The 124,720-nt window shown below is 33.6% G+C and overlaps 6 protein-coding genes and 2 non-coding genes across 11 annotated transcripts; 4 read left to right on the top strand and 4 right to left on the bottom strand.

The window, feature by feature from the left end:
• Window positions 1-7,339: 7,339 nt before the first annotated feature.
• Window positions 7,340-7,412, bottom strand: Trnaf-gaa (transfer RNA phenylalanine (anticodon GAA)). Its single transcript has one exon. It is a non-coding gene; the product is annotated as a tRNA-Phe (tRNA).
• A 562-nt stretch (window positions 7,413-7,974) lies between these two features.
• Window positions 7,975-8,047, bottom strand: Trnaf-gaa (transfer RNA phenylalanine (anticodon GAA)). The gene has a single exon. It is a non-coding gene; the product is annotated as a tRNA-Phe (tRNA).
• A 27,589-nt stretch (window positions 8,048-35,636) lies between these two features.
• Window positions 35,637-39,341, top strand: LOC138325549 (Kruppel-like factor 2). The gene is made up of 2 exons (XM_069271297.1): window positions 35,637-35,815; window positions 36,563-39,341. The coding sequence occupies exons 1-2, from the start codon at window positions 35,729-35,731 to the stop codon at window positions 37,775-37,777; spliced, it is 1,302 nt and encodes a 433-aa protein (XP_069127398.1). The 5' UTR covers window positions 35,637-35,728; the 3' UTR covers window positions 37,778-39,341.
• Window positions 39,342-53,454: 14,113 nt separating this feature from the next.
• Window positions 53,455-61,532, top strand: LOC138325548 (dynein light chain Tctex-type 5-like). Of its 4 annotated transcripts, none has more exons than XM_069271294.1 (2): window positions 53,455-53,640; window positions 60,189-61,532. In XM_069271294.1, the coding sequence occupies exon 2, from the start codon at window positions 60,290-60,292 to the stop codon at window positions 60,833-60,835; it is 546 nt and encodes a 181-aa protein (XP_069127395.1). In that variant the 5' UTR covers window positions 53,455-53,640; window positions 60,189-60,289; the 3' UTR covers window positions 60,836-61,532. The 4 variants fall into 4 exon arrangements, with proteins under 4 accessions (XP_069127395.1, XP_069127393.1, XP_069127397.1 ...); XM_069271292.1 differs by lacking the exon at window positions 53,455-53,640 and adding an exon at window positions 53,749-53,991; XM_069271296.1 differs by lacking the exon at window positions 53,455-53,640 and adding an exon at window positions 58,052-58,236.
• A 3,886-nt stretch (window positions 61,533-65,418) lies between these two features.
• Window positions 65,419-68,485, bottom strand: LOC138325547 (dynein light chain Tctex-type 5-like). The gene has a single exon (XM_069271291.1). It carries the CDS (start codon window positions 67,426-67,428, stop codon window positions 66,775-66,777), a length of 654 nt encoding a protein of 217 aa, XP_069127392.1. The 5' UTR covers window positions 67,429-68,485; the 3' UTR covers window positions 65,419-66,774.
• A 7,229-nt stretch (window positions 68,486-75,714) lies between these two features.
• Window positions 75,715-82,304, bottom strand: LOC138325546 (NAD-dependent protein deacetylase Sirt6-like). The gene is made up of 5 exons (XM_069271290.1): window positions 81,846-82,304; window positions 80,215-80,385; window positions 78,933-79,315; window positions 78,302-78,495; window positions 75,715-77,820 (listed from the first exon to the last, which is right to left on the bottom strand). Exons 1-5 carry the CDS (start codon window positions 82,195-82,197, stop codon window positions 77,628-77,630), a joined length of 1,293 nt encoding a protein of 430 aa, XP_069127391.1. The 5' UTR covers window positions 82,198-82,304; the 3' UTR covers window positions 75,715-77,627.
• A 230-nt stretch (window positions 82,305-82,534) lies between these two features.
• Window positions 82,535-95,261, top strand: LOC138325545 (WD repeat-containing protein 36-like). The gene is made up of 20 exons (XM_069271289.1): window positions 82,535-82,807; window positions 83,202-83,229; window positions 84,267-84,367; window positions 84,526-84,643; window positions 85,267-85,454; window positions 85,917-86,049; window positions 86,257-86,432; window positions 86,825-86,945; window positions 87,172-87,321; window positions 88,076-88,230; window positions 88,728-88,842; window positions 90,226-90,391; window positions 90,957-91,065; window positions 91,437-91,516; window positions 91,765-91,973; window positions 92,813-92,958; window positions 93,213-93,326; window positions 93,624-93,708; window positions 94,345-94,532; window positions 94,935-95,261. The coding sequence occupies exons 1-20, from the start codon at window positions 82,664-82,666 to the stop codon at window positions 95,082-95,084; spliced, it is 2,676 nt and encodes an 891-aa protein (XP_069127390.1). The 5' UTR covers window positions 82,535-82,663; the 3' UTR covers window positions 95,085-95,261.
• Window positions 95,262-98,829: 3,568 nt separating this feature from the next.
• Window positions 98,830-107,124, top strand: LOC138326325 (serotriflin-like). The gene is made up of 8 exons (XM_069272443.1): window positions 98,830-99,000; window positions 101,502-101,663; window positions 102,043-102,258; window positions 104,299-104,423; window positions 104,806-104,900; window positions 105,360-105,491; window positions 106,138-106,173; window positions 106,500-107,124. The coding sequence occupies exons 2-8, from the start codon at window positions 101,505-101,507 to the stop codon at window positions 106,637-106,639; spliced, it is 903 nt and encodes a 300-aa protein (XP_069128544.1). The 5' UTR covers window positions 98,830-99,000; window positions 101,502-101,504; the 3' UTR covers window positions 106,640-107,124.
• The last annotated feature ends 17,596 nt before the right edge of the window (window positions 107,125-124,720 follow it).

Genomic DNA, 124,720 nt, shown 5'->3' with positions numbered 1-124,720 from the left:
GAAGGAATGTAACATATAATACATTTAATTGTAATGGTGAATTAATATAACAATAGTGATGAATACAAAAATTCAGTATTATTTGAGTTGTTTTCTTTTTTCCTTTGTTTGTATGTTTTTTTTTTTTTTTTTTTTTTTTTTTTTTTTTTGGGGGGGGGGTCTTTTAAACTGTAGCCACGGAATAAAGTTTATAAATTATGTTAAAGATATTAATTACAAGATGTATCAATTAAAGTAACATTAACGCATCAAAATTATCAATTAATATCGTTTTAGAATTGTTACATCTGAATAATTGTATGTTTGAGTAAACGTATACCGTGTGTATTATATAATCATTTTAATAAATCATCCCTTGGTGAAGATGTTTGAGGTTGAACTACCTGACAAGATCGTGAAAAAACTTAAAAGACAATGTCATCTTAGTTAGGATAACTAAATACAAAGTGAGTTTTTAAGGACGCTATGACCTTTGCCATTAGTGTAATTAGGTACATCACTAATCATATATACATGGGATCTTACCTGTAAAGTGACGTCACCCAGGTGTCTTAATTGAAAAATATGCGGTAGTGTTCATATTAAGGTACGACCCCACATTGAGATATGAGTAACCTTGACCACAATCATATTTAATCTTTATTATTGCTGTGATACCTTGTGGTCAGTGGTCAATGGTCAGCTGGCCTTGGGCCTCGACTGAGGTTAACGCCATATGTATATCAAATAACCAGTATCATCGATCTCCTGAGGAATATCATCAGTGATTGATTTATTGGTTTGTGTGGCATTTATTCCATGATAATATACATAAATCTGGCATATGTCTTAAATTATTTGATCATACTTAAACCAATGATATATACCATTTTATAATATTTAATAACATATAAACTAAAGGGTTGGAAATCAATTGTGTTGCATGCAACTTTAAACAATTTACGAGTAAACATTTATCTATGAACTAACTCAATTAGTTCTCACTTTAGTTCTCTTGCAGACTATATATTACTTTAAACTTTAATGATAACTTTATAACCAAATTAAGAATATTTGGAGAGATGTCATATATATGTTGTTTTATGTTAGTATCCGTACTATGCAATTATCCATGTGAATAGTTTATATTTGTTTAACCGATTTTATTAAATCTGTTTTTACATGTTGACCCCGTTCTTTAGTTAAGGATTTAAATCTAAGTTAAGCAATAGACTATTTCACATAAAAGGAAAAAAAATTTACGTGATATTTGTGCATTTCGTATAGTTCGCGGGCTAAAGAAATACAAGTAAAATAATAAATTTAACCGGTAAATGTAAAAAATAACTCCTATCAACAAAAGGCTACATTCGTGTTCTTTGATGTTTGACTTCAAATATTAAACCATGTACTTTAGAAACGTACATCTGAGATGAGAAAAACAAGGTGCTAGATTTAATACTTTCTTTAAGTGTCTATAGCACGGCCTCCGCCATTTTTATGTTCATTTGATGTCCGACTCTGTGTTATAACAAACTACCTTGTGTAAAATCGAGGCGACGGTGGCTGGAGGCCATATTGCACCGCCATTTGTCACCAAGACAGTTAACACTCTCTCATGCTTAATAGTCATCGCATTGGTTTGAGACCTAAACTATGACAACGGAGTTTTGACTTCTGTTGGGGAATAAACAGACGCAAACAAATACCCAGTTTACTGAGTCATAGATTTGACTCATTTTTTATTTACCTACTTTTCACACGGCGATTGTTTTTGAGTTGTAGAAAATAAAATCCAATATGAGTTGATATTATTTGAACATTATGAAAATCTTATTTCAAAATATGTGTTTCTTAAAAAGTAATGAATGTCTATACAAAATCCAAATCCAAATTATAAGTCCACCAAACAATTACAAATTTAAATCTAAAAATGCAATAAATTGATGAAAAATACAAGTAACACATATCAAGATGTTTTAAAAATGCATACATTACAAAAAGTTTGTAGCCACACAATAACGATGATGGAAACTTTGGAATGGTTCGATGTTAGACAACGATTTCAAACGCAAAGCGTCATTCTAATTAAACGTTGAGCGCATCTTAAGATTGTATTTCAATAGAAACCTGCTTTACTAAAATTCTAACGAACACAGATAAAACGACATGATTATTATCCAAGAGTACTTACGACAATTTCTAAAATACAGAAAATCTTAACATGTGTACTGTATAGGATAATAAAGAATAAATCATGCAAACTTGACGCTTACAAATACACAAATCGTTAGCAAAAGTATGTTACCTACTTAACTTTCTTGGTAATGATGGAAACTTTGTAATTGTCCGATAGACCTATTGGAAACATTTATTGTGTGCAACCGACGTGATTGCATGTCAACGCATGGAAAATTTGGACCTAAGATTAATTTGATAAGGTCAATACTGTATACGTAGAAATTATATGATGAAAGAATTATTTGTCTTCGTTTAGAATAGTGATATATAGTTTTGTGTGAAATCAAATAAAGCTAACTAAGTATGCAAAGAGCCTACGGGGGAATTGCAACGGTATGATAATTTAAGGTGTTTACTGTTGTCTACGTCTTTTCCATTAAATTCGGTCATTGCGTCAATGACCACAAGATTGTTGAAAAAATATAGACAGTAACAAAATGGCGAAATACTTCTGCAACATAACTACACTGCACAATCTAATCGCTTCATATATCTAGGGCTTCTCGTAAAATATCTTCAGCCACGCCAAAATACAAATTCTTGCTTCAAAACCGTATGTATTATTTTTACATTGAATACAATACAATAGTTACAATGTTATAAAGAATCCATTGCCTTAATGATGACAAGTCTAGACGATGCAGTATCGGTCACTGTCTGGTCGATATCCTGTTTATTTTTATATTATTTATGTCACAAATCACCTATAATAGGAAAATACACAAGGAGATAATAACTTAATTAAAGATAGTGCCGATCGATACTTTATTCATTTCCTTATCTAATTCTCCGTTTACGCGAGGTTAAATGAACTCTGATAACGTAAATGGGAGAATTGCTAGATAATTGATATGGTTATCGTAAGGTTAGACGCATGAATAAAGTTGGAACTTTATTTATCGATAAGTAAGTCCTTTTTAGCATAAGTTTACCTATAATGGATTTTAAAGCACTAATTACAAAACGTGGATAATTCAGACTAAGGTTTGTAGGGGCTCAGATGTAATTGTATACATATATTATACGTTTTGCAACATATTAAGAGAGATCTATAATAGAAAACAATATAGAAAACAATGAATGGCTAGGGAGATATCGGCAAACTATACAACATAGAATAGTGTTAATTACATCGAGTAAGTTATATATGAGACTATTTATGATTCAATGTTCGTTATACCTCAAGTATTTTAGTATGCTTGACAATGTATTTAAAAGAATGACCACTTCAATAGTTTAGATTTTGATAGGTTACTTATGATTTAAAACATTGATATCTTAAATATTCCATTTTTAGTTTAAAGAAAACAGTTCGGTTTTGTTTGTGTACGTCATTTTTACAGATGTTTAAAAAACGGCGTTAGCATATGATAATCGAAACGTAAATAGGATGCAAATAAAGGTCATTTTGAAGTAAAATCCCGTATTCATTTAGATATCTTAATATGCAGGATTCGGGATTACTGCAAAGAAATCTTCTTGGGTCTTCGCATAGGTAAAATCGTCAAAGCTTCCTTTAAAGACTTTCCATAAAGGTAAAACCTTGAACTGGAGGTAAGAATATTCGATCAATAACTTGTATTACGTCAATGTAAGCTGAGATGAATATTGTCTATTGACATGACACCTCGGTTCAGATGACAACTGAAAGGCTGGATGATCTATAGTCAGTGGTCACGCGATCATTTACCCGATTACTATGTAACTCAAAATGCCTATATACTCTCCGAACCAAACACCGAGATGTTAATCCGGCTTAGTAAACCGATAAATGGTCACTTTGAATGCATAATGAATTCAATCTAGCTATTGCTTCGCTCAACATTGGACGCCATAATTTGTACAAAGACTGTATCGTATATCCTGATGATAACCCACCTGTTTAAAGGCTATCTAAAATGACAAACTACCAAATAGTAATTCCTGATTTAATCTACGACATAGTTTATCAACGATCAATTTATTTATAGTCTTAGTGATTGTTAAATGACAGCTATTTGACAGGAATGTTTTCTTTTAAACAATACCCCGTTCTGTAAATTAATTACAAGATCTATAAAATCTAGACGGAAAGACTAGTCCAAAGATTCAAACAAATCGTTTATTTGATTTCGTATTTAGATACGTTTGTTTTATCTGTTTCGCAGTCAACACATATGACGTATATATGTTTTAATCTCTATTTATTTATTTGTTAATATGAATTCGCTGACTTGCAAGTCTTATATTCCTATATTTCTAAACCGGATTATGATAAAATCGCCAAAAATATTTCAAACGTCATTTACCATCTCAATGAAGATGCAAAAGTACAGATGGGTTTAATTATTTTGTTTATCATTATGATAAATAAAGATTGTTAAATGTTCAGAAATGCTTTATAGCCATATAAGCGATTGAACGAAAATAATTAGCTCTATATCCATTATCATAGACACAATCGTTTGAAAATTTTATCTTTGCTAACATAATACCCCATTCAAAAAATAATTTCATAAGATGATAAAAAAAAACGTATTTTAATGCGTTTATATATTGAAGTCGCACTCTAGTTTCCAGTTCATTATTTACTCGTTTATTATATATAGATTTATTGTATTATTTTAGCTATATCCTTGTATCGAATTTTGTTTTTCATTATCACTGATAAGTTCTAGTCCTAATTAGATATATGTGTAGTTTTAAAAACTTCTTCCTTGGTACAGTTTCTACAAGGTCTATCCCTGGACAAAATAACGTTTTTAACGGCGATAGTTTCAGTTTCTCGAGGGAGAATGACGACTGATTTGTCCGTTATCAGAAATGTTTGATCGGACTGGAAACACACTGGATAGGGCATAACATCTACACGCACTGATCATGTCACTAACAGCACTGTCATGATTGAAAGGTGCTAGGTTTATGGAATACTTCCTCTGTTTTTAGTTATTACCCCCAAATGTCAACAGTCCTTCATTTACAATGTGATATTTGAAAATGTAAGTGTTAATTATAAGAAAGTGGTTTGTGCCTGGATGACCAGGATGATGGTTCTGATCAGTAGGAAAAATATCAATTACAATGGTTAACAATGGTTGGCATATAAAAATAAGATAACTATATGTTATCGAAAAGTTTTCACTATCAAAAACAGGGGCAGACTTAAGTTACTTACTTTACACCATTGCCATCATTGAAAAGTTTGAGCTTCTGATTTTACTTCAAGTTAAAACTATGAAAAATAATTAATTGCATCCTGAAAAAATCCCGTGTCACTATATCCTATATGGAAGGAAGTACTGATTGCACATGCACCAAAGGCGAAATAAATTATTTTATATTATTTTTTTGTGTTAATTAGATATATATATATATATATATATTTCATCATGATCAAACACCAATTATTGATCAACTGATGAATATCATCTTTAAGTTTTTTTCTCCTTATCTACCTTAACCGTTAATATGTGAAAATGTTTGACTTAAGTCAGGTTTTTATTGAAGTTTGATTAGAAAAATCGGTACCAGATTCATTGGAATAATGATAATGTCCTTAGTAGGGACTGTAGTGAAAATACTAATGTTTGTAGTAAATTATGTCATGAATAGCTATTAATAGATATTTTTATAACTGAATATGTTGATTTCTATGAAAATGATATGCGGACAGCATTATAAAAAAGATAGTTCAACGGCTGTTTAAATAATTTAATTCCCTCGCTAGTTTATTATTTTTGTTATTTTTAAGTAAAGAAATAAAATGATATTTTAAGTCAATATGGATCCAGTGAAAGCTAAAAAAGAAACTAGTGAGCAGATCATAATACTTTGGTGCAATTTATTTGATTTCTCTGAGCTTCATATTTTCTCCAGAAACATGCATTTCCTCATATTTTGCCAAGATTCACAATCAGCGGAAAAATAGTCCATGTAAAAAAAAAAAAAAAAAAAAAAAAAAAAAAAAAACAACATGAAACAAACGAACATTTGATCTAATAACTATCGTTCAAAGGAACCAGAGTAGCGATTCAAGGGCTTGCAAAAGTATCAAATGATTGGTTTAATTCCCGATTTTTTATTTGCAGGACCTTGACCCAGATTTGACCTAGAATTGTGTCGATAAAGCAAAGTAAGATAATTCTTTCAGAGCACATGGTTCTTATCTTTTTTATGTATTCGTTATTTATTTTGCCTCACTTTAAATTTATTCTTGAAAAACTTATTTTGAGGTAAAATCACACGTTGAAATATTCACATCGTTCCTATAAGTGATCATTAGCAGATTTTTCTTTCTTACATTGATAAATTGTGAAAATATTTATGAAAAAAAATAGTATCAACCACCAATGCAAATAGATATCGGCTTTGATTTTTGCATTACACTCGTCTATCTGAAAAATTGAAATCGTTGAATTAACTTGCAATGTCGCTTTCACATACACGTTAATGTTATTGGTGTGAATAATGGGTCTTAACCGATGCAGTTATCAAACATTGCATTTTTAAAAATTCTAGATCACATTTTTGCAAAATCGAAAGCTGATGTGAAAATATAAATTGGAGACAGAAAACCTAGCACTATAAAACCCAAGTGGAAGCTCTTAAGTAATATGTTTTAGCAATTTTCCGATGGGTAACCGCAACAAGTGTTTAAGTAGCATCTACACATGTCTGACATAACAAAAACATGACAACATTTCCACCACTAATACGGACCTGTACTACTTAAAGTTTAATTGAAGTAATGATTTATCATGTGATCTTGCATAGACTCATTGTCGACAATAGATAAGATGAATGACAAATTATCAGTACAGCATGATTAATAATAGACCTGGTCAACAATGATTTATCTCAATATCTGGCTCAGATTTGGACTGACGAGTTTTTAATGTATGTTTACTGTGAAGGGTAGTTCCTGTTTATTTAACCAAGCCTATAGTTTAAATGCATTGACTAACGTCACAGTTACACTGCAGTAATATGGCCCGCTCGATAGATATGTGCATGAGTGAACTAAGAGATAAATCTACAGATCTACATAATCTATTACGTCACACAAAAACTGAAAAATATCATCGGTATCTACAACAGAATATAAAACATGATATTAATATTAATATTAAAAATTGTTAACTGCCGAAACCCGGGATCGAACCAGGGACCTTTAGATCTTCAGTCTAACGCTCTCCCAACTGAGCTATTTCGGCCGCGATATCATAACGAGGCCATCATGACCGCAAGCCTTAAGTCGTTCAACCGACAGTACAACACTCCTTTAAATCCCCAAGTAATCTTTGCTGTCTAGAGATTATTTTCTATACTGTAACAGTGTTTGCTAGCAACATTATTTTTTTTTCTGTCCATGTGTAATCATTCATCATACCTGTCATAAATAATAAATACAGTAAAACCTGTCTAAGCGACCACCTCTGTATAGAGACCATCTGCTTAATAACTTAAATCCCTTCTCTGAGGGTCATGCATGACCAATGGCAATGCAATACAACCTGTATATAAGGACCACCGGATGATAAAGACAATTTTCTCTCCATTGAGTAGTCTTTATAGGCAGGGTTGATTGTACCATATCGTGTATCATATATATAAATATAGTAGTCAATACCAGTACATCGTGAATGCAAATCACACATTACTTATCTTATGTAAACATTATTTTATCTGTAAATATATTGACTATCATCTATTTTTTCAATGTATAAAATAACTCAAACAGATAGTTAGTCAAAAATAAAATTTTAAAAAGATAATTGCCGAAACCCGGGATCGAACCAGGGACCTTTAGATCTTCAGTCTAACGCTCTCCCAACTGAGCTATTTCGGCCACGATATGTGTGCACGGGTATGTCTGAGTGCAGGAATGATATCTTGCTATTGATTACAGTTGCTAACAGATATTTCAGAGAAGGCATTCAAAATGAAATATTTTCTTCAAAAATACCACTGAATATTCGGTTATTCTGAAAGGAACACATCTTTTCATAAGTACTCAATATTATTGCAATTTTGGTTTCATCTCGTTTCAAAATGATACTATTGCAGTTATATTTTTGTATTTTCATCATGTGGTGAAATCAATACTTACATTGATACTTATATTAAACATGACTGTAAAAAAAATCATGGTTAATTTTAATATCTACATACTTGTTTAAGTTTTGCTTTCTTCTTCTTCTTTTTTATCTGTCAATTGATTTTCATGCTCATTTGTAATTACTTCACTAGCTCTATTGAATAACAAAGTAAAAAAATGTTTTAAATTGATTTAAATGTTCTCATTATCAATAGTAGAAACATTTGATTATCCCATAAGGGTAAAAATTAATGTCTGCATTCTAATCAAATTGCATACTGGTACGGTTATTAATTTATGTAATCATTTCCATTGTGTTTTTATTCCGGTTGCTTTAATTATCACCTAAAATAAGTTAAAACTATAATCCCTATGCGTATTAATACTAATTCATCACTGTATTCTGTTATTAGTTCAACCAATCAACGTCTTTGTTAATTATTAAAACTCCCTGTAATAAAGTATCGTTTTGTTTGTTGTTTGTCTATTCGTGTTTGCCGTCATATAATATACAACGTGCTGCTGATCAGTGACCCGTAAAGGACATCAACCCCATCTTACATGTTCTCGAAACATCTTCGATAAGATTTTGATCATGACGTTGTCATGTTTACCTGTAGTCTATACTATTTAGTCCATTTTACGATCACCTGAGAAACACCAGGAGATGATACACTATCTATATAGTCCGTTTGTCTATCCCTACAAGTACAATCTGTCACAAACATCCCATTACATCCTGACAAACTAATCAAAATTAATCTCAGTGATGAAAAACATTTTAATATCATAGAAAGTGTAATTTAATTAGATTGTATTTTGATATAAGATACTACCATTCTTACTTGTAATTTAATGTAAAGGTGTCGTGTCGATTACTTGTGATGAATGAGTATTGAGTTTTTAATTTATTGACCTGCTCTTCAATTCTGATAGGCAGACACTCATGTCGTTATGGTAGCCAGTGCTTGTCGAGAGACGAGAGAGGGCAAACAAAAGTGTATCCCTGTCAGCTCTGTAGTGACAGCAGTGAGGCATCAGTTTTATATCTGACCTTAATAAGCTAGCAAATCATGTTCATGCATTTCATGACTGAGGTGACAACCGTTATATTTTATATGTGTACTCTTTAGAATTGCAGGTTTATGAAAATGAGTAAAGCATAAGTCATTCAATTACGTCCAGCTCATTCAATAAATCATTAAATATACATTTTACTCATCTTAATATTTGAATTTAAAGGTAATGTTACCGGTTGGTTTTTGCAATATTTAATCATGGAAATCATAATTATAATTAGATATATATATATATAAAGTGTGCTTACATGTAACTGAGTGAACATTTTGACATTCTATTTTTCCCTTCAGTAATCTATTGAAAGCCATAAGGTTTGGTGAATTAAGCTGTGGAAACCATTCAAATGGACAGGCAAACATGTAGAATGCATTATTTCACTTCAGTTACAACAAAAAATATATGCACTGGAGAAGTTTTGTAACCGCTTAAATAATGTTCATTCAAAAAATCGACAAAATCAATTCACAGATATATATGCATTACATTCATTTTGGACTGAATGCCTAATCTAGTCACTAAAAACTAATTCTATAAACTACATGCGTACTGATTTTATTACCCGTGTCAAATGTTGTAGATAGGTAGGGTAGTAACACCTACAGTGCTAAATGATTACTTGTGGGAGAAGATAATCGCGGGTATGTCTGAGTGCAAAATGATATCTTGCTTGATAACTGTTGCTAACGGATGGTGCAGATCAAAACCGGCGATTTAGTGACTTAGAAGCAAATAAATAGTTGATATTGATTTGTTATCGTCTTTTGGACTTAACTAAAATTAAATGATAAAATACAAACAACAAAAAACCCCACTGATTTAAAAAAGAACAGTATTCAACATCTTTGTTCTTTCTGTTTTGAATTATTTATCAAATACAATCTACCAAATTGTTGAAACTTGCTTTGTCATGATAAGTTGCACGTTCACTCAATATTGCCTTCCTGTATTACGTGGGTGCTTTTTGTCCTCCTACAACTTATAAAAAGGGGTGATGAAATAAAAATCGGATGTCTTCTGCAAAACCCAGTATGTGTAACGTCAGAAGGTAAAAAGTAGTGGGAGTTAACCGCAAATTTATTGCCTGCTTGTGGTAAGGAGACTTGCATTCCTGTCTTGTTGACTTACCTTGCTCCGTTGTCCTGCTAGTAATACTATCAATATTCCCTAATATGGGTTTTCGGCTTTCTTTCTACAGCCTTTCCCCACCCCCAAATGCCTTAAAATGTGCAAGGGTAGGTGCAATAAAACGCTTGCTTCTGTTTGCGTCATTTGTATGTTTATTTCAGTTTCCATGATGCTTATAAGAAACTCTTCATTTTTATGTTTACATATAGCTCGACGAATCAAATTGCTAAGGTCAAGGAATATTCTCACGAACATGGACATACATGCGCGTAGATATGAAAACGTGACGTTTAATGAAATTAACATGCACGTACAATATAGTTGTAGTAGCGTAAACAAGAATACATCTGCAGTGAGTCATCTTGTTTACAGGTGAAAGTGCTCTTACTATCTTATTTATCTATGTTGGTCGTGTTACCAGGCAGGTTTTGATCGATCTCTCTCACATCCCAAGTTACTCCCCCGCTCGACACTTTATAGTGAATAATAACGGATGCTCAATCATGCAATGCGTGAAACAATGACATTAAAATCTGAAATTGAAGTACTCTTAATAACAGTTTTTTATTACTCATATATTACTATCTAGTGTAGTTCGTTGATTGTGTAAAGTAATTTTGATTCAAAACCATTAGACATAGGCAACCACATCATTGTCTTCTTGAGGTGAATCACTCATAATTTCGCACTGTATCTTAATAAAAACCTAAATAAATATTCAGTTTGTTTATGCAAAGAACAAATAGCAGGAATCATCATTGTGATTGATTCTTAGGGTATACATTTTTAACTTATTTTTTATCTTATTCGAAGTCAATGAATATGCAATCCAACCTATCAATAAAGATCACTGTGAGGACAGAGTTAAAACGCGTTTTATAAATGTTTAGCTTCATGAAATAGGTCCATTAGGACAACAGGAAATTGAGGGTATTTAAAACAAGCAGATTGTCTTACAAATCAATTCTACATTAATCTATAGTTTATACTTTATATTATGGGTAATGAAGTAAATATAAATATATAATTCCTATTTGACAACATACATACGAAAAATTGTCCAATGTAAATATTGCATAACAAGAAATATTCGTGTTTTGATATCATTTCATGTATATAAATAATTATATAAAAATCGTTGTTTTTTATATCCATGGTGTCATAGCTACCACGAAATCAACTAAAGCTCTTCTACACAACCAACAACTCATGTTCTACAGTATTTTCTACCATTTCATGTGTAATTCCAATTTGTTGCCTGCTATCTGAAAGAACACATCTTGTCAAGATATCAAGTTCCACATTTAAATAAAATAAACAATTTACTTTGAATATGAGATATTTAATTTCAGATTTTGGTAAGTGATTGTGCTGGTGATTTCATAGTACAGCTAATTAGGGAGCTGATTGGTCCTAGTATGCATATTATTTGTTCCTTTTCATAGTTTCAGGGGCCCAGTTCTTACCTGTCAAAATGTCAGCATATCTTTGGAGACTTTATATCTGTATCTTCCGCTGTACCACCTCGACCCATTCCCAATAACGCTACCTACGATTATGGATAGCAGACAGCTGTATTTGGAAATAATTTTCATGTGGTACACACATTAAGGTTTCCGATTCCCTATTTAACCATTCACAGAAAAAGTAGTTGACAGATGGATTATTTAACATTACTGTAATCAACTACTCACTTTAATCTACACAATACAAACTTGAATGAATAAAACGCTGCACTATGTTTATAAACTTGTTTTATCGAAAAAACGTCAATACTAAAAACTAAAAAAAGGTGTGCTGTACTAAAATCAAATCATGATTATTTTCGATTGAAATCTACCAGACAATTAGTACTTATGTTATTTTTATGAAAGTCATTTTCATGCATTTTTTTTTTTAGTTTTGGGGAGTATTGTTAATAATGTCGGTACGATAAAAACATTTAAGAATATCAAATGTTGAATATGCTACACATATTACCATGCTATGTTATGACGGGCCGTACGGTACCATTGTGTTTAGCTAATCGAGTGATTATGCTGGAGGAAACCTGTTTTGTAAACACGAAACGTTCAATAACCGTCCAATATACATGTTATAGGTATTAGGCAAGCACTAATGTATCAGTAATTGACATTTTCAGTAGACGTTTTCGGCCATTTAAATCCAGAGTTCAATCAACATTCCCACGCTTTATAGAAAATACATCAAAGTGTGACAGAAAATATAAATGATTTTCCTTAAGAACATGACTTCATCATGTGTGTACTTTAATAGACGGATATGACTTTTCATTCATGGTTTTGGAAACATATTCTATTAGTGTGTAATATGCGTCCTGACTCAATAGCATTTGGTCCGGATTATGGGCTAATTAATTCGTAACCTTACCTTTATACACCGTAAATTCTGAAGTTAACATTATGCTGATGCCGTACAATACATCAAAAGTGTATAGAAATAGGACGTTGTTCGATAAGGCATTACTACTTAATTCCATCTGCAGAAGAAAATACGAAGAGAGGTAATGCTGGAATTAAAACGGGATCTTACAAACAAAACCATAACCAATCCACAAGATATCAATCTGCTGTTAAACTATAAATTCGTGACAAGCAAGACATTCTTGAAGCACAATTGATTTTTGTAAGTGATTTATAATTAAAATAAGAATTAGTTTTGTTTATAATTAAATTTTGCATTTTTTGACAATTACAATTAATACATTACTTTCAACAGCAAATACAAGATAAATTGAATTTGTATATAGCGAAAATGCATGTGATTGAAAACATTTTTTGATGAAAGGCAAAAGAAATTTCTACGGTCGATCAACTTATGTTATATCGAGGAACACGCTGTTTTCATTTGTGGTATATACATGTATAATGACATTCGTGTTAATGCTTTTTCTTATCGTGATCAGTTATTGATGTTATTAGTTTTCTTTTGACATTGTTTTAAGCACAAACGTACGTAACGACGCATGCGCTGTGAAATTATCTCATTATATCATCCTTGTAAATTTTCAGAGTACGTCCAATAAGAGAATTTTAAAAATATCTTACTTTATTTTCCTTTGATTTATTTTATTATCAATTACGGCTTTAGATACGATGATTGTTTCGGTAATGTTCCATATCAGAGTGATAAATCATTGAAAAACACACTTTTTAATCGGTCACGACATGAGAATGTATCAAAATCTATAGGATTTTTTCCCCTCGTGTTTCCTCCTGGTTGAACGATCACAACATTAGCAATGAATGAAACATGAATTACAACTCCGTAATTACGCACAACGGTAGCAAATTATTTCATCCAATGCGACATGAGGAATCGCTCAAAAAAGTAAGTTAATAAATCTTCAATAAATATGTTTTTAAAAAAAATGGATAAAGACAGATGATGTATTTAAATGGATGTGCCGTATATTGGTGTATGATGTTAACTACCTGTTTCCAATGACAGTTAACATACTCTACCTGTCGTTTATATGGCGTCGTTTGTCACGTGTTGTCAGCTGCAGGTTATGACAGATTGTTTACAATTTCCATGGATGGTGTAAAGGAGGCTCGCCGCTGTCGCATGACTGGGCATTGCCAGGACAGTGGTCAGCGGTGGGCGGGGCTGGCCAAGCGTCCTACCGGTCATTTGTTCAGTGGTCAGCGCTGTCAGTGTTGGGCAGCAGCTAAATATCTTAGCATATGCAGATGCTCTTGAAGGTGTTTTAGCGGCGTGGTTCAAAGGATAAATGTTGAAAGCTACATCAAAAAGCTACAGATGAATTAATAGATTATGTCTAATCTAGATAGCTTTCTACTTTCTCTTTACCTTGTATTATCATTAAGGTTTATTACAAGACATTCCTTTTGTCAGAATGCACATGTTAGCATTCGCTAAAACATATGTTCAAACGGGTGAATACATCTGGTGATGACAAAAAACAAATGATGTATAAAGATGTTATCAATTATCTTTAATGATTGATGATTGACATCTTCAATGTCTACAAAATATTGATATTTCAGGTGGAATTATAGAATGCCTGTTAATATTAATAATAATAAAAATCCCATTCGGTGTAAAATTCGCATTTAATAGAGTTTGTTTTCATACTGTTATCACTTTATACACTTGCGAGTACTACATCGTAGAACGAGAAACAGCTGAATTTAGTCTGAAGAATTTCGACAATAGATCTTCCAAACCAATTGTACATTTTTTCCTGTATAACGACTAAAAGTAAGTTATATAATGAATAAACAAGTTTAATAATGTATGGAAAAATTGACTATTTCTCAATTAAATATTTTAAGCATTTTTACATTGATTGAATTTACTATATGTATAAAGGGAATATAAGCAGCCAATTATTCATTTCTGACCCCTAACCTTGCGATTTATTATAACAGATTCAACTAAACAAGACACATTCATATAACCATGGCAGGTTCGAAAGTATGTACTACTTTTTAAGCCATGTTCTAAATGTGTTTTTGTCCTGAAAAGCAGTTTTAAAATTCTTATAGCTATTTATTGATAAAAAACATTTTATGAATTTAAGTGAAGACGCAAGTGAAGAAGATCAGCATTTTTAGAGTATGAAGGGCGAATACGTATGAATAGACAACTATCACGTTTTAACAGTGATTTATGTGAGTTTTGATTGACTGTTTTACACAAAATGTTAACATAATTATGTTATTGTATTTATTACGTGACTTTTCGAATTAATTGACTTAAGCACATGACTAGATTCTAACAATTATTCAATAAACTAAGAGAAAAATATTTTAAAATTCTACTCGAACAAACCTTTATACTTATATATCAAGGTCGATCTTTATCGGGGTTTAATTTTTATTTTTATTTTTGTATAAAATATTGAGCTCAAAATTCAACCTTCGACTTGAATTTGTTCCTCGCGAGCGCACAATTTGTGATGAAACACTGTATCAAACTATGAAATATAGGTCAAGTAAACGATATGATTCCTGAGTGTGAGTGTGTAAGTTAAGCAAAAAAAAAAAAAAAAAAACCGGAGAAATATAGCTGAACTTGCAGGTTTTTTGGCGGAAGGCTAGAGGTTTATAAGAAGTAGTGAAATGTCAATCGGTACAGTTGTGGTATATAACGTGTACGGACCGGTGAACCCCGGCGTCCTCGGCCGACAGGTAACTCCATACGACAACAATACCACATGTTCACTTCCTACACCTGATTTTAATTACATTACGCATGACAGGTTGTAATTCCGTATCGATTTCATCATAACGAAAAAAAATCATAATAGTGACGGTCTATTTCCAGTTGCTATTTTTACCCCAGTATATATATAAGAGTTGTGTCCGCTTTTAAATGGTGACACTTTCAGGTTAATAGCAAAACGAGTCGGACGTGTCGCTGTTACTGTTTATTGTGCATAAGGAGTTTATGATAAGCCCTATTGTGTATTGTGTGACATTACATACAAACATAATCGTCTATCCTAGGCACGAGGTGTACTGGCATAAGATTTCACTGTAGGGTCACAACGAAAATTCAACCATACTTAGAAACAGTGTAATTAAGATTACCCCGATCAAACAAGCTCTCTGATTTAGACCGTGAGAAATGATGCTTGTCATCATCGATACTCCACGGTTAGACCTTATCAGAACTCTTACTCTCTTCGTCGTAGTTACACAAAATTCTTGCAGGTCCATTTACCCATATACTAAATGCATTCCTTGGTGGCGAATTATAAATGTATTATAGCTTCTATTATGTTGTTTTGGTCCATAAAATTTAGTCAACCCAATCATCAGTATAAACAATATCTGTCCGAAAATAAACATGTATGGAAATTGTTACGTATGGAGGTATATAATAAAGACATTCAACTAAGGATTGTTTCGGAATTACTTTGAAATATTTTTGTTTTCCAATATACTGTCAATAACAATATGTTTAATGCTATTGAACAAACCTATAATGTTTTTCTCTATGCTGAATATTGTGTCTTTTTGTCAATTCGTATTAGGTAAGCAAATTTACACTGATGGTCAACAAGGTTGCCACCTGTCAGATATTAATTAATGAGAATAGTTTTTTATTTAATTGGTGATAAAGTTGTATTAGTAATATAATCATCAAAACATCATTTTTCTTAAACATTTTCTAATATGATTTCAATAATATTTACATTAAAAACCCTGTGGTTCAAAACGACTGTAACATGCAATCTGTTTTCTGAAGTATTTAAAGTGTCTTATTTTTTCCGATCTATAGACATAAGTAGCAGCAATTCGAATATTTAAGAAATGGTCATGACAGTGATGTCAGTGTTATACATTAATGCGACGTCTCGCACATTTAATGTGAAATATTTAGCCATGGAAACAAGTTTATTTCAATGTTTTTCATCTAGCTAATATATAAAAGCGAATGTCCAGTGTAAGATGTCAGCTCTCCTTATATAAAGACAACGATAGTCATTTCATTAAAAAGGTTCCAGATAAATATTTTGATTCGTTACTTCAACCAAAGTTTTTATTGTAGTTTAAGTTGCAGTAGAAGAATTTTGATAGTCAGATTGAAATGTTGAGGTTTGTGATTTTTTTTCAATTATTATGATATGTTTCAATTCAACAATGTAATATTTATACAAAATTTTCATAAAGGTCATGCTAGCCTTTCAATTAATATCGATTTTATTCTAAATCATTATCTTATATTATTTTTTTTAATTATCATTTTTTACTAATTTAACTGAATCATGGTGGTTTAAAAGACATGCAAGAATGATATAAAAGACATCGATGTTTTCATTGCTATACTACACTGTTATTCGTGTGCACATGGAATATTACAAAAGCTGATAAAATAGAGAAAAATATTGTACTCGGTTTATCGATTTTTGTAAGAGGTAAAAGTCTCCATTTGAAAATCCGATAAAACATATCAATACATTCAATATCTTTACTCATATATTTATAAGCTTTGAGACTACTACAAAGTCTACATCACAAAGAAATAAGAGCTTTCATTATATGCATCAACAATATGTATTGAACATGTGATAATCAATGTCTATCTGTTATTTAAGCCCTACATATATCCATACATTCTATATCAGTCCTTTAATTGTCTGTATTGTTAGGCCAAAGTTACGGGTCCATTAGTACACTCGCCTTCAGACAATAGTTTGTTTATTGTCATGAACAACGTGATACCTGAAAGACAACACGGCGAAAAGCACACCTGGAATAGGAGAAGTCATGCTATCTATATACCAAATACAATATACAGGAAACACCGGGTATGTACGTGTGTGGAATGTTGGTAAATTATTCAGCGGCCCAGAACTTGGGTCTGAGTACTGGTTTATCCTATCGCCATGTGGACAACAGATTACATGACATAAACATGATCCATCAACAGATTACGTCATTGTCGTATCTGCCAATCAGCACTGATTTAGATTAATTTGCATATCCTCTTAGTGATTAATGCGTCGTGTATCTCATTATAATCACGTTAAATTGGGTCGTTAAGGATGTAAGCTAATTTATTGTTTCTTTATTGACTATTTAACACCGTAAATGGAAGTCAAAAGAAAAGGATGTGCGTTGTTGTTTACTAACTAAATTATCTTTAATCTTATCTAAAATATTTAATTAATTTGTAAATAATTTGTGGTTGGCTATTTCAGTTGACAAAGTATCAAAGTATATTAGATTTGTTTGATGACAAACCGATCGGAAACAAATGTGTGTACTGGTCAGAGTTCATACATGTAAACGCAGATCGGTCTTATGTCATATGATAGATCATTTTGTCTATAGAACATGTTAAATGGAATTTCAACATTTTCAGTACTTGATATGAGTACTACAGTAATAAGTTAAGTTTATTACCAGTACAGAATGATATTTTACACCGGAATCAATATAAAACTTCATTGGTATAGGATAAAAGTGATTGTGACCACACAAAACATATATGATTTATAGTTTGTAAAAAATCAACTGTCTAACAATTATACTCATAATAAGCATTGTTAGTATTTATTGACAACTTTAATGAATAGTTTTTATTAGATTAATTATGCATAAATGCGTTACAAAAATTTCATATGCAGACATATTTGATCGAAATTGCATTTTCCGAACAATGAGAGGCCAAGCATTTGTCTTAAATTTTATTGTTATACATGTAGCATGTGATATGAATAGGCGAAACTCTCGCATCACATTACCAGGTACCCACCATCGAAAACTGCCAATTTCATCAAAATACACTACCATCACTTAAGTAATAGATAGAATGGCAATATGCAATGAAAAGAACCTCTACTCTAACGGTAATTTGCCAAACCTTTTAAGATAAGTGAAATTATCAAGTTTGCCAAAGCGAAATATCACAGATAATGTATAGAAAACGCATACCGGTATTGTTCTTTTAATACGTGGCAATCAAGTAAATCGTGTTATGGCTTCGCATCTTCAATTGCTGCTCATATATAATATAACATCAGAAATGGTATGATTTGTTGACATTTCTTTTATAAACATCTCAAATATTCTCCGCACTTACGATGAACCAGCAGTTATCAAATATAAATTAAAAGAGAAATTGGTCAAATCCATTCAAACATAAGTTGAATATATTACATGTGATTTATAAACGCTTATTATTAAAAAAAGACTTACAAGATCAACATAGTCAAGAATAAAACACTAACCAATTTCAATATTTTGGAATGTTCCGCGTTTTCAAATGCAGTGCTTCTCTTAAAACATTTGTGCATTATAATAATATTTTACACACCATTTTTGCGCATTTCAGCATTTACAAGTTGCAATTAGATATTATCATTGATTTACAGATATATATACCACACACAGAAAACTGCCTCAGGGTAGAAAAGGGTGCAAAAGGCCTCGTGCTTAGCACATTATCTAGTATTTTTATTGAGACACTTATATTTTTAACTGCTTCTGATAGGCTGCCCCTACGGGTCTGAGCGCGTGCAGGATGAGTGTGGTCAGAATAACCAGACTCGTAAACCATAATGATGGTCACTTATGGTCAGTTACAAATGATGTGTGATAGGAGAGAGACATAAGTCATACGGGCTAGGGTGAGTTTTACCTGACCCACGCACATGTCCGGCCACACATCGTATATCTTCTGGACCTTGTCCGAGTGTTGTCCGGACAAGGTTTGACTTCAGGAAGTCGTATTTCAACCGATGTCAGGTCAATTATTCACTCCAATTAATTATTAGAAATTCTAAGATAAAATCTGTGTGCACAGTTCATCCACAGTCTCTACATTGTTCTTTTTATTCAGCGAAATAGTCATGATTATAGAATTAGTTTTACTCTTTTGTTAAAATCAAATCAGGTGTATTTCTATTTTGAAACATTTGATAAATTATAAACAATATTACATCATTTATTCTGATAACACTGATGGAAATTGATCTAGTCTGTAGATATGACATCCTGGAGCTGACTTGACTATTTTAAAGGTGTCGTTCATATGTCACGATAAATATAGGAAGTGACATCAATCAAGAAGTAAGAATAAATGTCCTTAAAATAGAATCACAGTCGTATTTTTTTAATCCAAGATTATCCTATAAGCCTATGGATTAACAACCCTCCCACGCATATTGTAGATCTGGCCAGTTGTTTCACCTGCTATTGATATCACATAACCAAAGCATTTGTAGTATTCGTCCCGATAATGTCATATTCTTTATATAATATGTTAATGGGATTTTTTTCAATTTAAACCTATTTAATATTTATCACAAAGTACCAAAATAGACAAAAGCATATGTTAGTTGTACCATAGACTATCGTTTTGACCATGGTGAACATATAGTTATATGTAAAAAAACAATTATTGGGGTAGATAGCAAAATGGTAACAAGCCAGCCAGGAATAATGGAAACATTTAAAAATTCATTTTATTCCATAACCCTTCGGCTTTCCTCAAGCATATGAACTAACAAAGTCAGAACACTCAGATTTTTGTGTTATACAATTTTTAATTTTAAAATAAAGTTTAAAAAGGGTTCTCTTCTACTTGCGACATATGGGTAATTCCTCAAATATATATTTCATGTTTCTGGGTTATATGAGAGTTGTATTGATTAAGGATTAACTAATAGATTTTTGTGTTATGGAGATATAACACAAAAATCTGATTGTACTCTCATCGAGGTTTATTTAGAGAACACTCAAATTTTTGTGTTATATCTCCATAACATAAAAAATATATTCAAATTAATCCTCATAATTCAATTTACTAGAGATAATCTCTTCAATATTCAAAATTCATTTTGGGACTCTTTTGTTTATGAAATCATTACGCCTCGATCTCAGCCAATCAGAAGCAACGTTACAAACGGCGACGCCACTTTTTTCCTTTATGGGCTGATAAAGTAAATTTTTAAGCCAATGAAAATGCTCGTAACAAGCAAAACTGAATAATTAATGAGTAAAAAAATTCAAGTTTAATTCACTATGATTTAATATTTTGTATATATTATGGGTTTGAAATATTTGGTAAAAAAGATATATTTTTCATGACTGGTAATATTTTCAGTTACTTCAGTCATCAGCTATCAATGTGGTTAGCAATTTCTTTATACAAACTAAAATGTGATTTACATCTCTATGAAAATGATCTTATATCAATGATTATACTAAATTATTACTATATATCCTTATATACTAGCGATTATAAAGCATTTTGCTACAATTAAGTCATTGAGACTTTTTATTTATATTAGTATACGATATCGCCCATCCCTTTTCAGAATTTACCTAAATGTTAAAAATTGATACACGTTCGTAACATAACTGAAACTGATGATATATTAATATCTTGTCGTAATATGATTTTTCCATCAATCCGTTCTTGTGCGTGCAATTACAATATAGACCAGACCAAGCCCTGGAGAACCCGTCTTTGTTCTTGTATATGAAGTATATGAAGTAGGTATCAGGTGTGAAGGTGTAGCGTTCTGTAAACTTAATGAATCAAACATAAATTGGAATGTCATTGTGAACCCTATGGGTCATATGTACTTTGTCGACATAGATATGTTCATTCTCCGGGGCTTCGACAGGGTGACACAATAAGACTAAGCCTATTACGTCCACCTTCCCCAGCCCAGGACGCTGAACCAACAATAACCCCACCTGTTTAGCGTGACGGCCTGGTCATCAGTAAATAATTACACTGATGTCCGAGTTGATCATCATATACAATGTATCTGTCTGCAAACTGACCAGTGGCCATTTCTCAGTAGCGACAAGTGAAGTAAAGTGGTGCGAGGTCAGAGTTTATGATGAATGCCCCCCAGACACCGACAGGTGAGCAGCGTCTCTAACAAGGTAACAGTCATCCCTCTGCCACCTTCTTCTCCAGCCACGACACATGTGTCTAACTTACAGTTAGTGTTTCAACTCGGTATTCTTAACATTCAAATGTTTGACCTTTTCTATCCGCTGTCTAGCATGCCGGTAGAAACCTGTATGTAACCTACCTCTTTTGTCTCATAAACTACTTCTCCTTACATAAATCGTGACGTTTCCATATTTAACGTCCTCGACAAAGACTGAAAACTTACTTGCTACCTTGGTCCCAATACCTGTTTTCCTTTTATATTTTTTGACATTTTGGTTTAGAAAAGCACTGCACATTTTCGTCTTTCTAAAAATAATAACGCATTTGCACAACATTTAAAACAATATCTTTGTACAACAATAAAAAAAAAGAATCCAAACTCGAAATCCTTAATGATCTAATTACACTCCAGTAGAGATTTTACCTATTGATGAAGTTCTATAGAAACTACATGTCTGTATGGGAATGTCTGAATAAATGCAAGAGAAATAGAAATCTAATTTGTTGGTTTTTTTTTTAAATAAAAGGCGTTCTGTTTCAACGCTAGCACTTATATAAAAACTGATAGAATCTACGTGATGTTAAAACTCACGTACATACATTGTATCTACTTGCAAAAAAAAAAAAAAAAAAAAAAAAAAACACCAGAAAATCTTAACCGTACAATTTTGTTTAAGCTGATTGCAGCTATTGCCTACACAACCGAGGACGCAAAGCATTCTGAAACTTCTTATTCAAATCATTGAATGTTTTAAGTCATCTGTCTTGATACATTTTAAAGTAAATATCAGAATAACATTATCGTCACGAATTTTCTTTTTTTATTTTATCTTTGGTCTCCCTAATGATTTCTAATGATTGTACAAAAGTATAACAAAACAAAAATACCTTTAGACTCCATTATACATGTGTTTGATGTTCGCTCGTTCCATTTGCGGATTCGTACCAGTTGAACTAAATTGATACGGCACCGCCAAATGGAAAGCGTTTGGATTTCTCCATGCTGGCGGCACCAATATGAACAATAAGCTTCGCGAATAAAAGCCATTATTTTCTGTGTCAACAGTAAAATGGGTACATATGTATAACAGTAATACCAAAATAGTTTCGGAATACATTGAAACAAATATTCCATGTAATTACATCGTTTATAAATAATCTCTGTCTTGTTTTCAACAAAGCAAACATTCCGATGACAAATGAAATATCTCGAGTCCGCCATCTTGGATACAGTTGGTACGTTTCTGAAAACGAACCACTTAGTACTTGTACCGGTACAGTTCTGCTGGTACGGCTTGTTCCATTTGAGATAAAGCAGATTTGTATCGACACAACTGGTACGAATCTGCAAATGGAACGCACGGTATGTCCCGCAAAAATGGTGTTTTTGACTATAATTATTGATAAACAAAGTCTAGTCAATTTTAGCGCTTAATCGAACGTTGAACCAGATAGCGAATTAATTTCGCACATTCATAGTACTTTTTTCTAGAACCGATGTACAAAAAAGGCAATTTGGCACAATGATATTTCAACAAATTTGTTTTGCGCAGATCGGTTTTTATACACGTATCTCATAAATGAAAAAATATCTCATTTTTCTACTCATATAAAACGTTTAATATATCCTACCAAATTTTACTTGCATAAATTTGTTTCTTTTATTTTAAGGATTAAAATAAAGATAAACACACAAAAACTCTATACCAGAAATACCAAAAGCAATCATGGTTTAGTTTTAAAATTATCAAATAGCCAAACTAGATATTTATACAATCATACAATAGTGATCGATAACTATTATATTATATTGGTATTATATAATTTTTCTATCTATATGTACCAGGGATTACTAACACCCGTATTCGTTTAGTGAGGTTGGCGAAAAATGTGTGGGGTTTTACAGGTGTATCACTGAAACGGTTTCAGGTAGCATTGTGTTGACACCAGTGCCTCTAGCCTACCACCTGGAGTCGAGGACACGTCCACGCGAATTAAATTCTTGTTAACATGCTTCTTTCATACTATTTCATCAAAGAGAATGTAAATACATCAGAGGCTTTTATTTCTTTGTTTTCAACAGAAATACTCACAGGTGATTTCTAACTAATAAACCTATATACAGCAGGTACATTATTAAAAATAGTGATTAAAATAGAATGAAAATAAATGTAGAAGCAGAATATTATTGTGTTAGATCAAAATACTTACCAGGAATAATAATTATTGCGTTCAAACATGCAAATAAAATGAATTTCACTAAAACAAAAAAAGTATTGACACGTTACTTATTCAGATATCATTGTCATTCTCCTACGCTGTGAAACGCAGGAATATCTATGTAATATCACTATGATGAATGTAAATATCTTTTTAAAACTAGCTATCATAAACGAATCCAGTCACTTGTAATTATACAGTATGTATCATCTAATTAGACATTGAAGATTGCTCAGAAGCAATTATGAAGTTATCTAAAACATTTCTTTATTTGGTGAAACGAAACATGAAATTTTCATAATTATGATACCAGATGTATGCATATAGGTACATTTTGAAATTCAACATTTGAAAAACATTTTGTATGCTGAAATTTTATTCTTAATAGTTTCATTCACTAGCATTATTCAATATCATAAAAAATCTATGTTTCAACAAAAATTTATATAATTATATCTTCTAAATATCAAACATTGTATTAAATAAGTGTAATAAATTAAAATAATTTTAAGAGAAAAATGAGTTTAAATAATTCGACTGATTTTGGTATACCTTTGCACATGTGTAATTATTCTCTTTGATGTTTTGAGATGTCTTTATTTATGGAATGATTGCCAATTAAGTTGCTTGCATTGACTAAAGAAAAAAACTCAAGCATCTTCATTGAGAAATGAAGTGATAGTTGTTGACTAGTTTCATTGATTGGGAGCAAAGTGAAAATATACATATGTAAGTCTGGAAACTTGTTTTAAATCCCATTGTATCTATCAGATACATATTAAAATATTATTAAATCAAAATTTGATGTTTAACAAAGCATTACGTCAGTTTCATTCTTTGAATACTTTTGATTATTATTAATTTTGATTATAATGCATACCTACATTTGTAAGTGCACGAATGAATCTATCTGGTGGATTAATATGCCGCTTGATTAATATATCTTCAGATGACAATATTATGATTAACTTTCTAGATTTCTGACTAATCACAATGTACTGCAAGTTTAATTGTGTGTGGGAGAATATATTATAAGAGGGACACGGTGACAAGTGAATCACTGAGGTAGTGGGAGAGGGCGAATATCACGCCCCCGATCTCGTCAACATTAAATTGCACCATCAATTCCAGGCCCCGATGTCTGTCAGCTTGAATATACACATGGCATTGCAAAGTTAACAACATATACTTTTAGCGTCTTCACGAATGCCCTTTAGAATTATAACAACAAGAAAAGTGCGAAGCTCACACATAAAAACGCCACAAATGTATCTGTAAAATAATTTCTACATCATAAACAAAAGATATATATAAATAATGCTTATTTTACAAGGTCAATAATTAAAGAAAAAATATGATTTTGCACGGATTGTTCTGGATACAAAGGAAATTGTTTCAATAAAGATAAGCGTCCTCTGTATATCGATGCCACCTAATCTAGGTTAATAGGTCATATCTAGGTCAAATTACAATGTCAAACTATTCCAGAATTATTCTAAAGAGAGCAAAGAGTAAAGGTATTTTTTTCTTTAGAAAATACATATAATATAACGTTTTATTTGTGATCATTTTATTATCAAATCTTTCAATACACGTGGAATATCTCAACGGTACATCTAGAAAATCGTTGGTGAACACCTTCTTATACATTTCAGTAGTCAATGTCTTTTTACCGACGACGTCCTTTCATCAAAACATCCTAGTATACATGTAGATACAGACTGCTACAGTAAAACATGCATCAAAAAAAAAAGATTAAGAGTATGTTTCTTTCTGAAATTATGCCATTAAAAGAAATTGTTTCTTATACGAAGTATAATCACTTATAATTTGTATTGACTGTTGATTTCTTTCTCATTTGAGTGATAACTTCAGGGGGAGGGGGTGAATTTGGTGAGGTTATTTGACAGGTTCCGTCAATGGAATAGAGGGCGCCTGCACCGCGATTACGCCTGGTCACATTTACGTTCAATTTGTATAGTTTTCATGCTTGTATTTCCCTGTTGATAGGGCAATCGAAGGTTTAATAATACCGAATTTTATAAGTGTGACTCCACATCGGAACATGCTCTTTTCAAATGTGATATTTTATCATAGCATCAATTTTACTATTGGTGACATTAAAGCTCCTCAGAGGTTCTGTGAAGTCATGACCTTGAAATGCAACTTAAGATATAGATAAAGGATGCCCTTTATTTACAAAGTCCCTTTACATGATAAAAATACGATGTTCTAATATAGAAGTTTTCCATGAGAAGTCAATCACGTTGAGCCCCAGTTAATGTTTAGCGGCAAGTATTATCATAGCTAGTCCTGCTTCCATGCACTTCCACAACGGTTAACATACAAGCTCATTATCCATACTAAAACATCCTTGAAAAACACACACTTTCTAAAACTGTTTCTTCCGCCGGTAAACCATGTTTTGACGCTACTTAACCTACAGACAGATAAACAGTAGATTTAGACTTGTTACTAAATCCTTTTGTATTGGCGAGTTGCTACCGTAAATAATTTGTAAATTTAGACAAATAGTGTATAGGATTTAAACAATTTACTTTGATTTCGTCTACAACATGGGCAAAAACTCGTTAACTTTGATAGAATTTCCCGTGAAACAGTTCAACAAACGAGAGTGACAGTGACTCAGCCAAGATGGATTCAATGTTGAGAGCAATTTTTCGTACAGAAACGCCACGTAATCAGGATGACGTCACGTAAAGGTATCAGTCACATCAGAGTCTTTTGACGTTAGGTACCACGGAGTGTCATTATATATGCCTATACTACAACTAACATGACAAACACACAAATAAAGGTAGGATTCAGACCCAGGAATACTAAACAAATACACAATATAAGAATGCAACGTGTAGTGTAGTCCGCTAAACCTGCCTATATTATTAGGCTTTTTTTTTAATTTTTTTTTTTTTGCCTAATATATAGTCAGCTCGCGGTACCTCTTAAAAATGTGAAATCGTAGGCCAGATTTGGCCTACGCTACGTCAGCGGCATATTTCTAATATATCGTCCATGCAATGCCGGGAAAACGTACACATACCTTTATATTGGGATCTTATGTACTCCTTTGCCCCCATGTTACATCCCATTTATGAAATTAAACAACTGTGTACAATGAAATACTTCCGAGACCCTTCTATTTCACACATTTGTAATGGCCGCCGTATACACATTTAGTAGAGCAAACGGTAGGCCAATCAACTTCGCTTCCGGTTTTATTTTTAAAAAACCACGTGTAATTGAAAGATAAACAAAATGCTAGCCAGTTAGAGTTTTTAAAGTAAAATCATGGTCGACATACACGACATGTTGTCAAATATTCAAATTGAACACGACTATTGCTGGTACCGCATAACTTTCGCGATATTCACGTTGCATATACATGTAGCATATACACGGTAGAATTTTGTTTATCTTTCAACTACACGTGGATATTTAAAAATAAAACCGGAAGCGAAGTTGATTGGCTGCCGTTTGCTCTACTAAATGTGTATACGGCGGCCATTACAAATGTGTGAAATAGAAGGGTCTCGGAAGTATTTCATTGTACACAGTTGTTTAATTTCATAAATGTGATGTAACATGGGGGCAAAGGAGTACATAAGATCCCAATATAAAGGTATGTGTACGTTTTCCCGGCATTGCATGGACGATATATTAGAAATATGCCGCTGACGTAGCGTAGGCCAAATCTGGCCTACGATTTCACATTTTTAAGAGGTACCGCGAGCTGACTATATATTAGGCAAAAAAAAATTAAAAAAAAAAAAAAGCCTAATAATATAGGCAATATAAGAATGCAGCATTTATCATAGCAATTTGAAAGCAATATGGATTCGAACTACATGTACCACGTGACATCAATAGAACACACGAGTCGTTAAACAATATGATATGGGTTTTTTGTTTTATCTTTCTATAAAACACATAACCGAGTATTTGCATGTGTGTGTTTCATTTTACTTCAACATTCAAACGTATTTTGCACATTTGTAAAAAACAAATTATATCTTGCAATGACAAGTGCATAATACAGATTGCAGTTAGGCTTGATAAGATTTATAACAATATGAGTTATGTATGTACTTTGATTCACACAATTAGACGGTTAGAACATCAAGGTTTTGAGATTCTAAAATTAGTGTTTCTAAAATTAGTACCAGCCACCTTCCGGTGATTGTTCCGGTGATTGTGATGTCACAATCACCATAAGATGGGACAACGGTACTTGTACTCTACATCGTTTGGTGCCTCGAAACCGACGTATCATACGATTATACAAAAGTGTCTCTATTAATTTCTTTTCAAATGTTTTAAAATAATTCCTCTTTTAATATTTTTGTTTACAAACAATTTTGCAAACTGTTATTTTTCTTATTATCATTTCTTCGCTAAAACTTTTCAGATATCCCATACGGCAGGTACATACAATATAGTCTATTTTGCGCATACAATAATATGAACAAATTACTCGATCACTAACTGAATTAAGTCTACGCCAATTCTTTATATGCCTTGTAATTCCGTTGTTATCCTACTGTCCCCGTTGAGCATATATTAGTACGCTTTTTATTCTGAACCATCTGGACCAATTTAGTTCTCAAGGCCGTCCATGCAAACCTTCCTTTTTACCGATATCCTTTAGACTCTTTTAGTATCATATTCATCATTTTAGTTTTTATTTTGCTGTACTATATTATACTCGTTTAGCGCTAAGGTACAATACATGTTGGCTTCTCATACCAACGTTTACAGTTTCCGTTTAACGTACATTAAAAATCAACACCATGTCAAAAGACAGTAATACTCGCCATTATAATTACAGTGGAATCATTGAATCATTTGTATCGTGACCATAAATCCATAGAACATCTATCTTGTGCCTTCAACTATGTACTTGTGAGTATCGTAAATTGAAATTGTTCATGTCAAATATAAAACATATGGGTCGTAGATAACATGAAATTAATCAAATTTGTTGATAAGTGAAACAGCTTCTGATAAACGGTACTGAAACCGAAGTCATCGCGAAAACAGAAATTCTGATATGAAAAAGATTTTTTTTTCATGGCTAACAAATTATACATGTGTATTTTCTTATTTAATAGCTCTATAGCCAAAATCATTTTTGGGCAAATTTCAATCCTATATCAACATTTTTCACGTTATTATGCAAACTGTTTTTATCATTCAGCTGATTTTATGATGTTGATTTCAGTAGCTGTTTATTCTTTTTGGTGGTGAAGCTAACTAGACTCGGCGAAGAATGGGCTAGACAGAGAAACCCCTCTCTGAGCAGCAAGTTATGCCTACATCTGTACAACGTGAATTGTCCGAGAAGATCACGATTTTACCGCGCTCAGTATAAATCGTGCGTGCGTGCGAACGTGTAAACCGGCGCATCAAGGGCACAACCTACGTCATTATCGAATACGACCCTTTCTTTGATACCGGTCAATTAATGTCTTGCACATTGCTATATTTTGGCAATGAACCAAAGCTATCATTTGTCCGAATGAAATTCTCATTCAAAAAATCTGTCAATAGTGTATGAAAAATGCAACCACAAGTTAGAAATGAAACTTAAGCAATATGTCAATTTTAATAGTATCACTCTTGAAAATAAATTCCCCACTATAATCTTCTACTCTGAAAGATACCCTTATTACATTTTGGCAATGATTCAAAACTATCATTTGTCCGAAAGAAACTATCATTCAATATATCTGTCAATAAATGATGAAAACCAGACATCCATAAAAAAAGTAATGATTCTTATGCAATATGTCAATATGAAAATCGTCGTTCTTGAATAAAAACTTTACTGGTAAGATTACGTGGGTAGATAGTGAATGTGGGATAGGATAATTATTAATCCCTTTGATCTGTTGTGTTGGCGACAGAAAATCAAAACTAAGGAATTATTTTACACATATCTTTATCTAACTAGACACCAAATGGTTGTACAGGTGAAGATATGGACCTTTAAACTCCTGTCGTACGACTGCCCCAACCCAGGTTTGGCCGTGACGCACATCCGTTTGAAGGATTGCACGTTAATTCACTACCCGTTCTATTTTCCAATAATCGCCGTTAAATTCCTGTATGAAGATGCTCCATGTTAAAATCTAAGGAGCACTCGTTTTGTATATAATGTACACGTGACGCGTTCGTGATTTTCGGTATTTCGTTACTAGGTATTGATAATTAGGTGACTGAGTTTTAATCGACTTTAACGTGGCTCTCACTGGTTGCTTATATAGCGTTAATTGTCAAATCTAATTAATCTCCGGTAATGCGCATCAAATGTACTTTATCTGTAATCGTATTTGCAGTTCATTAAAAACAACGCATGCACGTATAATTGACAAAAGTATTGAGCAGTCATTGTGTCAGTAACAGCCATATAAACAAACACCTGGTTGGCAAACAAAGCTATTGAATTATTTATGCGGGTTAGTGCTAGTAATCACATTCCTTCATATGCATCGATAAAACATCAACAGATCGGGCATGGAAACCGCATACACAAGTGCTGATGCTTCGAAAACATCCATGTAACTAGAAAACAATCACGTTACTAGAAAACACTGATAAATACAAATCAGGGGAAATTCCAAATATGATGGCCTTGCAGTCTTATCAGCACATCATAAAAAGCAATATCTGGTGTTGTCCAGAATTTAGTACTTGTCTTAATGACGTCAAACTTACCCTGGAAAGGTATCATTTATAACAAGCTAGGAATTTCTTTGAAGCTCAAGGTCGGAGGTTGAAGTGGGGGTGTTTGTTCAGGACTACAGACGAGGACTCTCTAGCAATCGATTTTATCATAACAGTTTAAACAATTTGCCACAGGAACTCCTAAACATCCTATATGTCTAGTAGCTTTATCGCCCGTAAATATTTCAATAAAATACATGATAGAAGTCTGTGACACTGTCGGCACGTCGTGCATTGTTTACACAGTCTGACAGGTGATCAATTCGTTGCTATTATTTCGGCGGGGGTGGTAAATATTGATATCGACGTATCTAAGTGATTTTAATACTTGTACCCTTCAAACTTGGACGGCGGGGTGCAAAATTTACCTGGATATCGCATGCCTGGGAAGGAATCTTAGCCATTGTTCATATCAATATAGTAAATATTATAGTAAAATAATGTATGAATGAACTTATAATGTCCGCGAAGTATTTTATGTTTTGTCTTATAGTCAAATGAACTAAATAAAATCCTAGTAGAAAAAAACAACAACTTAATGTTGTGATTTTTTTTCTGAATAAACTGCTTTTAACGTTGATAGCTCAAATCTAATAAAATTCGTTTTAAATGGTTATAATACATAATCTCATTTTAAAGCAAAAAACTACACGATAAGTATTTGCTGTTGAGACGTAAGAATTGTAAGGATACACACTTTATCAATTAAACTAATAAAACTATTGAACATGTTTTGCTGATGTTAAGTGAAAATTTAAATGAATAAGAATTTAAAGCACAAGACGTTATAACATAGTATCTGCAAAGTTTGGTATATTTTCATTTTTCATTTTCAATATGTGATCTAAAAATACATTTTGTTGAGCCTTAAAATCACTTATAATATATTAGTATGCCATATTTCCTGAAATTTTGTATCCGAATGAATAACCGCTTGGTTATGCTATAAAATATGTATATATTTCAGGTAATTAACAAAATTGATTTTCATTCAAAATATAACACGCAGTTGTTTCGAGCTGCGTCAGATACGTTATAAGGAGAGAATTCATATAGGCTACGCCCGTTGTTCAATAATTTTTCAAATGATATTTTGAAATAAAATTTGTTGAAGTTGAAATACGTTATTGCTTTATTTATCAAGTGTTTTCAGTAATTTACTCTGTAACCTGATTTCTGTCCATCTTCATCAATGACACAGTGTTCTTATAGACTGTACACTTTATCATTGTCTAGTTATGTCCGACGAGAAAGGTAATCATAATTAATCACACCTGGTGATCTGGCATAGAGAGTAACATAGAGATCTCTTACAGACAAATAAAAATATTCTTAATAACATCTGGCGATTTATAGCCATTATAAAATAACACAGGTCATTTTGTTTGGAAAATCAGGTAATTACATTACAGAACCATGATCACAGGCGAATATTTAAATAAAAAGTACGTTTTTGCAATATTAAAACAAAAACTACAAAGGCGATCTGTAAACAATAGAACAATTGGCATTGTCTTTGTAGTTAATGATGCGGATCTTATTTAGAACATTGATTAATTCATCATCGTGGTATCGTTATAAAATTTGACCCTGGTAGCTCGAGTGACCGGCACCTTAAAGATGTGATTGTCCCAGCAAATCTCAGCCCCGGGCATGCTAAGGAATGCTGTAGTAGGGACAGTATTTACTTACCCTAGATTGTCTAACCTAGGACAAACAAGAAACTTGTATTGACTGACCGTGATCGAGGGATACGGGGTCGAGTTATTAATAGGTATTCAGATGACACAGTTTCTACCTGGGTTTCGTAAACAAAAAGTTTCCCTGCTGGATAACATGTACTATAATAATTTCAAACTTCTGTATCTTTATAACGTTACTTATATATTTATATTTCAATATCTATAATCAAACTGTACACATCGATTATTTTCTATCTTTTTTCCTTAAAAGGTTGTTCAAGTAAGCATTTCTAATATTATTCCTTTACTATGATACTTAGAACATTCTTATACATTCGCTTTTTCTCTTTAATATATGAATTGCATTAACACTTGTTTCTGGTATTATGTGGTAATCTAAATAAACGGATTTGTGCTTTGCACTTATTGACGAATACTATTTCAAATATTGAAACTATTCAATAAGAGCACAAAAAACGAAAAAATAACAACAATAAGAACGAAAACAAACAAAATGACTTTATTGAATATTTTCATTTGATGGAAAATAGCAGTTAAAGCCAAATGTTTCATTTCATATCAAATAACATCATATCTTAGTAACACCTTCATGGAATTATCGGATAAATGAGCATCACATTGCAAACGCTGCTAATTAGCACTCGGGGTCATTTTTCATGTTTTATTTACACTACATAAGCAGACTCCCAGAGGACAAAACAAGAACCTAAACATGCTGTCCATTGGGACAGGTCGCGTTAACGTTCCTACCAAAGGCTAGATTTATATAAGGCTAACAACATAAAGAACATGGCGCCCTCGGGCAGTACCTGTTAGAGCAGTAGCGACTAATTGGCCCATGTTGGTTATGGATTTATACTGACAAATCCTGTACTGATTTACTGCATTTGATATTAAATTGCAGCAAATATTTGTTTGTCGGTGCATATCGTATTCATAAGAAACTGAAACAAACAAAAATGAAAGATTTCTTTTAATTACTATTATTCAAAATAGGTGCTGCTCGTTTTGAAACTAAGATTAAGCTATAAAAACGTAGAAAAAGGTTACTGTTCGTCTTAAAAATAAGAGCGAGTAACAAAACAAAAAGCATAAACCACAAACTATCAAAAACTAAAATGAGTCATTAATTTGAATTTAATTATAATACGAAACATAAATTTACAACGACATAGGCTTATTTCAAATCTATCCATTCATTAATTATACACTTAGCCTAATTAAGTAATGATTGATGGAATGAATTTGTATCAATGATATTGCACGCGTAAGAATATGTTTCATTCATAGGTTACTCACCTTTGATGGCAAAAACAGCTGAAGGATTGAGTAACACATATAAGAATTAGGTTATGCAGAGTAATATTAATATTAATTCGAAATTTAAAAAACCTGAAGGATTAAAGCAGGAAAGAGGTTCTATGTAACTTTGACGAATAAAAGATAAAAAAATATACCTCCGATTAAGTATCTGCAAGTTAATGTTAATATGAAAGCATGGATTGATTTATATAAAACAATGGAAAAAATGAAACTCGATGTCATGTCTCTTTCAGAAACATAGGTAGTTTATATTCATGTTAAAATGTCAAAACAACACTAAGAAAACAAAATATCAAACGACGCCGTATGAAAATTTCAAAATATACGTGAATGATCTAGGATGTTCAATATCTAAATATCCTTCATAATGTCTTGGAGGGGGAATTATGAACTAAATAAATTAAGAATTCCCTTTAATTATGTCATTTTGAAATGTCTTTAGAAATAGAAGGAAGTATATCCATGGAGGAAATGATGTAGCACTGAATAACACCACGAAGGTTATGAAGTTCACATTCGAAACCAGTTTAACTACATTTAACTGTTTAATATGGAGTAATTTGTAGTAATTTCAATCAATTTCAGTACTATTCCCAAGTGATATTTATTGATATAACAACAACAACAAAAAACGATGAAAATGATATTGATAAAATATTGAAATTTGGTAGTAGTTAGACTCATAGAAATAGAAAATATAGAGATATGATATTAAGCGAGCAAAAATAAGAAATAATTTAATGATTGTGAGTTCCTTTACTAATTTATGATAATAAGGTTGACCTTTATCAGAACCGCAAACGATTAAGACGTGTTTAAATTTGTTTGTTAATTTAATGTTGTCTTAAATTACTTTTAGTCTTTATTTCATAAATTCGCCGTCTTTATTTGCAAAATAATTTATTATTCTGTTATCATAACCTATTAATATAATATAAAGCATTCTAATGCAGATGCTACGTAATAATATACGAGTCCACTGATGATATAACAGTAGACTAGGAAAAACTACAGCGGATGGTAAGTGATGTAAACGTGTAACTAATCATGCCCGTATCGCCTGATGCGTTTCCTGTTCATCAGGACTGTATCTAGTACAGTTTGTCGGACAACCTTCTGCCTGTGTCCCTTTACATCGACTGACTGCTCCATATCTACAGCGAAAACACTTATATACGCCTCTATTAATAGCCAGCTAAATTTAGACGTAACGATGCTTACAAAAACTTTATGTCTGGAGTCAGGTAAGCATGAATGTCTGATCATATGACATCATCGGTAAGTTTCGGTATTACTCGGAAGTTATTTCATGTAATTCGGCAATGTACGTAGTGCACCGAGCTATCGCTTTACGTTCCGACTTGTCGATCGTGACCGCTTTAAATCTGGGTCAATGTTACTACGTATATAAGATATGTATGTTACCATGTTTTAGCCCAAAAAAATTAAGTTTTCTACCAAAAGTACTAAATTCTGACCATGAAAAATTTATTTCATCATGTATATTCATGTGATTAGAAACTATGAGCTCATCTGGTGTTGATGAGTAAGGAAACGTTTCACTCGTTTGTTTGTTGTGTGCCGTAGCACATCTCTAAGGAACTATGAGCTGACTGAGGCGAGGAACGCTTATATAGCAGCTAAATATAGGGGCGCGTTCTGATTGGTCGAGCGCTACCTACAGACAGTTCATTAGATATATTTTTAGATGGCTATATAGTAAATGAAAATATACTATCCAATACACTTTGTTTTAATCCAAGCGAGGAACATATCGACCTAACCGACTCTACAGTACTAAAGACTGTGTTTATACACCTGTTGAATGATCACTATCATGGATTCCCTATTGGAATCAGGCACTAGCTATTCAGTGTCACCCAAGTTTGAAGATAACAGCGAACTTGCTAATGTAAGTACTCAACTTTATTTTATTTTACTTTTACTTTAAATTATTTGTAATATCAATTTAGTAAAATTATCGTAAATATATTTTATTAAAAAATAACTTTTTCTGGAGTTTACATATAGTTGTTGGGGTACAGCTGTACTTCATCAATTGGCATTTAATAAAACATACTGTCAATATTTAATTATCTGATGCGGAGGGGAAGCATACTTTCTTTCTATTGATAAAAATGTTCGCTGATGCTCAGTAAAAAAAGAGCAGAACAAGCTATAGACAATTATCTGGTAAAGATCAATAACTACAGTTGCGTGATAAATGATGCATACTGCGATGTTATGAACCTAATTCCATCAGAATTAGGACTTTAGGTATGTTTTATCCTAGTATATACCTATTAGCCGTCCCGTGTCTATTTTCCTATATCGATATGTAATCGGATGAAGTCTATATCTATATGATATGTACTTCCACGACTCCGACAGTATCTCATTATGAAGGCTGTCATATATAGTAAGGTGTAGTGTTCTGACACCATTCTCTGTGGAGAGCTTGTCCGGTGACAGACTACCACCTACACTGTGCTACCTAGTGTTATAGCTATGGAGGAAATTTTCACATTCGACCTAATGGTAGTTACGATATAATAATTTCTATATAGCCAAGTATTTTATATTTTCGAATGTATGAAAAATATATGAATTGTTTTACTGTAAATGACATCTTTTAACATGTGTTTTTATATCATTACAGGGATGGCAAGATGTGGAGAGTTTAGCAATGCTGTACCAAGACAACACACCGTATGAAAACAACATACTGCAAGCTATCAGCGGGTCAAGCGCCTCACCCCAACAAAACGTCAACAGCGCTCCTCAGAACTCTCCGGCCGCAAGTTCTCCATGTTCACCAACTCAGAGTGAAATTTACGATGACTTATTAGACTTTGATTTCATTCTTTCCAACACCATTGATAACGGTACGTTGGACAGCACCTCATTGTACCCTGAGGATAATGGACAGAAAGTCAAACGTGAACCGGTCGGTGTTGCCGCCGAAACACTGCCAGATTTCCACTCAACATTTATGGACATTCCTGATATTATGAATAGTATGTACGATATGGAGAACATGAAAGCTGACTTTAGAAAACAACAAATCATTGTACCTAAACAAGAGTGCAACCGAAATACAGTGACTTCGTGTGCCTCCTACATGTCAAATAACAATTCCGCTGTTGCCATGCCTAGACATAACTGTTCAATGAGTCCAGTGTCTCCCCAGCAACAGCAGCAGCAACAACAGCAGCAACAACAACAGCAGCAGCAACAGATACATTACCAGCTGAATATTCCAGGTAACCTTTCACCTCCTGCCTCTCCAGAACATCAGGACGACCAGGTGAAACGACGTGCTCCTCTCTCCATTCTCACACAACACCCCCAACTCCACAGAATGCCTCCCCACCACCAACAGATGCATCACCAACAGACATCGCCACAGGCACAACAACAACCTTTCATGATGCCCGCACATCATTTCATACCTAAAATGCCAATGCCTCAGCAACATATGATGCAGCATCAGATGATTACACCCCCATCTTCTCCACAACTCGTCGACCTGTTGTTGCCACAGCAACCTGTTGACCCATCCTCATGTCAACCAAAAAAGCGAGGACGAAGAAGTTGGGGAAGAAAGCGACAGACAAGCCATACGTGTTCCCATCCCGGCTGCAGTAAAACCTACACAAAAAGCTCCCATCTGAAAGCACACTTACGGACACATACTGGCGAAAAACCATACGCATGCACGTGGAAAGGATGTGGCTGGAAATTTGCGCGCTCTGATGAACTTACCCGTCATTACCGCAAACATACCGGTGATAGGCCATTCCAGTGCCACTTATGTGAACGGGCTTTCTCTAGAAGTGACCATCTCTCACTTCACATGAAGCGCCACATATGAAATGACGATCACGAACCAGTGTGATATCACAAGGCCTCTGGTCTGAATCAAGAGACATTTCCGTGTTCAACCTGAAACAAACACTGCATTCCATTTCATTGTCAATTGATCACTATGTTGTGTAATATTGTAGATTTTTATCTATAATGGTTGTTTTTGTCAACACAATGTTGATACCTGTCAAGCAATTTTAGATGGTGATTATACAGTTGGAAATAAGTGGTGTAGGTTGGGAAATCTCTAGTATCATTTTGTACCGTAGAAGGCAATTTGTAAGGTTTTTTTTCGGCTGGTCCGATAATTTCCTTCATTAAATGTCCTTGACAAAATGATACGACTGTTTGAGCTGCCCGCCCCGGGATGGCACAAACGAGAGAAGGAGGAGCGTAGTATCATAATGTCTGTTGGGTGTTATGCATACTGTTAAAATTATATTTGTATTATCCATGTTTGTATTTAGACCCTTTTTCTAATTTGCAAGGCCAGTTTCAAGATCATAAAAACTAGTTCATTTTATCGCTATGCATCTAAATTGCCAATCAAAAGTTTCATCTATATACATTACATACAACGAAGCCAAAATGATATTTTCAAAAATATGGTCAAAATAATGTATGTAGCTTGGAAACACTCAGGTTCAAGCATAAGTTTCAGTCTAATGATTGACTAATGCTGTAGAGTATATTTTTGCATTTAAACATATGAGAGATTCTAATATATTTTTTGGAAATTTTGGTATTTTGTATAAACAGTTCAAGAATTTGATCCTAATCTTAAAATATTTCATTTCTATACGCATATGTTTTGTCAAACTACATTTCACAAAACTTTTATGGTCGAACTGGTGCTTAAATACAATCATACTTATTACAGGTTTTTGGTATTGAAAAGTGCAATTTTATATGTATTTTTATTTATTATGAATTGTATTTAAAACAACGACAAGTGTCATTTTGATGTAGACCTAATTATCAGGTCAGAAATATATATAGCTTTACTACATTGAAGCTTATAACGAAGTAACGTGCTTTATAAACGTTTAAAAATATATTACATATATATATACCCTATAAAGAGGGACAACTCTTACTTTGGCTTACCGCAAGTTCTAAAATTAGTGTAGTAAATAGTTCTGTAATTCTTTGGTAATTCTTTGGTGCAGGTCACTTGTCTGAAATGATAGAAATAACTAATTAATTAACCTTAATTGATTGAAGCCTCAAAGTGATAATCTGATTTTCTGTATATTAGTATATATTATATAATGTTATTTGTTATTTGTGTCACATTAGTTATTTTAATACATATACATTGTTCTGGTGCTTTTATATATTATGCTCTGTTGATATTATGTTAATCAATTTGTATATTATTATGTATCAATATGTAAAGCACGAAAAGTCCTAGTCAAATGTGTTCATGATAACCAAAAGTGCCACGTTAAATTTGCCTTATTGTTATTATATGTGTTTCTAGCGTAGCTAGGAAACCATGATTTGAATAGAAAATCATCTAATATATGCAGGTCATGTGATGAAAATCAAATAAATTTATTGAAAATATACATATTTGCTTTTGTGCTCTATCCAGTATTTGAATAACAAAGATATGTTTTCTTCCATACTTCACAGGGATATCCCGTGGTTGATAGGGAAAAGATATCTCTATCTTACACAGGGGGGCGAAAGACAGCACACACGCGCTAGACAATGACGTGACGTCATCAATACATGCGGCATAACTGCGGCACACACTGTAGATGACCTCATCAATTTTGACGCATAATGACGTTCCTGCGATAATGGCGCGATGAAAAAGCTGGAAACCAAGTGGAATTTTGTCATTTTTTCTACTGAGTTAGGAGAATCAAACATGGGTCTATGAAGTGGACAGGGATATTTCAATATTTCAACCCTCGTGAAAGATTTAGGATGTTAACCCTCGGCAAGCCTCGGGTTGATCGACCAAAATTTTTCACTCGGGTTGAGATATCCCTGTCCACTTCACAGACCCATGTCAGATTCTATTAGTCTTTACCAAATGAAAAGATGGATATTATGCTTATGAGAAATCTGAAATGCTAATGCTGCCCAGGGAAAGCCATCAATGTCTTATATCAAGTGTCACCAAGCAGGGTAATGACTCAAAATGGACGTATGACGTCATGATGACATTGACAATTGATCATCTTTGACTACATCATTACCAAATGATATTTGAATGGTCATTTAGAATGAAAATCTGGACTCCTGACATAGCAATCAAGGAATCATACTTAAATTGGTTAAAAAGAGAATTTATAGAAATAATAAACTGTATATCTGAATGGGAATTGAATAAAAAGATCACGATAAAAAGGCTAGATGATTTTGGGGAGAAGATGTTCTCAGATTTAATAATGAGAGATTTGGGGAGAAGATGTTCTCAGGTTTAATAATGATACGCGTTATACAAACCTAGGCTACATGTGAAATGACTATTTTTTTATCGTAGTATGTACTTACTGACTATAGGAGGGGTATTGAAACTGCCTGGCTTTACCTCTCGCCTGATTGAAATCTAAAACGACAAAAAAAGAACCATAAGTAATAAAGGATATACAACAAAACGTTTTGGAAGACAACTTGTATAGCCATTTTCTGTTTTTCAACCATTTAATTGAAAATTAATTTTGTTAAAATGAAAAAAATATCATCTGTAATAATCAACATTGTCGACTGAAAATAATGAATGAAGAACAGGATAACATAACGTTTAATTCATACGTGAAATCGTGTTATATCGTGTTGTATCTAGTGTCACTTCGGTATTAAATTTCATCATTCTTTAAAGTTTTGCATCCAAATGTTATGGATTTCATGTTAATCTGCATCTAAATGGAGGTGTAATATGAGGTAGTTTGGCCAAGAACATAACAATACCTAAAATAAATATGTTTATTATATACATAAAATAAAGAGAAAACCAAATTGTATTAACTTTGAATGAAACGAGATGAAGAGAATAGGACGAATGTTACGGGCCCGGTTGTTCAAAGGGTGATTAGCTGAATGAATTGATTAGTAAAATTTCCAAATTGATATAAGCTCTCTGATTATATCTTCACTCAAATGAGCAAGGTTAAGAATAATGTTCTTGAGAATCTTGTAAAATTTTGTTAAGTTAGTATGATAAGAAATGAACGTATTTCCATTTAACAATTGCCGTTAAACGGTGAGTAAGGTAATCACTCTTTGAACAACCAGACCCAGGCGTTCATTACGATTAAGCGTCTCCTATTTCATGGTAAGTTTTACTTAATCACTTTGTATGGGTTTTCTTATACAATTAATAAGTAATTCTACATAGTATTTCCATAAACAGAAAGGTATGTAAATTGTTACCAACATATTGCCATGTACAAACTGTTATTACTTTTTACACTTATCGATCTATCAATGTTATTGATGAATTATGGGAAATTCGTTTTTTTTTCAAACAGGAAGACATTTCATTTTAGTTATTTTTCCAAATTCATCACAACATGCCTGTCAAAGATAAACAAATACGAAGAGGGAAGTTACACCGGTTACTGTTTCCTGTAAAAGCAAAGTCCTTCACTTACTTGTAGGTGACTTGGTGTATCACAACGCGGGGGATGCAGAAACAACTAAAAAATACCCATGCTCTTTTCTGCAGTGAAATTTTTCATCACATCATCGATAATATCAATACAATTGAGAAAAAAAATAAAGAAATATATATGCATCCTACTCAATTATTGGTAGATTAGGCCTACGATTTTGTCATGTTCGAAAAATGAAGAAAAATTAAGAAAAATAGAACAATGAGTCGACGTAGGAGAGAATTAATTGAAACATGATACGTTTGGACGTCATGTTGTTTACTTGTTTTATTTTTTTATCATAAATCGTAAAGCATTGACCAGCACTTTTAGTTAACCTCATCAACATTGGTCGTATCCGGTTTCGAGACGAATATACCGTGACAGTACGATATCAGCAAAGGATTTTGCTTTGCGGATCATGAAAAATGAGAAGCAATGGTTTTTGATCCGATGAACAATAGCGTGATATGAGAGAGGATTACATTCTAATGTGTGAAGAGATCTAGCAATCACTACGTCATTGCCCGGCCATAACAAGGTCACACTTATATTGTCGCGTGACCTATCGCGCACGTTTTAGCCACTTTATATGGACATTCATCAATTGATTGAAAAATGCTTAAGAAACTATAATATTGTATAGATTTGAAATCAGGTCTTTGAAATTCAATACTAGTGTTTATTTAGATAATTCTCTAAATGTAAATTGAATATCGAAAATGAAAATTATATATGTATGTTGACCGTAGGTCGATGGTTTTTTCTGGTTACATGTACATATTAATTTCAAAACCTAGCACTCTTCAGAAATAGGTCGTTAAACAAATATCTCAAAGCAAATGTTCAAAATATGAATCTATTCAGTTTAGTTTAAGGTTTATTTTGTTTGTTTTATCTTATTCGCGTGAATAGCAAGGGTTTTTAAACAAAGTGCCAGGCATAGGATGACATGTAGAGAAAAACCAGCGACCTACAGTCAGTAACAGGCAATTGTTCGACATGGGTTTTGTGGGAGGCTTGTGATATTATGTCAGTAACACGTTTTTCAGTATTGCCACTAAAATCCCGTTGAATTTCACAGCTGTAATAAAAAAACGATGTCATATAAACATAAGGATGTTCCGAGTAAAATATTTACTGTTTAAACTTAATTTTTCTTTGAGACATATATCCCAGCAGAAGACATGAATGAGGAAGAAAATGAAGAAGATAAATCGGTTACATGCTCAATGGTATACGTGGATAATATTATAGCAAAACACCTGTAACAACAAAACTCCATCAATCAACATTACAGGACTAAAAAAATGTTTCACATGGGAATAAAGTCAAGAAAACAAATAAAATGAAGAACAAAACTTATTTTACAACAGTCTTCAACAATTCAATTTATTTTGCCTTGAATTTGTCATGACTCTGTAAATTTGACAAAGATAAATCTTATTGAAATATATTTCACATATTTCATGATTTGATTGACAGTTTCAGTTCATTTCAGTGTCGATTGTTGATTAAATAAAACCACAAAGTTGCCATTGAAGTGCAGTATTGTGAGCATTTCTTCCTGCTATCTTTTACCTTGACCTTCTGTAGACCAGTGTCTTAACATTATTTCATCAGCATTAAGTTTTCTATGAAATTGATTAAAAATGCCGACGAATGGAAATTGATTTGTCGCGTGACTGTTGATCGCGTGTACGTACGGGTAGACAATCCTCTTATAAAGGTTTATTGTATCAAGTTCAAGTGCAATCGATAATTAATATGATGCATAACTGATACCATCGATCAGAATAAGACTGAAAAATACGCGCTGTTTTAACTCACGTGCAAAATAACCCACGTGGAATGTAAAATTATAAAACAATTATGACGACGGAGACAACGACAACAATAGAAACACAAATAATAACCAATACAGAAAGAAATATCTGTTAACAGCAAGTCAAGAAAAAAACCCTGAAATCTTAGCATCAATATGACTTACTACTTGCAGGATAACACTAAGCAAACATAATATCATCTCAATTTAAACTTAGTTTGACGGAAAAGAACCAACTCATTACAGATAATGAGATTGGCATCAATCACTTGATTTGGAATTGCTATATATACGAGAGTGATGTTCAAATGTTGGTTATAGCACGTAACCTAAGAAAAAGAATCAACAAAGCATCATGTTGCCATGCTACATGTGTTGTGTGGAGTTGTTATACCTTAATAGCACATAAATACATCAAACAACACTGATGCCTTGTCTTGTTTGTTTGAGTAATAACTGATATGATATGTCTGGATGATTTTACTTCATAATACCAATATTCTTTTGTTTACACATTCGGAAAGAATTTCAAAAATCCTAGCTTTCGCGGAGCTCAAGTGGAATTCTTCTCTACCGAAGCACACGACACAATCATGAATGAAGATGACTATATGGTAACGATAACAAACCGTAGGTTTATCTATTTCGCTTTCAGGATGATAAAATGTATACTGTTTAATTCATCTCTAATCAGAAGAGACAAGTTCATTGTTGACATAGGCTCTAAATGTCGCCTTCACTTCTCCCTAGACCCCCGAATACCTGTCTAACAGATAGTGCTTAGCTACCCCATCATTCAAGTAGCTATATATACATCTTATCGCCCTGCCAGGACACGACATGACGTCTTTACCCGTATATTTGAGGTCGGAGATGTCAAAGTCTAGGTAACTGTGTCCTGGTGATATCAGACCGATAGCATCTCAATGTTACTCTCATTATTGCATTGTTATAAAATGGCCAAAATTACACAATAAATAAATAATGTTTTCAAACTTTTTAACATAATTCTATGTTCCAAATATGAAATAATACAGTTATGCTGTCCTGTAAAACATCATAATTAAGATGAGTTGACGCATGCGTAGTGATCGACAGTATTCACTTACGGTTTCCTTGATGCAACAGTGTTTACGCGCTGTTTATAACTTGCGTCATGATGTAGCAATTTTTGACAGAAAGTGAGAGGATTAAAGTCTATCTGCGTGTATCATTAAAATGTGATGGCATGATCAAAGGTTGCATTAAAAACATGAAATGGCCGATGAAGCATTGACCTATTGAAACTCATGATGCTAAAGGTCTTCTGTAGTTTTAATACTGAATAAATATTAAATGACAAAATACCAGTATTTTAGTTAAACGCCCCGTCTTGAAACAAGAGTTTAACTGTAGATTTGATGATATGCTTGAGCTACATTTGTAGTGAGTAGCATATAGCAGTACTAGCGTATGCATACAGAAGTGACTCATTCTTATAAAGCTAGATTTTCATTTATTTAAACTGTACCGATCTTCTTTTGATGACATTGTCATGCAATGCTATGAAAAACCAGTATGGTCAAAAGAAAAAAAATGTAATGTTGTATTTTATCTTTAACAAGAGAAATATTTTGTATTAATAATATCTTCTTTTTCATCGTGATAATTCATGATTTTGAAATTTTGAAATTTAGAAAATGGTGTTTACAAATTCTATGTCTTAATGTTTATAATGACAATCATTTCAAAACATTTTTTTGTCAAATTAGAATCAGGAAAAGGCGAAAAGCTAACTGAATACGCGTACATGCTTTGAGAAAACACGTGCACCCGCAAAGAAAGACATACATAATATTTATCACTACAATTACATATGATGTCAGATTTGAATCCTGTCTCCGTGACAAACCATTTACCATCCGAACGCATACAGTACAGGTGAGCTGGCGCGTGCTACCTGGATTATAGATGATAGTAATTGCTGACTATAAAGAGGATTACAAGGGTTAATATGGACTCAACACTTCTACATAGGTACTTATAGTTATACATGCAATATGTGTTATACTACGTACGAAGGCTATGCCGATTAGGATTTTGATGCAAGGGAAGCAACTCGTATTAACATAAGGCACGTTCATGCAAGACAAATAAAAGTAAAAAAGTAGTAATGAGTTGTTTATTTTGATTACAATGCAATATCAAATGGGTGCTATCACTTGGCTTACAAATTCTTTAAATCTTTGTATGGTGATCAATATGCGTATTACCGACATTTACAGAGAGAATATCGTTGCATTTCAAAATATTTTTTCAACCGTTGTGATTGTTCGATATTTTTTTTTATCATTCAATGTTTGTTCGATATTTTTTTTTATCATTCAATGTTTTTTCTGACCTCTTTCACAATCATTATGATTAGATTAATACTTGCTTTCATGGAATCAAATTGTCCAGAAAGTGAACAAACGTTTTCTTGATTACAAATAAAGATGCAGGATTTTACATAGCTGATACAACTGATATTTTAATATCAACACTATTTCAATATTAATCGCGAGGTACTGTAAAGCAACGTTCTTTCGCAGTTTTTAAATTTCGCGACTTTTATTTCAAAACAAGTTCACAATGATTAAAATTAACGGATTGAAAACTCGAAAGGAAATTCCTGTTAATAAATATAATACAAATAGTATTCCGTAGAGATAGAAATATCGCGAATTGACTTGGATCGCGAAATTCGCGAAAGTAAATCGCACACGAAAGAAAGATGATTTGCTATTTTGTATTCCTAGACTTCGGGGTCAGTCAGGGAGATGTTCAAATCTAAAATATTGAACAAATATGCCTATTAATCTATAAATTTAATACAATACAAATCAATAGGCGATATGATCTATTTTAGAAAATTAAATAGACACAGGTTTTTTGGCCATATAACAAAAGTAAAAAAAAATGTATATATATAGATACAAACGGTCAGGAAAACCGTTACTACAATACACGTAAAAGCTTTAAAACAATAAAACAAAACAAATTACCAAATATGTAGCATTAACTCTATTAAAATAAACAATTTTTATGTAATCATGTATTCCTAGACTTCGGGGTCAGTCAGGGAGATGTTCAAATCTAAACAGAAGGAGGTGTAAAATCTGTGATCTATCAGCAGCTATTCTGTAATGGTACATTGCAGCTATTCTGTAATGGTACATTACAGAATAGCTGCTGATAGCTGCTGAGTTTTCTGCCCTTGCGGATAGGCATTGATTGTGCCGTCATGTGTTTGCAAGCGTAACGTCATATTTTTCGGAGATAACGAAGTGAATTGCGGTCATACAATAATAATTAATTTTATTTGTTTTCATACTATATCCGACTTTTAAATTGGCAGATCCTTTTTCTTCAAATACTATGAAAAAAATCCGAGAATGGCGCGAAAACCCAACGTTATCATGATGTCACAATAGAGACGTCGACGTTGCGTATTGAATCAATGGAATCGTACGTTTAAATGTATTTTATATCATCAAGTAGTCTGAAAAAATAATTATAAGCCTTGATGTAACTATTTTTTTACTTCATAGCCCGATGAAGTTAAAAAATAGTGACATCAATGCTTAAATGATGTCACAGAGGATATATTATACCTGCAAGGGAGCTAACTCTGTAATATGCAAAGACGGAATAACATGACTCGGCGGATCTGTGATCAATAAAACCGCTTTAAACAATCTTCATTTACACATCTATGTGTGAAACGAAATATAATCGTATAAGCCAGTGCATGTTATGTCAAGCAATCACCCCTCATATTGAAAAATGTCGGCTAGTCACTACTAGTCGTCGGCTAAAATCTTCCACTCAAGATGTGACATACAGTACCTTCATACATACCCATAAAATCAAATATTACAGTAATTGATAACAACATATCGTACCGCGATAAAATGGTTCACTGAACTAAGCTGTCGATAGGTAAATGTATCTGGCATTCGAGTAAAACAGCATAACCTTTAAAATTCTGCATAGCGACAGCTTCCTAAATACCAGTGTAAAATGCAGATACAATAACAACAACCATAATTTCAATGCTAAAAGGATCAATGCACATTTAACCATTTACAGTATCAATAAGAATATGTCTATACTCTAAAGTTAAGTATTTACTTAGATAGGTTTTTATGTTATCGAGTGTAGTTAAATACACTGTGAATCAGTTTATAATGCTTGTTCACTCAGATGTTTGTGTTATATCTCAATAACATCAAAAAATATTTAAATTAATTTTTGTTATTCAATTTACTAAAGATAACCAATCAAAATTGCGAATTCATTTTGGTACTTTTTTTCTATGAAATCATTACACCATTATATTAGCCAATCAGAAACGACGTTACAAACGTGGCCGCTATGTTTTCCTTTATGGACTGATAAAATATATGTTTTAGAGAGTCAGCGAAAAAGCTTGTTACAAGCAAATTTGAATTAAAGTAACATATTAATAAGCAAATAAAACAAATAAAGAAAACTCAAGGATAAAATATGAATAAGTATGTATAATATATAAACGTCGATATTGTTGCGGTAAGTTCATTTATGTACTATATGCCCTAGACATTTTGCGGTTTTGCGTTTAATTTTGATTGTGTTTGCGTATTCATAGTCATATCAATGAAATTAATATGACCCATTTATTCTGATTATTGTCAACTTAGCGTAATTTAAGAATGAGTCAATGTCAATAAGAGTTACTTCCCTTCTACCTAACTTATACTATGCACATGATCAAATAAAAAAAATATAACATATGTAGTCTATATGCATGCTTACCTTAATGCACCATCCTTCTCGTCGATGTGATTTATACAAACAATACTTGTTTTTTGACCATCGGCATGCTCAAGGCTGCTCGAACAGAAATGATCTAAAACAAGACATCAGAACTTACAGTTATAACTTGTCTACCTCAATCTAAATTTAGACAGCCAATCAGAATGGCTCTATTTTGAGCTCGGTTTGTTAAGATCTATTTATAGATCTCCAATGGTTTCCAAGGTACATGTATATAAACTTTGTTCCCGGTTCATTGTCATTAGTATGGGTTAATGTATTGGTAGGTCGCTGATGCATATTTGTTCCACTTCTATCAGCTTCAAAATAATTTTACTATTATAATATCCGAACAGAGAAGGGGATATTCAACACTCACACTCATTTTTACCAGAAACTTGGTATATTCAATATATATGTTATGATAGGGAATGGACAAGAATATTTAATTGTGCTATTCAGCTGCATGGTACGAGTAGAGTCCTGAAAAATATATTGACTGGTGATGTTGTTTCACCTTACCTATTTTTCCCTCTTCTACCTGTGTTGGGAACTTAAATATGCTATCATAAACAATATGTACAAACGTTTTATAATAAACATATGCACAGTCCACATTTTTTAATTGATTAATTAAATGTTTAAGGTTATTAGGTTGCTGAAGATATATACAAGAAAAGATCGAGAAATGAAATGTAAGAAACCCTATGAAAACTATATATTATATGATTAAAATCCTTTAAAGATGCTCCACCGCTGACAAATGGTATTTTTTCAATATAAAAAAGAGGAGCAGACGATTTAGTTGCTTCAGTTACAAAAGTTACTTTCTTTACACCATTATCACCATTAAAAAATTTGAGCTTCTAATTTTACTTCAAGTTGAAAATATGAAAAATAATTAATTGCATCCCGAAAAAAATCCATGGCACTATATTCTATATGAAATGAAGCACTGATTGCGCATGCACCAAAGGCGAAATAAATTATTTTTTATTATTTTTTGTGTTAATTAGGCATATATATACACGATTAAACACCAATAATTGTTCAAATGACGAATATCATTTATGCTCTGTCGGCGGTGGAGCATCGTTAAATACGTTACCGGGGTATTATATATCTAATTTATATATCAAATGAGTTATGATTATGGTTCGTATTCTAGCCGTATAAATCTAACCGCTGGAAACGTTAGACCGTCAGTACCACTGCATTTGCCTTTGTTTTAAGTAATAATCGACGTTGGCAACACAATGCGATATTCCACCGCAGGATCACAAATTTAGAACGAAAGTTTAAAGATGCTCCATCGTCGACAGAGCATAAATGATGTTCATCATTTGAGCAATAATTGGTGTTTAATGGTGTATATATATGCCTAATTAACACAAAAAAGTAATATGAAATAATTTATTTCACCTTTGGTGCATGCGCAATCATAACTTCATTTCATAAAGAATATTGTGCTACGGCATTTTTTCGGGATGCAATTAATTACTTTTCATATTTTAAACTTTAAGTAAAATAAGAAGCTCAAGCTTTTCATTGGTGGTAATGGTGTTGAGTAAGTTACTTTTGTAACCGAAGAAAAATACTAAATCGTCTTCTCCTGTTTTTGATAGTGAAAAAATACCATTTGTCTGCGGTGGAGCATCTTTAATGTAATGCATATATAAAATGGAAAGAAAAACTAGAATCTGTCCTTGCTATAGACTAAGTAAAAGATAAAAAAAATAAAAATAAATATGTTTAACTACCACTGAGGTACATTAAATGTTTACTTTTTTATCTTGGTTTCCACGCCAATAATTCTTTATTGTCAATCTAATTTGTACTACGTAAGTATCACATACTAAGATAAGATTACTATTTAAACCTCTCAATATTTTTGTATGTAAATGTCGATAGACGTTTTGTGTTAGGATTATCAATAAACAGAAAAAGTGTGCATATATTATCATCATGTTGTATTTTTTGATCAAAAGATCCGAACAGAGAAGGGGGCATTCAACACACACAGAGAAGGGGGCATTCAACACACACAAATTCTACCCAGAAATTTGGTGTTTTATCATAATATCTGAGTTTTCAATATATTAAATGTATAATACTAGACTTATCACATTAGTATATATATTATCACTCTTCTGGTACAAATTTATATATATAATATTAATTTGATATTCCTGAATAGCCATCATGAAATGGCGAAAGTACTAGAGGAAGGTCGTTGAGTTTTATTTTTTTATATATTCAATTCTACACGGACACGTACTTTTTACTCGATATATGTAATTATATATATTTAATTTAAACAATGCTACAAAAAGGTTTTTATTTTGCTTCTTGGAATATGATTTAAGAATAAACTGAAATGAATATTTATGATGTATGTATTTATATGTAATTCTTATCAAAAACTCTTTTTAATAGCTATATTTATAGGTTTATATTTACAGTCAGTGGTGAATTGAGAGTATAAACCCCGTTGATTTCAACCAAAGGCTACTCAACTTTATTTCTCGATTGAGTATGTCCATTCAAAATAACGATACCCTACTCAACTTTATCCTTCGATAGAACCACCAGAAAGAGACTTTAATCCTTAAATGATGGATTATTGATAAACATGTCATTAAAAGCTTTATCAATAAGTCAATTTGTATAATGTAAACATTCCTTATAAGACAGTTTTGTTCTATATGTGTCAAGATACATATACGTAATTTGTTTCCAAACATAGAATCATAGTTGTATTATTGTAGTGTTCACGTAAGTAATGAGATTTACAAATACATTGTAATGTAATATTATCAATGGCAACTCGATTATGTGTTACACACATGTCAGTTTGAAGGAGATGAAATAATTACAAAGAAGACACGTCTACATATCAATGTATGTTTTATACTATGACATGATGTCTTGCACAACTCATATTTTATGAATACAGTTCCCATGGTTTCTTTACAATGACTTATATATGTTTTCAAGATAGAAACGTTAACCCTATCAAGAACTTATCAAGTTTACATAATATGTAAACTTGATAAGTTCTTAATAGGGTTAACGTTAAAAGGTTAGTCTTGATTATTTAAGGATGTATTCTTCTGAGGTTTCAGTCCCATTGAAGTCTCGTTTCAACATAGATCAAAGAAGTTATGAGATTTTCAAATATAATTTATCAGTATCTGTAGCAAGTTGCCAGATGCAAATTTTGTCAAAAAATTACATTTCTATTTTTAGTAGATTTTTTTAAACGGGGATTTTAAGAAATGACCCATTTGGCGGCCATTTTGAAATTGTGTCTTTTTTCGCTTCAAGTAGAGCCACAGTTTTAACATTTTTTACTGAAATTGTTTTTACTTAAATCATTACTGCGCCAGCATTTTTAGCTGTATTTAGCTAAAATTTGCTGCAAATCGTTACTAGGTTCGTAGTAATTAAAATATTGAGCATTAATATGTGAAACAATACACTTTTGTGACTTTATTTTTACATTTAATGGTAATTTGGGCACTTTTATTTTTTACTCTAAAATACTGAAAAATAACAAAAATTCAAATGGGGCAAAAAAGTAAGCACACGGACCCCCAATTTTTCTTCCTGATTTAGAAAGAACAACCGTTTCCCTATTGATATGCAAAATAATAACAAAAGTTTAATACCAGAACTTTTTCTATAAAGGGTTAAATTTGGCAAAAATGGCTGAAAATGGTGCATTTTGTTGCACAAAATTAAGGGGTAGGGGTAGCATATGTTGTTATTCTGAGAAAAAATATTAGTCTAATTGATCAAAACTGGTATATTTTTAAAGAAGACTACTAGAAAATGAATTCTACAAACATTCATACATATCAAACACCTCATTCAGAAATTATGGCTTTAATCTCTATCTTATATGGTCAAAACGGCAAAATTCCCATAAAATCCAATATTTTGTCAACTAGGTATCTTTGAGTGACAAAAGCTCAAAAACGAGCACACGGACATATGTTTTTTCTTCCATTTTCTTTTATGGTACGAACTCCTTTTTCCAAAAATCCATATGAGAAAAAAAGTTTAATACAAGAAAATTTTGACTTCTCAGAGGTGTACATCCTTAAGCAAAAACGTATATTTCATCTTCGCCATATCAATCTCTAATAGTACTAGTAGTTGTACTAAGTGTGTTCGTTATTGTGTTGTTATCCTCCCAGATATCACTAATGTTTCTTACCAATAAGAATCCATCATCGTGTAATTAAGTATTTTATCAAGTGAACCTTACAACATATACTAAGTTTCTCTTGTTTAAACATTCTCATTGATGGTTTTGTTTACATATTATCCCAAAAGCTCCCATCTCCAAGCTATCAAATCAAAAGACATCGGCACTCAGTCTTCTTCACTCTCCCCAGTAACAATACTGGTCATCCATTCACATTTCTTGTAAAAAATGTAATTGTGGTGTCCGCTGACCCTTTTTTTTACATTTATCAATATTGATTTTAAAGACATATACAAAAACATCCACAACATATCAAAAAGACAGACAATAAATATCGCCGCAATAATTTTTGGCTTGAAAAGTTTGTTTTTCTTCGAAAATTTTACGATTTCACGACCAAAGCTTAAAATTTCTGTTTGGATAGTTTAAATTTTAAAAAAGGTTTTAGATAACCTATATAAATTAATTAAATGTTTAAATTAAATTGAGATAATACCTTTTTTTCTAATGTACCTGTTATTTTATTTATTTTTAATAAAAAAAACCCAGGTAGTTTTGTCAATAGAATGATATTGATAGATTGTGGTCATTTACATGTAAACAATTGCATGGTTTGACAATGCAATTGATGAGGTAAATGTAAGTGTTACAACCTACTTTTAAAAAAGAAGTGCATTATAATATTATGTGATGAATGTTCAACGCACTTTCAAAATGTCCCTTTTTTGTTTCGTTGAGTGTTCAGATACTTTTTTATTATTAAACTGAGCGTTTTTTAAAGTAGGTTGAAACAGTGCTTTGGAATACGGTTTATAACTGTAGTTATCATATCTTTCTGAATAATAGCTTTCAGGTAATATGAATTTTTATGCTAAAAATAATACTTCTAGTCATGATTTATTGTCAAAGTAATCATAAGAAATATGAAATAATTTTCGTTTCAGATAAGGGTTTACACCTTAACCTAAAGGTAAAAATATTGAAGAAAATGCGTAAATAAAATGTGACAGTCATTGACTAGCATTTTTTCGCTTTTGCATTGTTCATTAATAATGGGTATTATGCTGTTTTCGGGCTGTAATACCTAGCCGTCAATATAGTAATGACATCTCCATTGTTCTTCACAGATTAAATATCCCCTTTATAATGGAAATCAGTATTTTCTTCTGACAAGGTGATTGTGTGAAGGTGCTATACCACGTAAAGCCAGACCAGATGCCAACACTGCCAGCATTCCTATAGAGAGGTATGCCTAGCGCTTACAAAAGTCGCATTTCTCCAGTAAAAAAAATCAACATCTGAAGAAGCATCTCTTTGACATCGTTGCAGATGAAAGCTGATACAACAACATGCATTAGAATACGCACTGGAATTTAAAGTATGGCTAGCACAACAACGTATAATTGGTATGTATATGACTTTCGATCGTCTCTCGCCAAAGCCTTTCATAACAGTATTGAATAAAAGGCTCTAACAGACTTCCATTTGCATAAGAGATTGATAATATAGAGGTGTGATCGACAGAAATTTCCTGTGAGCCATTATTCCATCTATACCTGACAGTTAGAACACATGTGTCATCAATAGCAAGGGAAGTAACTCCACCAGTTTGCTTGGTTACCTTGTCGTTGTAGTGTCCCGATCACGTGATCGCAATAGACAAAACGTAAAGGTAGTTGAGATAAGGAAGGTCTCTTGTGAATTTAAAAAGTGTAGTGCGGTTAAATTGATGTATATACACACGCCTTTCACCACAGGTGAGTTTGTCTTAACGAGTATATCCTATCTAGCGATTCTTTTGTTCTTTTCAGCGAAACTTCTTTTAGTGTTTTGTTTCCAATTATGATTGTGAGATTTTTAATTTGTCGATGGCAGTAACTGTAATTATAGTTTTGCGTCTCACATTCATTATGGACTAACGACTTATTATAAACAGTGTAACGTTTGACATGGTATATAGCTAGAGTTATCGGTATAGAATTACAAAATATATTGTAAAACGGACTGTCCTTTAACAGTAGGACTTTTGTAGGTTGTTTATGGCCATAATGAAACATGAAATGATCGATTTTACGCTTAGTGCTTGTTTGAACACTAACCCTATTGTCAACAATGCGAGTTAGAACAATAATTACTGGTACAAAACTCGTTATTTAGCTTTGGTTGTAATGGCTATATTGAACCAGTATCGGATTTTTGTAACAAAAGGGAGCGAATAATGTTTACGGTATAGCTCAAACCAATGGTAACATACTGGGTCAGACTCAACCCTCGATAACTGATTGTACATAGGTAAGGCAAAAGTTTGGTAAAATTCTCCCCAATTCCCTTTTGAAGTTTACTTGTAATGAAGAAGATTTTATGACAACGTCTCAATTAGAAATGTGTAAAAGAAATAAGAAGTTGATAACCAGGGACTTTTATTGCCAACTAATGGACATACAATCGGTCCAAACGGCATATAATAGGTACCCATAAAATAAAACAGCGATTGGGAGAAGTAATACTTAGCCGTGAATTCTTTGTAAGTATAAATATAAATGTATGTGTAGGAATACTCCCCTGTATACTTCGTATCGATAGGCTGGACACGACATATTTCATATACAATAAGCTCTGTCAGCTTTACATGATTTTTTTGTAAAGTGTATCCATTAGGTTATTCCACTAAACAATACCCTGTAATTATTAAATTTATTTCAATAATAGTGATATCACACGAAGTGCTCGTAAAGATTCATTAAGTCTTTTTATTTAACGTTATGTTGTTTTCTATATAATTTTCTATATAAAGATTAAGACAACAGTGCCCTGACCCAATTGTGAGCTAATTGTATTTGTATGGTTGAACGAGGGACAAGAATGAAGCCAATTCTATTAATACGTGCCCGATAAAGGAGAGCTCTTCAACAATACAACCTTGAACTGTTTATTTAACTGCTTATCAACATGATTACGTTCAGATAAATCTAAAGATCCCCTAAAGGTCTAAACCCAAGACATGGCCTGTTTTTCTCCTTCAACTACTCAACTTCCATAACATAACAACAGGGAGCATATTTCGCATTGTCAAACTATACAACAACAATAATATACTATGTATTTATTCCACGTAACGGTAGCATTGGTATTGATAATCGGTTACTTAATGTCACGAATCCCCTGTTCTTGGTGTCTATATACTGTTAATATGCTACTAATCCTGGATACATTGTTTTCTACACTTCGGACAGGTACTCAGTCCCACACTGTGTCTGTAAACCACCATATCAATATTGTTGAATGCATGTGTCAACCATTTTCTTTAACTGTTAAAAACATAATATCGTATATCAACACTTTTTTTGTTACTGAATAGTGACTAAGGTGTTTTCTCAACGTGGTGTATCTCCGTAGATATCGTTCGTAATTCGTTTACAATTATCACGAGTAGAATTTATTTTTTCCTACATTTGTATTTTGCCGTTTAATTTGAATAATTATGTAATTTTGCGAGAAAATTTAATCAATTGAAATTACACCCTTTACATTGATGATTTTGAAATACGATATATGTGTTTATGTAGATGTATTGAATGCAATTGCGAATAGTTTTGTATATGTATAAAGTTATAACAACTGGTATTACTAAAACTTAATAACACACACCACGCTCATTCAATGCAATGTAGCTTCAAGGACCCGTCTTACGTGCTAAATGGAGATAATTATGACAGTATATTTGAAACGGAACTACGGACATTTTCTTTTAGAGTTGGTAATTTTACTAATTGCTGCTTTGAATATTTGAAAAAAATCGCTGTATTGCTTGTTGTATTAATCTCGCACTCATTCCTATGATTTTATGATATAGAAATACGAATGTTTGTGTCATGGACTTCTTGAACATTTGCTATCGGATATCAAACGTTTGTATTTGACAAATAATACACAATTTATATATCCAATAATCAACATTCAAATCACGACGTCATTCATGGTCAACATATCATAGGGCTTCCCAACCACTGGACTCATGTCTCTCTCACAATAAACATATTTATTGAAGCGATATTAAATAAATCTATCATTCATAGTCGATAGTACAATTATCTCAATTATATAGTACTAACGTAATCAAAACAGCTAATGTCAACTCAAAAAAATTTCACAAATTACAAAGGAATTATATCTTAAATATATAACTCAATAATTATTTAGTTCTAAAACATTTAATTTGAAATTGGACAAATATTTTCTTAGTCATATTTACATGTGAGATCGAATACGTTTAATGGCGGTACTTAACTACACAACATGTATACATAACTACGTACGCATGGTAAAGCATTGTAATGGGAATGGCCGTTCACGACCAGAGACTATTAAAACAATGCCACTAGATATGTGATAATTACGACACGGGTGGGTGAACACCTATTGTACTAGGCAGGTAGACCTAATTATAAAGGGTCATCGTGCACTTGACTACCAGTGTCGCTGTACATGTGTAGGCCTTAGCGTTACGGGGAACATGTTCTGTGTCATTCATAGTAATACTCCCATGCGTTTTCACACGATGCGTTTTCGGATAGGGCAGCATGCGTTTCTATAAAATTTTAAATGAGCATTGAACACGCTTTTGTTTAATAGTTTTGAGTCTCGAAACATACATCCACCTGTTTTATTCAAATGAATTAGCAATAACGTACACGTGTAATTGTAAAAAAATCCATATATCATTTTCCTAACAAAATGTCTTAATTTAACGAAGTCATATTTTTTTCCATTTCAAATGCCTGTATGAGAAAAAACTCTTTTATGTGAAACGTGCATTTTCTATTCAACACAAGTTTGTTTTGCTTATATGACGATTGTAAAAAACCATTTTAAGTGTTTTGTCTGAAGAACAACAAAACCATATCTATCAAGCATGGCCCTTGGTAGCAGTAGGTCGTTTAAATGCCGCCAGAATGATAAACGTATTTACCGTATATAAAAATGAATGTAGACTGTTAATCATAAAAACGAATTTCTTTGAGTAACAGTAGTTCTGTTCCACCTTTTTTGAGGTTCTGAAGCACTAAAAGACTCTTCCCTAAATAAATTAAAGAACATTATATTGGGAGAGCTATATTTACAATGTTTGTGCAATCACCGACACTGTTAGTAAATGTAGAGTGTTCCCTTAGATATTTCGAAAACAAAATGTTTTATAGGACTTGTTATCAACGTTTACATAAAAAATGACAAAAGATATCTGAAAACTAATAAATCGAACAGTGTAGTTGTTTTAATAAAGTTATTTTCGTATTGATTATCAATATAAATCTCGGGACCCTAAGTTGATATTGATATTGTCTTCAAACAACTAGGTACCGATTGAATAATCTCTATTTTGATCTGAAATTCATAGTTGAACAGAACAAATGAACACAAAATTATTATTACTTATTGTAAAAATCACATTAATCCATTTACCAGTTATATGGCGTGTCTCTTTTATTATGGTGCCACTACCAAAAGGTCACAAAATATGACAGTTTATTGAAAGTGTTAAATTCTACCTACAGCAATATAAATTTACATATCCAAAAACGCCGTCTACTCAATCATGTGTAGATCCTCTCTGTACATAACGTCAGCACAGTTTCTGACACCTCCGTTATCAGATATAATAAGATCGTATAACGGAATATACTTTTGGTTTAACAAGTAAGGCTGTATGCTATTAAATATTTGTTTTGTTGCTTACTACAGCATCGACCGGCTCGATAAACAAAGGGAACAATCACATCTTACTGCCAATCAATACACTATTTTACTACTTTTATTCTCAACAGCTTGGGGTGCTTCGAGGAGACATTGAGGAAAGCGCTCCGACTGAAGTCTCTTTCAATTATCGTTCGTCCATTAGATTTAAATGTCTTGGAGAAGAATTGGAGAAAGGGAATAAACACGAAACCTCTTCACAGGCAGACGTTCAATCGATCGAATGATTGTGGAAATATTTCACCCATAAGGTTATGTCAACATGCTTACTGGTCATTAAAAAGTTGATGTGAAATGGCTTTGAGGTATACAAATGAATAATATCAGCTAACCACATTGAATGGAAAATTTGCTAAGATCACAGTTAGTATTTATAATTTCTTTTTTACTTTCCATCGCCATGAAAATTCTCAAACTACCGGTTTGCAGATAGATGAATATCAATAAGTCCTTCACAATACTAAAGTCGTGTATTACAATAATAAATGATGTATTTATAGCGCTACCCGAGATAAAGAACACCATTAAATACATTAGTCTCACTATCTGTATAGCGGTATACTCTGACGGTAAAATCTACGATAAATCTTGTCTCTTCCGAAATATAGGGCAGTTGATTGAACTAGAAAAAGGTAAGATCTGTATTATTTGTGATAGTCTATATAGACAATATTTACTGACATGTAGTTGAGGATTTTAATTTCAAATATGAATGGGAATACACACAGTTTTGTATTAAACTTTCGGCTATCGATTTCGTTTAATGATCAATTGGTAATAAGAAGGTATTACTAATAGAATATCCGGGGACAGGATTTAAGTATTATATATATCAACTATGAAAACATTGATCGTCAATGTTGAGTCTAATTATTGAAAATACCATTATTGAAATGTATATAACGAATACATCAATTTATCTTACCAAAATGGGAAGAAAATTTTCCTTTCCTGTGTTTTTGATAGTTTTCATGTTGATTTAACTCACTGATATCGTTGATAAATTTGATAAATACTCATATCGTACAGAGTCAATATCAGCAGATTTTTCTTCTTCTAAAATGTTTATATCATTGCACTACAAATACAAAGTGATGTGTAACATGTGTCAGTATAAAATAGCTATGGCGTTGATCACTTTGCCACACCTGTTATGAACATTCCACACCAATATGTGACCAACATCTAACAATAACTATAGAACTATAGAATGAATCCTAATATTGCGATACTTTTTGAAAATATATGCAATTTCAGTCCACTATTGTCATTTTATACAGATTCCAGATATAATCGTGTTGCATATGTTTTGAGCGAAATCTGATCGACAGTGATCATTGGTTTATTTGTGTGTAGTATTGATATTGTAATAATACAGTATAACACGGTCAGTGATTCGTGACGGCACCATTTGGGTTCTTTTACCAATAAAATAGGCCATCCTATAATGAATGTCTATATACTAGTTGACATGCAATTCGATAAACGTTAACGAAACACAATCACAAAAAGTCAGCCATTGAAATTGACGTCAAATTATACATAATAGGATTCATTTCTAAATGTATAACTAATCGTAAACCTCTAATGATATGCATATCAAATTATGTTGGCAAGTGGAAGAGAAAGCCATATATTTAATTACTGTAATGTAAGAACGAAATAGCGCATATTTTATCGGTTGTAGTCTTTTGTGTGTGTATGTAAATTCATGCAATGCAGTAGGCTTTTAACTGTTTTGTTTTCATCAAAACACGAATACCAGGCTATAGCAATATAACACGTTTAAAAGTTGAGTATTGTATCCAGACCGCCCATGAAAAAGGAATTAATTCATACAGACGTTTATGTAATTGTAGATACCGTTCAAAATAGACAACATGTGAAACAATTTTAGAAATTCAGTTTTGATACCTTCGGTAAAATTACAATTATATATCATATTACAAATAACGGCAATATCTAAATAGATGGAAGCTAAAATCGTTCACAGCAGCAATTTACAATTAATGACGTGACATTGATATCCACAGGCTAATATTACAATTGATTTCAACAGAATTCGGTCTATGAAACGATACAATATTTAACTTAGTAGTAAGCCGACCGCGTGATAAAATTCCCTTGGTAGTCATTGCACGTTGTAATTTTACAGGGGTTATTTGAATGCTAATATATATGTTCCTTTTTTCGTATTTTTCAGGGACATAGAAAAAGGCCAGTGGGACACGAGATTCACTGATAGTCGATCTCTCTTTGGAAAAAAAACACTATACGATCTAGAGCGTCAATAGTTCAACAAACATGGCGGACCGGAAGTCAGCATCGACAGATGCAGGACCTGTCAAAAAGACAATGAAACCCGCTACATCCGGGCCAACTATTGTTGGGTTGATGGCATCCAAGCGTTTGACGAGCAAACTAACGTCAAAGCTTGGAAAAGATAGGAGATCATCGTCAATAGCCGCAAGCAATGTCCATGTTGAGAAGGAACCAAGTTATCGCATGGAACCTAACCAGAAATTCAGTTCTGTGAAAGCACGACAAATCCTGGAGGATATTCTTTCATCCCGTCTAGAAAGATATAGATATAATTCTAAATTCGCAAGAAATATGGCCAAAGTGTTAAGTGACGAAATTAAGGACCAGATGAAAGCATTAAATTATGACCGCTACAAATATATCTGTGTTGTTTACATTGGAGAGGTCAAAGACCAAGCGATGGCCCTGACGAGCAGGTGTGCATGGGACAATAAATATGATAATTCAGCAACTTACACATACCAAGGATCATACCAGGGGAAAGCGTGGTTTTGTAATGCGTCCGTGTTCGGGGTATACAGGGAATAGATTTAAAAAGGATTCGACAGTGAAAAAAACCCAACTGAAATTAGAAACCCACTACAAAAACCAACAGCGGTGAAATACATTCTGTGTAGACAGAACATGAGCACAGCTGGAACATACCATGATAATTTAGTATTTACATCCAAAGACACCAATAGTGATTGCAAAATGTGCTACGTATTAACCTCATTCCGTCCATTGATTTTTCAATTTGTGACTACGAGTAGCAAGACCGATGCCAGCAAGGAATTGTATATATTCTTATTACCATGGATCATTTAGTTATCATTCTCCCATGATATTACCTTCAATGGACACTTTAACAAATACATGTAGCCAATGTTCTTAACTCTGTTTATTGATATTAGGAGATTATGTGATAGTTAGTTAGAGGTTGCCAAAGATTATTCTTGAAAAGAATGTGGTTATGTCTGCTTGCAAGCTTCATTTTTGACATATTCCCTCAGCTTTCTGCATTTCTTGCTTGTGCTTAAGAAATAAGTGATGCCGTCCTCAATTTGCTGATGTTCTATTTTAAGTGACTTGTTCTGATGCAATATATAACTATTATGCAAAGTTGCACGACATACGCATACCTTAAACCTATTGACTAAGATCCCACTAGCAACCATTATCTTTACTTGTTTTTACAACATTTTGCACTTTTAAAATAAATTTATTTATACATCTACTACATGTATATTTTTTTTCTTGTCATATTTCTTCGATGAATTGATTGTATTGTGGCATAAGTAACACAAACATAGCTAATTCTTTTGTTTTGTCATAATTAAAATTAATTTATCCCGAAATTCGGTATTTTTAATTCAATGATGATGAATATCAAAATGAACTTTGACCTCGTATCAAAATGCCTTTTCCAATCAGGTAATTATTATCCATATCTTTTGGGTTATGAAGTCATAGACAAAAAACGGAAGGACATTCTTCATAGACGCGAAGCGTCCATGAAAAAGAATTGAGAAAAGTATTGAGAATAATGCTTATAATTTAATTCAGATAACTCAATCAGGTACTAATTAGGCATCAATTTCCGTAAATTTAGTTATGTTTACTATAAAACAAATTGAGTTGTCGCTCCTTGATATCTTATCCAATAATTCAGTTTTGCCAATGACTGTGCCGCTTTTAAAATTCCCGACGAAAACGTTTCGTATTTATGACGTCATAATACATGACGTTCGATTCTTTCGGTTTATGGAAAAATAACCTCAAAGATCTAACCAATAGAAATGAGTGTAACATATCAAATTAAATTATAACAATACGAGAAATCAACGATACATTTGAACAAAACTCTTCCTAAGGCAATCTTAATGGTAAGCATTTTAGTCTTTTCTTATGCTACAGACGCTGATTCTTCCGGAGTGTCTTATCTTGAAATGCTTTGATTTTAACATCACCCCACTTAAAAAAACATACCTATATACCTATAACGGTTTCCTCCTTAACTACAGAAACATTTTTTCTTTGCTATTCTAACAATATTAGTTTAATGAATATGTGGCTGTGTTTTATTTTGTATTCTATCAACAAAACGTCACTATTATATTTACTATACACCATAATGTGCTCTTTCCTAGATTGACACAATTTTGTCATAACAAAAAATACCTTTTGTCATGTACACGTAATTGTAAATTATTTCGTTTAATTATAGAAAAAAATTGTCAATACAATATACATTCAAAAAATAGTGTCCGTCTATTTCAAAGTTTTAAATCGTACTGATAAAGTCATAGGTACTGGGCTACATTATTGAAATTAGAAGATTTTAGATAACTCCATAGGACACAGTAGGTTCTGTTGTCAAGATCATGAATATGCTTAGTAATGAAGTACATGATTTCACATTGATTACAAACACAAACAGGACAACACGACTAATTAAATCATACACATATCTTACAGTCATAAATCATGTGTAGAGAAGTATGACTGTAGCTCGCGCGGATTATGAATCACGTCGGATATATTACCTACAATTGTACAGGTAATGCATTTTATCAATTAATCATGATTTATGTTTTTTATATATAAAACAAATTATTGCCGCCGTACATATAACGTGTTTTATTTCTAACAAAGGGTTTACAACAGATACCTGACTTATTGAAGCGTGGATTGCATATGGTACCGATATACTGCATAACATAAAATATTCGTTGTTTGTTTTCGTTTTTTTTACTACCTTACTACGAATATTTCAATACATGGAATACATACTTCGAAAGCTCTTATCCTCGAAATTAAGTATTCACGAACCTGTTAAGTTACATAGTTTAGTCACTTGTCTGTGCTCATCTATCCAAATTATAATCCGTATAAGTTATTCACATATAAGTATAAGATTTGAATAGAAGGTGTTTGAACAAACATTAGGTGACACTCAAAAGCAAATTAATAAAGGGCGGTTCTACGCAACGCATGCAGAAATTACGAAGTTCTGCAAGAGTTCTAAGAATTCTTTCGAACATTTGATAACAAATTATTCAGTCATAATTATTAATTCAATGGATGTCCCTCTTGACATCAAGATGAGAATCGTTTTACCAATTACAGTACAAATACCCAACAGAATGATTTCATATCTGTAAAAGGTGTCAAATTAAGATTGTTTGATTCCATTCGTTTCTACTCGAGCAATAATTGGAGAGTATTGTGTCCAATTCTATAACAAGCTATCGTCAATTAGTCTTCATAGGCAAAGTATGCAGTACTTTCAGCAGTTATTACCGTTATTGATTGTGATAAGAAGTATGTTGTATGTTTTATTGGATAATGATAGACCATCATGTCTTCAGTAAAAGAAATAAATATTTTATGGTATATTCAATCCTTAATAGCATACAAGGCCAGGTCTTTGGTCTAGAGGGAGAGAAATAAGTGTTTTACGTTTTGTTCAGACCTACATGATATACAAGGTCTACTGTCCTAATGACAAACACCTGCATGGTTGGCGAGTTACACTACAAGGCCAACTTCAGAACACAGAAAATGGGAAATCTATTTTCATTACAAATTGCAATTTGACTATACACATAAAATGTATATATGTACAAGCATAATGTACAAAAATAAATAGTCTAAGGGCATACCCTTATTAATAAATGTAACGTATTTGGTTGGTACATGCTGTATCACCTATTTGTGTTTTGTGATTACATAAAGTTGGTCACGCATGGATCAACAAATTAATTAAAATCAATAATAAACAAACAAAAATCAAAATAACTTACTTAAACACCAGTTAATATAGTCAGAGTCAGGCAGGTGAAACTGTTACTGAGTTAATGAGAAAAGACCTAGCCATGTAGGCGGTAACCAGCGATCAGTCACTGAAAGTTTGCTGTAGTCTAACAGTACAACACACTCAGTCTGATGACAAGTATGTTATATCATCAATTAGTATTTACCGCACTTATTTAACAGCAAGTCAAACAGCTAATTACTTTAATTGAACGGACATCAAAGCAAGTGGTTTTGAGTATTTATCACAGAGATATCACTTAGACTTGAACAACTGCCATTAATAGAAAATTCAAACATACACAAACATATACAGATCTCAGGGGAAACATTACATCAACACATCTCAAGCTAATTACCCGAGTCATGTGCTGTCAGAGATGTCATTAGACCGACATTAACCGCCGTAGAACAGGTATTTACTAATGGACAAGGTTATAGATCACCTGTTTGCTTACATGTTCGAACGATACTCGGATCACTCGTGCCTGTTTGTATAGACACTTCAACCCACCTTATCGGGGTCTAAAATTACTCGCGTTATTGGCCTTTACACAGTCGGCCTTGTTTGCAAAGGTGCGTCTAGGGGTACCAGGGTTCTCTCTCCGGGAATAGTATATCAAATGTTACTCGACTTTGTACCACTATAACATGACGTTTGTTGGGTTAACTGACTTTTGTAAATAACAATTTGCTACTGTTAATATACATGTCAAAATGCGTGCTTAGGTGCGTATTGGTATTAAGCATGTGTTCACCTGTGTACATGTATATCTCTCTGTCCAAACCATACGTTTCGTCATTGACAGAACAAAAAACCAAAAATAAATACGTACTAAATGATATTACAACACATTTGAATTTCCTCAATGTGAATTTTATTTGCCTTATTGCAGCTGTATATATAAACCTACATACTACAATGCAATGTATAGGTAACGATGGTGCAACCGCGATATATTACATGCAAACTGTTCCTTGCCAAGCACAGCCCTGCATAAACACATGTTGTAGTTTCGAAGTTTTGAATTGGCAATGTGAGAGTGGATAAGAAGTTTCTAGACCTGCTTTGCATTTTAAGAGCAGATTAACAATGTGTGACAAAAATTCCAACATAGAAGCAAATAAATGTAACATTCGAATTCGAACAGTTGCATAATTTTTTTTCTTACCCGTTGAAATAAAAAGTATAAACATCAGAGTATTGAACGCATTCCTATCTTTTTGAGATGTTGTCCTATGTGATTATTTGTCCGTTTCTGTACATCAATTGCATCTTTATAATTTCTGTAAATCATAATACTACAATGTATTGCAAAAAAAAAAAAAAAAAAAACATGAACGTAGATTTTTACAATAGTACTTAAATTACCTTTTAGTACATAGCTTACCTTAAACTTACAAACAGATTTACATTAAGATATAATAGTTGACATCACCATAGCCATATCAAAAGAACACGCATGCATTCTTCATTCTATCAAACTAGATAGGACAATAAATTACTGCTGTTTGTATTTAATACTACAGTCATGCATATCTATTTATCTATTTCATTCACCAGTAGCGATAATAACATTAGTGTTTAAGTCAAATAACACTAATGATTATGTGAATTTGATAGTGATGTTTGATGCAAATTTGAATATGATTGCTCTTAAATTCATTTTATCTCACTCAGAACATCGATATTGAACTTAAGTTACAATATAATATAATGCAGTAACTATAACATAGATTGATATAACCAATGTCAAAATTAAGGTTTCAATAATTGTTCAGACCTAACACAGCCCCTACCTGTACAGTAGATCAATATCATATTTTCTTCTCTAAAATGGTATGTGCATTCATGATTGTATTTGGTAGATAGAAATCTCGCGAGGGAAATAACACGTTTACTGTAAACCATCTTATTTTCGATGCTATTTAATTTCGCGGTATAAAGTCTTATGGGTCTACTATAATCAATCTTGATATTTTCGCAGCTATCTACTTTTGCGATTTCTTTTCGCACGCGAAAACATGTTGGTTTGCAGTAATTTTAATCACTATCTTAATGAATATTTTATCAATTAAATGGAACAGCGGCCTGTGACTTAAAATCATCATGTGAGATAAAATCATTTACTCAGATCACATATGTTTCAAAAAGTGGTCACAGGTATCACCATAGATACTTTTGATGTCAGAGTGATCAGAAACATTAATTTGTCAATGTTGAATAGAGCAAACATGTAGCTACAGGGTGTAAATAAAATGAGAGATAAAATTAACTATTTTAGACCTGTTCTTATACATATCCTTTAAAAATAAAGCAGCATCGACATTACTTTTTTTAACAATACCATGCATATAACGACCTCAAAATATTCCTTAGATTAAACAGAAATCTCCTAAATGTGATATGAATAACAATGATCCCGCTTCACATGGCGTTCGTCCACACTTTTACAATTAATTTACTGACTTGGAGACATAAAACGACATGACATTTGGCATTCTGAAAACCGGTACGCAATCAGACACTCTTGGCTGTGATATAAACATATCGACATCCTAAATTTTGATACACAACGATAACAATACAGACCTTTGTTAATATATCAAGTATCCTTATTCATATTATCTTATCACAGATAGAAAAGAAAACGTCATCAACCGGGACGTCATCATTCATTATAAACACCGTACACTGTCGCCGTGGCGTAAATGGCACTGTTTTGATAAGTACAATTGGCGAACGTGTCCACCTTGTCATCCCAAGCACAACGACTGGAGATCTGGATCCCTTGATCCTTATTCTCACCAATAAAGACAATCACTATTATCTTGTAGCGGTCAAACTTAAGCATTTTCACTCTGTCCTTAATTTCCTCCGTGATTAGCCGACTGATATTTGAACAGACAAGTGGGCTATATTTAATATCACCAAGTCTGTCACTCAGCACCTTGTTCACAATCGTTTCCACTTGAGCAACATTGAATTTTAGCGCCTCTTTTGGCTCCATACGGTATGTAGGCTCTCTCTGGATACTTAGGCCGGACATTCGCGAGTTTAAAAGACTTCTTGTACGGCCAGCCATAATTCGAGAGGTTAACCGTTTTGCCAAACGCTTTGAGGCCAATAAACCGACAAAGGATGGGCCGGATCTCTCCGAAAGCACGGGCGTTTCATTCTGTTTGGTCTCTGAAAGCGTACTCATCTGTCTCTTCAGCAAGTAGGAACTGTTCGACTTCAATAGAGGTGAAGTCTTTGATTTGTCCACCATCTTGGGAGGGAGGTTTGGAGTGGATGAAGATCGTGTAGCAGGTCTTATATCCATTGTTATAAAAACGATTAAAACAATGTTCCAAATAAAAAATATCAAAAATATATATCCAAAACCGAGGCAAATTTGAAATTCAGATCAAATCAACCTTCTTGATTTTTTTCTATATCATTGCATATCCGTAAATGTTAATTAAAATCACAAAAGTTTCAGAAATGTCCGCAATGTTGCGTTATTTCAAAACAATTTTGATTCCCTAAGAGGCTAACTTTTTCCCACGCACAGAAGGTATATTAAGCAGTTGAGCTGCAGAATTCCGCGGAGGCTGAACCTCTAAGTGTATTCACTGGGATAAATCCTATTGATTACAAGCCCAACAGGTATGCCGGAATTCCTGTCCAGATTGTCCAATGTCATAAACAGGTAGAAATATTTTGTTCTTGAAGTCAAATCAATAGTTGATGCTTCCTGTCTCCAGAGCCGTTCTATCATTAAACTGATTCCCCTGTTACAGTCAATATTTGTAGGAGAAAGTCGATTCGTCACATCATCCTCTCACTGTTTCTTGTACCTGAATTACTAGTTGTTAAGAGTGACTTGGTTTTCCATCGATCCGTGACGTCAAACTAGATTTACGAGTGTGATTTCATTATTTTCCCCTCGTGCGAACATCACAAAGTAATGTACTAATTTAATTTAAAATACAGCACTGGTAACCGTATCGAGATGTGTCCAGACAAAACCAAAATGACAAATATATCTTATTTGCTACGCGCATTTTCAATTAGCTACATAATTAATTGCTTTCACATCAGATGCACTGGTAAACTTTTTCGTAAATATCACATCTCTTTCATGTGGTTGTCCGGATTGGTAATTAGCTGAAAATAACTTCAACATGCAAAAATAAAGCAGGTTTGTCCTATTTTAGAAAGTTTTAGAGGCGAACGTCCAGTATCCATCACTCCATCGAACGCTTGCTGTATCACTAATGAGCTCTTAGCAGACAAATACAAATCCAGTATATTTGTGGCTCTGCATATGTATGTTTTATCCCGATTTTGTTACAATGCCAAAGTGATTTAAATAGATTTAAATCAAATATGTAGCGGATTTCCATCTCGGTATGTTATATACAGCCACAGGTGAGTACCACTCTCACCTGACACATATTGTATATCAGAAGAGAATAATACAAGTACCATATCTACTCTTAAGTGATATACTTCACAACAAAACACCGCATTCAATATATGTTACTCTGGCACGGTATCCATATCTGAAAGACTGAAGATATCCGTTTGATCTTAAGTAAATTAATATAGGTTTATTAAGTGATTTGAAAAAGAACGTTTATCTCTCGGCTCTTTGAAATTGACAAACACAGGATGTTCATATCGTTGTGTATTAAACATCAGTTTGACAGGCCATCGCTAAATAAGTAGTGATTATCACAGTGCCAAAACAGAATTATAATGTTGTTTTCTTCTATAAAGGAAAACAGACATATACTTCAATATATATAATACATTTTAATAACAAATCACATAAAAATGTCAATGTGAGTATTAAGACATAGTAAATGATACCACATTTGTAATTTTGTTATCTCGAAATATAAGTGGAAGACGCATTACATATCTTTTGCCATAAACATTTTTAATTTAAGAGTTTAACTACGCACTTCTGTGAATGATCTTACAGCAATTTTATTGCGTTAAAGATATATGTACATTTGATTTAAAAAAAGATCATATATATGTGGTCCCTTTAAAGAAAAAAAATTGACAAGTATCATGATTTATGTAGTATGGTGTATGCTTATATACTTTATCATAATAATGTTGATATGGAAGAGCCTAGGGTCACAAAATATAAAAAATGGCTTACATACCAATTGAGCCACTTTCGGTGACGAAGTAAATTAAAATATTGACGATGTGGAATGTTTGTACAACACTTTCCATGTATGTTGTGGAACCATAATTAAGGTTTTATCTTAAATATAGCCCAGTTCCAAACCAATTTAGAGACAGTTTTAAGTAATCAGTAATAAATAAAAAATAGTTTTCTGCAATGTATTTAAGTTGATTTTAAAGTCAAGTTTAACAAAATACACCATCAAAAATGATGATTTCGATATCATATTTTGTAAAAATAAAGTAAGGTTGTCGTGTATCAAAAAACGATAACTAATTAAAAAGAAAGATAGCTAAGAGTTTACAATGTGCATGGGAAAAGGGAAAAAAGGCAGGAATAGAGATAAATAAAGATTTGTTCAGGGCATAACGGGCAAACTACGAGTACAAAAGATGAGGTAGTCCTAAACGGAAAGTAGTACATAGAGACCGTATCTAGTATATAATAATTACAACAAAAACAAAACACTTTCTGGGAAACCTCATCGTCTTAGACCTACTAGTCTCCAACGATGGGAAACCTTGGCTCACAAACAGCAACCAGATCCACAGAAGGTGGTAGACCATCCCCAAGTGTTTGATTCTATAGTTACAATGTATATCGACACCTATCTATGTATAATACTGGCCCAATATTTCATATTGAGGTGTCTGAATTTAGAATCAAACGCCTGTGGGTTGACAGCATAAGGGATCGACAAGGAATACAAATGTATGTATACTGGGATAGGTTGGACAGTGTAAGATGAAAGTTATGTTTTCCGTAGCTTTGCTGGGATCGTGGAAAAAAACATTAAGTCCAGAACCGTTAATGCAGGTATGACAAATACCCCTATAAACAACGGCTATAACATAAAGCATGGAAAGAGGAATGTGACAGAAAGTTTCGTGTGGAAGTAAGCAGGGGCAATTTATTAGCATCACAGTGAAAGGAAGAAAGACGGTAGTAACAGAGAGGGGCAAAGAGGCAGAGCGGTCTCCTTTTGTGGCTTGGTCAAGAGCTAAAACAACTAAACAAAACACGTACATGAAATACCAAATAGACTTTTGATGTAATTAGTTTTAATATAATTATATGTAAAAAGTATACATACACGTTCCAATAAGTTAAACGCAGTTAAAGGTGGTGTACAAGCTAATGTTAAAAATCCCATAGAAACTGCCCACAGCCCAATTTACATGAAACTTTGCATAATGAAAGTACAACCAGTTGTCCCTTTAAAATAAACGTAACACTATTTTTTTCATTTTGTGATTTTTCCATTAAATTTTCTGTCTAGTAAATGTAAATTAATTTCGAAATTATTAAATCCGGGAAAACAGTTTTAAGTGCCATGAAAATAGATAATGTAACTACATGTAACAACGGACCACTTCTTTGTTAGTATACCGAGCTATGCATTTCCAATATATGAATCCAGAGTCCGATTTAAGTGAAAATTAGTGTACAGCAATAATTGTAGATTCTATAATATCACGGTAACACCTTTGAAAATATTGGTTGCCAAGGTAACAAAACGGAGGCCTCTGACTGGCTAAAATTTAAATAATTTTAGAATTATGTGAAAATTGGTATATAGAGGTTATGAGGTATGTTGAATAACATTCTATCTCTTTCAAAAACATTGGCTGCCATGGAAACAAAATGGAGATCTCTGATTGGTTGAAATTTAGATATAGTTATATATGGCACGAGGTGCTTCTAGAGGGTATCCTCCCAGAACACTTAGTTATATTTTCTCATAATGTTACATATTACTAATGTATGTTTCTTTCAACTTTAACTCCATTTTTATATTTCCAATTTACTAGTATACGTTGCTAAGATTTGATTTTGTTATTTCGTCCATCTATTTCTATTATCGCTTTGTATCATATCTACTTTCAAACAATAAGTGTTTTTGTCAGCTTGAATTGTACGTACCTGTACGTTTTGTATCGAAATGGTCCAGCTATGTTTGAAATACCTATTTAATATATTACAGAAAATTAGAGAAATGTTTAAAGATGCTCCACCGCTGACAAATGGTATTTTTTCACTATTAAAAACAGGAGCAGACGATTTAGTATTTTTCTTCAGTTACAAAAGTTACTTACTTTACACCATTACCACCATTCAAAAGTTTGAGCTTCTAATTTTACTTCAAGTTCAAAATATGAAAAATAATTAATTGCATCCCGAAAAAATTCCGTGCCACTATATCCTATATGGAATGAAGTACTGATTGCGCATGCACCAAAGGCAAAATGAATTATTTTATATCATTTTTTGTGTTAATTAGACATATATATACACGATTAAACACCAATTACTGTTCAAATAATGAGCATCATTTATGCTCTGTCGGCGGTGGAGCATCTTTAAAATTTAATCATTGCTTTTAATTACATAAATGTACCTGTTTGTTTGTGGTCTAATTTATAAGATACAATCTATGATTATTAAATGCTGAACGTTTGTCAAAATAAACAACCGTTGAACGTGGATGTAAAGCACGTGACACGATATGTCTCGACATATACACTGTAACATCCTATATAAAGCTACAGATCATACGGTTAGCACTGTCTGCATTACTAATGATATTGACGTACATTGTACATGTGTATAGGAAATCCTGTTTACTTTCCGCTGTTCTAATTTAGTCCAGAATTTAGATAATGAAATCATATATGTATATATAATCACGATCAGTTATCTCATAAAGCAAAGTTTTCTCCGGGGGTAACACTGCTGGAACACTAATTTAAAAAGTATTTATCCGCCAATATTAATTTGTAGTTTCAATAAATTATTTAACTTAAAATTATCCATAAGAAAGTAATTAAAAAGTGAAAGAATATTTTCTGCCTTAAATCTAAAAATTAAAAACCGCTCCGGTTTAGATATGTACCCGTAAGGATTTTCCAAATTTTGCATAGAGCATTATACACAGATGGTGGTTGATATACAGGGGTTCGCAAAGACAGGTTTTAATGCACTAAGTATATCGAACAGAAAACGTGCAGGCACATTACATATATACATGTATATAAATAGTTTATGTTGAGTAAACAAAGAGTGCCGTTATCTTGTTAAATTAAAAATATTACATTGATTTTAAAAGTATCAGTATTGAGTAAAAAGACAAATGATTAACACTAGAATAGAAATAGCGAACAGAAACTACATACATATCTGGGATATTTCAACCAAGTGTATCAGACAGAGATCTAAATCAGCGTAATTAACAGTCTTATAAACTAATAAGTTTTACGTCAAATAGATATTTGCTTTAATAAAGATTGCAAATTTCGGGGTGTTTGGGTTTTTTTTTTTTTGAAAGCAAGCGCACTCATGCAGGAAATGCCTAGTTATTAATTAATTATTTTACAGATCTCAAAAGTTCATATTAAAGATAGCAGACAGTAAACGTGAGGACTAAGCTAGGTAGTTATAAGAAATTCACATTTATATCACTTCTCAACAATTAATTTGAATGCAAACACACATTAACATTTTTAGTCCCCTGCCGGTTAAACCGGAGGGGACTATATAATGTTTGTTCCCGTCTGTCTGTCTGTCTGTCTGTCTGTCCGGATTTGGTTTCCAGATGATTACTTGAGAACTAATGAATGGATTTTAATCAAACTGCACCCAATGGTAGCCGAGGACATAACCTACAGTGTAGCTTGGGATTGAATTTGGGGTCAAAAGGTCAACTTCAAATGTCACTGCTGCTAAAAATAGATTGTTTCACGAAATATTAGTTTTTAGAGGATAGCTTAGAAAACATCAACGCATTTCGATTTAACTTCACACAATGGTAGTACATGTATACATGTATGACAAAATACAGCTTGGGATTGAATTTGGGGTCAAAATGTCAACTTCAACGGTCAATGTTACTGAAAATATATTGTTTCACAAATTTTCGTTTCCAGACAATAACTTGAGAAAACATCAATGCATTTTGATCAAATTTCACACAATCGCAGCATATGAGAAAATACAGCTTGAGATTGAATTTGGGATCAAAAGGTCAACTTCAAAGGTCAAAATTTCTATAAACAGATTGCTTCACAAATTTTTGTTTCCTAAATATAACTTGGGAACACATCAACGGAATTTGTTCAAACTTCATACAACGGTAACATATATACATGTAGGAGATAGCATAGCTTAGGATTGAATTTAGGGTCAAAAGGTTAACTTCAAAGGTCACTGTTACAAAAAATAGTTGGTTTCACAAATTTTCAATTTCCGGGCGATAACTTGAGAACACATCAACAGAATATTTGTTCATACAATGATAACATAACTAAGCAATAATAACCTGCCATAGATTAGAATATGTAATTGACGACAGGGGACGTATTGCTTGCAACACAGAGATATGAGAATATTTGTTACAGATTATATAATCATTGACCCACCAGTGCCCTAAGACCATTTTTAGACGTTTTAGAGGTCTAGATACAAAAACGGTCAAAATTATACTCTACATGGTACTATAAAACGTCTAAGAATGGTCTTTGGGCACTCTGGTGGGTCCATGATTATATAATCTGTAACTAATTCTGAGATCCCTGTGGCTTGCAACACTTACTGTAAGCTTGTTCTATCCATATGATAACTAATCAATTCCAAGTTAACAGGTACAGAACAAGACAAACTAATCACTTTCTATACACGCATGTATAATCTATCATGGCGGATTTAGATATGAAGATTCCAACGTCTTATTTTATTTTTTTTTTTTCCTGAAGAGTTATGAAGTACGACAGCCGATTGGGCTCAATTTAGTAGAAGAAGAAATATCCATTTCGCGCTATCACCCGAAACTTTGGCGTTATTTTTTTCAACAAAATTGTCCAGTCTCGATTGCGATTCATGAGTTCAATAAAGGAAAACGTTAGGTTACTGTGAAACATGTTGCCATCCGTATTTATCATATTACTTCGAGTATCTCTCTCAAGTCGTCAAATTACTTCTAACTTGAAACCCTAAAATGAGACGTGCCAAACGAATTGGATCTAGTTTCATTAGCATTTCTGAACTACAAAGGAATTTTTTAACTTCGTTTCTCCATAGGGAAGTATTTCAGCTACATACAATGTAAAATGTATCAAAGTTTCAGTTTTTTGTAAATTCTGCAATGCTTTCCATGGTGAGTTTTCAGCTAAGGAATGTTGACGAAAAGGGACCCAGGGTTCAAAAGTTCTGCATTCCATTTAAAGTATCGTTTCGTTATGGGAGAAAAGGACTTTCCATAATTTGTGACGGGAGAATATTCGAATATCATATATTTATTTTTTAGAATGTATGGAGTTTAGCGTCCGCTGCCCATATATAATGAAGTATCTGTGTGTTCAGTTCCATTCCCAAAAGATACATCATAATCTTCAAGATTCTTCTATACTGATTAGGAAGGGAGCTAGATCATTTTGCCATTGTCAATAAGATGGGCAGACAAAACACGAACATAGTTAATTAGCCTCTTAATGAAAACCAATGTGCGTGCTTAAATGACCTTAGCTGACCAACCACCAACCAACTAGAACTATGGGCATCCTCGATTCTCCAGGGGTTCCGATCACTTACGATCTCCACACCCCTGGACTATCTCATAGTAAAAATGAAGGCAGCTCAGGTGAACAGATCTGAACCAATCACAGACCTTCAAAGATTTCCTTTGAAGACTACAGAGAGAGCGACGCCCAACTTCAAAGCCACACAGTCAACCACAGTGTACCGTTATACGGCTCTTTTGATGTACATCAAAAGACTAAATTACCTGTTCTGTTATGTTGCCTCCAGTTTTACTACAAGACAGTCCAGGGGTGTAGAGATCGTAAGTGATCGGAACCCCTGGAGTATCGAGGATGGTCAATGGGATGCGTAGTTATATATTCTACTCGTCAGCATTAAACCTCCTTTAAAGCCGGCAAGCTTAAAGGACTTGTCTCCCTTTACAAGTTATTAAAAAATCTAAACCAGCATAAATAAACTTACATTCTACTATAGGCCTACATGACATTAAGATTCAAATTGTTAACCACAAATAATACCAAGGCCATATTGATGTAATTCAAATGTTTTCAGTTACAAAATTTACTTACATGTACTTTACACCATTACCCCCATTGAAAAGTTTGAGCTTCTTATTTTACTTAAAAATATTAAAAATAATTAATTGAATCCTGACACAACGTCCTATAAGGAATGAAATAGTGATTGCGCATGCACCAAAGGCAAAATCAATTATAGTTATTTTAGATAATTTCTTGAGTTAATTAGACATATAAATACACGATTAAACATCAATTATTGTTCAAATGATGAGTATCATTTATGCTCTTTTAGCGGTGGAGCATCTTTATTGTTTTGTTCTTGGTTTATGTAAATAAAGGAACGAAAAATACAGTAACCAATTTTTTATTTAATTTCAACAAAAAAGGAAAATGAACATATATAAATGTACATTTATCAAAAGTTGATGTAAATGTGTGTAAATCATTTCATAAATACATTGCATTATAATACTGTTATATGTATTTTGTCATGAGCAATCAAAATGTACCATATGAACATTTTGATGTCACTATCACATTATTGAGGTATTTATAATTAAAAGGGCATGAGCCTAAATAAACCTTGAAAGTTTGAATGAAATACATATTTATGATGTGCCAGATACCATACTAAAACTAAGTAGAATTATTGTACAAATAGGTCAATTAAAGTAATTAGAAAGGAAATTCCATATTTGTATATTTTGGAGTGACCTGGTCTAGAAACTATGATGAGTGAGATAATACTAGTAGTATTGAACTTTAGTGACCTCCCACAATGCACTGCGCAAATTAAGCAAATGCAAACAAAATGGTCGGTCAAAAACATGGGTGAACCGAAAACAAACATATCATTTAGATATTACGTATGTGCAAAAAATGTCCGCAGACTGCAGCAAAAAAGATATTCTGAATGACTGAACTTGCACACGTGTTAAACATATATGTAGGTCAACAGGTGTATTTCTCTGGATTTTCAATGAAATAATCATCAATACAGTTTATACATGTAAATTACAGGTAATATATGACATTTAATTTTTTAATGAACCGAACCAAAACTAAGAATCATCGTACCAAACCATACATTTACAGTTAACTGCGACACTCCTCATTGTAAATCTGAAAAGCTTCCAAGAATATGGAAAACTAATGTTCCTTGCCATGTCAGCCACTTTGTTGTTCATTATGGCTTTTTTTCACCATTTCGTTATTGTGTTCCAAAACTAAAATAGGACAGTCTCCTTTTTAAAGTATTTGGGGTTGGTTTTCGCACGTAGAGTTCTAGAGTTTTAGATAACCAATCATTATAATGAAACCATCAATAAATGTCTGAAAATCATATTTAAACACACAGAACAACTTATTTTGGTTCATGTCCCTTTAACATTCATAAAAAAATACACCAATATCATACAGAAAATCATTTCATTATCACAGAAAATATAAAAGTATACATTTACATAACTGAATTAATCAGGATTCTAGATCTCATAGTAAAAATATGATCTGAAAAATATAATTTGTTCAACCTATTAAAGTGATATTGATTCATTAAAGGCATTAAAGTGAATATGAAATATATGAAAAGATATTGCAGATTTAATATATGAAGTGTGTTGTTTGTACATTTGATGTAAAATAAATTAATAATGAAAAAGGAAAGATATCAAAACAATTTTGATTTTGGAATAAACATTCTATACAAGAAAGTTCAAAACTAAGATGAAAATGAAATCATTAAACAATTTTACGATTGAACATGTATCTGGTACGTTATTATTTTTTATCTTTATTATATTTTCATCACATATTATATTGTTTAAACACTTTTCCAGTGTTTTTTTCGGTGTATAACTTTACTAAACCGCCATTGTGTTGTGAACTAGTTTCTGTCGGCGGATTTCCTTGAATTAAACAATTTTACAAATGAACATGCATCTGATACATTTTCATCTCTTATATATTTTCATTGCATATATGATCTTTTAAACACTTTTACAGTGATTTGTTCGATGCATAACTTTACAAAACTGGCGAGTAAAACTTACGATTTTCACATGTGAATCACGACGTAATAATGCAAAAACATGGTCAGATTTTGGTTTTCGTCCACGGATAAGCTGCACTGGTGTATTAGCCGCACTGGTGTATTAGCCGCACTCCCGATTTTCAGGGAATAAAGTCGCGGCTTATACTCCGGAAAATACGGTAATTCTTCAGCAACATCTTTCCATTCAAACCTTCACAGTGCATTCCTTTTTCAACAGAAATATTTCTTCAGGCACGCTTTTTGTCATATGTTTTCATTCTGCTCTCCCTACCACCTTCCCATTTCTTCAGATTTTCTGGATCCATGATGTGCTTCATCACTTCTCGAAAAAATACATCACAATCCCCAAACACCCTTGATCCTATCTGTGTGCCGTCCTTTCCTTTCTTGGTGCAGACATCGTCCATGTGTGTCTCCTGTCTGTTTTGAAAATAAACAAATTAATTTTGATATGGAAATTTTAACCACTGAAAAATTATTAACTGAAGCAATGATGTTATGATATTCGGTGTCAAACAATGATAATGTCCCTTGACTAAGCATTGTGGTAATACCAAGGCCTATACATTTGTAGATCACAAAACAGTGTGAAATTGTTTTGACTTATCCAATCACAGATAATGTTACAAAAAACATCATTTTGTACTGCCAGAGTAATCTTAAGATTGGTTCCTGGAGCCAGCAAAAACTTATTCCATCCCAAAACTGACTTGACTACTTATACAATGTCACTGAAACATCATCTTTTCAAATCAAATCTTACTCATTTGTAGTGTAAAACAATATTAAACAGGTTTATTAGTACAATTTTTTATTCACATAATCGCCATAATGGTTTTGAAATTCTGGGAGACTCCTGGAGAATCCAGTAGGGTTGACAGGTATGTAAAATTTTGTTTACCTGTTACAGATAATCAATCGAAGTGGATGTTTTCCAAGTTCCACTAGGTCACTGGCTGGTGTGACCTGAAGAGTTGTACCCAGACACAGCATTAAGTCACACTGACAGGCGTGATGATCTGCCCGCTCACTAATCTCATCCTCCAGCATGTCACCAAAGTTAATGATAGAGTCCATGAGAAATCCTCGACAGCCCTGCAAGATAGTCAATGTTGAAACCAATAAATATTGCTGTATGATATTCCTTTATTTACAAGTATACATCTGGAAACTTTTAATCAGAAGTCATATCATTACAATATATCTATGGAATTTGAAGGGCCTAAACATAATCAAATATCATTTCTTTCCAATTCTTTAAGTAAGCATTGGATCTTACTTTGCAAAATGATGTGGTAGCTTGATGATACTATCAATAAAATGATATTATATATTGAGATCCATTTTGGAAAGTCCTGTATACAGTTTGAACATAAAACTCAATTTTTTTTTATTTCATAGATAGTAAATTTATGTGGTTTCAATACACAGAAAGGTTTTAAGTAAAACAGTGACAGCTGTAAACTAGCCTATGGCTTCACATATTGGTATATATTCATGAGATCTTGTAAATATGAAATTTTAGCTCTTACTTTTTTCTCACATTTCCTTCCTGTCCGATGGCACAGTCCACATTTCTCACACTTCTTAGCATGTTTAGGTTTACGTATATCAGTTTTACCATAATCCTCTAGCTCCTCATAGTATTGACTACTGACATCGTCCATCACATAGAAGTTCCTCTCGTACCTCTTCTCACATAATTCACACTTTTCAATGAAAACATTGCCATGCAATTCAGAGATTTTATCATGTTGCACTCCTGATAAACCATGCAGGCCATCCCCATTCTGGCTGATGATAAGCTTAAGGTATCCCTCCTCCATCAGCTTGTACAAAGCTTCATGTGTGTAGGTCGGTCTCAATGATTCATAAGGAACACCATCCTCTTCCCCATTCTCCTCCTCAGTTTCATCTGGAAGAAATAACACATCTGACATTTCATACCTATATCATAAATTAACACATTTGATTACTATACATGTTTGTACTGCATGATAATCTACTCAAGTAAAATTCCTTATTATTTTTTTCATAAGTCGTTCATTGTTCTTTATAAGTATTTACAATTAGATATAATTATATGTTATATACATTAAAAGGTATATGCATGTATTTAAAGGGACAATTCAGTCTAAGAGAACATTAAAATTTGTACATATATCGGAAAAAACCAGTTCTAATGGAAATTAGATCAGTCGGTTTTACTGTGATATGCCTGAAAAGCCTATGGTGGCAACAAATGAGTGAAATGTTCAAACTCGCTCGCTGTCCGCCATTACACAATGTGGTCAAACTTCTTGTATGCCGTTCCTTGTCCCTTGCTCGTAGAGTAATACTACTTTTGTCTAGAACTGCTCAAATTGCTCTGACAGTAGTGTGTTTACCTTATTAGGTGCATTGTGTGCACGTCTTGCCTAAAAATCATTTTATCACCTCCTCAATGGTTATGTAGTTCATTTGTTTAACGTGTGTGACTTTGGCTCAGATATGGGTACAGCGTTCATATTTTATCTGCTTAATCGTATTGATCAACGATTTGATATTTCAAAGATATTATTTAAAATACTTAACAATGTCGTGGACTTTGTCAATGGTTTACGTTATATGTTTCATAAGAAATGTAGAACAATACATTTATGCTATATTTTGCTTCTTGGTTATAATGTAAAAGAATTAGCCTGAGTGAATTGTCTCTTTAAATATTGCAAAAAATAAATAAAGTTAAACTCTTTAAAATTTACTTATATTTAGTAGTTATGTAGAGTTATCATGTAGATATATCTCAATATAAATAAATTAAACTGTAAGAACCTTCTTCAGAATTTATAGTTCCCTGATCATTTTGAGTTTTTCGTTTCTTTGTTTCTGGTTCATCTGCCTCAAACATGGAGTCAACATCAAGTGAGTTTTGATCCATCTCTGTCCACTTTCCACTCTTCCCCCTATAATCTCCAATGCCAGCTGATGTTGAAATCCCAGCACCTGATGATAGAATTGCACCAAACAAATGAACTTTTATCTAAAATTTACCCATAACAAAACAGATACAGTAGGCTTGATTTTTTTTCATACATATACTACACAGTGCTCCAGATAATTTTTTGAGGGATGGATATATATAATTGTACTCGCACTTTAGAAAGAGACGAGTACAACTCTTGATGAATTATTAATTGTGCGAATATCTATCTGAATCAAGGGCACAGATCGATTATGTAGACTCTTAAAAATAACTGGAAATTAACCTGATTCTACTGAATTTCTCCTGATTTTATTTCTTGATGTACCGGGTAAGTAATCACTCATACTAATTGGGTTGGCAAATAACAAGTATTATACGAGTAGTTTGTACACATTCATACAATTTTAAGGGGTAATTGACAGGTTTTCAATGGGTATTTTACCAGTGTATGGATCTTAACTGGAGCACTGCACACAGAACCCTTGTGGAGCACTGCACACAGAACCCATATATCATAATAAAATCTTGTGACAATTAAAAATGAATTTTACATTAAGTATACCATGTGTTCCATGCAAATTACTAAATTGATCATGATGTGATTACGATGCAGATTTATTGCCGGCAATTCATATAAGAACTCATAAAAACTTCAACTGCATATGTAACGTTAATACTCCATATTCCAGGGGTCAATATAACGTCAGTTATAGTAACCCCTGGAGTATCCAGGATGACACTATATTACATGTACAGTAGTACATACCGCATGATGCTTATTAAGAGCGCAGCTCTCTGCGCGGCCAAAGGCCACGTAGAGCGAAGCTCTACTAACCATAACACGTGTGTGAGCATATAGATTCCAATATATTCCAGTACCCCTTGGACTTTGGAATTGTGTCCCGCGCCTCCATGCAGGCAGCCATATTTTAATTCTCGTTATCAGCACGACGAGATTTTATATTTTTCTGTAGGCAAAACGTATCACCAGGATACACTATGAAATTACTTTAAGTAGTTTTAAATAAATACACAAGGATAAGAACGACACAATAAATGTTCTGGTCAAAATAATATACTGTCTGTGTGTTGTCAAGCGCACGGCACCGTCAGTCTGGAGGCTTGGTGCTAAAGATGACGCCACATATTCCCGCACATTTTTGACACATGGCATGAACAAGGTCGAAAAAAATGAAATAATCTAGTTGAATATTTCTTTCTAACCTGTATATGACGACTGCTAGACACAAGTATTGAAGAATAGCATTTACTAAAAATCAATGATCGGACTACAAGTTAACAGCAATCTAAATCTGAGGTTATAATCCTAACTATATTTACATTTTTTATATGTAGCTGCGCTCTTCTGAGGCATTGCCTTAAATTCATATTAGTTACGGGCCTCCCAAACACACACTTTTAAGTACACTCTGGACATCCATGTCTCATTTACCTGGCCTGCATTAAGGTCATGGCTTACCTGTAAAAGCAACACAGTGTTTGCTTGATGTTATCATTTTCGCAACTCTCTTTGCTTCACTACATAAATGTTGAAGAGAATCAAATTGCTCAAACGATTTTTTCGCCTCCTTAACAAGAATTTTCTCCTGTTGTGACATGTTAGGTCCGTCTTTCTTCTTTGTACGAGCACGAGATAGCTTCAAAATATCACCCCAGCAATCTTTGTGAAACTTTGCTTCTCCATCACTTTTCCAATTTATGGAAAGTTTTGAACCATCAATTCTCTTCTTTGGTAGAACAGTTTTGGCCTCAATTCTACATTCAGATTCGTCTAAAGAGATATTTTTGCAATTCTTATACGAACAAATCATTCTGAATCTCAATTCTCAAACCTTTCCTGATTAATGCAGACAGTGCAACAATCAATCTATTCTTAGAGTTCACATCATCCCGCACAAGCAATAGACAAAGTCTATTTTTCGCTCGACAAGTTATCGCTTAGAGCCTCCTGTCTTTCAAACATTCAACTGATTTTGAGTTGTTACGCTTGAGGGTTGTCGTAAAATATAGGGAAAATTAAATAAAATAAGTAAGATTTATTGAAATATCTTAATACATTTTAAAGCGGAATGGGATTTTGATGGCTTACTGAACTTAAAATCCCTAATGATTCTTTTTAGGTTAAAACATGTCGAAAAATTCCGAACTACTTTACGTTAGTTAATGTATCGCACGTGGATTTGTTGATGTTCTGTGCAGCTAATAGTCAATTATTGCATTTATTTGAAGATAACGGTATATACAAACCTGAAAATATGGTTCATTAATTCATGAAACATGCCAGTGGCCAGTAAAATCTTCGAGGGATACCGGGCTCTCGGATTTGTCAGCAATCACGTCCCTCTTGCAGTCCGGTATCACAAAAAGCACAAGGATAATTATGTCGTTACATGTGTTGGGAAATCGTATCATGTGTATAACGTATGTATCACTGGAGCCTATATAACAGTTTTCAATTTCTCTTTTTTTAGCGTGAAGTTTCATGGATGTAATCGTATGCGTCAATACGCATTATACTGATAAATTAAAAACACTAGTAAGTTTGGAATACATGATTGCATATTTTATGTAGAACACATATATATAGCCTATATATATAGTATACAATGTAGGCTACTTTCGATCAGTTACATTTATATTTATTTATCTAAAATAGTTAAGCTTTGGTTTTCAAAGTTTTATCCTCCAAGAAAACCTGTGACAGTAATATTGCAAAATGCATGTACAGCTGCACTATACATGTACATCTCTTTACTCTCAAAACCTGATGGTATTTTAAGTTGTCAGTATTTAATATTTTAAATTCTATTTTCAGGTTTCGAAACTCGGCATAGTATGTGTCAGTAAGTATGATTTAATTTACATAGCATTCATATTGTATGCTAAAAAGTTAATTTCTGTGAACTTGATTAGAAACAAATCTGTGAAATTTAGTAGCTGCAAAAGAAAGTTAGAATTGTGTATAATCTATAATCATTATTTCAAATAATAGATTTACATGACGCTACCCAAACTGGAAAACTTTTTAAAGATATTTGTAAAAAAATTCTAGCGTTTGCTTGAATCCAGATTTTTCTGTTGCCATTCAACAAATTGATGCCTTCAGTTTTAATTTCATGATTTGTTTACTTGTCAACAGTGCATGAATTATTGTAGCGGGATTGGAATGGGTTGATCATCTGTGACCAGGTAGCTCAGTTTGTAGAGCTTTTGGCTAGTGTTCAGAGTGTCCCAGGTTCGAATCCCGGTCTGGCCGCTATATTTTCTCCTCTCCTGTTACATTAATAAATAGAGAGCTTTGAAGCTTGCCCGGTCCAGCCATGCATAATGTGTTTCAGCAGGTTTGAATACCCAAAATGGAACACCTTTGAAATATAGTTTGTTAAATAAATACCCAGACATGATGTTAAATGTTTGAATTCTTTTAAAGAAAATTCAACTACGTTGTTTCCTGGAAATTTTATCAATTTTATTGTTTTTATTTTTACATACTGATAATAATCTACTGGAAAGAAAATGACTTATTAAGATGATCACAGTTATTATTCAGCACCTTAATTTTTTGTTCAGGACAGGTTTTATTAGTTTAGGTTGTAAACTGAAATTTATGTATCACATGTTTTAAAAGTGTTGCATTTTGGGTAGCATTCCAATTTGGGTAGCGTCACATGCATGCAATATATTATTATCTGAAAGTGTATCTATATGTAATTCCATGCAGATATTACTATACACAATAAATTTTTATTTTCTATTTTAGACAATTTACTAATCTTCCAGTATAATATTAATATTAAAATACAAATATCTTGATAATTAGTGCATACTAGTTTTTGAAATGAGTTCTTTTAAACATTTTCAACTTTTTCCTGAATTTTAGGTGATATCCATCCAGATGATATTAACTGTATTGCAGTTGATTCTAAATTTGTGTTTACTGGTTGTAAAAATGTGATACGAGCATACACAAGATGGAAACAGGTTTGTACATGAATTTATTTTTCTTCTACTTAATGTATTGAAACATTATAGAAATGATAAAAAGATTGACCAAAGATTTAATTAGACACTCTAATAAATATTTATTTCTTGCTTATAATTAAATTAAATACGTCAGAATTTTTTTATTTGTTTTTCAGTTGACATTTACTTATGAAGGCCATGAGAAAGACATTCGTTTGTTACTTCCATTTGGAGAACATCTTGTGTCTGTGGACGATGACAGCATAGTTAAAGTCTGGGATGTGGATGCTGAAGGTATAAAAACACTGTCACATTCAAATATATCACCATGCACAATCAACAATTGTAGATTCTCTGTTTTGATTTACTTAAATATTGTCATAAATAATTTTGTTTACAAATATGACTATAATTATAAATAAAATGTTTATTGCTAGTTTTTTACTGACATCAATTACTTGATCTATGCATAGAGAATGTACCGTCAAACGTTTCTATAAAGACCACCAAAGTGATGAAAAAAGTGGTTTTAAAGTGATCTACATAGCCAAGTAGTCTATATACACAGGTCAATTAAATTGTGTTGAAATGGACCATCTGTGAAAGTGCATTCTGGTCTTATTCATAAAGATAAGTGATCTTTATACAGAAGTTGTCGCTTCAGCAGGTTTGACTGTACATGCATGTATATAGGCCTTGACACCTAATCTATCAACCAAGAGGAGGTCTACAATGTTACAATATGTATGCAATTACTATAAAATGGGGGTGGAGGGGAGTACATGAAGCATTATCCATATCCATCACATCTGTCGCCAACATCCTGCTCTGATTTCATTACTGTGCATTATGACATATTTACAAACATTTCCAGTTGTTTACAGAGACAAAATGTTATTTATCATTTTGTTTATCAGTGGTTTACATGGAGATGTCATTCAACAACAGCACATTTTATGTCACCACCCTGATGCACCCCAGCACCTACCTGAATAAGATTCTGCTTGGCAGTAAGCAGGGCAAGCTTCAGCTGTGGAACATCCGCTCCGATAAGATGCTTTATATGTTTGAGGGATGGAATGCAGGGGTCACGGCTACAGAACAAGTAAACATTATTTACAAATTTTGAATGTTCTGTATGAAAATGGTTGTCGATAAGCTCTGTTACAGAGTATGTAGTGTATATCAATAAATTTGACAGAATGATTATCAGTTTTGTTTTGTCCAACACTTCAAGTATTTTGTATCTTATATAGATATACAGATGTAAGGATCTGGTGTTCTCCTGAATACAGCCATTGATGTATATATATTGTAACTTGTCTTAACCAGATGTCCCTGGAACCAGAATACTTGGTCGATATATAGCTATATAGGCTAGTCATCGGGTTTCTGGATTAAGAAGGAAAATTGAATTAGACAAGGACCAGTTTCAACAAGTTATACTGTACTTATTTGACTAACATGTATATGTTTATAAACTAATATGTAAATGTAATATTGTTTAACCTCACCAAGTTTAGGTTTGTTATATTCTGTTTTGAAGAAAGGGACATTACTGTTTCAGTCTCCAGCTATTGATGTTGTTGCTATAGGATTGGATGATGGGCAGATTATTTTACATAATCTCAAATTTGATGAAACTGTGATAAAATTTCGTCAGGACTGGGGCCCTGTCACCAGTATAGGTTTCAGAACAGGTAAGGAAAGTATGCATATATTAATCCTGACTGACATTGGAGAAACTGTTGGAATCATGAACTAAATTTAAAATGTTGAGACATCTTTGTGACATCTTGAATCAGATCAGAACTGATTATGCACTTGTTATAGACCCTTAAGCCTCTTATTTTGATGTTACTGCCTAAAACCTTTATTGATACTAATCTGTTGTCTGCTGTTGTCAGATGGACATCCAGTGATGGTTACAGGAAGTGCTGTAGGTCATATGGCATTGTGGGACTTAGAACAACGGAAGCTGAGTAGCCAGATTAGGGAAGCTCATACCACCTCTGTCACAGGGATGGTGTGTGTGGCCTCGGAGCCTTTAATAGTTACATCAGGGGCAGACAACTCTCTCAAGGTAAACACACTGAGGATACAGTTTGATCTGTCAGGGTGTTTTTCTGAGGGTGCAGATTTATGTTCAGGCAATCTTGATCTGTTGACTTTCTTTTTGTAATACATGTGGGGCAAATCATTATTAGGGTGATAAATGACCCTAACTGTTAAGCAATCAAACCAAACCAATCTGTAATACCAAATGGTCAGAAAAACCAATAAACATAAGTCACTAAGTGTTACCTGTGTGTACTAGAATGAGTGGTCAATTTCTTCATCTGTGTGATTTTATCTCAGAAGCATTTCATTCAGAATTTTCTGAATGAAAATACAAAATGTATTTGTTTATAATTTAGACATGAATTTTTGAAGCCTAACTAATTGTTATAATGATCTGGTGTCTCCTTTTGATAGGTATGGATAATGGACCTGCCAGATGGTGGAGGTCGTCTCCTGAACCAGAGATCAGGACATTCTGCTCCACCAAGTAGACTATGCCATTACGGAAATGATGGAAAAAATATTCTAAGTGCAGGTATTGATGCTGTAAAATCGTACCAACCATGGTTTCACTGTATCATCAACGTTATATAATAGTTATTGAAAAAGAAAGATTGTATGACTACTGTTTCTTCTGGAATGCATATTCTGTGTACTGACACAGCAAGTAAACAAATTAATTGAATAAGCCAGTACTTGATTCTGTATGCACATTTTATAGGTTCGACAGTCAATTTATTAATACACCATCTTCTCCACAGGCCAAGACAGCACCATGCGTTCATTTTCTACTATTCACGACAAACATTATAAAAGTCTTGGACGAGCGTCATACAACAAGACAGAAACGAGAAAGACAGGTCTAAAGAAAGACAAACATATGATGCCACCCGTCACACAGTTTGTATCAGGTAGGAATTTTGATAAGGTTATTAAGATTTCTTATCATATGGACAAGCGATGTTCTAGCTGTCTTAGAAAAAATAATTTGCTAGGATATTTTGTAATAATTTTCATATTAACATATCAATAGAATGATTATCGGAACAAGACCTCCATTTCTTGCAGAGTTATGGCCCTTGTTACACGATGAAAAGACTACTTCTCCAAACTCATGGAACGATTTCAAGGAAACTTGATGGCTATATTCATTATACAATGAAAGATGTGTGTAATTTAAAATGTTTATTCATATATTTATATTGATAATAAGCTCCCCCTGCCTTCATTTCAGAAATTGAGGACGTTTGTTATAAGTTGGCCTCTGGGACGACAGTTCCTATTATATAGATAAAATCTATACATACATGTACATGCATATTATGTGGAGTATTGATTGCTTATAAAACTACTTATTTTGACACCATACAGTAGATATGGGTATTCTGTTTTGATTATCATAGAAATTGTCATAGGCACCAAAGAGGAGATTCTTTAAGGAAATGTTGTTATATGAGTTATGACATTCTGATCTACCTTATGCGGAGTGTAGACGAAGGGAAGTAACTCTGGTAGATCAGAATGGAGTTATGACAATACACTGGGTTGGTTATCATTGAATGCAGAAGACTTGACAGATGTGAGCGAAATAATTAATTAGTGTTGACAATGTTATAATTGATAGAGTTGGTAGTGTAAAATATTAAAATATTCGTATAAATGTAGAGTCAAGTCGACAAAGTGACTGGGATAACATTGTGGCCTGTCATCGTGGTCTGTGTACAGCGACGACATGGAGCTACCAGAGATCAACAATGGGCCAACACAGGTTCAGACATGACAGGTTCAACAGCCCAGCATTGCAAGATGCGGTAGCTCAGGTATATATACACTCATATTCTGTACTGTATGCACACTTGTTTTCACTCGCTATTTAGTTTTGCAGGGAATTAGAAATCACAAAAATTAATGGTTGCGAAAATATTTTTCACACAAGCACAGCAGAACCATATCATATCGCCTGGAAAGTTCCTGAGGGATAAATTTGCAAAATTAAGTCATCAAAAAAATAATATGGTTTACAATAAAGGTGGCCTGTAAAATGAAAACCTTATTTTGTAAACACTTTAATAACAACTTCATTGCCTCATTGTTTATTTCTACCGCAATGTGTCATCTCATTCCAATTTCCACTCTTGTATTGGATCATGGTGTGTTTTGGATAAATAATTGAGGATCAACTTGTGGAATATGATCATGTCATTGGTTGAGATTTTTTAACCTTTTGAGACCAGGTGTGTCACAGCAATGCAAAAAATAGGCACTTACGTAACACTTCTTTCATGTAGTTAAGTGTATGTGTCTTTTGTTATTGTAGGCTGTTGACATCAGTTCGTGTGGAAACTTTACTGTGATCGCGTACAGTACAGGACATGTAGACAAGTACAATCTCCAGTCTGGTATCCACAGGGGCAGCTATGGGGAGCCAACCGGTAAGGAACTTCTACTGATCAACAATTCTTTATATTTTTTCTTTTTCATTAATATTATGAAAATTAAAAAGTATTTATCAGTAAATGAAAATAAGTTTATACTTAACATATATAGTGAGCATGACCGTTTATACCAACTACTGTTAAAGCCAAATTATTTGTGGTATGAAAATTTTAATTTATTTTGCTTTCATTAATTTAAAATCTCTGTAAATATATGTATGCATGAATATGTAAGCAATTGCTAAATTCATTTTTTGACATGAGTAATTCGGCTATAGATGCACAGTACGAAAATCACACTGTGGACACTGACTTCGCTAAAAATTTGACGCGTGAAAATACCCATTTTTACAGTAATATAAATCTTCATAATATTCATGAAAATCTCATACCAATCAAGTACTTTTAGTAGTCAGATTATAAGAGTTTTTAGCTCACCTGGTCTGAAGGACCGAGGGGTTATGGGATATTGTGGCATCAGATGTCCGGCGTCCGTCAACAATCAACTTCTTCTCCATAACCACTGCTCGGATTTCAACAAAATTTGAATGGTATCATCCTTATGGGCTACTTACTGAAAATATATGTATGCATGAATATGTAAGCAATTGCTTAATTCATTTTTTGACATGAGTAATTCGGCTATAGATGCACAGCTCGAAAATCACACCGCTGACACTTACTTCCACTAAAAAATTGACGCATAAAAATACCCACTTTTACAGCAATATAAAGCTTCATAATATTCATTAAAATCTCCATACCAATCAAGTACTTTTGGTAATCAGATTTTAAGAGTTTTTAGCTCACCTGGTCTGAAGGACTGAGGTGAGCTTATGGGTGGCATGCGGCGTCCGGCTTCCATCGTCCGTCAACAATCGACTTCTTCTCCATAACCGCTGCTCGGATTTCAACAAAATTTTACTGGTAGCATCCTTATGGGCTACTAACTGAAAATTGTACAAATGATGGGGCTGACCCCCCAGGGGCCTGACGGGCGGGGCCAAAACAATTTGGCTATTTCCATATAAACGACTTCGTCTCTGCAAATAAACATGAGATTACTCTCATAATGCAATGGTAGCATCCTTATAAGGTGGGAATTCAAAATTATGCAAATGATGGCCGGGCAGACCCCCCCAGGGGCCTGAGGGACGGGGTCAAAAGGGGTCAATTTGGCTATTTCCATATAAACAACTTCTTCTCTCCAACTAAGCATGGGAAAGCACTCATAATGCAATGGTAGCATCCTTATAGGATGGGGATTCAAAATTGTACAAATGATGGAACTGACACATCCCCCCCCCCCACCTCAATCTGAAGGCTTAATTCATTGAGTTTACATTGGTACAGTTTGATGACCTAAAAAAATTGTTTTAGCACATGACTGTTGTGTACGAGGCGTGGCTATAGATGGCCTCAACCAGATGTTGATCACTGCTGGAGGCACAGGGGACATCAAGTTCTGGAAGTTTAAAGATCGGAAACTCCTCAATTGTCTTCAGCTTAAAAGTCAAATATCACAAATCTGTCTACACAAAGAAAGGTGAGCCACACCTTCCTTAGGCTTGTACATGTTGTAATATTTGATAAATTGTTACAGATTCCTTTGTAATAGTCTGACAAAGGACCACGGTGGTCTAATGATTTAGATTTCTGACATTCTACCTTTAGAGCTCCACCTCTTGGTTGTTAGTCAGAGACCATGGGATTGTTTTGAACTTGAATACTGTTGTATAAATAAATATTAACATTTTTAGTCATTAATTATACTTATGCAAATAAATTCCACATATTCGTTGTTTAAATTTGCAGGCTTGAGAATTTTTGAACATTAATTACTGGAATATATTTTTCATTACAGATACATTGAATCATGTATGGCTTTGATTCACAAAACTAAAAATAAAATCTGTAAATCATTCTTAAAATTATTGTGAATCATGAAAACATAAAATAAGTCCCTGTGAAAATAGGTTAGTATGTACAGGACTGTACTAGTTCTTTTGCCATATCACCAAATATGCATCAGTTCTGATCAACTCTACAGGGTGATAACATCTCTTGACTGATTTCTTGTTTTTATGTCCTTGTCCACTTTTCTTTTTCAGTTCAATGATGGCTGTATCACAAGATGATTTCCGTATACTTATAGTGGACATTGACACTAAGAGAGTGGTCAGAACATTTAGTGGTCACTCCAACAGCGTCACTGATATGGTAAGTGACCACTGATAAAATTCAACAACATGATTATATGTACACATTCAACTTTCCTATCTATGTCTGCTGCACCTGACTCTGACAAGTATTGTAATATAGGTATCAGTATCTTCATCTGTCATTAAATTTGACAGAAATGTAGTTCGAGTTTCACACAATGTTTTTTTGCAATAAAAGATAAAATGAAAGCACTAACTGTTGACTTGATGTGAGCTGGTCCATGTCCTTTACAGACAAATTAAGCCATTTTAACCAACATACCTTTCAGTAAGCATCATAAACAAAGTCACATAAGTACAAGAGTAGATAAGTACACTTCATGTTCCTTAGTAACGTTTTTGTCTTGACTTTGCGTCTACTATTTGCAGACTTTTAGTTCCGATTCTCGCTGGCTGATTACATCGTCCATGGACTGCAGTGTACGTACCTGGGACATGCCAACAGGCAGGTAGGTGAAGGAATCATTACACCCTAGATCATGAAAATCATATATCTTTACATATATTGATAACAATTAAAACATCCAGATGTTCTGCATGAAAATTTTATGTAAAGCTATCCAAAATTCAAAATTCATGTGAATGAAAAGTTTTCATTTTATCAACATGTAACTAGTTATCTGTTACACAGATTATGCAATTGAAAAATATACCATTTTTTGTGATATGGAATTTAGATCATAATTGTCTGTTTCAGACTGGTTGACTGCTTTGCAGTAGACTTAGCCGTAACAACCTTGTCAATGTCACCAACAGGAGATTTCCTGGTGACCGCCCATGTGGATGATATAGGAGTTTACCTGTGGTCAAACCTCACCCTCTTCTCTCACGTAGCTCTGAAGCCTCTCCCTGCGGACTTTGAACCCCACACTTTAGCTATGCCTGCCACTAGTAAACAAACAACAGGTACAGTCATAATCAAAATTATAATTAGAAATCAGGGCAGGTATAAATGAGCCTCAGCAGAAGCTAGATAAATGTATGTAAATGTTGTATCATAATTAATTGCATGTATCTATATCTTGTTTATTTGCAGTCTAAACAATTTAAAAACTATTTCATCATGCATTCTATGTTAAAGCACAAAAGTTGTAAGTCTAAAACAACTTAATATACATTGATTTCTATTTATCAGTTCCATGGTGCAGATATCTGTCAGAATTGTATATGAGGATAACAAGTTCATACGTCTTACAGATTTGATTTAAACACATATTAATGTATCTGAAGAACTCCTATGGATTGGACACAAGTTATCCAACTTTTAATTTCTGCATGATTGGAGAATTGAACTGAATTGATTTTAAGTTAATTAAATATAAGACTTATTAAAGATGCTCCATCGCTGACAATTGATATTTTTTCGCTATCAAAAACAGGAGCAGATGATTTAGTATTGTTTTTCAATTACAAAAGTTACTTACTTTACACCATTACCACCATTGAGAAGTTTGAGCTCCTAATTTTACTTCAAATTAAAAATATAACAAATGATTAATTGCATCCCGAAAAAAATCTGTGGCACTATATTCTATATGGAATGAAGTACTGATTGCGCATGCACCAAAGGCAAAACAAATTATTTTAAATTATTTTTTTGTGTTAATTAGACAGATATATACATGATTAAACACCAATTCCTGTTCAAATGATGAATGTCATTTATGCTCTGTCAGCCTTGGAGTATCTTTAATGAATCAGCCTAATTAATTCTTAATTAAAGTTTATATGATTTTTAACCCCAGGTGACGTTGATGAGGAGGAGGATGAACAGACAGACGATGATGTCACAGAATTTAAATCCCCACAACAGATATCTGATGAGTTAGTAACCTTGTCACTACTACCAAACTCTAGATGGCAGAACCTTCTCAATCTAGATACCATCAGAGTAAGTCATTTTTATCTCCTCTCTTACTTTTAACCTGTTCTTATACTGTCTTTGATGGAAAGAATAAAAGTAATAGGTTTGTTTCCAGAGGAAAAGTAAACTTAGTCTAATTCTGTATACATTGTACCAGGTATTAAATATACTGTGCAAGGAACTAAGGGAAGTAACTCTTATAGATCATAGCTCGGAAACCCGTAAATATATTCCATTAATTATGTTTACTGGTAACAATAATATTCTTTTTTGGTTTGTAGAGGAGAAACAAACCAAAAGAGCCCCCAAAGGCTCCCAAAGCTGCCCCTTTCTTCCTACCTACGGTGGCTGGGCTGGAGTTCAAGTTCGCTGAAGCACAAGCTGATGAAGAAAAGGTATTTATAACTTACAGAAGGATGAAAACCTTTGATATGAAAATATATATAAAAATATAATTCCTTTCTCATAAAACACTGTCGTTCAAATTTTATAGGTAAGTGTTTCACTTTCATTTACATTGTATTCAATTAACGCCCCATGTACTTCCCCTAAACCCCATAGTTACATAATACTTAACATCAACAGCATGGATCACCAGGGTGGAAATTAGGGTAAATATGTGTTTGTTATTAACAAAAGTCTAGTTGTTAATATGTGGTCATTATTTAAAAAAAAGTTTACTTTTGTTCCAGGATACATCTAAAATCATCAAAGGAAACCTTCAGCCTCTATCAATGCTTGGCAAAGCACTAACACAGGATGCCGAGGGCACCGATTGTAAGTGGAAATGTATCATAAAGCCATTGAATCATATATACTGCGTTATTGTTTGCTATCGTCTATGATGTTATGTCCAAAATCTCTCAATTATAATCTTGTTAAAACTTTATAATTAGAAAGGAAACACATGGGCTTCCAGAATGAGATACAAACAAGATATTGTGATACAGTTGTAAGAAAATATCTTGAGAGAAATATACTAATATTCTTCAATCTTGCTTCTTTGCCAGGGAATATATTTTTAAAATACACCTAAATACAAAAATATTGCAGGCTACATTTTTAGTCTTAAACAATTCAAAATTGCCCAGTTTTCATGAAAACTTACTGTACTACTTCCCCCAAATTTTGCAAATATTTACATGTAAATATCAGGGTTCACACCTGGTTTGTGAAATTCTGTTGCCAAACACTTCACCAAAGTGAAATTTCTTTTGCAAATTAAAATTGACTTACTGTTGTTCAAATTGTTAGTTAAATGATTTGTCTCCCTTTAAGTTTTCTCCTAAGTTTTTTACTGGTTGATCAAACATTAAATGGAAGAATTGATTTTTAGTATACAGCATTTATGAGATCTAAATATACCACTGTATAGTGATACACAGATAATGAAGAGTTATTTGTATTTTACAGTTGAACAGACACTGGTGATGATGAAGAAGCTTGGTCCATCGGCCATTGACATTGAGGTACGTTCCCTAGAACCTGATGGAGGGGGATCCCTGGAGCTGATGTCTTGTTTTCTCAGCTTTATCTGCTATGTACTCACTTCCAGGAGGGACTTTGAACTGGCCAACGCATACCTGGGGTTGTTTCTACAGGTAAACATGTTAAATATGTAGTGTAATGAACTCTTTATCAGATATTAAAGCTTACACCGTACCTAGGATTGTTTCCCAAAAGAAATGTGGTCAAATAATATTCTAAAATATTTTTGTTATATATATGAATAAATAATTCTTTCACCTCAGTAATTTTATAATGAGCTATAATAAGTTTTAGAATAATAAGAGAGTAAACATTTAGGCAGCAAATGAATCGAGTCCAAAACAAATTATTAATAAATATTTGTACTAAACCTGTTTGTTTAATAATATTTTACTGAACATCATGATTTCCTAAACAAAATTGCGAAAACAAAAAAACATAAAAACACTGCATTAATTCATTTTTCATTATTCATTTCATTCATGCTCTGCTCATTTAATATTTTGTTCACTCAGGTCCATGGAAGTCTTATCGCTGGAGAACCTAAACTAGTTAAGGAACTGGAAAGAGTGAATGAAGTACAGAAAGAAGCTTGGCACGAGGTGCAGGACTTATTTACGCAGAATCTGTGCCTTGTAAATTACTTACGGACAGCGACCATATAGTACTGTGTCATTGAACTGTGTCCGTACTGTAACACAATAGGTGCTGAGCAACATTTAAACATGTTAGAATGATAATCATGATGCCTACATTTTACTGGATGATGGATCATTATAGACCATTGATTTTCATGTTTTATACATGATATATCTACAAAATAAAGAGATGTCAAAACTTAATCCACTTAGTCTCTGGTTTGATTGTTCAAAGTAATACCTTCGAGAGATATATTGAACAAGATTACAGATGTAAACACTTTGAATATTGTGTACATGTTTGTTCCCAATTTTACATTGTGCTGATTAAATTTTGTTCTCATGCATTCTTCTGTCACTGCACCATTTCCTGAGACAATTTTGTTTTTTTAATGGAAATGACATAAGCACAAGACAGACTACTATAATGGTTGTGTAATTACATTTGTCTGCCAACTTTCCAAGGAACATGTATGTAAAAATATCAAGGTTTCACATAATTGATCAATCAGTCAGACATACATTGATAAAGAGGGAACAGTAAACTTAATCTGAAAACATTTACTGTCACCATGATTCTTTTTTAGGACGAAGTCTCAAGTGACCTATTCTAATCGCCTTTTGTCCCTTGTCGTTCCTCGTCCGTCGTATGTCCTTTATAATTTATATTTTCGACTTCTTCTCCAAAACTGCTAAAGCAATTTCAATGAAATGTTGCACAAACCTTCTAAGGCATACGGCCAATCAAAATTGTGAATTATATGGTCCCCACCCTCCAAGGGTCTGTGGGAGGGCCAAAAGGGGTAAAATTGACCAAAATTTCAAAAACCCTCTTCTCTACTCACAGATGTGATATAATCAAATACTCTTCATAGATAGAAAGGTCTTAAGGTCTTTACAAAATTTGTGAATTATATGACCCTGGGGTCTCTCCTTTCCCCCTGGGGAGTGAGTTAAGTTTACTATAGTTTATATAGCGAAACCACATTTTTGAGCATTAATTGGTTATTTGTAATAGGAAATGAGTAAAATGTTGTCAGAATTATCAGCATGAAATGGCCATTAAATCCAATTAACAAATTTTCTAAGACTGACCCCCAGGGGCCTTAGGGGTGGGGTCAAAAGCGGTCAAATAGGCTAAAACTTCAAAAATCTTCTGAAATTCTGGAAATGGTAGAATCAAATACTCTTTATAGATGGAAAGGTGTTTTAAAAAAATTGTGAATCATATGACCCTGGAGTCTCATGTTACCCCCTGTGGAGGGGGTCAAGTTTCCTTTTAGTTTATATACGAAAAACACATTATTTTATGAACATTATTTGCTCAATTTTCAAAGGAAATGAGTCAAACTTGATTAGAATTATTAGCCTAAGATATAGCATTTTAACATCCATATCGGTGCTTGCTGACCCCCTTGGGGACCATGCAGGACCAAACAGGGTCAAAAATGACTCAAATTTCAAAAAAAAATTCTTCCTAAGTTCAAAGGTTTGATGGAAGCAAATACTCTTCATAGACTAAAAAGTCAAATTTATAAAATCACTGACCAACTTCAAAGCCCAGTATATAGTGTTTATATATGTCTTTAATTTGTTTCATTATATATTCAAACTCCGGGCCAGGCACCATAAAACTTTCTCAGACAGATTTTTTATGCAAGGCTATGTAAAATCATATACTTGAGTAAAAAATCTGTCTGAGAATAGCTTTATGGTGCCAGGCCCAGGTGACCGTTAAGGCCTCTTGTTTACTTCTGAAATAATTTAATTTACCTTCTGTAATGGGACGTAGTATACTGGGTCGAAAGACTTTAGTTTGTTGAAATGAATGACCTTGACCTTCATTCAAGGTCACAGGGCAGGGGTCAAAAAGGGTAAAGAATGTTAATAACTTCTAACTTGGCATATTCCAGAGACCTGACCTCATATAAATTATGCTCAAGGTTAAAGAACTGAATGTACCAATTGAACTCCATTCAAGGTTATTTGGATTAAATAAATTTAACAATTATTTGATAAGCTTAGACATGATATTAGTTGATTAGTTAGATGATAGGATTAAGAGTTACCAGATTTGTTCAAATGAATTACCTTGACATATATATATATGCATTCATTCAGGTCACAGGGGCAAAAATATTTCTTTCAATTTCAACAATATTTTATTGACATCATGTACATCAATAGGATCAGACATCAGGCTACGCCTATTTAAGTCCTCTCCAGATCTTATTTTAAAGTATAAACATGAATTCATTCTGAAAAATATTTCTTCATGACTGCTACCCTCATTTATCAATAAACAAATTAAATACCAAGATACTTGAAAGTGAGAAAGTATCATAATTTGCGAATTTCTTTACTTTAAATTAATTGACAATCATTCCAGGTCGGGATAGTCCAGAATCACGAAAAACTTCTTAGTACACAAGAATCACTGAGGTGTGTTACTGATCCCTATGCACTCTTACCATAGGACTTTGATATTGGACTATATACCCATTGCACAGCAAACATAACTGAATTCACAAAAGGTCATTATTATGGAATCAGCTCTCAAACATAACTTGACAGGGCAAGTGAGCATGGACACAAATGTCATGGATTTGTTCTGGGTCATATGGGTACAGAATTCGGGCAATAGTACAATACGTTTGTATGATTATAGTCTGACATTTTCAACTAATGTACTGATCATTTGACTGGGTTCGTCTGATACATGAATATGTAGGGTGTATGCTCTAATTAATTAATACTTCCCAGTCATTAACCTAATAAGTCACCGTACTGTGGCCTCTTATATGGAAATATTTTATTCTAAATTATATAATTCTGAAGGAGAGGAAATGAACGTTTTAACATAATTCCGTTCTTGATTCTAACCAGATGTTAAATAATCTTAAATTATTTGGGCTCAATACCCTGAGGAGACAGACTTACCTCAAAGACAAAATAATTGTCAGTGTTTCACTCATGAAGAAATATTTGGAATCGTCCAATCATAAAGTTAGAACAGTTAACTATGAATAACAAGTGAACAAGTTGAAGTCTCTGATTCCCTTATATAAGAAAGATGTAGTGTTTAAAATATAAATCACTTTGAAAATATAGGTTACTTTAACCTATATTTTACACAAAGTTTGACCAATAAGGAATATTTGCATTTTATTTGGTGCATTCCACCTAGAAAATAAGTTCACAACAGTATGCAAACAGGACATCAATGTAAGCTGGGAGATAAAAAAAAGTTTTAAAATTACCTGAAGCCTAATTCTTAAGGTTGTAGCAAAGGCGGATTTCACAGAGTAACATCACAAACCTACCGTAACAAACTGTACCTGCCAACGGCCTCATTTGGACCTTGAATTCATCATGGCTTAGAGGTGTATAGATAGTGACAGAAATTCGGATTAATATTTGCTAAAATATTTTGATTTTATGTACGTGTTGCACCCGTATTGTGGTACTATTTCAACTATCCCCTGGGCGTTATTTAAACTATCTTCGACGTAAATAATTATGACTTTTCCTCTCTCACTATAGCTACCATGGCACCAACTTTCTGCTCTGATAAAGGCGTAATATTCATTCAGGAACATTCATCTGATAATTTTGCAATAATTATTCTCTCCGCAAATTAAGCGATATCTCTAATTGTGGTACCATTTACGCGAAAGTGACATTTGATTTCTGAGTAGTCTTAGAGATTGCATCACCTTCATTATACGGCTCTCTGGGTGCTTTGTACGTGCGCAGTCTTTCGATTCTGATGTCAACAGGAAAAGTATAAAAAATGCTTTACGTGCCGGTTGAGTGGCATAAACATGCGCAATGCTTGGGCTTGTAGCTGAGATATAAAAGACTGACTTCGCGCAATCTCGGCAGTCACACTACTGAAGAGTTGTGGGACGAAGAGGTGAAAACCTCTGCAAGTTCTTTTTTGGTAAGTCTAATTTTCATTGTCGCTTTTATTTTAGCAGATCATAGATTCATCTACGTATTGTTCAGAAAGGTGAATGGAAAAAATACTTTGTGATAAAAGATGATAATAACCATAATATTTTAATTGATCAGGATTCACATTGGGACCATGATTAATGTCGTATCGTGTCTTTTGTTGTCTTTAAGACACTCTGATTAAACACATCTGGAAATGATATTTTTTCGAAAAATGGAATGGAAAACTAAGAAGCGCACTGAGTACAAATTTGGAATGGTGTGCATTTTCATTAGCTATGTAATTGATAATAATATTTCGGTATTCTTTTAAAATACTTTTAATTATCTTTATAAGTGTTGTCTTTGAATTTATTATTAACAAATGATTTGGAATTGAATTTGACACAGCAAATTATTTATTTTTTTCTAATGAAAAATAAATGTGGAAAATCCCAATGCTAAATTTTACAAAAACAACCGAAAGAAAATTACAGAAAATATAAAGGTAGCTATAAGCTTTGCCAGCCAACGAACTGGTTCAGCTGTGTTATGTTATTAATTAAACGCCGATTGCTTTTGCGAACTGTAAAATTTGGAGTTTTTTTAGATGTATATACCACAATCATTACTTTAATTGTACTTAATTCAACTTTTTATTCATTGAAAGTCAGTGTCACGAGCAATAGTACTGCAAATCACGTAGTATTTATAAAACTAATGTTTTCATACGAACTGACTTTCTTCTGAAATGCTTATTTCCAATTTGACGCCTATATTACTATCCGCCGTCCCTTTCAGAAAGAATGAAATATAGTGTTCATATATCTATTATAAATTGTAAATAATTTTTCATATTGCATACTTTTTTATTTCGCAAGCTGGTGTTTTTGGCATTCATACGAATTTCACGTTTATTTACTATGACGATTGACTGAGCCTGGACTGGACTACTTTTTCATTATTCCGAATACTTTACATAGAGCCAGGTAGGGTTTCCCGTCTAGCTTTTGCGAAAAGAATCCTTAGGAATTTGAAATCGCGATTACATGTGCATGTATCTTTCCTAACATATTTAAACAAATAGCTATATATATGCAGTATATATATCGGGATACTATATGGTTGATATTTTTTAACCACAAACGCAAAGTTATTTCGATTTCATTATTTTAAACTGCAAGTGATATCACAAAAGAGATCCATTTTACATCATATTTATAAAAGAAAAATAATCTTAAAATGAAAATTGGCAAATAACAGTGTAAGAAACAAAGATACTTTAATAACTTGAAAAATTGATAAATTTTGAAGCTCATTCACAGCTGAACGGAAACACTACATAGACAACTATTACCCTGCTGTAAATTAAGCAGACGAAAAATAATCATGTACACACCCATCTTAATTCCCTGACAATCAGAATCACAGACATTAATAGTTCTCGGTGAGGTTTTTCTCTCGTCATTATCAGCTGTGGAGTTTGTTACACTCCAAACCATCTGTCCATAGACATCTCTTGTCGTCCAAACTTGTCAAGAGTTATCTTTCTTAATGCACATATCATACTTAACATACTATCTTTGAGCACAACTAATCTATAACTGTTCACTACAAGTGCAGCACAAAAAGGTCACCACACCAGCCTTTTGCGATAAAAACATATCACTTAAAAACATGCTGAAACTAATTAGAAATTAAAGTTTATCAATTTACACGAGATCTATGAAAGTGATTAGAGTGAAAAGTGAAAAGATTATTATAAGGATTTTTTCCAATTATTTTTTTTCATCATCTTTATTTGTGATTTTATTTAACTGATGTCACTTTAAAATAAAGGATCTATGTTGCTTGTTGAAATAATAAAAAAAATCAAACCATTCAGTGATGTGAAAACTGAACCTTCAGCTCACGGTGCCACGTCTCAACCATCTGAGCTACACAAACTTGATACTTTGATTTGTTTTGACATTAATTCATACAGTCTGGATGGTATTGAATAAAAATATTTTATCAATCACGCTTTTCTCACTTTTCGGCACTAGCGCATCGAAGGACCCCTTTTGGGGAATAGAATTAAAGATGTATTTTACTACGCTGAATAAAATGAGCCATAGTAAAATATGGATTTTAATACGGGAACCCCAACCAAAAGTCACAAATCGCAAATCTACTGCAATTAACAAATTCCTTTTTTCCAAATCATATAATTTATATATCAGATGTGATGTATATATATTCAGAACCTACATATTTTGATAATTATATTTGGATTTTGAAAACGGTCACCTTTAGGTTGAACCGGCCGTTATGCGCCATACCTCTTTCGCGATCGAGACCTAGTGGGTTCTACTTTACCTGTATTTGAAAAAAAATTACGGCGATTTATTTTCGTGATTTCATGTTGCCCGCGAAATGCGCGAAATTTAACCCCACGCGATAATAATTTGGTTAACAGTAACTAAGTGATGTATTAAATAATTATCCTTGTTAATTTGATATTTTCAGACGATGAGACTATCACCTGTGCGACACTGTGCCATCCTGGTCATTTTGATAGGCGTGACCCTTGCTGTGGAGGTTCCTTTCACGCCAGGCCTACAGACATTTATCCTGGATATGCACAATGAAATGAGAGAAAAACAGCATGGCTCAAATATGAACGAATTGGTATTTATATTTTTTATTATTCTGGAAAATATATATCTACATGAAAAATACGATATCTGTAAAAAGGAAATGACACCAATTTCTGTAGTTCCTTCAAAGTAATTATGTTCTTGCATCCGAGTACAAAACTTCATCGAAGTAATATACCTAACGTAAACATATAAATGTATACTGTTAATGTGACCGAGTGGTGTGTGCTTGGTCCGCACGCTTCATTGAAATATAATTACAAAAGGGGAAACAGTTCTCTATTACAAAGAGTACATCACGAATATACCACAGCCTCCCAAAACATGCACGTATTTCACACACGCAACGTGTCGCATTCACGGACTTAATCTAATCAACCGACAAACTCAGCAACGAATTATACCTTTAGGAGTGGGATGACACGCTAGCACAGGAAGCTTTGGATTGGATCTCGTCCTGTACGTTTGAACATCAAATGAAAGGTCGTGGAGAAAATCTAGCTTTTAACACTGACGAATCGAGCAACGAGGAGTTAATCACCAAATCCATGGACGATTGGTATAGTGAGATTCAGTACTTTCGCTACGGCAACAAATCCTGTTCTCAGGATTGTCATTTCTCTCAGGTAAGAACTTATTTTTCCTCGATATGTGAAAAAAATATACATGTACGGTATAAGTATATGTCACGGGTTTGATTGTACCAACCAGCATGTACTATGGCAATAAATCATAATTCACAGGAATCTATAAATTGATGTATTGATATCCATAATATTCATATCTACAATTCATTTTCGGGTATACACGATACAGATGCGAAATTCCAGATGTCTTTAAAAAGGTGCTTTACCGCTGACAAACGGTAAATTTTCTGTATCAAATACAGGAGAAGGCGATTTAGTATGTATTTTTAAAATTACTTACTTTACACCATTACCACCATTGAAAAGTTTGAACTTATATTATCTAAAGAAGAAAAAAACAACTAAAAAACACTTATTTGCATCCCGAAAAAAATCCGTAGCACTGTGTCCTATGTGGAATGTAATGCTAGGTTTACACTATGTTCCCGGCGGCCACGGCAGCCCCGTTTCAGAACACCGTGGACAAAACGTGGTGACCGCGAGACAACGTGCATGAGACAGCGCAAAAGGACGTGATAGACAAACGTAAGCGGTCGTGAATACCGTGGATGCCGTACCAGATTTTTAAGCTGTCAAAACATTTGCCACGGCAGTCACGGTACAGATGGTGAACGCCACAGGACGTAATAAAACGGGATTGACGTAACAAAACGTAACAGTGCGTACGAGGCCGTAACAAAACTTCCAGACAGTCCATGGCGGAATGGACAGCAAGCACGTTCCTCGGAATCTCACGGTGATTTCAAGTTTTGCGACGTTCTGTTTTCCACGTTTTATCACAGTTGATGCAGATTTGCTGCACGTTTTGTGCCGGTTTGTCGAGGTTTGTCAAGGTTTTGATGGCATGCTAAGGTGGATGATAGCCGTTTCGATGCGTTCTGTCATGGCACATCACGGCTTGTAGCGGTTGAAAGCCCGACGTGATACGGCGTGTTACGTCTTATTACGGTCTTACGTTGCAAGCAATATATGATGGAGTATCATTACCTGGCCTGGTACTAATTATTTCCTTCTTCATGGGGTTATTTGTGGTAATAAATACAATTAGTCATTATCAAACACATTTAAACCATCAAATTATACCGAAGCTACTATTGCAAAAGGCAGATTAAGTGAAAATCATTACAGAAAAAAAATTATTGGCCATAATAATTATATTTATACCAAATGTATAAGATTTTTTTTCTTTGAACACATTTTGTAATTAAAGCGTGTTTGAAATGACATTTTTAGCAATAGATATTGTTTCATTTGCTTCAAAAAAGCCCGGCATCAGACTTTCATCCATAGTAAGCCTTGGCAGACCGTGAAAAACGTATCGGAGCTTGATCAAAACGTGTAAAACGTAGCAGACCTCATCAGATCGTAACAGGCCTAAAGAGAACGTAGTGGTAGCCTTGATAGACCGTGCTAAAGCCGTAGTGTACCTTTAACCTTCGGGAACAGCACTTTCCCTATTTCAACGACCCACCACGTAGTCCGTAAAAGACCGTGGCAAAACTTCACAAGACCTAGCTCAACTTGAAAACACAGACAAAAATAGCCAAAATTCCACGGCACACCACGTTTCGGGCAAGCGGGGCTACCGTGGTCGCCGGGAACATAGTGTAAACCTAGCATAATACTGGTTGCGCATGCACCAAAGGCAAAAGAAATTTTTCGTATTGTTTTTTGTGTTAATTAGACATACATTTACACGATTAAACACCAATTATAGTTAAAATGATTAGTATCGTTTATGGTCCGTCGGCGGTGAAGCATCTTTTAGAAGACAACATTAAAAACTAATATAATAAAAATGGTTTATTGATCAGCTATATTAGTTTTATTCATTGACAAGTACATTTACGTTAAAAGTCCTTTCAATTTCCTATATGTAAAGATGTTCTAAACAATATTTGCTTCATTTGAGGTCAATTTCTTTGACAGGATACCGAAACTATTGTTGGTGACTTGTGATAATAAAAAGAAATCATGTAAACATGCCAGCGGTTTATAGTTATACACTCTGTATTTCAGTTGGTTTGGGCTGATACCAGGAAGGTAGGATGTGCCATGGTCCGTTGTCCTGCCTTTCATGTCCCTTGGGATCCAGCCACTACCATCCCTAACGCCTGGTACATCGGCTGCTTTTACGACCCAAAGTAAGGGTAGTTGCTAATGAAATAAATCCCATTTTCTTCGCCTCCTCATACATGTTTCTCTTTAGTATCTTCATTATGTTTTGATTTTCATGTGAATGGACCACCATTTCTTTTTATAAATCATTCTAGCGACTATTTACTTTAGACATTTGCAACATGCACTGTTGTGTCATATAATCTTCATGCAATACTCATGTCATCAGAAAGTTTAAATTTCGGACCCAGGTAAAAATTGGCCTATCGCCCACCATATTTAGAGAGATTCTACATTAAATAGACGGTACCACTGCCAAGATCTTTTTCATTTTTTGGTTTTGATTTGTCATTCAGAGGTTGCTTTCAAAACTTTGTTGTTCAATGTTGTTTATGTTTATGTATCCAGAGGTAATGACTATGGTGTATTTCCTTGGCTCAAGGGGAAACCTTGTTCCCACTGTCTGAAAGGCCAAACCTGCTCGCTACAAGGGTTATGTCACGGTAAGTATCAAGATACCCAAAGGAGCAACGAAATACACATAGTACGTTTATATCAACCCACAAATATGTTTATTTCACCACACTGGCCAGATAAAACTTGATGTATTTATTTGTGGTTTGATTTTGATTTATTTTCGAGAAGAAAGTAAAGAGAGTTCAAATTTGCCATTATTTATATAATGATAATTTAGACCTTTATTGATTAAGCATAGATTAAACTAAATTAATCAATCTTTTGCAGTAAATTTATAGTTGCACGATTCTTAAGAATAAAATAGCAGCTTATAAGATCTCAATGTATATACAATTGTTGATGGTTTTTTGTAAATACTAAATTTGATATTTCGAAATGCAAGAACAATCTTTATATAATTCCTGTGTTGTGTTTCACAATTTGATAAAGACGCAGTATGCTGGTATGTAAATGAAACTGAAAACATCATGTATTTATTTTTGCAGGAGAGGGTGTCATCCCTTGTGTGAACATCGAATCCACAGACCACTGTAACTATTGGTATGAAGTGAAAGAATGCGATACTAACCCTAAGTTTATGCACAAGTTCTGCAGGAAGTCATGCAAGCTATGTACACGTACGTATTTACTTTAAGGAAAAAAATAAAGTCACGTCATTAAAAAAAATAGAAGAAAAAAAATACACAAGATAAAATCAATTTAAATATAAATAATAAGCAGACTCTTCTTCCTATGACTTTTCAGTGATGCAAACGGCTGATAGTTACCATTAGAAGTGATCAAATTGATAAGTCAAACAACATTAGTCAAATAATTGTAATGTCTGAACGGGAATATGAAAAATATTCACTTAACATTTTATTTATGATTGAAAAGAGTTTGCTATGCACTTACAAAAACGTAGTTTGGTACACTAAGCTTATTTTATATCACGGAGATTTTGGCGTTTCCTAATTGTTCTGTAACCATAGATCGATGAGAAGCAATTATACAAACTATAATAACATTCGTAGAATAACGCCCATGCTACAAAACCCGGAAAAGTATGCACATACTTGTCGTGTTAACCGCATATTAACTTTTGGCGGGTTAGTTTTTCTCTTTTCATTTAAGAGTTATAATGAATTGGCACTTGTGCTATTTTTTGCAAAGTTTTTGAGCAACTAGCATTTTTATGGATTAGTGAAATGTATACCGGGTACACCGTGAAAATAATTTACGTGTTAATTAGTATAAAGTGCGTGCTTTTTTGTACTTTTACAGCGGAACCAGGGGAAGAGGGCGAGGGGGAACACAGTGGTGAGTAGTCCTATAAAGAATTCTCATGAGACTCGCATTTTTATCATGTAAATAAGTTTGGGTTTAGAACCATAATAAAATCACATAAATCTAAAACTCTGTCGATTGACAACAAAGTCAGGAAGTTTGAAACGATATCTCTATCAAAGATCGCAGGTGTATTTACATGTGTGCAACGTATATAGAATTTCAATGAAAACGTGTTTGTTAGCGAAGAATGCATAACAAATTAAATAAGTAAACATGTTAGGTTTATCCAAGTACCCATCGCTATGGGTATGTATGTTGAGACATCCCAATGTACAGTTGATATTATTCCTTTACAGAGCCGTGTGAGGACATGTCGAAGTACGCACAGATGCGACACAATGGCAGACTGGCATGTGAGATTTGGAAGGAAAATAACCAATGCGAAACAAATCCATTTTTAAGGACTGCGTGCAAGAAAACTTGTGGTTTCTGCTAGGTATATAGTTACACTATGTACTGTTGCAATTGATCGAAGTTGTAGAAAATTGACATTCTAGGTACAGAAAAGACTCAATTAGCATTATAGTGTATGGTAACTCTGAAGACTAAAGTTAGTGGAAATTTTGCTTTAAATAAGCAAAGCCAATGTGATCGCAAAACATGATCTTGCGAAACTCGTAAAGGAGCTCATAAACTCAGGTCATATTATATTGAAACGAGTGCATGATTTGTTATGCTTGTCATTTAAGACTCTTTATTCAAATTCCGCCGTGTTCCTTGTTATGGATGCTTCAGTTGGTTTTGGGACGATGAGAAAAATAAAATCGGAAATGAGCAAACTTTCACAATATAATGTGTCCTATCTATACTTAACCAAGAATATGCATTTTTTGTAGATATATGGGATATCTTCAGGAAAATATCAGAAGCTGATTTCACATATAAGTATACAAGTGATTTCATGAGGCATTAAACTAATTGGAAAACAATAACTGTTTTAAAAATCTTTTGTTTTGGTTTGGTTAAAATAAAAAAAAATAATCACAATATACAAACATGCCTTTATCTGCTAGAACTATATTTATTAGGTAATCTGACCAATCTAATTAAAATTAGACTTGTAATTACGCTCCCACTACGATACTCAACGTTGCGCTCAAATACAAGCCCTAACGATGCCCCGTTCGGGGTCACCTCAGCATGACCCCTACGATTAGCCAATCAGCGCGTCGCCTATAAAATCCTCGGTGTCCTGATGCTCTTGAGGGTATAAACGTCTACAAGAACGTCCCGATGTGCTCTGATAGAGATAAATAAATATGACTGCCCCCCCCCCCCTCACCAACGACGCTGCGGACACCCCATCGGGTGTACAATTTGAGAAATGTATGTTGCCTGTGCGGTTTTCCTTAATTGTTAAAGAGATATATGATGACGGAAGCAAAAGAGTAAAGAAATTATACAAAATAAAACTGAAATTTTACAGAACAATGGCAAATGTTATGCGTGAATTACATGTAATTGATGTACAGTCTCATGCCGACGGTGTATGCGTTAAAATATTTTTGGAAAGTGGAGATGGTGTTGAAATACTGAGCAGAAAAATAGCACATCAAAAAGTAATTCGAAAAAACGAGGAAGAGGTTCCAGGCAAAGGCTCCGGGATCATCTGCTAGAAAGCGAAAGCTTTGATCCCCGCATGTAAATATGTGTTTCACTGTTATATTGTCTATGAAAACGCATAATATGGAAACTTGAAATATCGGAAAGAAACGAAACGTCTTAACACTGTCACGATTCTACTCATGATAGAGAATGAAAACAACATAAAATATATGTCACCTCGTTTAGTGTTTAATTATTTTCCCTAATTCCTATACTTAAGCACACCTACATGTTTATATCCAATTTATATCGATATGCTCTTCAAAGTCAATTAGATATATAATATGTCTATAGGTCGTTGTAGATCATTGGTTTGATTTACGATTGAAGCAACAATGAATACTCAAACATGTTCATTGTCTGAGAAAGTACTGGAATGTATTGAAATCTATATGCTCACACACGTGTTATGGTTAGTAGAGCTTCGCTCTAAGCAGCCTTCGGCCGCACAGAGAGCCGCGCTCTTATCAAGACCGAATCAGGAAGTAAAAAGTTCTTCTCAGGCCACTTCTTCCGCTGTTGATAGTATATCAGAAAACCAAGAACGGCGATCAGATTTTAAGTAGCTCAGATACGATGAGGAAACGGAATCGATGTCTTGCGACGTCTGCATACGGGCTTCCCGTTCTAATGCATTTACTAAAGGTTTACCAACTTCAAAACGAGTACGCTTACAGATCATATTAAATCAAAGAATCATTTAACAGCGCTTTCTATACCAACTCTTCAAGAAGATTTACATAATGTCCAGAATAAACAACGCTCAGCTCATGACAAAGCAGCTGTTGATGCACTTCGCTCATCAGTGTACTGGAAACATTCCCCTAGCAAAATTTAAGTCATTCATAAACTTTCAGAGAAGCATGAACGTTGAGGACCTTTCTGCATTAGCTATTTCACCAGGTGTTTCTTATGAGTTTGACTATGCATCGCATGAATTTCTGAAGGCACTGTCAAGCACAATTGAACGAAACGGCGAGATTTCTTCAGGAATCTCCATTCATAACAGGCCTTTGTGATGAATCAATTGACAGAACAGTCACACACACCGTCTTGTGATCTACTGCCAGACTGTAAATCTAAATACTATACAGTCAATGACAAACTATTAAACAAATATTGAACTGGTTGAATGCACAGGTGCTGCTATATCTGCGGCGTTCTATTAAGAGTTACAGAAAAGGGGTGTGGAACCTGGCAAAGTGATTGGCCTTGGTACAGATGGTGCTGCTTCAATGACATGTAGTTACAGTTGACACAAACTATTATGTTATCGAAAGGATTTACTCGGCAACTGTTTTATAAAAAAATCAAATCCATATCAAATTTTTAAAAGAAGGTTTATAACTGACCACTATTTTTCAAACTCATTCCAGTTATTGGTTTCATTTGTAAAGAAAACAAAGTATTCTAGTACACTTTCAAGGTTTTAAAAAGCTTGATTGATGTTTTAGTTTGATTTTCTGTAATTTCATTTGTTAGGGAGATGTACAAGTCAAGCAGCAGAGAAAATCCCAACAATGAAGAATTTCCAGGAAGTCATCACCAGCCTTTCTACTATTTCAAGTTATCTACCAGTATGGGGGCAAGACTCAAGGAAGTCCAAGATGTGCTAGACTCTCAACAATTAAAATTCAAAGAAGTCCATAGTGTGAGATGGATGTCGTTTTATTTGGCACTTGAGGCAGTGTACAGGTAACACTTTTAATAACTGTATGTAATGAATGGCTTATGATTAATGCTTAAATAACATCAACTTATCACAAAATTCAATTCACGGTTTTTTAAGGAGCTTTGTAAAAACAAAATATGGATCAAATAAGCTATATCTCATTTTGAACCCCAATTGATTTAAACTGAATGGAAGATGGTCATGGTCTGCTTGGAAGTTCATTTTAAATATTTTTTTTATTTGAGTTACTTTTATGCCAAAAAATATATGTTTGTGTTAGGTAACCCGACCTACCCTATATTTTCCATGCTGACCCTAATTTCTTTAATAATATTTTCAAAAGCAAATCCCCTAAATGTGCCTGTGTTTTCAATGATAAATGAAAATAGATAAATATTAAAATTTACTTGGTCATTGTTATGATATGTAGATGGTAATAAAATTTACAAATAAACAGAGAGAAGACTAAATAATTACAAGATACTGAAAATAAATATGTAAATCAATGAAATTATGTAAAAACGTTATCATTTTTTGGCCTTATTTTCATTCTTCATTGCAAGATTTCTTCAGGAAAGAAATTTGAATGTTTGCATGTTGTTCATGCTCGTTTCTTTCTATAGTTAAGGTCTTAATTTTATTCTAACTGATGTCAACAACTAGAGTAAGTAATAATCATACTGATGTTGATTCTTGATCCCGATAAGCCCAATTAAATTACTGAAAAACGTATTCATTTTTACCTTCGTCTGGTATCTCATAAATTCCATCGATTATATTAAAGTTAGCATTGGTCACATTAGTCTTTATAACCAAGGATTTAATTATAAATAATAGCAATATTAATTTGACTGATAAAATTTTAAGAAGTTCACTATGATTGAAAACCTTAGTGTCTAAGTTTGTCATGCTGCCTCTATTTTCCCATGTTCTAGAGAATGTTTGGTTTGGTTTGTTTAGTTTTACGTCCTATTAACAGCCAGGGTCATGTAAGGACGTGCCAGGTTTGTTGGTGGAGGATAGCCGGAGTATCCGGAGAAAAACCACCGGCCAGCGGTCAGTACCTGGCAACTGCCCCACATGGGATTCGAACCCGCATCCCAGAGGTGGAGGGCTTGTGGTAATATGTCGGGACATCTTAACCACTCGGCCACCGCGGCCCCATGTTCTAGAGTAGAAAAGTTTATTGTTTACAATTACAGAATAGGTATCAAATGAATTCCTTCTCTTTTCCAGATAGGATTACTGAAGTTTGTGTCTTTGGCTTATGTACTAATGGACATCATACCTATTGTTTCAAAGCTGAATATCTACTTACAGAAAGAAAAAACTGATGTTGCAATGGTGAAGGTACATATTTATTTGTTTTCTATTCCTTTGAAATTTCATAAACTTTTTTCAATGATTGAATAAGTGATGTTTTGATTTTAAAATTTACTGAAAATGGTTTGTAGCAGTAATTATTTTAAGTCAATTCAGTGTTGATGTTATTTATTTGTGTATCTGATCAGGTCCAGTTAGATCACACTTTATCAGATTTGAGGGACCTATTGGAACAAGATGGACCCAATCCAAAACAGTTGCTGAAAGATCTCAGTGAAGATGGATCTATCTTTAAAGGTCATATCACCAAGTTTTCAGTCAGAGACATCAGTAGTGCTAGAAAAAATTTCATTGCAGAATTGATTGACAACATAGAGAGAAGGGATCATTTTAAATCAGTTAATGATTTCACAGTTTCTTTCAATCTGACGGACCAAATTTATATTTGATAAACATTGCCAAAACATTTCCAATGTTAATTTAATGCAATTACCAAACCTGTTTAATGATTTCTTCTTTTGCAGCTTCCCAGATTCAGACTTGGTATCTGCTTTTGAAGTCCTATTAATGAGGCCAATTAGTTTCCTCTCAACGGAAGACCTGGATAACTGGGGAAATGACCAAATTGATATCATTCTGAAACCGTTTTGGCCAAGCGAAAACCCATACATGGAAATAAGAAAAAGAGGAGAAAAGTAAAACCAGCCCAACCATGGTGAATGCTGATGAAGCCAAAAAGGAGTGGAAGGAACTTTAGCATGTTGTTAAAGTTCAGATGTACCCAAGGGATTCCATGGTCACTATTTGAAAATTGATATCTTAGTTCCATAAAGACATGTTCTTAAGCTGGCTTATTTAGCTCTCCTTTGTCCTGTTAATACTGCTGGATGTGAGAGGGGCTTTAGTGTCCAATATCTTATTATCTCCCTTCCGAGGAATAGGCTTTTCCCTGAAATCAAGATTTACTTCTCAGAGTTAGAATTAATGGCCATAAATATGAGGACTTTCCATATGACAAGGCACTTACCCTGTGGAAAACCACGACTAACAAAAATTGTTCAGTTGAAATAACTTAGTTTGATCATCATGTATCTGGAATAAAGTTTGGTGGAAATCTCTGACAAGCTTGTATGTGTTAAATTAGTTAATCATCTTTTAGGCATGGCCTACATTTTTTTCTATCTTAGGACATTATAGGCCTAAGAAAAATTCAAAATTTAGGCCTACTGTCCCAAGATATGAAGATCCAGTCTGAATCACTGTTGTTCCAATAGTCAGATGACTGTAAGGCCCATTGGCCTTTATTAAAAGTTATGACTAGTGTTGTTTAATACATATGTACTAACTTGCTAACGATTATACAGAGGTAAGCGATATACACAGTAAGAGAATATTTGATGTGTATTTTAGGAGATAATCATATTTATCCGCACTTGTCGTCTCATTTCCCTGTTTGCTGCTGAATAGGATACATCAAATTGCAGTCTAACAAGGTAAGTTAAGTTTATGATACGAAAAAAGTATTGTTGTTAATCAGGCCAAAGATTAGTGTGTAATTTGTTAAGGGTTCGTAGCCTAACAAACTGATTGATGGAATCAATATTTTCTTAACAAACTGCATATGATATACTTATATATGCATGTGATGCAGTAATATATAATTTTGATCAGGTTCGATTGCGTGATCTGCTTTATTTCTAACTAGGTTACTAATGGGGATATAATACAATTTTAGCATCCCTAGATAACAAATTTAATAATGAAAGAAAGCTTAAGGTCTCCAATGTGTGAAATACGCTGCAGTCTGCGGCTGCATGTATTTTTTGGGAGGCCGCGGTATATTCGTGTTCTGTCTTTTTGTAATAGTTAAACATTATTCTGACAGCGGGGCAGCCAGTCGTACCACTCTCTGTTTGTTTGATTATTTTCGGCCTACTACGTAACAGCTAGGGTCATGTAAGGACGGCCTCTCATGTATGTGGAGTGAAGTGTGCATATGAAGTATGTGTTTGTATGTTTTGGGAGATATACTCGTGTTGTGTTTTCTTGTATAGTGTAACTGTTGCCCTTTTTATAGTGCTATATCACTGAAGACACCAAGCAACACATCCCACTCGGTCGCATTATACTGAACCAGTCGTTCCACTCCCTGTAGGCTGAGCGCTAATTTCCCCATTTGGGGCCCCACCCCTCAGCCCCTAGGGGTCGGACCTATCTCATATATATAAATATGATTGTCCTTCCCCAATGATGTTTCACACTAAATATGGATGTAATCCATCCATGGATGAAGGAGGAGTAGGATTTTAAAGCTAAAATTAAGAAAATTTGCCCTTTTGGGGCCCACCCCTCAGCCCCTAGGGGTCAGACCAGGCTCATTTATATAAAATATGATTGTCCTTCCCCAATGATGTTTCACACCAAATATGGATGAAATTCATCCAAGGATGAAGGAGGAGTAGGATTTTAAAGCTTAAATTAAGAAAATTTGCCCCTTTTGGGCCCCACCCCTCAGCCCCTAGGGGTCGGACCTATCTCATATATATAAAATATAATTGTCCTACCCGAATTATGTTTCACACTAAATATGGATGAAATCCATCAAAGGATGAAGGAGGAGTAGGATTTTAAAGCTTAAATTAAGAAAATTTGCCCTTTTGGGGCCCCACCCCTCAGTCCCTAGGAGTCGGACCTATCTCATATATATAAAATATAATTGTCCTCCCCCAATTATGTTTCACACTAAATATGGATGAAATCCATCAAAGGATGAAGGAGGAGTAGGATTTTAAAGCTAAAATTAGAAAATTTGCCCTTATGGGGCCCCACCCCTCAGCCCCTAGGGGTCGGATAAGGCTCATTTATATAAAATATAATTGCCCTTCCCCAATGATATTTTACACCAAATATGGATGAAATCATCCCAAGGATGAAGGAGGAGTAGGATTTTAAAGCGTAAAATAAGAAAATTTGCCCATTCGGGGCCCCGCCCCTCAGCCCCTAGGGGTCGGACCAGGCTCATTTATATAAAATATGATTGTCCTTCCCCAATAATGTTTCAAACAAAATATGGATGAAGTCCATCTAAGGATGAAGGAGGAGTAGGCTTTTGTATAAATAGTCTTACGCACGACGCACGGCGGATGGCGGACGGTGGACGGCGCACGGCGCACGGCGCACGACAACGGACAAAACACGATTGGTGACTACATTGGTACAATCTTGTTATAATAGATACCTCTGTAATTTGATACCAAAATAACACAATACAGATATAAAAATGTACCCTGGTGACTACATTGGTACAATTTTTTACATACATACCTTGTAATGATACCATATATAACCAATCTGTATCCCTGGTGAACATTGGTACAATCTTGTTATAGTAAATACCACTGTACTTTGATACCATAATAACTCAAAACAGATATAAAAATGTACCCTGGTGACTACATTGGTACAATCTTGTTACAGTAAATACCTCTGACTACTTTGATACCACAGTAACACAATAGAGATATAAAATGTACCCTGGTGACTACATTGGTACAATCTTGTTACAGTAGATACCTCTGTAATTTGATACCATAGTAACACAATACAGATCTACCCTAGTGACTACATTGGTACAATCTTGTTACAGTAAATACCTCTGTAATTTGATACCATAGTAACACAATACAGATCTACCCTAGTGACTACATTGGTATAATCTTGTTACAGTATATACTCATGTAATTTTGATATCTTACCTGTATCTGTATGTATTGATTGTGTGATGATAATAGCATCTGTACTACTACATATTTTCTGGTTCCATCATATATTTAATATGGAATATACGTGGATTCATTTTATTTATATTAAATAGTATCACAAGATCGGAAGTTAATCAAGTAACGGTGAAATACAGGTACAGGTTTACCTATATACCATATACTGACCACCAAACAAGTAGGAATCGTATAATCAGAAACATATATACATAGAGATTGGAAACTCCTTCTTTGTCTTTGTTGACAGGCAGCGGGACCTCCGGTTTATAGGCATTTTCCTTTAGCTAACTACTTTAAAGTGTTTTCTTTTAAACATGATTTTTTTGTATCAACTCAAAGTTTAAACATTATATCATGGTTTGATGTGACCAGTTTTCCCGATTGATGTTTTGAATATGTTTTTGAAAGCATGAAAATCAGCAATTTTACCTGGTTTTTCGAAAATCCAGACATTCAAAACCGGAAGTGCATTTTGCTTTATTAATATATAAGGATGTGACATATATTAGAGTGAGTGTCAAACGTTTTCTTTTAACTGTAAAGGCATATTTGATCCCAAACCAACATGCAGAATTCTCATAATTTCTGTCGCCAGATTTGTACTACAATCCCCGACTTTTTAAGAGCAGTAGGTAGCTGACTATAAACTGGCAACCAGTCAGAATTTTGAGCCTGCGATTATGGTCTGTTTTAGCGGCTAGTATTAGTATGCATGTGTACATATCTCCTGACGGGATGGGTTACATGTCCTGTAGGTTGGATTGTTGACTGTTAAAATATGTACCAAACTTATTCAGTTTATGTTATCTCTCATTTATATTGTTTCAGTGTTGTATACTGGAATTATCGGTATTTTCAATTATATCTATTATTACAGTAGACAAATTTGTTAAAAATGAGTAAACGATCTAGGAAGCCTAGGGTTGTAGTTAAATGCATCTGATCTCCTTTTAGTTTATTACCGAACACTCGAACAAAACATCGGAACCAAAATTGACTGGATTCCAATAAAACTGGGTAACTAGGGTTGTCAAACCAATCGGAATTCACTAACCGGTTTCTCGAAAAATCTTCTTGTTAATAACTAGAGATTTCCACTTCAGATGGAAATCTCTTATTCTTGTACTGTTTTTGGTCAGCTTACCCGAAAAGTCGTCGGGTCAGAATCACCTATATATAGTCATCATGTTTCGTCCGTCGTTGTCCACCGTCCGCCGTGCGTAAACGTTTCACATTTTAAACTTCTTCTCAAGTTCTAGCAGTGCGATTTAGCTGAAACTTAGTCCCGCCAGAGTGTTGTTATTTTTCGGGTGGATCCGAAGTTCTACCTGAAGTTCGATCCCTGGCAGAGGCAGGTATTCAATTTGTTGTACATCCTGCATCTTGTTTCAGTGATAACACCTTTTAAACATGGCGACAGTGAATATTATCCTCGGGAGAACATGAACACAAAAAGCTGATTGTCTCCAAAAGGAGAAAGCTGCAATATTTTAATTCATCTGGGACGCTCAACCATTCAATCTGATTAAAATACAGATCCTTATTATCACTACCTTTGATATGAGGATCTGACAATATCCCATTAGGGGTCACGTCAGGATGACCTTTGGAAAAGGCCAATCAAATTGGCACTGCCAGAATCTTGACTTGGGACGAACTAGTTTGAAAATGCTGTCCGAAGTATTTTCGTGTACGTAGTCATTTCGCCCTAAGTGCACAACAATGCTCAATGTGTATGCTTACTTGGACGAAATGGCGTTAACAATTGACGTACAGAACATGTATTTGATCTGGAGTACACGTGGTAAAAGGTCATCCGAACGTGACCCAATATGGGATATTGTCAGATACTGTATTCGCTCAGTATTCGCTCAGTTGACATCGTTGGTAAGCTAAGGCTAGCTTGTGGAGATGTATTAAAGTTTCTTCAAACAATGACATAGTGAACGGAGTGGTTATAAGGATCTGTATTTCAATCAGATTGCTCAACCATTCTGATTTCAAAACAGTTCGAATATTGAAGATATCTTGGATATCATATTTTTATGAAAAGTATATATTATGAAATTTAATTATTTCCACAAATACTGTTAACACTTTTTCACATGAACATGAACTGAACGAACTACGACGTATATATATACACGTTATGTACATATGTACGTATATTAGCTCATCAAATAGACTCGTGTAGGAGAGGGACAGGGGGCGGAGGAGGAACGGGGAAAGAGATCTACACATCCTACTGTACATAGACGCGTGTAGGAGAGGGACAGGGGCGGAGGAGGACCGAGGAAAGAGATCCTTCACTGCTGTGTGCTGGTAAAAATACACATCCTACTATACATAGACGCGTGTAGGAGAGGGACAGGGGGCGGAGAAGGAACGGGGAAAGAGATCTACACACCTACTATACATAGACGTGTTTAGGGGAGGGACAGGGGGCGGAGGAGGACCGAGGAAAGAGATCCTTCACTGCTGTGTGTTGGTAAATATATACACATCCTACTATACATAGACGCGTGTAGGAGAGGGACAGGGGGCGGAGAAGGAACGGGGAAAGAGATCTACACATCCTACTATACATAGACGTGTTTAGGGGAGGGACAGGGGCGGAGGAGGAACATCCTCGATACTCCAGGGCTTCCGATCACTTACGATCTCTACACCCCTGGACTATCTCATAGTGAAATTGAAGGCAGCTCAGCGGAAAACATTTGACCAATCACAGGCTAGCAAAGATTTCCTTTGAAAACTACAGAGAGAGCGACGCCTAACATCTAAGCCACACAGTCAACCACAGTGTACCGTTATATTTACGCTCTTTTGATGTACATCAAATGACTAAATTACCTGTTCTATTCTGTTGCCTCCAGTTTTACTATGAGATAGTCCAGGGGTGTAGAGATCGTAAGTGATCGGAACCCCTGGAATATCGAGGATGGAGGAGGAACGGGGAAAGAGATCTGCACATCCTACTTTACATAGACGTGTTTAGGGGAGGGACAGGGGCGGAGGAGGAACGGGGAAAGATATCCTTCACTGCTGTGTGTTGGTAAATATACACATCCTAATCATCCTTCACACGCTTATCACATACTAAATCATTACGGCTTTGTTTACAGCTAACAGCAATATAAATGCCTGTATTAGTATTCTCAAAGGCACGCGTATTCATTTTTTTTAGTAGACTTCAGATTCTTCTGGTTTCATATTAGCGTTCCGTTGTATTTTTGTCGGGGTTATTCCTATATAACATTCGAAAAACATCTTCGATTATTTTTCGTTAATTAGGCCTAATAGGAGTTACAATGTTCAAAACGTTAATATTTCCAATGTTATTATGCTCACGTAATAGCTTTTCCAACATTTATTAGTAACTATTGTTTGTTAAATATTGCACCAGTAAACCATTAATAAGGAAACGATTTTTTACACAAACATATCACTTAGATTATTATTCGATGGTAAATGGAAATTCCCTGGTTGTCATTTATCGCCTAATGCTATTTGATTAGTATACTATACAGGAAAGTGGTGAGTAAGTCGGTAATAGAGACTTAGCCTCTTGATTGGAAACAGGTTTCCAATTACCGTTTTGCATAATGCCAGAAAGAACCAAACAAACCGAAATCCTACTGACTAAAATGAATCAGTTTTCTGAAACTGTGGACCCACAAAACTTAAGCAAAACAGTTGTTCATGTTGATCATTCAGCAAAATTACATTTTTCGCAGTGAAATGTAAGGTTTTACGGTAACTTTAAAAGCTATATACTCCATCCAGTGAAAATATTAATTTTGATATTTTCACTCGCTTTTGACCGATCAGAATAAAGCATTGGCAGTGAAAATAGCATTTTGATTGCTTCTTCGCGAAAATGACGTCGTATTGTGTAATAATTTTATTTTGCTTGTTAAAGAGAATTTTGATTGGCTTCTAAAAATTTACTTTTCTCAGCCCAATAAAGGAAAAAAGTGGCGTCGCCGTTTGTAACGTTGCTTCTGATTGGCTTAGATGACGGCGTAATGATTTCATTAGACAAAAAGAGTCACCAAAATGAATTTTGAATATTTGAAGAGATTATCTTTAGTAAATTGAATTATAAGGATTAATTTGAATAGATTTTTTATGTTATGGAGATATAACACAAACAATCTGAGTGTACTCTCATCAAAAAACCGCTTCGCAGTTTATTTATGAGTACACTCAGATTTTTTTGTTATATCTCCATAACATAAAAATTCTATTCAAGTTAATCCTTAAGAAATATGATGTTATGCTCACAAAAATACAATGGCGGAAAACCCTTTGGTGGAACTATTAGTGATGGTCTTCTGTAAATGAAAGCGAGAACAAGAGATCCCAGAGGAATCTTGGCGCCCACCAAAGAATGATCTTTGTCTGATAATGGAAAGATTGATCTTTTCTCTACCTTTCATTTTTTTAAACATACTACATATAAAATTTGAGACAAAATGCTTCAGTATTTATGGGAAATAACATTAACAAACTTCAACTATCAAAATAGAAGATGGCTCATTGGCGGCCGTCTTATTGATCAATCGGTCCCAAATCGCGCTATGTATAACAAAAGCCCTAGGGGAGCCTACATATTAAATTTGAGAATGATCCATTCGATTATTTCTGAGCAAAAGCATTGACAAACTTTAACTATCAAAATCCTAGATGGCTGCCTGGCGGCCATCTTCTTGATCGATCGGTCCCAAAACGCAATATGCACAACTACGTTCCTAGGGGAACCTATATATGGAATTTGAGACAGATCCCTTCAACACTTTCTGAGAAATAGCGATAACAAATTTTAACTATCAAAATCCAAGATGGCTGCCTGGCGGCCATCCTGTTGACGGATCGGTTCAAAAACGGAATATGCACAACTAGGTGCCTAGAGGAACCTACATGTGAAATTTGAGTCAAATTCCTTCAGTACTTTCTTAGAAATAGCGATAGCAAACTTTAACTATCAAAATCCAAGATGGCTGCCTTGCGGCTATCTTGTTGACCGATCTGTCCCAAAATGCAATATGCACAACTAGCCCTATGGGAACCTACATGTGAATTTTGGGACAGATCCTTTCAGTACTCTGAGAAATAGCCATAACATGAATTATTAACGGACGGAGACGGACGGAAGAACGGACAGAAAGACGGGCGACGGACCACGGACAAAAAAGCAATTCGAAAAGCCCAACATCTGATGATGGTGGGCTAAAAATATAGTTAATATAATATTCCTTGTTTCTTGATGAATACCAGTAATATTTAATCTCGTGAGTTGGAAACTTTGATTTTCACTCTTTTCAAGCTTACTCGATCGAATATAAACAGTATTCACCAAGAAACATCCTTTATTTATTTACTGGTTGAATGTTAGCTAGGCGTTGTAATACCGTACGCTAAGTGTTTATCTGATTGTATTAGCGTTAACTTTATTTTATTACCGTCGCCAGAGATATATTAACATGTGTCATAGCTCATCACAAGTGACGTTTCAAGTAATCCAAATATAATTCTGTATACATAATTTCATTTATGAAATATGACTTATTAACCACAAATAGACAAATTATTATTTATTCGTTTTAAACACTTTACGACAACATGAGACTTATTGCGCGGCCGACGAATAAAAGTCTAAAGTTTACGCCTCCAAAGACTTAGAAATTGATACATTTGCGCATGTCCGTAAATTAAAAAAAGTTAGTATTACCTGCAATTGAGCGAGCTTTCACCACTAGAAGAGCCTCGCCTGCCTAGAAATCAACTGCAAATTCGAGAGTGAATAACGAAATTAATTTAAACTAAGAGAATGTTTGTGAAATTGCTGGTGAATGATTACCTGGGAAACGAATTCGTAGCTATGGACAACAACTATTGATTTGTGAATGATCTACCAAAACCACATAAACTGACTTCTCTTCGTCTCTATAAGGTGAGTGGGGCCCCGAAGGGGTAACAGTTATATTCTATCAGTGTTTGGTCGCTTTTTGGAATTGGTACCATAGTAAAATAGAGATTAGAAATCAGGAAAAGTGTTGATAAATTGGGGAACATATATCAGATTTAATCTTGGATTACAACAGAAGCATTAATAGAGTCGTATTATACGCGTTTACTTAATTAAAAAGATGATCGCATTCTTCAGTGTTATACATGTACGATGTGTTACATGTAGCTATGTTACAGGCTTACAGCGTCAGGAGTGTGATATCTTTTCCGATATCTATTTGTGTATTTATGTATATCAGTGATATATTATACAAATATTTCATGGGTCCTGTGCTCTAGGTGATGGTAATCAACAAATGTTATATTGCACGAGGCCAAAGGCCGAGTGCAATATAACATTTGTTGATTACCATCACCGAGGGGTAAATTATTATGAACTAGAGCACAGTAACCATGGAATATTTGTTTTATTACATAATCACCAGTTTTTCAGTTGAATATTTTTTTTTTATAAAAACGAATACGACAATCACTTAACAAAATCCACCAACACCGTACCGTACGGGAAAAAAAACTTAATATCCTATTGAAGATTGACGTATATAGCCCACGTACGTCACGTAGTAACTCCGATTTGGATGTCTTATTGTCTGTTTTCACATTATTAGACCTGCTTGCAGCCTTTTGATCTAATACATTCATCGTGTCCATCCTTTACTCGGTACAGTAAACGTCTACATGACGTGCTTGATTCGAGATCTATAAATCCAGCGCGAAATTGAGCGTGAACCTTTGTGACATCATAATAACGTAACTCACTGTTACTCGCAATTCCTCGCAGTTTTCTACAAAACTAGACAACAACAGCGAGGTGTTCCTAAAGCCGTGCAATATAACATCTCGAACCGTGCAATATAACGTTTCCATGGAAGCGTGCAATATAACTTCGAACCGTGCAATATAACAAGGTTTTATTGAACGGTCGGTGTAATAGTTGAAAATATAATATTTCTTCATATATAGATTGGTGTAAACAAATTATGTAATAAATCCTTTTACTGTATGCTATGGATATTACTGTATTAAAGAAGCCACTTTCAAACTTACTTCATTAGTGCTCGTAATATGTAAGATTGTATTTTTTTTAGACTTACAGTCACTTAGTCACGTACTCGTTATCCTATCTGCTGGTCTTAATGATATAAAATTCACACCAATACATCATAAGTGGTGTAAGTAAAGAATAGTAATTGACTTTTTAAAATATATATTATATATTATGTCCAATACATTTAGGCTACATAAATTCTGGCACTAATTAGTAAACCATTATTCTTCACATGAAAATGCCTAGAACCCCTGTAATTCAAGAAATGACTAACTTAGTATCTAGTGAGGTTTGATTTTGATAAACGTGTTTCAAAAAAATGTGTAATTGTTATAAATTTGTGTTTGACAAGAAAACAATTGGAACTAGTTTGTTTTTACATGTAGGCTTACACAAGAAAGATTATGTACATGCATACATGTATACAGTATTTATCTATGTACAATAACTGACATTTACTCCATATTTTCTTTTATAGAATGTATGGGACCCCTACAACCAGATGACAGAAGTGCAAGATGTGATTGGCAGCTCGCCCAAAAATAAAAGGGAAAAAACAAACTACATGTATCTCTGAGATCAAAACTGACAGTAAAAGTCTGTTTTGTAATGTTACCCATTAGGAAACCAGAAAGAAATTATTTTCAAGAAGGAAGGACAGAATCAAACCTAGCATAATTCTTTACTATTATCACCAGGATATTTTCAAATTATTTATTTCTTCTTTCACACAAAAGAATAAAGGAATAATAATCTGATTATTGCATGTTTAACATACCTAGTATTGTATAACTTTTTGAAAAATTTATATGGAACAAGGATGTAATTCTAATTTATGAACAATAAACCAATTAAAATAATATGTCATTTGTCCGAGTTGTTTAATTATGTAGTGTTCATTTTAGAAATGTTCAAATACAGAAAAAATAGCAAACAAGACTGGAGCTAGATCAATATTTGGGTCAAAAGTCAGTGTCAAATCTCAGGATTTTGGCTCTCTTTAGATATACATAAATCCACAGGGACTTGTAACGTAGGTTGTGAGAAAGTCCTGCTGTGTATACATGTGTACTATATACTATATAAAAGGACAAGGGAACCAACGGCTCGCTTGGAAGAGGTACACCTGCCTCTACAAAAGTCGCCCGTATTCCGTCAAACATTGATAAATATGTACATATTTAATACCAATATATTCTTAAATAAATTTCGACAGGTGTACCTCTTCCAAGCGAGCCGTTGGTTCCCTTGTCCTTTTATATAGCATATAGTTACACATGTATACACAGCAGACTTTCTCACAACCTACGTTACAAGTCCCTGTGCATATATCCCTATTTGTAATAAAAAAAATCTTGTTGTTGTGTAATACACAGATTGTACATATATATAAGAATATCCATATATCTGTAGAGACAATAGCCTGTGATGCATGTTGTTAAATTGCATTATTCATTATTGACTTTTTTAAGTTGCAAAGTTTTGATTGAATTAGAAAGGAATAGACTGACAATAACTTCTAATTAGTCCAGGTCAATCAAGGTCCTACATGTACAAGCTCTTAGCAACTTCACTTAGTGTTTGGAGCAAGATCACACTAAAGGAATTAGGATTGCTTGAATATATAAAAATAAACTAACAAAATACAACTAAAAAAGTTAGATTTTTCCACCAGGTTAGGACTATATACATACTAAAAAAAATGAATTTTACTGCAATTACTCTGATGACATGAGAATCACATGCTATGGTCAGTTTATTTACTACTGGATGCTAATTTGAACTCCAGTCATTTTTTTATTGTAAACACTCAAAATGACCGAATGGAAGTATTGTTTACTCGATGATAATGTATATATATTGATCTGGGGGACTCTTTAACTTCATCGCATAACAAAACATTTACTTGTTCATGATAAGTAACAAGTTCTTCCGTAGAAGTTCCTGCTAATATGAACGACACACTTTTGCCTGGGGCACGCCATTTCGTTTGGTCTGAAGAGTCACGTGATCGTCTTCGATTGAAAATGCATATTCAAACACTCTGGATATCGAACTTTTAATCATTATTAATTTCTTTTTGAACTCGGGACTTTTTGGGTGTGTAATTAGGGGAAAATTGATAACTTTTTTTATAATATATGTACCCTAATTTTCTTTTGTTGATTTACGGACCCTGAAAGATACGGATATGCGGCTTTATGTTAACAGTACTTTCTTACGTAATAGTTGTAAGCCACATTGGTTAGTTGTTATTACGGCATAAAGACTTCTCGTGGCACTTAACCGCTTTCCGTACAATAGATAAATGAATATCTACTTTATTTATCAACTTTCAATCTAATTTTACAAAACAACGTAGTTGCGCAGGCAGATCAAAGTTACACTGTGACTTTGCATTGCAGTTTATTTAGAATTGGCCAGTATGTTAATGGTACATATAACGTAGATTCAGGTAATTAGCACGGCTGTAAACGTGTGACATGTGCGTTTAACATTCAGGGGTAAGCTCACATGGTGTGCGCGGTGCATGGTCTCCTGGATGTCGGAATTTAGTTCACATAATTGTATTGGGGGCTAATGGCGGGGTGTGTGGGGAGAGAGTGCGGGGGGAGTCATCTCAAGGTAAGCTAATTTAAAACCTAATTGTAATGATTAATTGTAATATTAGGCTTTTTGCTACATAATAGTTTATTTTCCCTTAAAAGTATTGAAAGTGCATTTTATGTTATAATGATGTCTGTAAAATACCCACATTTTGTGAATATTTTTTTCCTTTAATGAAACATATTAATGGTGTTTCAGGGTCATTCATGATTTTCCGGAAATATGTGTTGGTTGCACAGATTTACTAGTCATGGGACAAAGACATGCATCTTTTGTGCTCATTACAGGTTTGATCTTTGTTTTAATTTGTGTTATTTTTAAACAGAATAGGCTCTGGAACCATGTTCATGGTAAAATTTGAATATGTAAAAGGTTTTTGGTTGGTATATCTGGTTTTCTTCCAAAATCTTGACATTTTCTATATTCATAGGGGGTACCTGATTATGTTAA

This window comes from Argopecten irradians, chromosome 6 (genome assembly GCF_041381155.1).
Source record: "Argopecten irradians isolate NY chromosome 6, Ai_NY, whole genome shotgun sequence".
Taxonomy (NCBI): domain Eukaryota; kingdom Metazoa; phylum Mollusca; class Bivalvia; order Pectinida; family Pectinidae; genus Argopecten; species Argopecten irradians.
Note: the sequence above shows the minus strand (reverse complement) of the source record. Positions and strands in the feature narration are given on the sequence as shown.

Excerpts from the sequence above, each read along its gene's own strand:
- LOC138325549 (XM_069271297.1), top strand. The coding sequence starts at position 35,729 with ATGATCACTATCATGGATTCCCTATTGGAATCAGGCACTAGCTATTCA. Across the intron at positions 35,816-36,562 it reads ATAACAGCGAACTTGCTAAT|GGATGGCAAGATGTGGAGAG; the intron begins GTAAGTACTCAA and ends ATATCATTACAG.
- LOC138325548 (XM_069271294.1), top strand. The coding sequence starts at position 60,290 with ATGGCGGACCGGAAGTCAGCATCGACAGATGCAGGACCTGTCAAAAAG.
- LOC138325547 (XM_069271291.1), bottom strand. The coding sequence starts at position 67,428 with ATGGATATAAGACCTGCTACACGATCTTCATCCACTCCAAACCTCCCT.
- LOC138325546 (XM_069271290.1), bottom strand. The coding sequence starts at position 82,197 with ATGATTTGTTCGTATAAGAATTGCAAAAATATCTCTTTAGACGAATCT. Across the intron at positions 80,386-81,845 it reads ACACTGTGTTGCTTTTACAG|GTGCTGGGATTTCAACATCA; the intron begins GTAAGCCATGAC and ends TTCTATCATCAG. Across the intron at positions 77,821-78,301 it reads CGATTGATTATCTGTAACAG|ACAGGAGACACACATGGACG; the intron begins GTAAACAAAATT and ends TTTTCAAAACAG.
- LOC138325545 (XM_069271289.1), top strand. The coding sequence starts at position 82,664 with ATGCCAGTGGCCAGTAAAATCTTCGAGGGATACCGGGCTCTCGGATTT. Across the intron at positions 91,974-92,812 it reads CACTAGTAAACAAACAACAG|GTGACGTTGATGAGGAGGAG; the intron begins GTACAGTCATAA and ends TTTTAACCCCAG. Across the intron at positions 92,959-93,212 it reads TCAATCTAGATACCATCAGA|AGGAGAAACAAACCAAAAGA; the intron begins GTAAGTCATTTT and ends TTTGGTTTGTAG.
- LOC138326325 (XM_069272443.1), top strand. The coding sequence starts at position 101,505 with ATGAGACTATCACCTGTGCGACACTGTGCCATCCTGGTCATTTTGATA. Across the intron at positions 102,259-104,298 it reads AGGATTGTCATTTCTCTCAG|TTGGTTTGGGCTGATACCAG; the intron begins GTAAGAACTTAT and ends TCTGTATTTCAG. Across the intron at positions 104,424-104,805 it reads GGCTGCTTTTACGACCCAAA|AGGTAATGACTATGGTGTAT; the intron begins GTAAGGGTAGTT and ends TTATGTATCCAG.